At 36.1% G+C, this 144179-nt stretch overlaps 1 protein-coding gene across 4 annotated transcripts; it reads left to right on the forward strand.

The window, feature by feature from the left end:
• The first annotated feature begins 4843 nt into the window (after positions 1-4843).
• EPC1 (enhancer of polycomb homolog 1) lies at positions 4844-68981 on the forward strand. Of its 4 annotated transcripts, none has more exons than XM_031939735.1 (15): positions 4844-5270; positions 39156-39315; positions 46589-46734; positions 46834-47040; positions 47411-47559; positions 48296-48455; positions 51609-51785; positions 51871-51960; positions 52049-52197; positions 53945-54297; positions 62880-62998; positions 63079-63165; positions 64052-64193; positions 64302-64668; positions 67612-68981. In XM_031939735.1, exons 1-15 carry the CDS (start codon positions 5118-5120, stop codon positions 67682-67684), a joined length of 2532 nt encoding a protein of 843 aa, XP_031795595.1. In that variant the 5' UTR covers positions 4844-5117; the 3' UTR covers positions 67685-68981. The 4 variants fall into 4 exon arrangements, with proteins under 4 accessions (XP_031795595.1, XP_031795596.1, XP_031795597.1 ...); XM_031939737.1 differs by lacking the exon at positions 4844-5270 and adding an exon at positions 6290-14156; XM_031939738.1 differs by lacking the exon at positions 4844-5270 and adding an exon at positions 34019-34825.
• Positions 68982-144179: the final 75198 nt, after the last annotated feature.

Here is a 144179-nt window from a genome sequence, read left to right on the forward strand (position 1 = left end):
TTGGTTTAATTTCTTCATGTTTAATGCCTACCTAACTTGGTGGTCTGCATGCAGAAGGCTCTCAATAAATTTTGTCAATTGATAGTTCAATATAATTATAATTCAATATAATTGTAAATGCTCTTACTTATCTGCCTGATTTTTAATTCTTTAGTCTTTTATTTAGTTTTCAAAGATACCCTTTTACTTTTAATAAATTAACTACTGGACTTACCAATAGCCCTTTTATCAAGTGCAAATCAAACCATTATTAAGAGAAATGTGTTTCTGTGGAAAGTATGATGAATTTAAGATCAAGGAATGAGAATGCCTCCTCCAGCACTTACAGGGTGGATGAATTTGGAAAAGTCACATCTTCTTTGGGCCTCTTCTCTAGAATGAGGACATTGACCTTATGATGGCCTCTAAGGTCCCTTCCAGCTTTAAAACTGTGATCTATGAAAATCTGTAACCAAAATATCATAATGCTTTCCAACTATTTAATTTTTCATAAAAGCCAGCAACACTTTAAACTGTTGGTTTCACTTGGCAGAGAGACATCCAAATCATAATAAAAACCAAGACTATTTTTACTATTGAGTAATATTATTTCAGTCAATATTTGGTTGTGGAGTTATTTTAGTGTCTCAGATTATAATTTCACTATTTCACTACTTTCTCTCATCAATTACACCTAGAAATAATCCCATTAAATGTTACTATACTAGTCTTAACCTCTATTAAGCTTTCTTTTCATCAGTTTGCCAGTCTAGCAAGACAGTGGTAAGATCTTTTACTAATTTGGGTACTAAAGAAATTAAGGTCAAATTTGGAAGTAGTGGAAAATAATCACTTCTGACATTTTTGGTCTAAACTTCAGTGAAGTTCTTTTTCATTGGCTTTTAAACCACAACTTTAGTTACTTTTTAACTAATATAAAATAAAGTGCTTTGTGTTTAATAGAGCTCTTTTCCCTCAGGGTACTTTTATTACTTTGATACTAACAATATGGACATTCATAGCCATTCCATGTGGGAGAAAGGTCTTTTTTTCTCTTTAGAAAATAAAATTTAAAAAGACCCAGAGAAGTTAATAATTTATTTAAGGTAACATTGGAGAGTTAACTATAATTGTCTGTAACTATAAATGTCTTAAACCAGTCCCATGACCCTTTTAAAAAGCATTTTTTTATAACTCCAGTTTGTGTACATTCATTTGTTATTATTACATTATTTATTCACAAATAAAATATGAAGCATAAGTTAACCGGCTTTCTTTCAAATGAGAACTTAGGAGAGTACTTAGTAATTTATAGTCACAAAAATGTATTACAACTAAAGTGGCATATTAACTTCTTAATTTTAGGAGCATCAATTTCCCTAATAACCTTCATTTTTTGGAGAGGGGGGAGAACTCTACATTTTCATAAACTAATTTTTCATGGAATTTGAGGATAAAGGCATTTGGAGATCCATTATTTAAAAAAAAGATATCCTAATATTTTAAGACACTATTTTTCATCAACTAGGATCTTTACAAATATTGATATTTAAAATGTGTGTGTGTATATTATATACGTGCACAGATTGACAGACACTTAGCAAATAGCTATTGTGTACTCAGCACTGTACTAGACATTTTGGGAGAATGTAAAAGATATTGAAGACATAGCACCTGCCTTCTGGAAGCTTATAATAGTCTAGTTGAAGAGCTAAATCATAAAACAACATTTTGTACAACTGACTTTGCAAGTAATAGGAGCTCAGAGATACAAGAGATTATCAGTCTTTCATTGAATTTTTAGAACTGAAAAAATCTTGGAGATGAAGTACAACCCGCTCATAATACACATAAAAGAACTGCCCCCCCCCCCCCAAAAAAATCATTAGTTCAGGATGAAGGTTAAACTTGAAATAGACAAGGATTTTGAAAGGGAGACTGAGGAAGGATGACTGCCCTAGGGGTGAATGAGCAAAGTATATACTAATGGCAGTGAACCGATTGTTCCTGACACTTGGCTTTTGGGTAGCAATGAAAATTATGTTGGGTATTAGGGCAGCAGGGAGCCGTTGTAGGTGTTGGATCTGAGGAGGAACAATAAAAGTATTTTAGGAATATTGTTGCATAGGCTGGCAAGAAAAAGGACAAGGTAAGAGACAGAGAAAGCAGAAAGTCCATTCTGGACTAAGTGGGATGATATTGGGACAAGAGAGAATGAGTTATATAACAAATTGTAGATATATTTTGAAGAAGTAAGACAGGACTAGGTAACAGCCATGATTATGTGTACATATATATACACATGTGTGTGTGAAGGTACTATCATTAGGTTCTGTTGATTTGACTCTTTTCCTTTTCCTGCTAAAAGTTCATTAATATTTGCATAAATCCCAAATTTGAAATAGAATCTAGGTTTTGGGTTTTTAATTTTTTTTCATAATTTATCAGGATTATCACTTAATCATGTCTCCTTTTCTGTCTGTCCCCTGGACCTTGACTTGAAAATAGACCAATATAATCTCATGCCTGGACCATTATGTTTATTAACTGCTCTTCCTTGTAATCTTCCCCATACCATATATGCCACATCCCAAGCAATTCTTCTTAAAGGACAGTTTCGAGTACATTAATCCATTACTCAAGAATACCCGGTGGCAACCAAATAAAGTTCAGATTCCTGATTGGATGTAAGCCTGTCTTTCAGCTTTACCTCCATGTAGTTGGCTAAACAGGCATTGTGTTCTAATATCAGACTTGCTATTCCCCAAACATATTTTGCTCTCTCATTCATCAACCCCTCTGCTTATTAGAGCAACATCCTTGACTTTATTCCAATAATTCAACCTATTGAAATTCTATGCATTCTTTAATATTAAGCTCAAATGATACCTTTTCCCTTAAAGTTTTTCATGGCCTAACGTGATTGTTCCTTGCCCTGTATTCATGGTACTTATTTCTACTTAGGAGTAAGTTTTGTATTGTACTTATCCCCCCTACGAGGCTGTTAAGTATCCTGAAATTCAGAGACTACCTCTTTCTTCTTTGTATCATAGTTCACATTTATATGTTTACAAGGCATTTCCCATATAATTCCATGAGGTAGATAATACATATCTCCATGTTACAGAGGAGGGAATGGAGAAAGAGAGAAGGGATTTGCTCAGTTACAAAGTGGCTCTCCAGTGTTTTGATGCCTATTTTAAGTAACACTTTCAAAGTACCTTGGATATAATAGTTTGCATTCGATAGTTATGTGTAGGGTTATTGTTGTTGTAAGAGGATTTACCTGTCTAAAGGAGCCATCGAATTTATTTCTGGAGGAGGAAGGCTTTTTGTACAACACTAAGGAAAACTCGGGTCTACTTTCCGAAGTTTGTTGAATCAATATAATTTATATTGACATAGTCATGGGTGAGGGAAGTGGTGAATATCCCCCTCTCCAGGATGGGCTACAGGTAAACGCAGGCTGGTAAGTAGCAATTTGCCGCAAGCCAGGTCCTAGCCCAGGAGTTAATGGCATTGATCACATCTATTTCTATGAGACGGGAGTTGCCTACCCTGGGGAAACGAACCGATCAGACGTTTTTGTTGAGTGACTGTTTGGAACTTTTCTGCAAAACCCATCATGACGTCCTAAAACGGTTTTAAAGCATCTCAGTGGAAGGAGCCCTTGAAACCCCTATTTAGTATCGGGAATAACCCTTACATGACAAGCTTCCTGCCAGTAACTACAGGTGCCCTCGCGTGCTTGGTGTTTGGCTGGAGCACTCGCAGGTGCGGTGTCACCCTTTTCACCACGGGCATGCAATGTTCGCACGATGTTGCGGCAGAAAGATGCCCAGGTAGTTCGGAATGGCCGTCCATCCCTCTTCTTCCCCAGCCGCCGGGACGTCGGTGCTTGATAACCCAGCGTGAGTCCCAGGAGGATCGGGGGAGGGGGCCCTTGCCGTGCCCAGATGGAATTCTTTCCGAAATCGCCCCGATCCGCGGGCTGGCCGCGCTTAGTTTCCCTTCCTGCAGTTCCCGGGTGGGAAACGACGTCCGTCTCCCAGGATCGCGCCATACAGTGAGCCGGGCGCCTGGCGGGGACGCTCCCGCCCGCCGGCGGCCCCGGAGCCGGCGAGCCCCGGGCTTGCACCCGGCAGGCGCGGAGCCAGGCTTGGGGGACTGGCCGACCGTTTCACTGAGGAAGAAACTCCGGAGCTGTGTGGGCGCGCACGCGTCTCCGTGTGTGTGTGTGTGTGTGTGAGAGTGTGTTCACTCCGCACCTCCGTCGCTAGGAGCTTTTCTCCCCGAGGCCCCCCAAGCTGCTCGGCGGGCCGCAGGAGCGCGCCCCGGCCGCTCGGAACGATCGAGCTTCGGAAGGCTGCCCTCCCTCGGCGCCCGCGGCAGCAGCGGTCGCGCTCCCCCGCGGGCGGCGGGCTCCGGGGCGGGGGGCTCGGGGGTCGGGCCGGGCCCCCCGGGCTGGAGGAGCGGCCGCGATGGCCCGGAGCCCGGCGGCGGCGGCCGGACCGAGCGCCCCTGCGGAGCCGCGGCGGGGAGCGGGGAGCCGGGCGGGGGGCGTGTGGGGCGCGCTGGAGGCGGGGGAGCCCGAGGTCCCGGCAGCGCGGTCCTCTTCGGGCCGCCGCGGGAGGGAGCCGAGCCGGGCCGGGCGGGGGAGGGCCGGGGGCAGGGCGAGGCGAGGCGAGGCTGGGCGAGCAGGCGACGGTAGCAGCCTCGGAGCCGGAGCCGGAGCCGGAGCCGGAGCCGGAGCCAGGCTGGGAAGCAGGGGTTGGCGGGGGCGCGCGCAGCCCGTGCCGGCGCCCGGCCTCGAGCCCGCGCTCCCCCCCTCCGCCGCGTGCCCGCGCCGCTGCGCGATGCAGTGTGGGGAATGGCTGGGGTTGGCTGAAGAGCGCACAGTGGAGTTTTAATGTCCGCCATGTTGGCCATGGCGTATTGAAGAGAGCGAGTGAGAGCGGAGCGGAGCGGCACAGGCACCCACCCTCCCGGCTGCTGTGAGGGCCCGGACGGCGGGCTCCACGCTCCGCCCCTCAAGTCCCCGGCAGCGGCAGGCGAGTGGGGACCGAACCCCGGGTTCTCCATGATCCCGCTGGCCGGGGCCGTTTCCCCAGAGCGGAGAGGTTTCTGCTGCGCCTGAGATGAGTAAATTGTCGTTTCGGGCGCGGGCGCTGGACGCCTCGAAGCCGCTGCCGGTGTTCCGCTGTGAGGATCTGCCCGATCTGCACGAATACGCCTCGATAAACCGGGCCGTGCCGCAGATGCCCACCGGAATGGAGAAGGAAGAGGAGTCGGTACGTGTAAACTCCCCTCCCGACCCAGCGCCAGGCCCCGCTCCCCCTGCTGCCTGCGGCGGCGACGGAGCAGCCAGCCCCACACAAAATGGCCGCCATCTTCTCTTCCCCGCCGACATTCAGTCGCCGGCCCGGCCTTTGCCCCGACTCCCTCGGCCTCGGCCCCCGGCCCGCCGCGGCCCCGCTGGGCCCGCACCAGCACTGCCCACCGCCCCCGGCCGCTTCCACCCGGGACCCGCCGGGTTCGGGGGCCCGAAAGGCACAAAGGGGGTCACGTGACGAAGCGGCCGGCAGCCATTTTGTGGTCTTTAGTTCTTGGGTTGGGCCTTGTGCAGCGAGAGGGGAACGAGGTGGGGGGGGGGGGGGTGAGCGGGGAAGGAGCGCCCGCCTGCAGGGCTCCCGGCTCGCCGCTGGGTGGCGCCGTCAGGTCGTCGGGGCCTCGCGCCGCTGCCGGCGCGCTGGGTGAGTTTGCTCCGGGAAAGCATTTCCGTTTCTCCGCAGCTCCCACGTGGGGCTGCTCTCGAGGCCCCCGGAGCGCCTGCTTTCGCAGGACCCCCCCTTCGGAGAGGCCGGGCTGCCGCAGGCTAGCCTTGCCCACCCCGGCCGGAGGTCGGTTAGGTCCGCGCTCGGGACTCCCGCAGCGCGGCGGGCGAAAGTCCCCGGAGCCAGGGGCCGCCGGTGCGCGGGGCCGCCGGCCGGGGGAGGAAGGACGTCCCGCGAGCCGCGCCAGGGCCCCTCGGCCGCCCGCTTAGCCTGGTTTTGTGGTCGCTGTAGGCAGGGCAGAAACTCTTTTCTTGGATGAGGGGGGTCTGACGGGAGGCTCCTTCCGCTCGCCTCTTGCCCTCCCCCCCTTCTTTGCCCGCCTCACCCGATGACTTCCGACCCTAAGGAATTGCATACCTTGGTTTTCAGGTGCCACTTAAAACAGGGTGCAGTGTATTGGCCATTCCGGGAAACCGACGAAGCGCGCCTAACCGCAGTTTGTGGAAGTTATCCAGTATAGAACAGTACCTCTAACAGACTTGTGTATCGTACTGTCATCTGTGCTGTAGCTCTGTGACATAAAGCTCGAACTGTACAGCAGCGATCCCACATTGTAATGTTAACTAACGCACAATAAAAAACAACTGATGAAATCGTTCTGGTTGCTCAGCGTATTAAAGCGAAATAGCCGCGTGTCGGCTGCATGCTAACTTTTTTTTGCAAAGGAATAGTGTCGTGAAGCCATCGCATTTTCAGACTCTGAAGGAACCAAGTGTAGTGTGAGGCGCCAAGCTCTCACGGAGTTTCAGCACCTTGCCTGTGAGACAGTACCGCTTTCATCTTTACTTGTGTTAACGAGAGAGTAGCATAGCGCGCCTTTTGTTTTGGACGAGTGATTTAAAAAAATTAAAGTACTTGTGACTGCAGTTTCTTGTCTTTTTGTTTTATTTTTATTTATATGCAGGCTTTGCAAATAGTCTGATGTGGGAGGGGGTGAGTAGGTATCAGTATTACACTATTTTGGAACCGAGAAGAGACCCTTCGTTGCTTAATTTGCTCAATAGGTAATGCTTCTAGGAAGGTCTTATGAATTAATTTAAGCATTTCCAGAAGTGCCTCAGTTTTACTGATCTTGAGTATAACCGTGCCTTAAGTGGGCAAATTGATTTCAACATTTAAAGTTTTAAGTTTATGAAAGGAAATTGCATCAGTTGCAACATGCCAGTTCTGTATATTTGCTGTACCTATAGCATAGGCACAATTGAAGGCAAATTTCTGTTTACTATTTAAATTATTTTTTCCCTTCCATTTCGAGATTTGCCTGATAACCACTAACCAGAGAAAGAATTGACCTAAACATTCGAAGCTAAACTGAAGGGCAGTGACAGCCATTAAAAGAAATTTTGTAGTAGACATACTCTTCCATATTCAAATATTAGTAACTGGTTTCCATATTAAGCTTCTAGAATAAACACAGATAAGCATTCACCTTATACCACAGAGAATTTTAAATTTCCTTTAAAATATAGATTGACCTCTAGTTTCAGGTGTTAAATACTCAAGGTTGCATTGAAGTGGGGTCCTTCAGAATTACATTCTTGACAAGCTAAATGAAACTTAATATCTTGATTGATTTAATTATTAGAAAAGAATTTCCCATTAAGCCTATCAAAATTCTCTCTCAACACCAGAAAAGTAATACTGCTGCTGTAAATATAAACTAAACAATTCTAGTAAATACAGGCCAGTTAAATACACTAATATGTTATTGCCATGCTTATTAAATGAATACATTTTGGTGGGAAGTGGACAGACATTAAGATCTGGAATGGAAGTGAGATGTCTTAATTTAGCCTGATCTTTTTATCAGAAGAACTATGTTCATAGCTATTTTTCTTTTGATTGTGATAGGGTTGAAAAGAAGCCCCAGTGTGTAAAGGAATTGGTTTCAAAGGATGTGACTGAGTCATCTGGGTGGACCAAGATGACTGAATTTAGAATCGCATTTATTACATAATCACCAACAGAATAGAAATACAGGAACAAATGAAACTGAACATATTACTCTACTTTTTGGTAGGGAGTTTGGCTCGACATGTTCTTAAATCAAACATTTATGAACAAGTCAAAAAGCTTTTGTGGTTATGGGATCTTTTTTCACTTTATAAAGTTAATGTTTTGTGTAAAGTTCAGAATAAAGTCTGGATTTTTGAGCTCCTTTAAAAAAAATCTAATTAAAAATCAGCTATTTTTTTACACTGAATTAGGAAGCCAAGGCTTATGCTTACAATGTTAAGGACATTAAAATTAGCGTATGGGATTAGGATATAGATTGATGGGAATAATTTTTTTCAGTGAAATAGAAGAACAGTGGCAATTCCAGATCATGGAATCGTAAAGTCTAAAAGGAGCAAGAAGAGATCTTGGAGATTATCTCCTAGAAACTTTCATATCCTGAACCCCCTTCTCATTTAATAGAAAAAATAAGCTTTACCAAAGAACATGAAATTATTTGTTCAAGATCATTTAAGTAGCTTACATTATTGGTTTCCTATCCATTGCCCTTTCTATTATTATGTGACAAATCTGGAAGAAAAAAAACTATTCCTCTTCTCCCTTTAAATTTCTTTTTGTTGTTAGTGAGTCCTTGTTTAATTGTTGTGATAAGTCTGTGGACTTTCTATACACCTATATGTGTTTGCATATATTGTTAGAGCATGCTTGCAGTTTGGTATACTTCATTTTATAGAGTTGCATTCTGGAAAAGTTTTGCAAATTGTATCATTTTTGATCTTAGTGTTTGTAAAATGGGTGCAGATTCATCCCTAATTTAAGAATTGGCATGATTTAGAAAGTGTCGATATCTGAATTTTGTATTTTTAAAAATTGGATTGTACTTATATTCTTTTTTAGTAAAAACTTAATATAATTCAAGAACGGGAGAAATTCTATTCCCCCTACAATTAATTGTATTGATTTGGGTTTGTGGGATGGGGACATCAATGGTAATGTCACATTTGTCCTAACTAGTTCAGCTTGTAGTTAACACCATCACTCAGTTAAGTTTCAGATAATAATGATCCCAATCTTTGATTTGCCAGTGACAGTCTTCTCCAGCATAAAAGTTGAATTGAATTTACTGTTACTTTATGAGAATCTCAACTTCCAAAAAAATATAAGGAGAAAAATCTGCTTTTCTAATCTTGTTTTTCATTGAAATAAACCAAGTAAATCTAATTTTTAAAAGACATCACTCTCAAGTACTTTTAAACAAGTAGTCTGATTTTTGAGGGAAAAAGAGAAGAAATTTGCTGACGGTAGAAGAAGGAAGTAAGTCCTGGTCCTGTGCTCCTTTGCTAAAAGATACAATTTTTATACAATTGCGATTCCACTTTTGTAAATAGTTAAAAAATCTGAAATTATTAACTAATTCTTGGCATAACATTAAATGCCCATCATAATCTGATACCCTAGCTTGTTTGCTTTGATTCATACTCTTTTTATCCATAGATTAGATTATTCTCATATAGATAACTGTACCCTGTACTTTAGAATGTTTTCTTCTCCCCCAGCTCCTAAACTCTTGTCATCTTATTTTTTTTTAAATGATTTGTTTTATTCTTAAATTTAAATTTCAATTTATCAGAAATATATGTAAATATCTATCAAACAAATCTGACAAATTTTGGCAACTTGGTACCATCTTTAACCACTTCATTTTTAAAAAATTATTTTTTTATTAAAAATATTGATTAGTATGCTTTGTTTTGTCATAGCAGACCATTAAACCAAGCCCTACTACAAAGTGTTTTCCTCAAAATTAGTTTGTCTTTTAAACTTTATTGGTATCTTTTAGTTTTATACCACATTCATTTTTAATATATACTTCCCCTTTTTTTACTTGCTGGGCTGTCCTATCTAATGAATGAATAAAACAGAAGGAGTAGAGGAATTCAATTAAGGTAAATTAGCCAACACATCAGTGGTAGATAAAATGTTTTATATAAAAGCCCAGTCTCACACTTATGCAGAAAAGGAGGCCATCTTCCCTGTCTTCTTGGAGATTAGCTTATTATATTTGACCAAATTTCAGTATTATTTTCTTTCCATTTAGAAGATTGTAGTTACTGTTTTCCTGGTTGTGCTTTGGCCACTCATAGAAATTTTTCTATACTTCTCTGAATTTTTCACATTTGTGACTTTATGGGACAATAATGTTTCGTTGCAATTTTAACTTTTCCCCAATTGGTAGCCATCTACTACTTTGTTAATAGTTTGTTGCTACCACAAAAAGGGCTGTTATAAATATTTTGGTCTAAATGAGCTCTTTCTGTTTTTGTTCTTCTTGGGGCTTCTGGTTCTAAAGGTAGACCCATCTTAATTGTTTTCCAGAATAATTGTGGGACCAACTTACACTTTCACCAATTAGTGGTCCCACTTTTCTACTATCTTCTCTTTTATATGATTTTGTTAATGGTTTCAAAATCTTGTTAATTGTTTCCAGGTCTTTTGAGAACTATTTATATCTATTGTCTAGTTATTTCTGAATGATTGATTCTTGGTATTTCCTACTACCAAGAGTCTGCAATTTTTAAATTGGTATCAGCTAGGATGTAAAGATATTTTTCCCCCCAAATTGATAGTTTCCCTTCTTTGGGTATTAAAAAAGTTTTTAGTTTTGATGAAATTGAGTTTACTATTAATTATTTTATCTTTCACTTATATCCTTTTATTTTAACCAGATCTGTGATGGGTATTTGTTTGATCTGGATCTCTTCTAATTTTTTCTTTTTATGGTGTGATTTTTAATGTTAATGTTAAATATCAATTTCTTAATAACAAAGGAGGGATGTCTTTTTTTTTTTTTTTTTTTTTTTGATGGTATAATAACATTTACCCATTACATCCAAATAGCAAGATTTGGGTACATATTTTATTTTTATTAAACATGATGCTATCATTTTTGTACTTAATAGAGCTATCTCTTCATGCTATCTGTGATTTCCTTTGGAATGTATAGTTACTTAGCAGTGAAATCCGAGTCCAAAGGTGAGAACAATTTAGTAAGTTTTCTTTTATTGTTCCAAATTGTTTTCTAAAATGGTTAAAACAAATCACAGTTGCACCAATAGCAAATGGTGCTACTGGCACCCCCTCCAATCTTTGTTAAATTGAGGGTAGTATGGAAATCTTAGAATCATTACTGGTGTTTCTCTTATTACTTGATTTTGGATGATTTTAGGTAATTACTGATGATTGTTTTAATTTGTTGTGAAATTTTTCTTAGAAGTTTTCATCCTATCTAATGGTATTTAATCTTTTTGTCAGATATTTAATATATAAATTTTTTAAAAAAGTTATATATTTGTGATCTAACTTTTTTTTTGGGGGGGTGACATCTATACATTCTTCCCTTAACTATGGTGGGGAAAACTATAACTTTGAATTCTTGCACAATTTTTTAAAGTTATGACTATATTTTATATAGTTCATTTGGATTTTAACTTGATATTTTGTATATAATACTAATCTAAAACTGATATCTGTCAGGCTTTTTTCCAGTTGCCTCAGTAATTTTTTTGAGGGAGAGGATAGGATAAAGTTCCTTCCCTTGATTTCAACCCCATCCTCTCCCTTGGTTTTGAAGAATATATTATGCATTTGTTTTTAGATCTTGCTCATCTGTAGCTACTTCCCCTGACCAATTTTTCATCAGATAATTTAAATGTTTATTGATCTGTAAGATAATTGGAGAATTGCCTAAAAACTTGTTTTAAAGTTTATCTGAAGTGCTTCTTTCTGATTGTCCACATTAACACCCCTGCCTTAAGTTTCCTCTTACTTGGATCTTTGATATCTTTGTTATTATACTATAGTACTCTTACGTTAAAGTAGGTAAAGTAGGTGGTAAAGTAGGTCCTGGTGATATGGGGAAAAAAACTAATGCCCTGTCCTGGAGGAGTTTACAGTTTACAGGGAGGGGTTAGAATATGTTTTCATGTACAAATAGGTAAACAAAGTACTACTTTGAAGTCTGGAAAGACTTCAAAGGAATATTGGAATTTTGTGGAGCAGGTAAAAAGAATTTGCATCCCAGTTGTGAGAGAGCCCAGAGAGGCAGCCTGGTGTAGTGAGTGATATTGGAATCCTAGTCATGAAAATCGTCGTTCAGACTCCACACAACTCAGACAAAGCTCTCTGAGTCTCCGTTTCCTCACTTGTAAAATAAGAGGATTGAATCCAATGGTAGTGTAAGAAAGCTCTGAATCAGTGATATTATGACCTGTACAGAAGTTGGATGATGAAATGTCTACAGGCAATAGTTTTAGGTTGTTGTGAGAAGAGGAATGATGTAAAATCAAAGTTGGAAGGCAAATGGTAGGAGTTGGATTGTGGCAGGTATTTAAGACTGGTCCCAAGGATATCGTGTTTTATTGTAGCAGCAATTTGAGGTTTTAAAACTAACTTGAAATTTTTTTAGTAGCAGGATTACATTATCAAAGCAGTGATCTAAGAACATTTGTTTGGCAGATGTTTGAAGGATGAAGGTGGTTCATCAAATAAGAGGTTACTTTAGTACTCCAGGTGAGAGATGAAGATGACCAGAACCTAGGTGAAGATTGTATGAGTAGAGAGAAAGAGATAGTTGCAAGTACTATAATTTTGCCTCATTTACTAGATTATAAGCATGATGAGAGTAAGGATTATCTCATCTAAACATTGTGCCTTCTCTGATGCTTACTCTAGTGCAGTCCTCTGCACACAGCAGGCCCCTATATTCTTGAATTGATTGTTACTAAGATGTATAACTTTATGTTTTGCTGCTTTGTGCCACCTAATATTTAATAATGATAACATGGTACCCACCTTATTTTGTGTGGAAAGATATGCAAAGCATCCTTGGCATGTGTTTGTTTAATAAAGTTTTACACTGAATTTCAGTAGTAGTACAGTGAATAGTTGGCATGTCGATTATATCTTCCATTTGTACTTGAAAATTCTTGCCCAGAAGTTGGGTTTTTAATTTATTAAAAGCAGTTAAAACAGTAGAGGGGATATAAAAAAGAAATTTGATTTCATAATGTCAGTGAAAATGGCATACCTCAGCGCGCTCTGAAAACACCTATGTGGTCTTTCTAACTTGCTAAAGGAAGTCATGGTAGGCGCAGTAGGACAGTTAAATATTCAGATCCAGTGGAGTGACTAGAATAAAAATTCACAGATCATATAACTATAGAGGTTGTGAAATTATGATTTATTATCAGTAAATGTATACCCACATACCCGGGGTCAAGTAAAGGGCAAAAAGGGGTCTCAAGTGGAAAAAAGTTTTTAAAAGTTCTGGTCTAGAAGAGAAGCCCTATTAAAGAAGTTATTGAGAGGCCTTTGAATTGAATTTGGAAGCAGCTCAGGATTCCAGGAAGTAGAAATGAGCTAGAGAATTTTGGACATGGATGTTGGGAGGTGGGCAATGGACAAGAGGCGCCCAGTCTATATGCAGAAAATGTGGTGCACTGAGAATATGTAGAACAGTTTGGCTGAAGTGTATAGTCTGAGGGAAAGAGGCTAGCAAAGTGTTGTGTAATCAATTTTAAAGGCACATTATGAAGGACTTTCAAGGCCAAAACAGGGATTTTGTGTTTTATTCCAAAAGCAGTGAAGGGGGAGCTTCATGAATAGAGTACTGATAGGGTATTAGGATTGATTGTTGAGAATCTACCAAAGGAAGATCAAGTTGAACACTTAAATTAGTTCAGAGAAGTGACTGAATGGTGAAGAACGGTTGTGGTTATGTAAATGCAGGTAAGGAGATGGAATTGAGAAATGTTGGGGAGATAGAGTTAGGATAGAATAAGGAACTTACCTGCTTTGGACAGATTTAGGGGGAAAGATAATGACTTCATTTCACATTTGTTTACCATGGGTACGGTATATCCACATAAAGGTGGTGTCTAACAGGTATTTGGAGATAGAGGTTTGAAGCCCAGGAGAGATGATGCCTAAATTCAGATACTTGGACAGTCATTTGCAATAAAAATGATAGTCACAGGTACTCATGAGATCTCTAGAGAAGTGGAATATAAGGAGAACCACCCACATAACAATAGAATATTGATAAGTGATTTCACCAGCAAGTGAGATCAATAAGGGTTGGTCGATCCCTGAAAGGTAGTTACATGAAAAGTCCCAACAGAAGAGAGCATCCAAACAAGACTTTCTAACCTGGGATTCCCAAATTTGTTTTTTTTAGGAGGAGGGGTATGATTAGAAGCATCAGATGTTGCAGAAAGGTCAAGAAGAGTGAGGACTGAGAAAAAATGCCCATCAGATTTAGCAATAAAAAGGAGGGAGAAGAAGGAGCAGTATTAGAGGGAGTGGTGCAGTGGAAGCCAAATTATGGGGGTGAGTATAGAATGTGAGAAAGTGGAAGCAAGGAGTATAGTTAACTTTTTCTAGGATTATGACTGAACAAGAATTTTAGGATTTGGGATGGTAAAATTTATATTGTTTAAAAGCTGAAATTATACAAGCAAGGCATTCACATTGTCTTTAAAGCTAGAATTCCCAAATGGAATCTGACTTACTATGAGGTCTTCAACTTTTAATGGAAATAAAAGGAGAGACTATTACATTTTAAAAGTATTCTAAAACAAATATTCAGAATGCTTTTCTTGAAAAAACCAAGGTCACACTGTTAAATGTTTGAAACACATTTACAAATTCAAGTTCAGTATCAAAACTTGAAACCCTGTGGTTTGTAGGTAACACCTAAATGTTTAGTCTTTTTTGTTGTCGTTGTTTCTTAACTTAATGATATGCACTATATATGTAGTTCATTTTTATGCTCTGAACAAATGTAAAACTAGTGGTTTGCCTTATTTTCTAAGTATAAGAAGGGAATTTATTCATTTACTCTTTTTTTAAAAAGTCTTTCCTTTTGTATATTATGGTTTCACATCCTTGATTTGGGACTGGTGAATGTTAATGTAGAGATATTTCTGAATTTTTAAAATTATGTAATGGATTTAAGGAATAAAAGATCTATTTGTCTCTAATAATGAAGGTACAACAAAAATAAGTGCCATTCCTACTCATAGCAAATTAATAGATTATATTTTTGTTGCAACAAGATTGTACTGTTGCTGTAGCTTGGAACCCCGTTGGGCTCTGAGGCATCTGCTATTTTGATGAGATTATTGTATTAGTTGTGGGAATAATTGCTTTTTATATGGTGGTGATTTAGGAAGAATGTCTTGGAATGATTTGTAGTGTTTTTGTTTTTTTGGGGTTTTTTTTTTTGAGGCAATTGTAGTTAAGTGATTTGCCCAGGGTCATACAGCTAGGAAGTGTTAAGTATCTTGAGGTCAAATTTGAACTCAAGTCTGGTGCTCTATCTACTGTGCTGCCTAGCTGCCCCCTCATTTGTAGTTTTGAGATGGAATAATACCTAATATGTATTTTCTTGGGAAATATACTATAACAACAGAACCTGAATTTGAGCATGCTACAATTTATTTAGACATTACCAGAAACTGTAGTTTTGGGAGCTTGCATTCTATTGGAGGAACCTACTATACATATATTAATGAATCAGCAGGTATTTAATAAAAACTTTTTTTCCCACTATGCCAAGCACTTTACTAGGCCACTGGGATACAAAGAATGCAGGTACCAAGAATGAAGTATGACTATGAATCTCTTGGTAGAGAAAACATTTGATGTTCAGGAATTAGGAAAGATTTCCTGAAGGAAAAACTTGAGCAGCATCTAAAAGGAAGAGCTCATTCTGAGGCAAAGGACACAAATTCTGAGGAGGGTGGAGGCAGAGAGCAATAGGCCAGTGCATATTTCAGAAAGTGGGAACAAAAAGAATGGCTAGTGAGAAAGATAGGTTGGGTTTGAGTCATATAGGACTTTAAAAGCTAAACAGAGGAGTTTATATTTTATCTTAAAAAACTCCAAATGGGAGTCTCAAAGTGAGACATGGTCAAAATGACTCAAAAAAGAGGCAAAAGGAAGCCACTGGAGTTAAGTAGGGTGTGAGTCACATGGTCAGATCTGCATTTAAGGAAAATTATTTTGGCTGCTGTGGAGGATACACTGGAGCAGTGAGGTTTGTGTAGATGAGAAATGATAAGACCTGAACTAAGGTCATACTAATTATGTAAGTGGAGAGAAAAAGAGGTCAAACACAAGATACTTTGAAGGTAGACTAGGTTCCCCCATCTTGGGGGAACTGAGTAGATTAAGGGAAAGTAAAGAGTATGAGATCACTAACTTGAGAGACTGGAAGATGGTGCTATTCAACAGAAGTAGGGAAATTTGGAAAGGGAACTTGATAGGAGGAAAGATAATTAATTCGATTTTAAACACATTGTGTTTGAGGTCTCCAAAATATGGTTTAAAATCTCCATTAGACAGTTAGTAATAAATGACTGATGCTCATGAAAAGTAATAGGGCTGGATATATAGTATGGGACTCATTATGGGAGATATTCATAGATGATAGTTAAGCTCATGGGATTTGATGAGGTTACCAAGAAAGTGAGTATAAAGGACAACATAGAGGGCCTTGAATAGAATTTAAAACCATGGAGGTTTGACTACTCAGTGAGGGGACATATTATCTATAGATCAGCACTATCAAACATATGGCCCATCATACTTGATTGTAACCTGAATGAGATTGAAGTGTAATTGGGAAATGTTTTATTGCATTTATATTTATTTTGTAAACTATCAGTGATGTTACATTGTGAAACTCAGTCAATATGTGTCCCCAAGGATCTTTTATATACTTATTACTGGCCTCCTACAATTATAAATGCTGAGCTTATGAAGAAGACTGAGAGAGCAAATGGATAGAAGTAGGAGAGAATGGTGTTAAGTCTAGAGGGAAGGACTTGGCGATTAATGGGTCAAAAATGCAGCTCAAGCATAGCGGAGTTCAGATCCAGCCTTAGTACTGTTAGCCAAGTGACCCTGAGCAAATCATTCAACCTACCTCCTGTTTCCTCTTCTGTGAAATATAGTTAATAAAAGTGCTTAATTCCCAGGGTATTATGAGGAAAAAATATTTATAACCTATTTTGCAGTAAAGTCCTAGCTATTTATTAACAAGCATTATGACCAAGGAAAGACATCAGATTTGGTGATTAATATATCTTAGGTAACTTTGAGAGAACAAAGTCTTAAATGAGAAAGGAGATAAAATGGAGGCCATAATCAAGGAGTTGGATTAAGAGAGGAAGGAGTGATACTATCATCTCCTTAAAACAGTTGTCCTGTATCTAATGAAGGTTTAAGGATTGGAAAATAGGTATATTTGAAGACCAAGAGAGAATAAACCAGTTTATTATCTAAAGATGCAAGAGAGAGGCTAAGTGAAATGATTGAGGTAAATTTTTGGATAAGATTGGAGGGAGTAGGAGTAAGTACTTTTAAAGAAACTGGCTTTGGCACAAACAAAAGGAAACCATCTCTTTGTCAGAATGGGAGAAAAGAGTATGAGATGATGTCACAGGTTTTAAAAATGGAGGGAGAAGAGAAAAGAGATTGCATGTTGAATTATTTTTGGCAAAGTAAGAAGTAAGGTCTTCAGCAGAAAAGGTATTGGGTAGAGAAGGCTTGGCAATATAGCCTTTGAGGAGGGCATCAATGAGGGAAAAGTAAAGGGAGTATCTCGCCACCATGAACCTTGAGTTGAAGTTGGATTACTTGAATGTACAATGGATTATTAAATGTTCTTGAAAGACGGAGAGGAATTTTGTGATTATTCTTTTAGATAACTAGAAACCTTTTAATGTGGAACACAATATGATGTCAAGGGATTTAGGAAATTCAATTAGACTCATCACAACAAATAGAAAGGTTTTATATAAAGTCCTAATTGTGTTATTTTCCATGATTTCATTCTGCCTTCTTTGTACATTTGTACTTGCTATCTCCTGCCTGAAAATCAAATCTCCTCTCTATAAAAACCTTCTGGATTTACACATTATGTTTTCTATTTTCCTTACTGGATTAAACTTGTTTGCTTACTTATTAATAACTAAGAAGAGACCAGATTTATGTCCCTATTTGTGACTAGTTCTTATAGAATGGAAATTCAATTTTTCTTTTAAGCAATTATAATCATTTTATTGCATTTTCATTACATCAGTAAGTTTGTTATCTGGCACTGTGCTAAGTTCTCAAAATCAAAGGAAAGTCAGAAACTAGCTCATACTCTCTAGGAGCTTACTTTTTAATAAGAGAAACAACATGTCATTAACTAGATACATAGAAGATATTTATAAAGCACATGGAAGGTAAGCTAAGAAGTGAAAATACTAGCAAGCATCAAGGATGGATTGAGACCAGCCTTCAGAAAGTGACATTTTAATAGAATCTTGAGGAATGACAATATATTTAGCGCAAAAAAAAAAAAAAAGTCTTTTTTTTTTTTTTTTTTTAATTTTTTTCCCCCAGCATTGCCTTTTTGCCTTTCATGATATTGGTTCAGATATTAGGTTTTTTGTTGAGTCACAGCTTAAATATCATGGTGATTTGTTTTGTACTTTGAATTGACTGCTTTGTTAAATATTGAACAGATTGCATTCCTCTGATTTAGAAAGCATTTTGTTTTTTTTTTTTTTTTCAAGTAATGCTTTTGGAAAACCTGTGCATTTTGTTTTATTTTTTGTTTCCTTGACTTGTTTGATCAGATAAGATGGTATTTTGGGAAAGAGTGTGGATTTGAAGTCAGAAGCTTTGATGTGGTCTGTGTTGGCATTTTAATGCCTTTATTGAGATGTGAGGCCCAGTTCTGAGGCCATTTCTGCCTGGTATTCTGGTATTTTCCATCACTTAATAGATAACACATTTGGTAAGTTACTTACCCCTTTATCAGTCAATGATCAGCAAGCATTTATTAAGGATTTATCAAGCATAGTAATGCAAAGGAAAATGGGAAGTCATTGTCCTAAAAGATATGGGGAGAGATATACATATGTAAATATAGACAAGGTGATTTCTGCACAAAGTATTAAGGAGGGTAAGGACCAGAGTGGGAGAGAATGGAGGACTTCAAGGACAGGAAAAACATTTAGAGAATGTTGGCACTTAAACTGATTAAAGGAAATTTAAAATTGTGAGAATCCAGAGGCAAAAAGAAGTGCATTTCTGGTATAGGAAATAAACAGTGCAGAGAAGCAGAAGTGGGATACCATATATGAGGAACAGTAAGGTGACCAGTTTTGTTGGGGCACACATTGTACTTACAGGAAGGTTTTAGAAAGGGTGATGAGGACTGAAAAGGCTTTAAATGGCACCCCCTCCCCTAGATGGCAGGATGACCAATAGATGTTAAATACATTAAAATATAAATTAGATACACAATAAGTATACATGACCAAAATGTTATTTTGCTGTACAAAAAGAATCAGACTCTGAAATATTGTACAATTAGCTTGTGAAGGAAATCAAAAATTCAGGTGTGCATAAATATAGGGATTGGGAATTCAATGTAATGGTTTTTAGTCATCTCCCAGAGTTCTTTTTCTGGGTATAGCTAGTTCAGTTCATTACTGCTCCATTAGAAATGATTTGGTTGATCTCGTTGCTGAGGATGGCCTGGTCCATCAGAACTGGTCATCATATAGTATTGTTGTTGAAGTATATAATGATCTCCTGGTCCTGCTCATTTCACTCAGCATCAGTTCGTGTAAGTCTCTCCAGGCCTTTCTGAAATCATCCTGTTGGTCATTTCTTACAGAACAATAATATTCCATAATATTCATATACCACAATTTATTCAGCCATTCTCCAACTGATGGGCATCCACTCAGTTTCCACTTTCTAGCCACTACAAAAAGGGCTGCCACAAACATTTGTGCACATACAGGTCCCTTTCCCTTCTTTATAATCTCTTTGGGATATAAGCCCAGTAGTAACACTGCTGGATCAAAGGGTATGCACAGTTTGATAACTTTTTGAGCATAGTTCCAAACTACTCTCCAGAATGGTTGGATTCATTCACAGCTCCACCAACAATGCATCAATGTCCCAGTTTTCCCACATCCCCTCCAACAATCATTATTTTTTCCGACAAGAAAATTGAACTTAACTCGGAGAGGCATTTTGGAAATCAAATAAGACTATAGTTTGAAGATATTATAACCTAAAATATTAAGTTTATTTTTTATTGCTCAGAAGAGAAAATAGGTTATTTAGAATTTTTAATAAAGGAAATTGTCCAGAGATTAAATGTTAAATCCTTTATAGAGAGGACATTTTTTCTTTTTATTTATACTTTGAACAGTGATAAATATATGTTTGAACACATCTATAGTTGAATTTATTTACATTTACATGTCTACTACTTCACTTAAGTCCTACTGCATTGTAATGCTGGACTTTTTGGAAAAATTTGTAATTGTTAGGTGTGGTGGTTTTTCCATTTTTTTGTTTTTTGTTGTTTTGTTGAGAGGGTCTGGGAACAGAATTTTGGTCTGTTTTTTTAAAAAATCCAAATGAGTTTTATAGACTAGAAGTAAAGGATTTAGGAATAAATTTACATCAAGATGAAATGGTCAAATGACACTCAAGCTGGGTTTTGAAGGAAGGGAAAAGATTTTCTTAAACTAAAGGGGGGAGAGAAGGAAGAAGCATTTAAGAATGCCTTTGTTATTATTCCCCCACAGACCCAGAGGTGAGAATGGATCTAACCACCATGTTTGTATAGAGTGATTATTGTATATTTTTGATTATTGAGGTTTTTTGCACTGCTTACAAAGCTTAGATTTCCCATTAGATAATATACAACAGTTATTGGAGAACTTTGAGCATCAGTGTAATTAATGTATACAATTTGTTGCACTTTGAACAAGAAAGAAAATTAGGACAGGGATTTCTGGTTAGATTCTTTCCATTGGTAAGCATCTGATAACTGCAGGAATGAGAAGAAAGCAATAGATTTCAGTTATGGATATTTAAATCAATAATTTAATGTTCTACTAAAGCTCTTATTTGATGCTCCATAGTGTGGCAAGTTCCAGCACTCCTGAAAACTGGTCAGAAAGAATGCACAGTGAACCAAAGTGGGAAGGTTAGAGTACAGACCTGGTGATTGACTTTAATTGGTTTGATCCACAGGTAACAAACATAAAATTGGAGAGGCTCATTATTTGATGTGATGCAACCTGTTGGCTGCAGGATCTCAAAAAAATTGGGGCTCAGCAGTAGAAAGAAATCAGAGAGCCTGGTAAATTGGGGCTCAGCAGTAGAAAGGAAATCATTGAGCCTGGTTTCAATTCTACCTCTTGACTCTTATTCCTCATATAACTGGGTAATTTTAAAAATCCGTCTGGATATGTTTTCTTTATAAAATGAGGGGGGTGGACTAGATGGCCTCTGAGGTTCCTAGATCTGTTGTGATGCTATGAAATCTGCCTACCCAATAAAATATGGGAAAAGTGTCCATCTTTGGAAGTTTTGAAGTAATGCTGATAACTGGGAATGGGACTGATACCCACCTTTAAATATTCTAACTATTTTATGTGGATTTTAATTTAAGTATTATTTCACATGCCCTAATTTAACTCATCCTTTAATTAAATTAACATAGATCTTGTTGGAGATAGGTTTAGTGGCATAGTAGAAGTCAGGAGACACGGGTATAAATCACTCACCAACATGTATGATGTGGACAACTGCCTCAGAGACTCAGTTTCCTCATTTATAAAATGAGAATGGTGATTGTACTGTCTACTACATAAGGCTGTAGTGAACAAAAAAATCTATCTAAACATAGATTTAATTTGATAGATTTTGATACTGAGTTCCTTTTAATTAAGCCTAAAATCACACAGGAACCAAATTGCAAGTAGCTACTTGAAACTATTGGTATGTAGTATGGCAGTTAATCATTTATGACATTATATATAAAGAACATCAAGGTAGTTGAAAATTCATGAAATAATTTTCACTGTTTTTACTTTTATTATGAGAAACTATCTTTTTCAGAGCTAGTACAATAAATCAGTAAAAGAAAAAATAATTCACCTTTATAAAAATTGAACTCTTTAACCCTAAAGTGTGTGTGTGTGTGTGTGTGTGTGTATGTATGTACAAAGTATGCATATATGGATAAATGGATAGCTAAGATTCCAGAATTCCTATTCATGTAACTGGTAAACAAACCAATACCTTGTTAATCTTTTTTTGTATTAATAGGATCAAAAATTAGAGCTGGAAGTTATCTAGTATGACCTCATTTTGCAGATGAGGAAACTGAGACCCAGGAAATTTAAGTACTTGGTTTTCCTTTGGTAGTAAGTTCATCTTCTCTTACATTTTCTTTCTTAGTATTTTCTCTCTCTCCTCTAATCCCCACCACCTTCAGTCTTCCTGGACTGTCTGTAGAATACCATCTGCATATTCCACAAGCATCTCAAAACTCTTGAGCCACACATAGCTGAACAATTCATTTCCTCAACCCTTCTAGTCTCCCTATTTTTTTTTTTTTATACTGCATTGTTCTACTAGTCACCCAGGTTTGTAATCAGAGTAAAAGATGATTTCAACTTTTCTCTCACTCTCAATCTAATAGGCTCTCTGTCCCAGTTAACATCATCTGTATTTGTGCCCTTCTCTTGGTTCACACTGTTAATGGCTTTGTTTTCAGACCTGTTTCCCCATCCCTGGTTTCTTGGCTGGCCTACCTTAAAGAGTCTCTTTGTCTGTCTCTGGCTGTATTCTCTCTCATCTACAATATATTCTCCACAAAGCTATCAAAATTGGCTTTCTGAGACCCAATTCTAACCATGTTAACCCAGCTCAGAAATCTTCATAGCTTCATTCCTTATTCTCTCTAGGTTGTAATACACAACTCCTTAGCTTGGTTTTTAAGTCTGACCAGAAGTTTACGGAACCTAACTCTGGCTTTATTTCACATTACTCCTCTAAACTCTGTTCCAGCTAAATTGAACTATTAGCTCTTCACTAAACTCCATATCTTTACTTTTTACATGTTTATACATATCTGCAATCTGGAATCCCCAGCCTTCTAGATCTTTCTCTTCGATTAAAGGAATAAGAGTAGGCAATGAGGAAACCAAATTATCACTCTTTGCTGATGATGTGATGGTATACTTAGAGAACCCTAGAGATTCTACTAAAAAGTTATTAGAAATAATCCACAACTTTAGCAAAGTTGCTGGTTATAAAATAAACCCACATAAGTCATCAGCATTCTTATATATCACTAACAAAATCCAACAGTCAGAGTTACATAGAGAAATTCCATTTAAAGTAACTACTGATAGTATAAATTATTTAGGAATCTATCTGCCAAGGGAAAATCAGAAACTTTATGAGCAAAACTAAAACACTTTCCACACAAATAAAGTCTGATCTAACCAACTGGAAAAATATTAAATGCTCTAGATCTTTCTCTTCAAAGTTCAGCTCACGTATCCATTTATCCTATGGTTTCCCTGTTCCTAAAAAGTATTATTTTATATCTTCCTATAGCATTTTCTTTAGATGACTAATTTGTCCTTCATCTCTCACTGTCTTGATTTTAATATATTTATCTTCTTCATATCTTCTCCCCAAGTAGTAAAACAAACAAACAAGCAAACAAAACTCTTTGGCAGCAAGGATAATCTTTTGGTCTTTATTATTCCTTTGACCCCAACAGTGCCTCTCATATATACAGTAGGTACTAAATGAAATTTATTGAATTAAATTAATTGAACTGAAACCATTGACAATTGTTTCTTTGTTAAGCATCTTCTGAAAAAAAGATCTTTTTATGGAAAAAGTGTATCTCACATCTGAGTATTTAAAGCAAGTCAGTATGTTTGGTAGCTTATTTTACTTCTTTTGAAACCAAGAATATATTGGAGAAATTCATATTAATGAAGGCATGACATTTTATGTGTGTTGAACATTTTATTACTATTGACTTATATTTACCATATAGTATTCTGTGGTATGATTTATTATCCATTAAAGCTGAAAACAAGCATGTTTTTTTTTACTTTTTTTTATTATAGCTTTTTATATACAAAACATGCATGGGTAATTTTTCAACATTGACCCTTGCAAAAAGTTCTGTTTCAGCTTCTCCCCTCCTTCCTTCCATCCCCTCCTCTCCATAGCAGGTAGTTCCCTACATGTTAAATATGTTAAAGTATATGTTAAATACAATATATGTAAACATATTTATACAGTTATCTTGCTGCACAAGAAAGATCAGATTTAGAAAGAAGGTAAAAATAACCTGAGAAGAAAAAAAAAGATCATATTTCTTAATATGATAGTGCTGCTTTTGGATTTTTTTGGTCCACAAATTTTGACCTAAAACTTGGAAAAAGTGTGTTTTCTGATTTAAACAAAGGAAAAGCCCAGTCTTATTCCTTGAGAGGGTTTCCATCAGAAGAGCAAATAGTGTCTATATGTCTGCAAGGACTTTTGCATACCTAGAGTTGAATAGGACTTCTGCTTTGCTAGGTCTATTCCTAACTCCACCCCTGTCCTCCATGGAATGACTTAATGATGATGGTAGATATTCTAGTGGAAATAAAGCATTATATGAAACTACCTCATTGGCTATCGATCAGGAGTTTTTTAATTTGGAAAACATTGAAATAGTACAATATGAAAAAACACAAATTAAAGATCAAGAAAGATCAAAATGTCTGTAATAGATTTTGATATTAACATTTTGCACATTAACAACTTAAATAATAATAATTAGTCTTCCTTTTCCCAGAGCAGTTTACAAAGTGGTTTATCAAGATGGGGTTGGAGTCATTTGAAACATATTTTCCAAACAAAATTAACTTTGCTAGATTGTTATGTAATACTTTTTTACTGTATGTAGTTGATACATTACTAGATATAACAACTTATACTGGTTGTCATCTTGCTATAAACTTGTTTGTCATATGTAAATATATATGTATGTATGTATAATAACCTGACAATATCCACAGTACTGTTAAGATTTATCTTCCTTAGGAAGAAAAAAGACAAATGAATAAAAATAGTATTTAGTTGCACTTACAGAGAGGAGTAAGACAGGCATTGCCCTTAAGAGAGTTGATATTATAGCAGAAGAAATAAAACAAAGTTGTAGATGATGGTAATGTAAGGCAGTAGGTACAAATCTTTGCTGAGCAGGTGACTAATTTTTAAAATAATCATACTTTAATCAATAGCTTCAGAATCTTGAAGGAATCATAGTTCCTTTCATGACTAGACATGTTTTCTTTCACAATATGACTAATATGGTGGAAGTATGTTATGCACATGTATAACCTATATCAAATTGCTTGCTTTCTTGATAGAGGGAAAAAAAAGAAAAAAAAATTCAGTTTTTAAAAAAATGTTAGAAATTGTTTTTACATTTATTTGGGGAGAAATAAAATATTAAATTTTTAAAAATTTAAACATGTGATTAGAGTAGCTAACAATATAATTTTCAATTTAAAACTTTAATGACTAATCAAATAATATACAAAATAAATAAGGTGTTTTTTTCCCCTTAGGATAAAGTTTAGAATATGGGCAAAAATTGTTTATTGGAACAATTTCAACTGTTTGGGTGCTTGCTAATTAACTTAACCTGAGACCCAAAAATAACACTAATGATAACTTCATACATACTTGCTTTCCATTTAAGTTTGTTAATACTTCTACTAATACGAATAGCTAGTATTCCTATAATTAAGGTTAGCAAAGCTATTTACATGTTAACTTGTTTAAAGCTTATCCTTTTGCCCTTAGCCCCTTGAAAAGCTTAGGCTGCTGCTATTGAAAAAAAGGACTGATACTTTTGCATTTTCATATTCCTGTCACTCTTGACTTTCAGAATTTTCATGACAGGCATAATTGTAGCATAAAACTTTAAATTCCACTAAATTATTTAAAGTTGACATGTGTCAATAGGGAACAAATTACTGTTTACATCCCGTCTAAATTAGCCCCTTTTATATGATCACTAATGTAATCTTCAACAGAAATTAATTTCATATAAAAGAAGATATGATAAATGAATATAAACTGAAAATACCAGTTCACTTAAATGGTATTTTAAAATGTTTACTCCTTTAATTTGTGAATTCAAACCTTTTCTCCTATTTGAAATGGTTTGAAAATTAAAGACTTGGATTGCAGTTAATATTTAATAATTCTTTTTTTTTGCTGAGGCAATTGCCCAGGGTTACACAGCTAGGAAGTATTAAGTGTCTGAGATCACATTTGAACTCAGGTCTTCCTTACTTCAGGGTTGGTGCTCTATTCGTTGTGCCACCTATCTGCCTTGGTATTTCATAGTCTTTATTAATTTATAGCAACTAGATTTTGCTACAAATTGCATTTTGACAGTGTAAGTGATAATTTTGTATCTCTAGTGGAATCACTTAAGGGAATTGCTGTCTTCTTTTTTATAGGAAAAATAGTGAAATCAGCCTGAACTTCATTCCATAGATGAAGAGAGACTAAAGACTAATTCTAATAATTCTAGGCTTATGGATTCTAAATTACTGGAGTTTATTATCTTTTCTCACATTAAAATAGATGACTAAATTCTAATTCCTTTTAGTTCTACTTATCTAAATATGCAACGAGTTGAAATCACCAAACTTAGCTGATCCCAGGGTAGTAAGAAAATAATATGCCTGTTGTATGTTTGGTTCAGTAAATGTTTGTTGCAGGAAGGGTAGTATGTATGACACATTCATTCCAGGTTCAACAAGCAGTTGGCAAGTGTTATGCTCAGAGCACAGTGTTAGACCCTGGAGATATATGAGCAAAAAACTTACCAGCTTTCTAGGAGCTGACAATAGAGATTGAAGATTATGGGCCTCCTTATTGGGAAAATAAATGAAACACACAATACAGCAAAATACTAATGTGCCTTTGTCAAATGAATAAAATTTCATTGGATTCATTTTTGGATTTCCCTTTGATGCACTGAATTGTTTTTATTACCAGATTGTAAAGTAGGTACTTTGTTAACTTATTCTTCCCATCTTAATAAACATCAAAATTCAAATTAAAGTGTTATTAGGCCCCAAAAGTTGCACTGCTGAAATGAAAGTAAAGCAAAAATAACTTTAATCGAGGACAGGGAGAAGCACAATTCAATTTTTTCTTATATCTCAACTTACAGCTATCAAGATACCGAGGGTTAATTTATGACATCTACCAGTATTCAAATTTTAAAGCCCATTCATTATATAGAGGGCAGATTAAGTGGTCAAAGATGATGAAAGTACTCCATTTGCCAAGAGTATTATCTACATCCCTTAGTAACTCTGGGGAATCAACTCTTTTTCCTATATCACACCTTTCTAGTAACCTGTGGGTCCAGAAGTGTGATTTCATCTGTGGTTTGATGCTATAAAAGGAACTTTTGTTTGTAGGAGAATGGGAGCAGTATGTTTAGACTAGTCTCAAATCTTCCTCCTTCCTCTGTTTGCCCATCTGCAGAATGAGAGAATTAGGTTAAGTATTTAAGATCTTTTTTTGCTTTAACACTTTGTTGAGGGGCTGTAGATAAATAAGAAATGGCTCATTTCCTCTAGGAATTTATAATCCTTTAGAGGAGATAAGATACCTGAGAAATTTTGTTGGCTGACACATAATAGATGCTTAATAAATATTTGTCAGCTGACAAAATTATTTCTAAGGGCATAAAGTGAAGTACTAGCAGCCTCTTTTAGGAACTGAGAAGAGGGGAAAGGTCAAAGTTACATGATGAAAAATAGGAGTAATTTGGTCATCTGAAACTTGTGGGCCCCCTTTTCAGTATAATGGTTTTAAACATAGTTTAAACTTAAGTACTAATATGGTAGCTCCATTCTATGCTACCTTTTTTTATTTTTCTTTTTTTTTTGATAAAGTAAAAAAAATCTGAAGAAGCTAAATGCATTTTAATTCCTTGTTCTTGCAGTTGTATGCATACCTTTAATTTGTAAAAATAAAACTAGTGCCTCTTTAAATTCTTGACATGGTTGTTTACAACCAGTGTTTTAATATAGAGACTTTTGGAACATCCTGTATACATTTTTTTGTTACAGGGAATTGAGAAAAAAAAAATATATATTTTTTGCATTTTGGTCAGCTTTATTAATGGCTTTGCTCTGTAAAGTACTCTGTAAGAGAAAACTCTAAACATATCTTTTAGCATGAGAAAATTATTTCTGTATTATATCTAAAATTCTGAAATTGTACCAGATGTAACATTTGGGCTTTGTAAAACCTTCCACCACCCTCTCTTCTCTACGTATGCATATTCGTATCCACACACATCCCTAGACTTAATTGAAAAGGTTATGATTTTTAAATTGCGTAGGAAAAAGCAATTTTGACAACTTAACTTTGCTAAAAACTTATTTCTCTAGGATTTTGTTTTTGTTTTTGGTGGGGTGGGTTGGTTGGTTGTTTTTGCAGAAGTGCTGTTGTCTGATTCTTTTTCCACAGAACAGTGATTAATCCTCTGGGTAACACAGTGGAGTAAGCATTGCCTGGATTTGTTATATAAAGTGATGATGATTATTGTTCTTAATTACTTCAGAAGTACTGCACTGCTGCTCTTTTGACTTTGACAATCAACTAACTGGAGTTATGCTGAGGAAGATTCTTTTATTAAGATTGATAGAAGGAAGGTATTCAAGGAAAAGATGTTATAGGAAAATGGAAGCTATTTTTTTGGGCTTAAGCTTATTCTTGTATTGATTTTTTATAAATTATACACAATAAAATTAATGCTATGCAGTAATATCTCTGTTAATGAAGAGAATGTATTCCAGCCACATTGTTACCAGAAACTTACTAGATTGTTCAGGATATCTGTAAGACATCAGATTGGGAGGTGGGAGAAATAAGTGAAAGGTACTAAAATATCATTTAATGCCAAATAAAATAATTTCAAATACTTTAGGTTATATTGAACTGTTGGTGTTTTTTTTGGGTTTTTTTTTTTTTAATGTTTAACATTTATCCTGACAAATATTCATCTAGGAAGGTAAAAATGATACAACTGTATTATAGCTAGCATAGTATCTTCACAGTATGTTCTTCATAAGTAATCAACTTGTTTTTGTAGTACTAGACTACAACTTTTGCTATAGTCTAACTCCTGTTTACAAGCAGAAGTTTTAGCTTTACTGAAAGCACATGAATTGACTAAGATAGTAAATTAAGCCACCTGCAGAAGGAATTGCTCTTCTGGTGACTTAAATATGAAGAAATCTTCACAGATCAGGCAGCATCTCTCCTGCTGTAAGTGAAAGTAAATGTTCTTCAGATGGACAACCAGGATTCAGTTAGATGTGGAGATGACCAGAGAAGAAAGAGGTTCACCTAGTCTCAGATTTCCTTAATGGTTTTACCACCACTTCAGTCTCAGGAAGATCCTATCCTAAAGGGCCTCGTTTTCAGAAGATTTGCCAGTTGAAATATTTGTATAGTTATGTTAGAAAATAATTTATAATAATTATTTAAAAATCACTTATAAACAACATTATATTATATTATTTTATATTTATATAAATTCATATGGAGGGAAAATTTTTCTATGACTTTTATTGATCATGTATTTTAGGGCTTTTGTTCATCAAAGAGGGCGGATTATCGATTTATTCCCATCAAGCTGTACATTTATTTATATTAACCATGTCAATTCAGGTATGAAGTTCAATAAATATTCATGGAATGAATGAAACTTGTGCCATATTTTTGTTTTTTCTAAGTTAAACTTTAAGTTTCTTTTTCAGCTTTCCTTCTTGGGTGACTCGTTGATTGTAGTTAATTTATGATACCCAATAGAGCAATGTTTGCAGCAAACTCTTTGAAGAGGTGCTATTGCTATTTCCTCACCATTTTGTCCTTTAACTTTTATGAGTGGTCATAATGGTCAAAATCCTGTGCAAAACTTCACACTAATTAGAAATACCTCATCTCCTGTGACATAGCTTTTAATTTCCCAGTCTCTGACTCTGATTCATGAGATCTTTTGTTCTTTTTCTCATTCTTTATCTGTGGTATCCATTACCCAAGACTCTCTTGTTGGTGATCTGCTCTTCCTGTCTTCCATTGCTTTCAGCTATCATCTCTACTTTAGTAGAGATCTATAAGGCTAACCTTTAGATCAAATTCCTTATTTCCAGGTGCTCACTTCAAAGTGTTTCAGAGTTTAATGCTTCAGATGAAAGCATATTTGTTAAATACCTGCCATTGTATTGTTCTAATAGCTGAGAATACAAAGGACAAAAAAATAAACAGTTCTTGCTCACAAGTAGCTTTATAGTCTACTGAGGGATATAACATTTAGGCAACTTAGTGTTATGAGAAGAATCTTGGCCCTGGGATCAAAACTCAGCTTTGCAGCTTACTATTTTTGTGACCTTGGGCAAGTTGCTTAAACTCTCAGTCTAAGTTTCCTCATCTGTACAAGGAGAAGATTGAACTATAGGGTTTCTGAAATCCCTTTAAACTCTGGAATGGTGATCCATTATAAACAGAAGTATATAAAAGATATACAGGTGAGCTAATAATTCCTGTCTTACCCCTCAAAAGATATTTATTGGCTCTACCTTTTTTGGATTTCTTTTTTATGAGAAGCTTCATTATTACCTTATGACTATGCTTTCTCATATCATTTGCAGATTTAATTTTTTAAAACAAGAGTTCCCTTATTTAACTCCAGTTAAGTCCAAATTCCTCAGGTTGGTATTTTATTTTGTCTACTGGTTTCCAGCTTGTCTGTCAGCCTCACCCTCACCTAACATAAAACCTCTTTTAAGTTATTTAGACCTAGTTCCTTGGTGTCTTCATGTATATCTTGCTCAACCCTTTTTCTATGGCTTGTCTGGGCTATACTTTGATTTATTAAAATGAACAGATATAAAGCATTTATAAGATAAATCCTTTCCTATCAATCCAAATCTGATATTTTCCTAAAAGAGCATCAAAACATAAATAACAAAAGAAAAAATGTTTCATGCCAAGAAGTGTTTTAGTGCTAGGGACACAAAGACAGATGAAACAGTCTCAAGTCCCCGGGAAAGCCCAGATTAAGAAATTCTCCATTTAAGAAGCCTTCCCTGATTAGATGAGCCCATAGTAGTCTTCATTGTTTCTGAAGTCCCACAGCATTTGAGAATTGCCACTAGACAAGCTGTTGATTTATATTCAGTCTTTCTATTCTAATCTTTGCAACTAGATCATTGGTTCACAAATTTAGGACTGGGAGATGCCTTAGTTTAATCCGCATATATAGTTTAACCTTGATTTTATAAATGGGGGGAAAAAAAACTTGAGAGATTAAGAGACTGTCCCAAAGTCACATAGCTTTATTGTTGATTGTATCCTACTCTTTGTGACTCCATTTGGGTTTTTTTTGGCATAGATAACTAACAAAACCAGAGTAACAAGCTCATTGAAAACAATATGTTTACCAGATTTTTTTTTTTCTATTTACTTCATAGGGTCTTGAACACACACACACACACACAACAAAGGTCCTTAATGTTTGATATTAAGCAGTTCAAAAGACCCAGATTTCTGATATGTGGAAGAGGAAGCTTAGTGAATTGGCTGTTTTACTGAGTTTAAAGGTCCATGTAACACATGGTCCATGTAACAGGCCTAAAAATAACTTGATCATAAAATAAATTGAATTCAATTAACGCATAATTGTTAAATCAATGATAGTATAGATCTTAGAGGTTTAGAATGTTTAAGCCATAATTATAATAAAGGAAGACTTTAATTCAGGGATTGACAACCTCTTCAGAGATGGTGTCAAGTCTTGTGTATATAAACCCTCCCATAACTCATACCATTACCCACCACCTCAAGAAACTGCTAGTGTAAGTTGACCTAAATATTTTCAGGAACAGTTAAGATCCCAGGCCACAAAGCACATAGATTGATGAGAAAAGAGTAAATAATAAAAGCTTTTTTTCCTCAGAAATATTAACCTATTTATCATCTTCCCTACACCTCTTGACTACTGTACCAAAGACTAGGCATCTTCTGTAAACCCTATTACCTGTCATTTTTGTCATGATGGCCTCAATTTTTTTTTTTATTTTAAAGGCTTTCTCTTCTGAGTATCTCTTTTCAAAATGCATGTTCTCTTGAAAATGCTTTTGTCACTTGGGAGTTAGGGACTTTTAAAGTCTTTTAAAATTAAAAAAAAGATATTGAACATAACAAAAACATCAATCAAACAAGCACTTTATAAACACAACAGAAGAGGAATTTTTCAAGTATTTAATAAATTTAACATGTTAATTTAACTTGCTCCTTCTTGCTTTCCTTCTACAAAATCTGTTTGTGATCTTTTCTTTTATCTTTTTGGCAACTCCATTCTCTGCCTGTCCCCACCTTGCTATTCCCTGTTCTCTCCCCTCTCCCCCACTCTTTCCTTCTTAGTTGAGAAAATAAAGGGAAAAAAAAATTCCTACATTGGCTGTTGCTAGAAAAATTTATGGCCATCATTCTCCATTCTCAGGATCTGGGTAGCATATTTAATCATAAGTCCTCTGGAATTAATGTTGAAAGATAGGTTTTCTACTCAGCTATCCAAATCTGTTCCTTTTCCTAATCATCCTAATCCTAATGACTTTGCTCTGTGATAGTTAGGTGCCTGTAGTTCAGTCCAGAGTGAACATGACTCAAACTATATTCTGCACATTTTACATTTAAGAAGATTCCAGTTTACCACTGTCATTAGGACTTTGGGACTGATTTTTTTTCCCCCCCACAGTATTTAATATTAGCCCTTGTTAGTCTCTAATAAGCACTATCATAATTCCTGTCATTTGGAGACATCATCTTGAAAACTCCTTTTCCAGTCTGCTTTCATACTCTCATCTATATCTACCTCAGCTATGTTTCTTCCTTTAATTTCTCCTTCTACTGAGCTCCCCCCAAAAACAGGGGGAGATAAGAGTCCTTCCTTTTCCCCATCTGTTGTTAACACATTTCCTTTTTATGCCTGTTAGTCATGACATTAATTGAAACCTGATCTTTACTACATCTCTTGCCCTCATCTCCAATACTGTCCACTACTTCTCATGATAGGCACAAAGGCCCTAGAGTGGCACTAACTGTGTTTCTAGCTCAACCCGCCCAGCTACCCCACCAGCTGCTACCCATAGAACCAGCAAGTCAGCCTGTCAGAAGGGCAGGAATTAGCATGTGTCATATACATCAGACACCAGGACCATGAATTGGGGACCAGCCATACTTCCAGCCTTACCCAATGTTTCAGTCAACCCCCAGGGAAGCAACTCCTGTGAAGATACAGCCTGGCAGCTGTTCCTGCCCATACTGTTCCTGCCCATACTGTGGCCCATAGCTGATGATGATCTAGAAAAGACAAGTTCTTGCCACCAAAAGCAATACCAGAAATTGGTTCATCTTTTCGGTGGTAATGAAGAAGCAGAAAAATCTGCCTTTCCACTGCAACCTATGGATCATGAGATTTACAACTGACATCTTCTGTAAATGCTATTTCCCCATTAGGCCATGAACTCCTTGAAAGGAGGAATGGTCTTTTCTATTGGTATCTTTAGCCCCTTTGCACAGGACATTTCATTTACTAAGTGCTTAATAACTGCTTTGTTCATTCATGCATGCACTACTCATAAGGCTCTAGAAAGGGTATTCATGTTTAGCCCATGAATAATTTTTGCTCAACTACCAGCCGTACTTTGAAATTTGTGCCACCTCTCTACATCTTATTTTGATCATCTACCAACCCTTAGGACAGTCTCCTATCTTACTCAATGTCTTCAGCACCTGTTGTATAGTCTTATTTCAATCCAAAACCCACATTGTTTTTGGAGACTTCAATATTTGTACAAAATCAGGGCTTAAACTTTTTCCACTTTTGACCCTTTTTTGCCTGAGAAATTTTATATGGTTTATATAAGTACATAAAATAAGTATATGAAAACATTTACTGATAAATCATAATTTCATAACTCCCACATGAGGTCATGACCCACAGTTTTAAATGGCCTGGCCTCTTCAAGTCTCATGACAGAGCTTTCTCTCTACTGCAGCCAACCTTAGAGAAGTCACCCTAGACCCTAGTATTGCTAGAAACTCCCACGACGCTGACCTCTTCCCCTCCAGCTTTCCTGAGCCTCTTTCTTATCTTTGTGGCTTCTGGTCGTGGTTCATCCTTCCTAATCAAAGTGACAACAATAGGGTGGTGGCTTGATTTGAAGGGAGTGGGGGGGGGGGGGGGGGCTGGATTTAAAGCAGACGGAGTCATCATCCTCATTCTCTCCAGAATCCCTGGAGTCATCAGAGGCAAGACTAAGGCAAGCCTGGCAATGGCCCCGGAGGCTCACTCAGGGGATACAGGCGAGGGAAGAGTAGCGGCCAAGCTGGCCCAGTTTGCTAGACCTTGGCTTAAAAAGGCCACAGGCTCCCCTGGCATCCAGGGCTCACTGCCAAGCGACTGTCCCGGACTCCACTACTGCAAGAGGGAGCGAGGCTGATGACTGCACAGCTGTGACTTGCCGAAATCCAGTATTCATGCCTGCTTGGTGTCATTTGGGTTGGTCACAACTTCCATATTCTTCCAGCTTATCCTTGTTTTGATTATACTTTTGTAGTTGTATAGCCATAACAATAATACTTTCTTCTCTAGTTTTAAGTTTCTTACTCCTCTGTTATTTATCCAGCCCTAATAATTCTCAGTCTGGATCACTTCCACCATCTATCTTTGACCAAGCACTACTAGAGTAATTCATGAAAACATGCTACCTGAGTCTCTAGAGATTCATGCTGTCTCTCTTATCTGGCTTCACCTGGGCCCTGATGGCTACACTCCATATTAAAATTTTATTTGTGATAGATTCCCAACATACCAAGTTTTAAGAAGGATATTGACAGGCTGGAGTGCATAGAAGATCATGAAGGAACTGTGAACTCATGCCATAGGAAATCAGCAGTAGGACATGGAGATGGTTAGCCTTGAGAAGAGATGACCCAACGTGTGATTTCTGTACCCAGATACTTGAAGAGTTATCAAGCAGAAGAGGAACAGACTGGTAAATTGATACACGTTGTCCCCAAAGGAAAGAAGAAATATTAAGAGTAAGAGGAAATTAAATTAGAACAGTTTCAGGTTTAATGAAAAAAAAAAAAAAAGCTTTCTCACAATTGGCACCAATTGTGGAAGACCAACACTGTCTTCCACAAAGTGGAATGGTGGAATGAATGTACTGTTGTGTGGGACATAATGTGCCTTGGAGATCTTCAAGCAAAGGCTGTGTTAGATGATCATTTGTTAGGGATATTGTAAAGGATTTTTCAGGAACGTGTTATGGCTTCACCTGGGTATAGCTCTTCTGAAGTTTTCTCCCTCACTGAGATTCTTGGAGCCCTACAACAGGTGATCCAGACCATTTTTTCCTTAAACCCCAAATTTTATCCTCACTTAACTTTCTTGACTTGTATTTGTTAACAATGTTGTCATCTGTCTTGAGCTGTCTGACTTCTCAATAATTCGAAATCTACCTATGCTCTCTTCCTTCATTCAGCCTCAGATTTAAATTTAGCTACTTCTGTTGATAGCAATACTATTGTATAGTCATCTAGGCCCCAAACTTCATTATCTTTCTTCATTCTTTCTCATTTCTCACCTAAAATCAATTGCCAAGACATGGCTAATTAATTTAACTTTAAGCCTTTGGTGTTGAACTTGGATAGAAACAGGGCCATTAAATTGTAGATTGACTTAGAAAACCACATATTAACATTGTTTTGTAGTATTTTTTGTTTATTTTGTTACACATTTCCCAATTCTGTTTTCATAGTAGGGGTGGGCCTTTCACCTATCTCCTGCTCCTTATTCACAACAGCTACCATTTTTGTTGAGGCACACTTCACTTCTCATCAGTGCTTCCTTACAGTCTTACTACTTCAGTCTCTCCTTTACACCTTTAGCTGCCTAAATAATACTTTGTGATGCTCAGATTTAAAAAGAGTGTTAATCTTTCTTGATTCTAAGGATTCCTAGGTTTTCTCATCTGAACTGCTGCCATATCCCTAAGACCTTCAGGCTTTTCCATCTAGCCTGTGGCAGAACTCTGTGTGTTTTGTCTTTTCCTATTGAAGTGTAGATTTTTTGAGATCGATCGATTGTCATTTTTTTCTCTGTGTCCCATTTAATATAGTATTTGATACAAAGTAATTGTTTTAATGAATGTATTTTCATTCATTTGTCCTTAATTGCCTTCCTTGTTGCCTACAAAATACTCCTTAGCCTGGTATTTAAAAGATCCACTGACTCCTTCTTAAATCTTTCAAGCCTTGTTTCACTCTAACTTCCCCTTTATGGACTTTTATATTCCATACAAAACAAATATTAGCTGTTTCCTGATTGCTTTTACTAAATTTCCTTATGTCTGCATTTTTACTCCTTTTAGTATCCGTTCTTTAATATCTAGTTCATGTACTATTTACTCTGAAGCCTTTCTTGAGTCTTTATTCCTGCCCCTCTCCTCCTGCCACTTGAAAGATATCTCCCCTTTTTCAAGTTTTTTTAGAGAATATTGGATTTCATCTACACCTTTAATAATATTCTACCTACATTGTACTCTTAATATGTACATATATATATATTCTTATATTAAATTATGAACCTTTAAAGAATAGGGACTATGCATACTCTTTTCTATCTTGGGCTGCACAGGGCTTAACACATGCATGATACATAAGGTTTGTTGAATTGAGAAGAAATGAGTGTCATATAGGTACATACAAAGGAAAAAATTGCATTTAAGGCAGTGATGAAATAAATAAAAACTAGATCGAAGGAAATTAAATGATGACTAGATGGAGAGGGTAGCAGAGGGTAGCTAAGGCATAAGGGTTTGGAAGAAAAGGAAATGTTTAGATGGAAGGGAAGAAATAGTAAAAATAAATGATAATAACTAGCATTGATGTAGCTAGAGTCTGAGGCTAGTTTTGAACTCAAGTCCTCCTGATTTGCCTCTGTACATAATGCCATCTGTTGTGTGATTTAAAGAGGAAGAGTGATCAATAGAAGGCTGGGCGGGGGAGGGGGGGCGGGGAGAAGGGGGAACATGAAGACAATAAGAAAAAATTGGTATCAAAGGGAGAGGGAGAGTGGAAAGGAAAGAAAAAAAGGCTATGTATAAAATATAGCAATAGAGTTTATTAGTGCATGGGATCTTTCAAAGTTAGACTTCTACAAGAAGTACAGCCTTTTCCTGTGCCTTTTATAATCCCTGCTAATATAACCCTGCTTGAAGAAATATTAATGTCCTATTTAGGCTGTATTTTATATAATTATGATTAATGTTAAAGTCCTTTTTTATTTTCAGCCTGGTAAATTGTGATTTATTTGAATTTCTTAGCTGGAATGTTAGGAAGTCATTTAAATTGTTTTATCTTTGTAATAAAGAAATTCCCTTTGTTGTTAACTTGCTATTAGAGATATGAATATACATTCCTTGATAAGGATACACTCCCTTTACCAGTGCAGGGAGGCACCTTCTCTACAATTTATAATCTTAGATAGTTGCCTAGAGTGAAGATGTGAAAACATAGGGCTCCCAAGAGGCCAAACCCCAGAGTAAACTATAACTGGGAAGTCTTTAATAAAATAAAAATACGTAGATAGTATTATGTTGTATCAATGTGAGCCTTATGTATTGTTTAGTGGGATTCTGTTTCCACTTTATTTTGACACCATTTACCAGGATTTCACAGCCAGTATTTAGCAGAGATGGAATTTTAGGTCAGTGGCACAGTTTATAGATACTCTATCTATCTACTGCCAGGCCTGGAGTCAGGAATGTCTTGGTTTCAGACACTTACTAGCTATGTGATCCTGAGCAAATTACTTGACCCTGGGCAAATTACTTAATCCTGTTTGTCTCAGTTTCCTCACCTGTAAAATGAGCCAGAGAAGGAAATGACAAACCACTCCAGGATCTCTGCCAAGAAAACCCAAAATGGGATCATGAAGAGTCAGACATAACTGAAAATGACTGAACAATTTGACTCTCTGTGCTAGCTCTTTCTCCAGAAGCCACAACATCCAACTGCATAAATGTTGCATATTATTAATTCTAATCATTGTAACCACATATTTTATGTAGTAATTAAGTTAAAATATTTTTAATTGCTAATTTAACAAAAGTTAGCTTCTTTAATTTTGAGATATATTTGCTGAAAATTAATCTTTATTTAAAATTGGATTCACACAAAATATTAATTATTATAGCAAATGAATGCTTATAGACAACTCCATCTTCCTCTTAATTAGAATTAAATTAAATAATTTGCAGTTAATATCTTATTAGTATGCCTAGTTTTTCCAAACTTCAATGATGATTTAGGTGGTTGTATGATCTTTCTTAGAATGAGTTAGATAGATTTTGAATGAAGCACACGGATGATCCAGCTACATGGTTGGAATCTGTACCTAATGAATAAATTTTCTCTCTTCCTATTTTTAAAAATAAAAATAGCTTTTTATTTCTCATATAGTTTTTAACATTCATCCTTGCAGAACCTTGTGTTCCAAAAAATTTTCCCTCCATTACTCTCATCCCCTCCCTAGACACAAATAATCCAATATAAGTTAAACAAGAGCAGTTCTTCTAAAGATATTTCCACATTTATTATGCTGTGCAAGAAAAATCAGATCAAAGGTGGGGGAAGGGAGGATGAAAATTCTCTTCCTATTCTTGAAGAATAGTCTTGTATTTATTTTGGTTTTGGAATTAAGTCTGGCTCACAGTTCAAAACAGAAGTCCCTCCTTATATAAAAACTGATACATGCATAACTGCTTCTCATCCGCTCTTATGCTGGTCTTATTTGCTGCTTTTTACCTCTTTATTGATAGAATGCAGTACTTATTTTCCCTCTACTTAGAATTCTTAGCTTTTTTCATTGCTCTCTAAGTGTCCACCTCCTTTCCTGTTCAGCTTTTTTTAAACATTATGTAGCATAAGGAAAGTAGTCTGATTCTTAAAGACTTCTCTGTTAAAGTAGGATGAAGAAGAAAGATAAGTAAAAATCCAGTGCCAAGTAATGTTAGCAACAGGAATCTACATAGGTAAAGAGAGTGTGGGCATCAAACCTTGACAAATTTTAGGTTTTTTTTCAAGTTTCATAAGTAAGTCATCTTCCCTGCATACTAATCCATGTAAATTGCAAAATGGATAATCCCAGTAGCTATTCAAAAGTTGACTGTTAGGTTTTAAGTCATTTTTCTGTGCTATAATATTTTGCTCTGACTGTAGCATTTTAACGCTATTTAAAACAACAAGCAGAATATCAGACTTCTGGTATGACCTGTTTAAATATAATTTGCTTTTCTGTTTTTTCACCTTTGTTTTTAGGAACATCATCTCCAGCGGGCTATTTCAGCACAGCAGGTATATGGCGAGAAGAGGGATAATATGGTTATTCCCGTCCCAGAGGCAGAGAGTAATATTGCTTACTATGAATCTATATATCCTGGGGAATTTAAGATGCCAAAGCAGCTAATTCACATACAGCGTAAGTTATTATTCTGTTATAATTTTTAAAAATTTTCTGCAAAACATTTTCATTTGTTGCTATTTTGTTTTTAATGCTTTGTTCATTTCTGATAGTGAACTAATAATTGAGGGGGAAATTTTGATTCTCATATTATTGGGGATTTTTTCCCTATGTAAAAGTGTTTTTGTTGATGATTATTTCTACAATTATGTTTAAAATATTTGAGTACCAAAATTAACACACAATTAGTTTTGAGTTTTCTAAAGCCATTTTCTCATATTGAAAAGGATACTTATTTAACAATGGTGACTTGCGTAGTTTTAATGAAAGAAATGTTAATTACAATGAATTTCTGGTTATAGTTAATAATCATGGGTTTAGGCTGCTTGGTAGTTAAAATCATAATCTGTTTTATGAATAATAAATCATGTTAATGGAATATAAAAAGCCATATTTTGTGATCTGAGTTTATACTAAAAAATCTTATGAAATCTAACCAAAAAAAAAAGATTTAGAGTAATAGTGATATTATACTTTTTTTTTTTTTAATAGTTCCTAGCATATGAAATAAATACTCTTTTAGGTATTTTCACATTTGATACTGAAAAACTTTCTGTGGTGATTTAAGTTGGAGTTATACTGTCTCTAGTTAGTCTGAACTTCAAAAACTTGGAAGCACCTAAATAACAATGTTGAAACAGTTTGGGGGCACCTTGCTTTTGGAAAGTTGTTTATATTAGGATGAAATGCTAATGAAACAGCTGAGGAATTCATATTATCTGGTAACTGTTCTAATTTTTTTTAAGTTGGAAAAATGTTTGCTACAAAAAAAAATTTCCTGTCATTTGTTACATTGGGTATTTATTTTATCGTAACACTTTAATATACTGTCAGATCTTTTTGTTCCACATTATGAAGAAAAACCTCAAGTAGATCAATCAAAAAAGTTCCCCTTTTCCCATTTTAGCTTGCTATAAGCTTTCAGATTGTTTCTTAGTTCTGGCTCCTCTTTCTACTCTCATATATAATCCCTTGCCTTTTCTTATATCTGTTAAGTTTCACAGAGCCATTTACTCCTTTTCATTTCAAGTTACACTACCCAAGCTTGAGTTATCTTAGTGTCTCATGTCTTACTACTATTGCAGTAGTCTTTTCAACCTTTAATCACTCTATACCCATGACCAGATAATTAAATGTTTCTATGGTACAGTTTTCAAACGAGTATATCCAACTTTTCAGTGGAAAAACAGTACAATGTAATGGGAAAAATAGTAGACTTAAGTGAGTAGAGAGAGAGCTGGATTTGAATTGTCTCTCAGACAGAAGCATTTGATTTTTTATTTTCCCAATAAGATAATAGTAGATTTTTTTTTCTACTGTATAAAGGTTTATAATAATATATATATATTATATATAATATTACTTGTTTTTACTACCTCACAGGACTGTTGGAAAGATCAAATGAGACAAGGTATATAAAACACTTTTTATGAAATCTTAAAAGGGATTAAGACTGAATCTTAGATTTCACTGATCAAGAGAATTCTATATTAGTCTATATCATCCCTTCTCTGAAACTTCGAGTCTTAGCTGCTTAGAACATAGATAGGGTGATCTTATAGTCCAGGATCTTAGTCATTATTGCAGATGCAATACTTGAACCCAGGTCTTCTGGCTATAAGGCCAGTGCTTTTATTCATTGTTCCACAAAACCTCTCTGTAAAACTTTAAACATTATATAAATATCACCTGGTCCTGATGTTATATGCAGTCTTCAGGTTAACATAATAAGACCATAAACATGTCCCTATTGAATCTACAATGATTTTCAGTTTTCTTAACAGAATAAAGTTCATACTTGTAGCTCAATATACCTCATATAGACCTTAGTCTTTAAGTATGGACCCAGCCTCTTTGCAGCCTTACCTCTCACTGCTTTACAATATCAACAATATATGCTCCACACAAATTGGGACTAGTAGCCATTTTCCAGATATCACAGTAACCTTCCTTTTTGCCCATGGTTGTTCATACTCCCTTTGCTTGGAATTTCCTCCCTAACAGTCTTTGCTTTTGTCTCCTATTCTTATTAAGGCCCACTTCTGATGTTTTCGCTCTGCTTGTACTTCTTGTATATCGCTTGTCAAATTATGCCTTACAGATCTTTGTGTACAGGTCTTGGAGATCTTACCTTCATTCGCAAGTGTCTCAGTTTCATTTTTATGAGCTCCAAAATTTCTTTTATTTGATCATAATCTTGTGTCATTCTGTCTTTTCCTCCTTTTTTCCTCTAACGTCTTTTTGTTGTTCAGTCATATCTAACTCTTCATGACCCCATTCAGGGTTTTCTTGAGAAAAATACTGGAAATGGTTTGCCATGTCCTTTGCCAGCTCATGTTACAGATGGGAAAATTAAGGCAAACAGGGTTAGGTGCTTGCCAGGATCACACAGTGTCTAAAGTCTGATTTGAACTCAGAAAGATGAGTCTTCCAAACTCCAGGCCCAGTACTTTAGCTACTGCATCCCCTAACTGCCCTTCATCTCTACTGTTACATCTAATCACCCCCTTCCTTTTATTCTTTCCTAAACCATTGTCCTTACATTAGCCACACTACTTTCCCTGTTTCCACCTTGTGGTGATATTTTCACCTTCATTAAGTTCAGTTTATCCTTTACTTGCTGGTTCTGTCACTAGTCATGTCTTTCCAAATTTCAGCTTTAGATTACTCCCACCTTGTTACTGCCTTCACCAACACTGATAATCTTAACAGATGTAGATTAAAAAGTATCAACTGGGCTCTCAAAAAAAGAGAATCCTTTTATGTCTTCCTAATCTCTTTGCATTCCACTCCCTACAGCTTTTTCTAAATCTCTGTGTGCTTTTTATTCTTCATTTAGGCTTCCTACACTACCCTTTGACTCTACCCATTCAGATAAGAACCTTATAACTCACTGGAAAAAAAGAAGCCATTGTTTGAGAATTTCTTTTCTTCTCCTTTTCTGGCCCCTTCAGATAACTCAGATAACCTCATTCTTTTCTTTATAGAACCTTATCTCATGAAAAGGTAAGGTGATCCTTTTTGTCTAGGCAAGCCCTTTTGTGCACACTCTTGATCTGTCTTCTCCAATAAATTGCTCCTGTTGGTATGCTACCAGGACTTCTCTTTTGCATTGCTAACCCTTTGTTGGTTTGTGTCCAGTTTGAACCTGATGGTTAAATCCAGAAAGGAATCTCTTCTGGCAGCCATAGTGCCTCTTTTTATCAAGAAGAAGTGAAGATTGTATTTAGGGAAAACATTCTTGTTGATTTTTTCCTCTGAGAAATGTATAGGGATGGTGCCCATGAAAGAAATATGCCAGTAAATGCTATTGAAGTTTTTTTTTTAATAATTATTACTCTAAATCATAAATAAAAATAAATAATTCAGTCTTTACTCCTGACTTTTTCCTCTCCCTTCCTTTTTTTCAATCTAGTCTGATTTCTGAGACCAACAAAATAATCTTGATTCAATACATCTGTTCTTTCACCTGTGCCCAGAGTTGGTCTTTAGTTCTGGCAATGACTTAAAATGGAAACCATGGGTTATTGGATTTGCAAAAAAAGTATCAGATCCAATAACAATTTTTAAAAAATTTAATGTATTTGAACCTACAAAGTTTTAGTAAGCTTAAATATGTTTATGAGACATTTTGCCTTAAAATAAATAGCCAAGGTGACAAGATGCATAAAAATAGTCATGTTTTCCCCCAAAATTAAATGAGATTTGATTGATGACCTTTATGGGTAATTATTTGAGAATGACTTTAGTTAGTTGTTGTTTTTTAAAGACTTCCCTTTTGAAATGGAATAGTATCACATGAAAATGTGGCCATTCACAAAGCATCAATCTCTGCTGTCAAGGAGCTTTCACATAAATGCAAGGAGACCTGTACTCATATAAATATACTTCAAATATAGATCTATATGTAAGAAATATAATTCCCAGGGAGAAGTAGATTATGAGAAAGATATAAAAGAATCTGTATGAGAATCAATTAGAGGATCAAGAAAAATCTTACGTTGAAGAATAATGCTTGATAGTGTTTGATGAACTTTTGAGAAAAATTACAGATTCTAATAAGCAAAAGTGAGAAAGGAGGACTTCCTAGGCCTTTTAAAGATTGTGTATATGTACAGATGTAGACAAAGTTTTATGTATGAGAAACAATAGGAAAGTCAATTTTGATCATAGAGTATGTCAAGAGGATTGATGTTTTAATAGATGGAAAGTAGATTGTGTGCGACTTTAAGACTAAAGAGAATAGTCTGTATTATTCCTAGCAATAATAGGGAACCAGTAGAGTTTGTACAAGGGAATTGTGATGTGATCCCACACTCTTTGGTAAATAGCATTTCACTTGAGGTGAGTGGAAGATGAATTGGAAGGAGAGGCAGAGTGATAGGTTGCATAGTTCAGGTAAGAGATAATGAGGGCCTGAATAAAAGTAGTAAAAAGAGAAAGGAATGGATGCAAAAGGTGTTGAAGGGGGGGAGGCGGAAGGCTTCAAAAGGATTGTCTTTTGATTAGATATGAGGGTTGAGAAATGGATACTCCAGAGTATCTAGACAAAAAAGGCTGACTTTATCTTTAACAGAAATTTTAGGAACTTTTGAAGAAGCATGAGGATTTTTTAAAATAGTATTTTATTTTTCCAAATAAATGCAAAGGTAGCTTTTAACATTCACTTTCACAAAACCTTGAATTCCAAATTTTCTCCCTCACTTTCCCCTTCTCCCCCTTTCCTGAGACAACTAGCTATCCGATATAGGTTAAACATGTTCATTTCTTCTAAATGTAATTTATATTTGTCATGCTGCACCAAAACAAAATCAGATCTAAAAGGAAATACCATGAGAAAGAAAAAAAAAACTAAACAAGTAAGCAACAACAAAAGATGAAAATACTGTGTTTTTATCTACATTTAGTTTCTATAGTCCTCTCTTTGGATGCGTGTGGCACTTTTATCATAAGTCTGTTGAAATTGTCTTGAATCACCTCATTGTTGAAAAGAGCCAAGTCTATCACAATTGATCATCACATAATCTTGTTAATGTGGACAATGTTCTCTTGGTTCTACTTAGTTCATTTATTATCTGTTCATGTAAGTCCCTCCAGGCTTCTCTGAAATCATCCTCAGCATTTCTTATAGAACAATAATCTTTTATTACCTTCATATACCATAACTTATCCAGCCATTCCCCAACTGATGATCATCCACTCAGTTTCCAGTTCCTTGCCACTACAAAAAGGGCTGTCACATATTTTTTTTTCCCCTCATGTGTGTCCTTTCCCCTTTTTAATGATCTCTGGGATACTGCTGGATCAAAGAGATACGCACAGTTTAATAGCCCTTTAAACACAGTTCCAAATTGCTCTCCAGAATGGTTGGGTCATTTCACAACTTTGCCAACAATGCATTAGCGTCCCAGTTTTCTCACATCCCCTCCAACATGAGGATTTTTTATGTGATAAAGATAATATTCTAGTTTAAACATCTGGAATTTGATGGGCCTTTGGGCTGTAGCCAAATTCAGATATCTAATAGGTAGTTGATAATGGAGGATGAGCTCAAGTCAGAGGCTAAACCAAAAAATCTATTTGTTTTTTAAATTAACAATATATAATAATATTGATGCATATGCTATGATTTATGCATTTTTTCAAAAGGAAATGCTTTAAATGAGAGATTTTCTAGAGGCTTTCAACAAACTAGAATATGAATTAGTAATAATTAATGATAAAAAGAGTTCTAACAGGAAATTGCCTTTCTAGATTTTTCAAGGTATCTTCCTCTCCTCCTCCCCCCCCCACCAGCTTCATGTATAAGATAGTAATGAGTGTGATCAGCATAGGTAAAATCCACTGTTGGGGGAAGTTCTAGAACTAAGATGGAGCCATAAAAAGGAAATTATCTTAATTTTCATTTATTCAGTTTACTAATTTACTAACACAAATATGTGATTGCTATATTTTTAAATCAAGGAGGTCATATAACCTCTCTAGGTCTTTTTTCTCTTAATCAGGTTGCACTAGCTTTCTAAAGTTTCTTCTTGCTTCCATGATCACAAGAATATAGACATTCTAATTTCTGACTCATTGGCATAAAGAGGAGCTTCCAGGGAAAAATTTTCTGTGGAGATTAGTGCCTGCTGTGCAGTTGACGGTTGTAAAGAGTGGCTTGTGGCACTGACATTAAATGATTACCCTAGATAACGCAGTTAGGACCTAGGTTTGGATGGCACTCTGTCCATTTTCCATACTGGCTTACATTTAAAAAAAAAAAAATTTTAATAGCTTTTTATTTGCAAGTTATATGCATGGGTAATTTTATAGCATTGACAATTGCCAACCTTTTGTTCCAATTTTTCCCCTCCTTCTCCCCCCCCCCCCCTTTCCTAAATGGCAGGATGACCAATACATGTTAAATATATTAAAGTATAAATTGAATACAAAATAAGTATACATGTCCAAACCATTATTTTGCTGTACAAAAGGAATCGGACTCTGAAATATTGTACAATTAGCACACTGGCTTACATTTAAGATTTTTATATTTATTGATCTTGTATTTGAACTAATTTCTTTTCAGCCCTGTTTTTTCTTCTTTGAGATAGTATAATCATCTATATAGAAATATCTAAATATTCTAAAACATGTATTTTTATAAGATTTTTAGCAGAAGTCCTTTTATTTAAACAAAGAAAATTTCTTAAAATAGACCCTTAATTTATTTACATGGGTCATGTATGTAGTGCATTAGATAGAAAGCTGGGCTTGGAATCAGGAAGAACTGAATTTGAATTTAACTTCAGACACTTACAGCTATTTGAGCCCGGGCAAGTTGCTTTACTCTGTTTGACTTAGTTTCCTCATCTATAAAATGAGATGGAGAAGGAAATGGTGAACTACTGTAGTATCTTGTATAAAAAACTCAAATGAGGTCTTGAAGAGCTGGACAGAACTGAAAAACATCTGAACAGTAAAAACAACATTTATTTGCTTTGTGAAACAAGTTTCTTTTATTGGTTTTCATAAATAAGGTCTTATCTGCAGGCTTTTTCTTTCATTAGTCTTACTTTTATTAAAAATGTAATATAAAACCAAGATAAGTAAGTAGCTATAATATATGGCTCCCAAAAGAGAATATAAATGAGATCCTAGTCTTGAGATTTCCATCCACAAACCTATGTAGTTTTATTGTTTTAAGGAGTAAATGAATGGTCATGTAAGATTTTCATTATGCTGTTAGCTTTTAGTTTGGATGCTGAGCAGCCTGATTATGATTTGGATTCTGAAGATGAAGCCTTTGTGAATAAGCTGAAGAAGAAAATGGACATCTCTCCTTTGCAGTTTGAAGAGATGATTGACCGGCTTGAAAAAGGCAGCGGCCAACAGGTACAGCTCTATTGCAGATTCAGTTTAAAATGTAAGTACAATCAGCATATGCACAGATGTATGCACATGTAAAAATGACACTGTGGATTTTACATTTAGCCAGTCAGTCTGCAGGAGGCCAAGCTGCTGCTGAAAGAAGATGATGAATTGATTAAAGAAGTATATGAATACTGGATTAGGAAGAGGAAAAACTGTCGAGGTCTATCTCTTATCCCAACAGTAAAACAAGAGAAGAGGGATGGCTCCAGCACAAATGATCCTTATGTGGCTTTCAGAAGACGTACTGAAAAAATGCAGACTCGAAAAGTAAGTCAATTTGACAGCATCTTTGTTAAGAGGAAAGGTAATCTGTTATTGCAAGTAGGAACTATGATGTTTGCTCTTATTTTGTGTTTTAATCTTTATTGTAGTTTACTTAGAAGTGACTTTATATGGAATTAAAGCAAAATATTGCTTTTTCTCTAGACTATGGATATATTTTTTCAATTTAATATACCTAACAGTTACATGTCAGATTGTTTTCCTGGTAATTAAGAGTTCCTTTTACATTTAACAAAAGTAAAGATTTATGCAGTTCCAATATGTATTCTTTAAAGTATACCAATAATAATTTGTTTGTTTTTCTGGAATAAAATCATTTACAGCTGAATAAAACTGACATATTTCATATTTACAGAATCGTAAAAATGATGAAGCCTCATATGAAAAAATGCTTAAATTGCGTAGAGATCTGAGTCGGGCTGTTACTATTCTAGAAATGATAAAAAGAAGAGAAAAAAGTAAGAGGGAACTATTACATTTAACACTGGAAATTATGGAGAAAAGGTAATGTATTGTTTTATGGTCTAAAATACTTAATGAGTTAATGTCCATAAATTTGACTATCATCTTAAATGTTAATTTGCACAATTACATATTTGTTAATCTATTCATGTATATTTCCAAAGTGGCCAATTCAAGAAAATTAAATACATTCTATTCCCTGTGATCTTATACTTAAGATATGATTGCATATAAAGATTCCACTGTGTTTAAATTCAGCTTTATATATATATCAGTTTTAATCTTCCCACCATATTTTCACTATGCTTGCAGGTTTAATTGATTGGAACTTCTGTTTCCCTCTCATTTCTATCCTTTTTTGAAGAATAGATATTTTAAAATTACAAAACAGCCAAATAAAAAGGAGGGGAAAAAAGGCAAAAGAACTGAATAAATTCACAGGCTAGGTAATTAACTAGCGAATAATCAAGAGTTGCTTTTAATCTTTAAGTGATTCTAATAACTTATTAACAATTTATTGGCTAACTCTTGCTTAGCTTTAAAATGACATCATGACAATATGGTGTGATAGGAAGCAGCACTGAACTTAGTATTTAATCGAATCTGTTTGTATATCTCCAAACAAGGATTCTGGTTGATTAGAACTGGAGAGAACTTCAGAAGTCTTATTTGTTGTCTGTGACATATAGCCCTTCCTTGGAATTATATCCCTAATCATATCTAAAGTGATATTTTTAAATTAATCTTCAGAAATATTTCTTCTCTGTGGCCATTTCAGGTATAATTTGGGCGACTACAATGGAGAGATCATGTCTGAGGTTATGGCACAAAGGCAGCCAATGAAACCTACTTATGCCATCCCCATCATTCCTATTGGTAATAGCAATCAATTTAAACATCAGGAAGCGATGGATGTTAAGGAATTTAAAGTTAATAAGGTAATTCTATGTATCTTTTATTTATTCTTACAAATTTATTTGTCTACATGCCTAAACGTCTACATTTATCCCTACTAGAATGTAAACTCCTTGAGGACAGAGACATTATTCAATTGATTTACTCAACAAATTCAGCAATTTATTAAGTACCTATTATAAGTAAGGCATTGAAGCAAGCACTGAGGATGTTAAGACAAAATCAAAATGCCTACCTTACCTTCTAAAATTTTATATTCTACTATCCTCTTTACCTAATAGGGCACGCTCTCTTATTTTTTAGTATACATTCAGATAGTCAGTTGAGTTTTAATATTCTAGCATTTAAAAAAATAAACTCATGTTCCTTTTATCTGTACTTTCCATGATTTTATAATTGTAATAGTATATCCTTGATCTTTATCTTTAAACTCTTATTGTTGTTAGATTGAAGGTTCTCACTATGCCCTACTCCGGAAATATGAACTCTGCATAGAAAATGCTCTGTTTCCAATTCTTCCTAATTTATCAAGATATTGTTAACAACATATAAAATTACATCTCAATTAATTAAAATTATGTACATAAGACTTCATAGAATAAGACCAAGCCTTTAAATTATACTTGGAAAACAAAGTGGTAGAATTAATAAGATATCAGCCCTCCCCTGCACACTTGTTCCTTTGCAGTCTCATTCAGGGTCACAGGCTCAAACTCCTTGCCATACTTGCCAAACTTGAATGCCATAGCAAGAGAGGGGCTCCTTGACCAACAAGAATCCAGAAAGATCTATCATCTGAATATTGGTCCCAAGTCCCAAAACTCTCTCAACTAAAAGCACTCATAGAATGCATCACAGATTCTTAAAAAAATAAATATTAGTTCCTAGTTCCATAGTCCCATATGGCTTTCAAAATACCTTCCTCAAGACAATCCCAGAAAAGATAATGCAAGTTTTATTTTCCCCATTTACATGAGGAAACAGGTGCAAAGAACTTTATCCAAAGTCACCCAGATGATTAATATAAGAACCAGACTCAAATACATTGACATTTCCATGTTCCTAGACTTATTCCCCAGAACATTCTGTCTCTCTGGATCTCTGTCTTTTTGACTTTGTCTGTGTCTCTTTCTCTATCACTCTCGTCTTTCGGTGTATCTCTCTCTTTTTTTCTCAGAAAACTGGGGTGCAAACTCCTTTCTCTAAAGCCCTGACCTCTCTCTTTCACCATTTCGAGGTGTGATCTCCAATTGCTTCTAATACCTCACCCTTAAGCTTAATATGTCTAACATCCACTTTATTAACTCTTCCTCCCTAAACTTAATCTTTTTGACTGTTTCTGCTAGTGTTGTGAATCAGATGTCTATGTATAAAATTTGGGTGTGATCTTTGATTCTTTTATCATAATCATCTCTCTAGACAGTTAGTTCCTACGCCTTATTAATTCTATTGTCATGTCTTTTGCATCCATACCTGTATCTTTCTCTTTTCCATCACCCTTGTGCAACAGAGCAGTGTCCTAGGTTTATTGCAATAGCCTCCTAATAGATTTTCCCAGCACTACTTTCCCTATCTGCACTATCTTTCAAGTTGCTTCCAAAAATTAACTTTCTTCAGATGTCTATCCATGTTGTTTCTCTGATACGTAAATGTTTTCCTATAGCTTACTAAATAAAGTTCACACTTTATTTTACCTAGCATTCAAAGCTTTTTACAAATTAATATTGGCAATCCCTTTAGCAGACTAACTCAGTATTTTTTATTAAATTATACTGTTCACAGAATACTTTTTTTTTGCAAATTCTTACCAGTCCTTTGAAATCTAACTCAAGGGCCATCTACTCCTGAAGTCTAACTCAAGGGCCATCTACTCCTGAAGTCTCTGATTTCCAGTAATTGGTTGTGACTTTTGTCTGTCCTTAGACTTCACATAGTACTTTTCTCATACTTCTCTAATGACTATTTTGTATTATCTGTGTTTGTCTCTTGCTAAACTACGAACTTTGAATGCAGAAACTGCTTACCCCAACTTTATATGTCCCTACCCCAACTTAATAGTCTACATACAATAAATGTTTTAGAACTTGTAGATTCTTTCCTTTTTTCTCTGATCACCTTGGAATAGTGGTATTGCTTGGGTCAAGGGGTATCCACAGTTTAATAACCGTTTGGTCTAATTCCAGATTACACTTCAAAATGGTTGGATTAGTTCACATTGACCAACAGTGTATTAGTCTCCTTTTTTCCCCCACGTCCCTTCCAACATGTCATTTTACCCTTGTATCAGTTTAGTCAATCTGATAAGTGTGAGCTTTTATCTCAAAGTTATTGTAATTTGCATTTCTCTAATCAGTAATGATTTAGAGCAGTTATAGTGTTTCTACATACAGTTTTGCTTTATTATTCATTGAAAATTTGCCGGTTCATATTCTTTGACCATTTCTCAATTAGGGAATGACTCATATTCTTACTTCTTTTCCAAAGTTTTATATAAAGTTGGGATATGAGACTTTTATCTGAAACAGTCTATAAAATCTTCCCTCCCCCAAAATTCTGTTTTGCATCTAATCTTGATTATATTTCATGATTATTTGTTGTATTATTGTCTATAGTCTATTATACTCTCTAGTCATAGAACTCTGTTTTATGTTTACATTATCATTCTCTTGGTATTCAATTCAACCAGCATTAATTGATATTTTCAAAATTCTGTTCAGAATTCTCATCCTGTAGAAATACTATTGAACAACTACACGACACTCTTTTAATACTCAAATTTTCACTTTAATTGCTTTGTAGCTGTTAAACCTGTTTTACCACTTTTCTTATTATGTAGATGACATTCTTTGAAAGTAAAGACCATTTCTGTTTCTTTCTTGTCCTCTCCTAATTTGTACTTAAATGTAATTGACTGTATACTGTAGTGATGCATTTTATCAGATGGAAAGCTCCATAACACTGAATGGAATAAAGAGTATTAAGGGTCTTGTGGATATGTAATTGATATGTGTGATGTACCGGCCCAGACCCTTGAAACTTATACATAATGCACTTTACATTCTGTGATGAAAAACCTCAAAATGCCTCCCTTTCCTTTTCCAGCAGACTTTTCAGGAAACTCTAACTCAATTAAATATAACTTTGAGGAGTTTACTTAATTTGTGGTTTTATTGTAGCAAGAAAAAACGGATCTTATAAGACCGAAAAGGAAATATGAGAAAAAGCCCAAAGTCTTAGCCTCGTCTGCCACTGCTGCTCCTCAACAGACGAGCCCTGCTGCACTGCCAGTCTTTAATGCTAAAGATTTAAATCAGTATGATTTTCCCAGCTCAGATGAAGACCCCCTCTCCCAGGTAAGTTTTAAAATCTTTGTGATCAGGAACGTGATGCTGTGGTTGTCATGCATGGTTTAACTCTCTCTATCTGGTGTATTCAAAGGTTTTGTCTGGTTCTTCTGAAGCTGAGGAAGAGAATGATCCTGATGGTCCTTTTGCTTTCCGTAGGAAAGCAGGCTGTCAGTACTATGCTGTAAGTGGAATACTTCTTTTTTTCACTTACTGATTTAAATTTGTTAATGCTAATATAAAATACTTAGTTTGTATTGATTGTCTTTTAGCCTCACTTAGACCAAACTGGCAATTGGCCATGGACTAGTCCTAAAGATGGAGGATTAGGAGATGTGCGCTATAGATACTGCTTAACTACCCTCACTATACCCCAGAGGTGTATTGGATTTGCAAGAAGACGGGTTGGGCGTGGTGGAAGGTAAGATGTTATTTAATTATTAATATATGTATAGGACCATTTTAGATTTTGTAACTTCTAATGCAATTTTCTATGGTTATGATGCTTCTGAGTATTATATTCAGCTTGATTGATGACTGGCTGAAGTTTTTGTTATTTACTACCTGGTTTTTGTCCCTTTGTGAGTCTGCAGTTTATATTGGAAGCAAATCTATCAAGACTTTAAAAATTTATTTATTTTAATGTATAACAACAGGAGTCAGACTTAAAAAATTTTTTTTTTTTAAATTTGTGGAGAAAGAGCCCATTCAGTAGGCAAATAATAAGGAAAGTAGTATCCTAAACACGACTGACATAAGCCCAAGATCCAAATGTGTTATTTCCTTTCTAGCTTTATTAGACTTTACTCTTATTCATACATTATGTGATTCCCCCAGATGTGCTTTGTATTGTTCATACATGACACTGTCTGCCATCTCTATGTCTTTTTCACAGCTCCTGCTTCCCACCTCTCCTCACCTCTACTTCTTAGTTTTCTTTAAAGCTTAATTTAAATGTTGGCTTCCACAGCTTGTTCCTTCAGCCACTAATGTCTCCCTCAACCATGCTGCCCCCACTTAATGCATATTTATACATTTTGCCTACGGGCAGCTAGGTGTCAGAGTAGATAGGCTGCTGGGCTGGAGTCAGAAAGATGTAAAATCAGATCTGGCTCCAGACATCCAGCAGCTGTGTGACTCTGGGCAAGTCACTCCTATTTGCCTCAAGTAACATCTATAAAAATGGGGGATGGTAATGATAGCATCTACTTTCCCAGTGTGGTTGTGAGGATCAAATGAGTTAGTAATTGTAAAGCATTAGCACAGGGTTTGGTACATAGTGGTTGCTATACAAATGTTAGATGTTATTATTTATGTGTATACAGTGTTTCCAGTGATAGAAATTTAAATTCATTGAGGATAAAGACATTTTTGTTTCTGTGTAGTGCCTGGCCCAGAGTAGGTATTTCATAAAGGTTTATTGATGGTTTGATGATATCCATAAGAGAAAAAATTCTCTTGATGTTTTGTTGTGGAAACCTTTTTAAAGTTTTGAAATCAATTACAGCATTGATAATTTGAGATGGATTCATATAGAAAGGAATTCTCTTGTCAGTGTAAAAGATATCTTTTTGGGACTAGGATACAAGGTCTCCCTCCCTCATTGTTCCTATTTGCCCCATTGTTCCATCCTAAGTCAAGTTTCCCTTTCCTTACCCCATCAAGAAGAATCTGGTGGGTTTCTTTCCTGGATAAACATGATGGTTACATTTTGAAATGTGCTTTTGCTTTTAAATGAAAATCAAAATGGCAGTGAAAATTTATATTTGTTTTAGGAAAGAAAACACCATGCATATTTTTAGATGACTTGCATTTTTGGAACAAACCTAGAGTAAATGTCTAAAAAACATTGTAATATAGAGGGAGAAAGTTTTCTCAGCTAGATAGACAAACATATGCACACATGTTGTGTATTTCACTAATTTTAATAAATACATGTATATTAGCATTAATTGGGGTTTGAATTTTCATAAGTGAAAAAGAAAATTTGCTTTTATACAAGATGTAGGGCCTGTTAAGGCATGTACTAGGCTACAGCAAAAGAGTACATATAAATTTTTCAAGCTAACTTCTAAATTATGGTTCCTTTTGATAGTTAATAAGAATAGAAAAAATTATTCCCCTTTGGCTGTTAAATAGGTAAGTAAATTTTTATGCTTTTATTTTAGGGTATTACTGGACAGAACTCATTCAGACTATGACAGTATGTTTCGTCATCTGGATTTGGAAATGCTTTCCTCCCCACAACACTCTCCAATCAATCAATTTGCCAATACCTCAGAAACAAATACCTCGGACAAATCTTTCTCTAAAGACCTCAGTCAGATACTAGTCAATATCAAATCATGTAGATGGCGGCATTTTAGGCCTCGGACACCATCCCTACATGACAGTGACAATGATGAGCTCTCCTGTAGGAAATTATACAGGAGTATAAATCGGACAGGCACAGCACAACCTGGGACCCAGACCTGCAGTACCTCCACACAAAGTAAAAGTAGCAGTGCTTCAGCACACTTTGGTATGTTTATTTTAATACACATTTCTGTTGAACTGTAAAGTTCAGTATAGACACTTTTTAAAATATGCTCAGCAATTTTATTTATTTTTTTGTGGTCTTTGTTCAAGGTAAATTTTAACTTTCTTTGAGTCGCTGAAAAATCATTTGAGATCTAGTTTTATTTGTCTTTTTTTTTTTTAATATTTGTATAGTTTATATACAAAGGCAATTTGTCGCTTTATTTTTTTTAAATGTGTAAAAAAAATTCTTCTCTAGAATGCACTTGATAAACTATAAGATAAATAAACTATTTCAATTTTATGTCAAAAGTCACCCTACTGTGGTCTCTAAGCTGTTCCTTTTTTATACTTGAGTAATTCTTCAGTTTTTCACCTTGTCTAATTGTAGTCAAAGATCAGTAATGATTTTCATGGCCTTCATTATTGAGGTAGACCATAATAAGACAGGAAAAAACAATACTTTGGAAAAGAGCAACTATATAATTTCTGAATGACGCAATACTTTTAAACAAAAAGTTATTTCCATACTTCTTTTCAGGTGACTTTTAACTTATAACTAATACATCTTAATAAAGAATGTCTGCAATAAATATTTTCCACCTTATAAACTGTCCATATAATCATAAATTTTGTCTAAAACCCTAAATTCACTGAAAAGGATTGTCACCACAGATGAATCCAGGTATAGAATGAAAGATGCTATAAAGTGAATCAACTCATCCCTCTCACAATTTCCAGGATTTACATTTAAATCTTCCCAGAAACATTAAAATCTATTGCATTTTTAAATAAATACCCCAAGAGAAATATATTTTACAAGGTCCCCCAATAATCTAGTCGAGTGTTTTTAATGACCTTTACTATGAAGAAATTTGAACTTCTAAGGAAAGTTTGCTACTGCCACGCACCATTAAGAACCTGTTTTAACAGTCAACTAGTAAGTAATAATTCAGATCAACATTTGAAGTCTTAAAAGAGAATTATTGCTAAAAAGGGAATATTTATATCATTTGTCTTGACCTAACAATTTCGTTTATAATTTGTTGGTAAATGTTTATAACATATGTAGTTTTATTAAATTTAACATTGATACTGCTATAGAACTAGTCATTTAAAAATTAAATCAGTATATCAGTTTTGCATGAGTTACTTTGTAGGGTAAATTACTCTTTTTTTTTTTTTTTTTTTTTTTTGGTTTTTCATAAGACAACATATTTCTAAAGTTTTTTAAGAAAGATTCCTCCTTCCCCCCTTTCCTCCCCATTATTCTACTGTTTTCATATTGAAAAAACAACATATACCATGGGAAAGAATATCTTTCTCACCAAGATAGAGGAATTGAAATTGGGGATGAGTGTGTCCCTGTAATATCTATTCAGTGTAAACGGGTTTTCATATGCTGCCAAAGTAGGCATTAGTTTTCTAAAATTAATCTGCTGAAGAATTCTATTGTGCTTTTCTGGTAAATATTAAAGGTTAGTATTCGGTTACTATTATCAAAAGAAGACTACCTGTAAAATCTTTAGTAGTTGGCCTTCAATAATGAAGCATAAAGTCTTCTTTTTTTGGTGTTTGCTTCATTTACTCATGTAATTTTAGTGGACTAGCAAGGTAAAACTCTTTTTCTTTTGTAGTTTAATTTGCACTATGTGACTCTGCTACATATTCTTTAACTGTTGCTTAGGGCTTCCAACATATTTAAGGCAACTGTATCATGGATATCAAATCTACAAAAATGCTCCATTGTTTTTATCTTTATCTAGGAATGAACTGTTCCTCAAAGTAAATATTCTAGATGTCTGGGGGGGTTATACCTTTCACATTGAAAACTTTTTAGCATTTCAAATATTGTAGACTCCCCCTCTTCCCCATCTTCTTAAATACACTGGACATGATTTAATTTTTCATGATCAGTCATCATTATAAACATATTACATTTATATAAAAACTGCTCAGGATTTTTGGCTATTTATCCCCATGTTAAAGAAACCCAAACTGCTTTTTGACATTTTTTTCTGTCCCTTGTTATGAAATGTCACTTCTGTTGTCTGTTTAGCTTATTTGCATGTATGCTGCCCCCCTCTTCACCCTACCCCATTTGTGTTATTTCTAATCTGTTTTGACAAGAAACTGGATGATTAACCTTGTTAGAACTATAGGTAAAATAAGATTATAAAAGAAGTGTCAGAATGTTGACCTGAAGGTCTCTCTTATGGCCAAGATGCATGAACTCTTAATGGAATAGACTTGCTAAAGTCTGTTTTGACTTCTAACTTTTTTTTTCCTGAGTAAATCCTGTTTTTGTGCATAGGTGAGATAGATAAGTGACCTGGATAATAAGCAAGGTATTACTATCTTTATTCCTCTGGATATATGATGCCATAATTTTAACTAATATTAAAGGAAATTGGAAACAGACTTTATTATTTACTCTATATCCCAAAATGGTGAAGACTAGTTGTTAGGTCCTCATAGATGAGTAATATTGTTAGTCTCTTAAGTTGAAAGTTTCATGTAGATTTCTTTCAGTAAATATTCAGTGGATTTTGTTAAATTAATTGTCCATATCAATGATCTAAAAGCACTGATTTAAAATAGTTTGTAATAACAGTGTGGTAAATAACTATACCTGTAAAATCATAGCTTGAATTTTTTAAAAAAGATAATCATTATTCAAAGTCTAGCCTACATTCAAAGTCTTCTTCCAGATTATAACATTTTTTAGCATCCATAAAACAACAAATATTAAACTTATTATAAGGGGAAAGAGGATATCACTATATTAATAATATTTACTTTTAATATCTTGCTTAATATTATTATGCACTTCCCTATTCTTCATTTTAGAGTACTGAACTTTTATTTCTTAGTTTTTGGTTTATTTCCACTTTTAGTAATATTTCTAACTAGCTTTCAAATAGAAACCTATATGAATAATAGTCTCGATTTCTGTTATGACTTAGGAATATAGTTGTGCTGTAGTCAAAATGGGAAGAACTTGGTAGGGCTATCTGATATTTTAAACAACTCAGCACAGTGATACCCAAATGATTAATTCATTGGTGTAAGAAAACAGTTTATACCCAATTTAATTTAAACTTTAAATGGTACCATTAATATAGAACTGAATAATCTAAGCAACTAAGAGCTTCTTAGCTGTAATGTGAGTCATGATCAAAATAGAGTTGTTGAGATTTTATGTGTGAATGAACATCAGGTAAAATTTCTGCTTTAGGATATCATATAGCATAAAACGTTAATTGGGGAAAATAATTTCAGAATAGCACTGACTTCTTCAGTTATCATATGTCCTCAAAGAAGAAATTTTGAAATCCATACTCCCTCTTAACAAAAAAAATCAAAACTTTAAAATAAATAGAAGCTAAAAACATTTTGGTAAATTATTTAACTTCCTCAAAGAAACCTCTTTTTTTTTCTTTTTAAAAAATTTACAAACTCTTCAAATAAAGCATTCTGGTTCAGAAGTACTTCTTGATGCCTGGGTTTTATATACTTGCCACAATGTAACAGCAGTCTGGTAACATTAACTAAAATCTTATTTAAAATAAACATTTAATGTAAGAACACCAATCAGGATCTAGTGCCTGCAGCCCAGGGTTATTTCTCTGACTGTGATAATATCTATTTGTGAGAGGAAAAAATTGTCCAACCTAATCTCAAACTTTAAAATATAAGAGATGTGTTCAGAGTCATCCTTCTTTATCTTCCTTTCTTTGTGGTTTATCATCTATGAATTTAGTAGCATCTATTTACATTTTCAGCTTTATACTGCCTCCTTGGGTAATGATACAATATAAATTAGTCCTTACCTGTATGTTTGAAGTGGCCTGTAATACCCTTATGGTCATCTTACCCATGTCTTTCATAATATTATGAGACACTGATGATTTTTTTTTTTTGGCTAAGTTTTATCATTACACATTGAATATCTACATTTTGGATACCTACTTAATACAGCAATTACTATTTCTTTATCTAGAATCTCTTCTTTATTTTAGTTACTCCTTTATAGGTCTACTTTGTCTTGAGATAGAGCATGCTGTCAGGACAGCATAGTGTTCCAGTTTCATCAAGCATACCATGGTTTTGGTCAAATAGGTAGAATCTTTGAATCTTGGAGTAGGGAAAAAAAAAAAAAAAAAGGATATCATATTATCTAACTTCTAAGCAGATTTAAATTTTTAAAAAAGACAATTTAGTTTTAGTAATATCCCTTGAAGATGAGGAGTCTGTGGATTAGCAGTTCATTTGTTGAAAAGTTGATCTAGAAACTTTATGTAATTCTTCCTATTAAGTCAAAATTTCCTTGAAACTTCCCACTAGTACTAGTTTTGACCATTTAGAGCAACAGAGGGTAGTCTGGTCTCTTTTCAAAGTTAATCCTTAAGATAGTTGAGAAAAGCTAACATGATTTTTCCTTTTCTTTCCATTTTTTTCATATGAAATACTATCATATTGATTATCCCTCCTTCTCTACTTGTGCAATATTTTTAATTTTTAATCCCAGAGTAGGACTTAATAGTTATTTTAAAATTAAGTCTAATTGGTTTGTTGCCATCATTGCAATTTATACAGATTACTCTGTATCTTGGTTCTTTGATTTATAAGATATACTTCTAATTTTGTGTAAAGCAGAAATTCAAACATACTCCCCAAATGTCCCAGACATGGTTTTTTAAATGAGTAGAAAGTAAAGATCTTTTGATAAATTATCTAAAAGGGTCTTTTACTTTTCTGGAAAAGATCTTTTTTTTCCTTTTTTTTTTTTTTTTTTAATGTGTAAACTTTTTCATAGAATCTTGGGATTAAAAGAGATCTTAGACAGTCATTCCAATTCCCTATTTGAAACACGAATCCCCTCAATAACATCCTCAAGTTTCCTCCAGTTTATACTTGAAGATTTCTAGTAATAAGGAATTTGCTACTTTTTTTAAGGCAACTCATTTTGCTTTTAAACAGGCCTAATGGTTAGAAATTTTGATTTATTTAGCTGAATTCTTCCTAGAAAGTTTGACTTATATTTAGCTGAATTCTTCCTCCTTGAAATTTCTATCCATTGATATATTCTGTCCTATAGAGCCAGGTAGAACATGACTAATTCCATTTCCCAATGATAATCTTGCTTTCTGAAGGGACTGAGAGAAGAATTATCTCCTCATCTTCCTACCTAAAAATATTTTCACTAGGTAAAGCATCCCCAATTCTTTCAGCTAATCCTGGTATTTTTTCAAGTCCTATAATAATAGCCCTTTATAAGCTATCAGTATCCCTCCTAAACTGTGGTTATCTACAGGTCATCTGACCTAGAGCAGAATATATTTGGACCTATTAAAACTGTTTTCAGAATTGGACTATCTTTCTAGATATCTTTGTTGGATTTGTTTTTTCATGTTCCCTCCTCCAACTTGACATCCACACATTTGATAAGTAATGTAACAGTTGGTCCCTTTAGACCAGCTTTCTTTGGTTCCTAGGTTCTTTTGGGGCATTAAAATTTGGATGGTCTATAATTAAAATACCTGAAAGCATTTTCTTATTTTTGTGTACAGTATGGCACACCTACTATTTCCAACTAAGTTAGACAGCTCTTGATAGTATTGTTGTCAGAGTTTCACTATGGAGGAAAAGCCATAAGATTTATAATTGCAAAGAAATCTCAGGATCCTTTAGTGTGGCCTCCACATTATAAAATGAGAAAATTGTGGTCCAGAGTAGAAGAAACAATTGGCTATAGATCACACAGGATAGGTAGAGCTGAGGTTCTGGAACTTTGATCCAAATTTTTTTTTGTGCTCATAAAACACTATAATTTTATAGAAGGGCTCTTAGAGATAATTTTATCCAGTGCCATCAAATAGTGAGTTCAAGGTATTTATTTGTCACAGGCAAACTCAGGGATTTTACTGTATACTCCCTCTTTTGGAATACTTATCTACATGTGGAGACCAAGGCAAGCATAGATCCTCAAGGGAGTTTTAGTGTTCATTAGAATGTCTTTATTTTCAATTTCTACTATAAACATATACATCTACCTAACTCAATCTAATGTCGAGTTTTTCCTCAGGCATTAGATTTTAAAACTTGTTAAATTCTTTAAAAATAAAAACAACATAGCTTCCTATATCCATATTACTTCTTACCTTTCTTCCTAAATGTATTTATGGATAATTTAGACATGAGATCTCCTAGAGAATTTGTGATTGTTTATGTTCTTTCCAGTAAAGTTTTTAATGAGCCTAGCCTGCCTTTTTTACTTACAGTTCCATGTAAGCTTCAAGGTTGTCTATGATGCTTCCTTGTTCTGTAACACTTCTTATGGAGATACACATTTGAAATTTAAAACTGGAATTTTGACATTTCCAGTATCAACTGAAAATAGGCATGGCTATCATAGTGATAGTCACATCAAAAATATATGGTGCTTTTATTTCTAAATCTACAACATTAGTAAAATATGGCTTTTTTAAACAGTTAAAACACACAAGACTCATAGAGGTATATGTTGCTAAATTAGGATTTTGAGATGAACCAGTGAATGGAAAAATAGATTTTTATTTCCCATATTTAATTTGGACAGAAGTGATATTGAAATTTACTTCCGTAATTTCAGCCTTCTTATTTATTACAGCTTGCATTTCCATTTCATTGAAAAATAGTATTATTATCACAATTTAAAAAATAAATCCTATATAATTATTACTGAACATAGTCTCATAATTTATTAGCTTTTATAGAAAAGTAATGGGGTGGTCTTCTTTAAAAGTTATAGTGTAAAATTATTCACCATGAGGTGGTCATTTATTAAGAAGAAAGATTTGTGTTATAATTAAGAAATTCAGGTATATCCCTTATTTCCTTTAAATGTTCCCTTAAGCAATTTAGAATACCTTATTCTAAGCATATGTACATGCTTTTAGTTGCAAACAGAAATAACCCTAAATCTTTACAATATCAGACTCTATACTGTTTGTCTTTCTATATACCCTACTGAGTCCTCACAACCTATTTCAGAAAGCTCTATAGCAGTAGTCATGTTGGGAGAACTATTTATTTGCTAATATTAAGGGATAAAACAACATCAAAAATGTTCCTTATAGAAAGTTCAAATAAAATGTTTAGGGAAGGAAAATCATTCAGATTTGCCACATAAGATATAGTCGGTAGAAACATCTAGTAACAGATCTTTTTTCCCTTAACCATACAGATGTAGTTCAGCTAAGTACAAAAATCACACACATATATGCCAAATGGCCAGAGATGTAACATACCTGTCTATTACTTTCTAACCCCATCAAAAAAATGAAAGAATTTATACCCAACTAAGAGTAACTTATTACTTTGTGCTAGATTGGAGCTGGGTCCTGGGAAAGAGAGATCCTTCATGAGTTACATTGAAGAACTTCAAATTTGACTGAATTATATCTGGCTAACTTTATCAAAATGCAGTTACACTATTTTTACTTTTTATTTTTATTTTTTTGTAAAAAGTATTTTGAAAACATAATAGCCTTTGGATTCAGGAAATCTGCACAAAATACAGATTCCCTGCAATCCCTAGATATAAATGCATGATAACTTTTTTGTTTTTAAACTCTTACCCGAACATTACAGACTTCTTAAAGAAGCCTTTAAGCCTGATGTATTGTGATTGTATGTGCTTTTTTTCCTTCCTTTTTTTTTAATTGGCAAGAAAGGTTTCCTTTAAAAATTGCACACACCCTTTTTGGGGGGTAATAAATGAAAATTTTTTTGTTTGTTTTTTTTAGAACTGAGCTCTCCATAGACAAACATAAGTAGCATAACACAGTGTCTTTCCTCAGACATCATTCTGTACAGTAAATCAACATAAACAACTCCGTTCTTATTGACTGGATTTTTTCCAGGTGGGTTAATTGGGTGGGGAAAATTGGGTAATTAACCTTTACTTTTGGAGCCTCCTTTCCTCAAGTTGTGTTTAGAGGATGAATTCTTTTAAAAAAAAAAAAAAAACACAGCAAAACCAACAACCTTGTATCCTTCATATAGAGGGAATTTGTGTGATAAGTAAAATTGGAAAGAATGTAAAATGATGAATATCTGTAACAGAACTGTCAGGGGTCATCCAGATGCATTGGAAATGTAATGCGGATGAAGTAGAAACTGGTTTTAATTAACAAATTTATTGCTGTTAAACTCTTGAAAATTTAAATCCAAACCTGTGGGTATAAAAGCTGGTGTGGGTATAAAACCTTTTACACTGTCTAGCAAAGTGTCACCGCTTTACAGAAATAATTGTGTGAAACCTGGGAAATGAGCATTTCACTTTCCTAGGGTTAGGTTAGGAAGTTATTTTGACTCGAGCCACTCTTGTAAAATGTGACAGGGTGCTTGCCAACTTTAGCAAACTGAGATAAATTTAGTTTGGAGGTGATCTTTATCAGGATTATGAACCTTTTAGGGACTCTGATCTTGATACACGAAGGCTTTTTTGTGTGTGATGTTGGAATCTTTTTTTGTTTTAGGATCTAAAAATTTTTATAACTTTTTTGATGGAATGTTTTCTCATTTTGTATTTTTGTTCAGCATTTACAGCCGAACAATACCAGCAACATCAGCAGCAGCTGGCACTCATGCAGAAACAGCAGCTTGCACAAATCCATCAGCAGCAAGCAAATAGTCATTCCTCTACCAACACTCCACAGGTGAGGGATTTGTCTGTCTTATGATTATCCCTCATTGTTTCCCGCCAGAGTTCATCTCTAATTGTCACCTGTTGTCATAGAACCTTGCATCTAACCAGCAGAAAAGTGGCTTTCGCCTGAATCTACATCATAGCCATTGTGTACAGGGTTTAGAAGGGACTCTGCAGGTGAGTGTGGCAGGTGTTGCCTCTGCTCCCTCCTTTAAAAAAAAACAAAACTTAAGAACATGGTCTTGTCTCCAAATTAGTGGACCTCTGGTCCACTGATTGTTTAAACATGTCATGAGTTTAATTTCCAAAAAGTTGAAACTTTTGGTTTTTCTTGCACTAAAAGTAGAGATAAGTGGGCCTATGAAAATCAGCATTTTGTAAGAACTTTCCTTTTTTTTTTTTTTTTTTTTTTGGGGTTTTTAGATGAATCCATTTTCTAATATCTGGGCTAATATTAGGAAGATTATTCCCATTCAGGAAAAGCATTTAGCATCTACCATGTGTAAAACACTTTGCTTAGGTGCTAGGGATTTCTCCAGGGGGGAAAAAAAGCCCTCTACAACAAGATACTTATCTCATTTTTAAATTCTTAAGGATCTCCAGTAGTACATTTGGGTAGAGAATAAGGAGAGCAGTTGGAGTAAAGAGGTTATTTTATTGGTCTTATGCCTAAAGTTGGAGAAGGGTTACTTAATCTTTTTTTTTTTTTTTTGGTGTGGTTTTGATGTTTGTGAGATATTTTAATAACTTTGCTAACTATTTTTCATATAGCCCTTTGAAGTGAGTTGATGCTGATTCCATTTACCGTTTGAGGATACTTGAGATTCATTGACTTGAAGAGATTATTCAGATAATAGAATAAAATTCATAGCACTTAAGTCCTCCCAAATAATATTGTATCTCATCAGATTTTTCTGAATGTCAGAAGGCATTAATTTTACTAGTTTACTAAATCTGTTTTTATTCTGCCCTAACTTTGACTTACCTATCCTGTGCATCTTTAAACATCGATTAAGCAGTGGCTAAGTGGTACAATAATTTGTGCTTTTTTTTTTTTTCAAAGGGTTTTGTTTCCAAGACATTGGATTCCGTTAGTGCTCAGTTTGCTGCTTCTGCTTTGGTGACATCAGAACAACTGATGGGATTCAAGATGAAGGATGACGTGGTGCTTGGAATTGGAATGAACGGCATCTTTCAAGCCTCAGGTAAAATGATATAGACATTTAAGTTGATCTTCCCATTTAAAAATGCATTTCAGTATTAGGTACAGCAGAGTTACATATTTTCTGAATTCTGATTTTGTTTCTTTCTAGGAGTATATAAGGGCTTACACCTCAGTAGTACTACACCAACAGCACTTGTACATACAAGTCCATCATCAACAGCAGGTTCGACCTTGTTACAGCCTTCTAATATAACACAGACTTCAAGTTCCCACAGTGCACTGAGTCATCAAGTGACTGCTGCCAATTCTGCAACAACTCAGGTTCTGATTGGGAACAACATTCGATTAACTGTGCCCTCTTCAGTTGCCACTGTAAACTCTATTACCACCTTAAATGCACGACATATACCTAGGACTATAAGTGCTGTTCCATCATCTGCCTTAAAGCTGTCTGCAGCAGCAAATTGTCAGGTGCCCAAGGTTCCGTCTTCATCCTCTGTAGATACAGTTCCAAGGTGAGTAGGAAATGCAGGCTCTCTGCCTTTTGTTTCATTTTCTTTTGGAATTGAGAATAATTAACTTAAAGGGTGCCAATTGTTGGTGCTCCAAAGGCACCCCTAATAGTGACAGCAATAACAATAGCCACCTCTATTGGTTTCTGTGTCTCTCTCTGTATATTTACATATAAATACACACACACACACACACACACAAAATACAGATTTAAATCAGTTCTTAGCTTGGCAGTTGAATTAGAAAATATTTGAATATTTTTAAATATACAAAATATTGTTTTAGATTTTGAAGCGATACTGTGGAGTTTCAAAATCTTTCTTGCATGCATGGTTTCCCTTGTTCCATCAAAATTTCATAACTTTGTTTAAATCCATATCATGACTCTGGGGTATTTCTGTCTTTTTTTTTTTTTTTTTTTTCTTATGGACAATAATAATCTTTAGGGCACATTTGTTGGATTTGTTCCATGTCTTTACATCATTTAACAAAGGTCAGTACAGGACTGACTTGCATATTGCTCAGGCTCACACAGCTAGTGTGACAAATCTGGGGCTAGACTTGAACTCAGGTCTTCCTAACTCTGGGCCCAGTGCTCTATCCACTATGTCACCTGACTGCCCAGAAAAACAAGAAACTGTTTACTGAAACACTGACTAAGCCTGTCTGGTTCTAATTGGAGGATCTGGGAAGGGAAGCAGCCAGAAACAAGGCTAAAGCAATAGGTTGACAGGGAAACATTTTTTAGGAGATGATTGTGACATTTCAGGTGTGAGGTGAGAGGGATCTGAAACACAGTATAAGAAGAGGTCTGTATTTGGTATGTGAATGACAGTTCTGCTACTTAGTGTTTGTGACTTGGAATCCATCTTCCTGAGTACAAATCTGACCTCAAATGCTCAGTAGCTGTGTGACCCTGGGCAAGTCACTTAACCCTGTTTACCTCAGTTCCTCATCTGTAAAATAAGTTGGAAAAGGAAATGATAAGCTACTCTAGGATGCTGCCAAGAAAACTCCAGATGGAGTCGTGAAGAGTTGGACAACAATAATAACAAAATGATCTAGAATAAGTAAAGTAAGGGTATTAGCCTATATGATCTCTTGAGTTCCTTTCTAGCTCTAAGTACTGTGATCCTGGGTTGGTAGCAGTGGGAAAAGAAAGAGGGAGGATGGTGGGGTAAGTAACAAATTTCAAAAAACACTTATAGGCAGATGTGGCTCAAAGAGTAGATAGAAATTCAAAACAAGTTTTAGTTAAAAATTATTCTTTGATTTTTATTAATGTATCTTCAGAATATCATTCCAGCTCCCTGATTCCAGGCAAAGCTGCCCATATCTGTCCTTTATCAGGCTCTCGGATCCAGCCTTAGTGTACTTACTAACTGTGTTTTCCTCTGTTTACTTATCTGTAAGATTGGGATAATGATGGAACCTATCTAGCAGATTTGTTTTGTGAGGGTCAGGTGAGCTAATAATTATAAGCATTTATCATTGTGCCTGGCACATAGTAAACATTCTATAAATGTTAATTGTTATTGTCATCATTATTATTTCACATGTATTCTAGTCCTTACAATTAATTGTAACTTACATAATGTAAATTTCCTAATTTTCCTAAATTTTCAATTCTTCTTCTCTTCTATTTTGTCCATAATGGACCCTATAAGAAGAAGTGATTTGCATAATTCACATTTAGGAAAAAAAAGAGAGAGATTGGCGAACTGATTCTCAGGTTTGTGGAGATTCACAAAAGCAGAATATGTCTTACGGCATTACTGTCAAGAAGCAGCTGCTTATCTTTAAAATGACAAAAATAATGTGAATAGTAGTTGATTCTTTAATAGTTTTTTTCTGCTCCCATAAACCTTCAGATAGTAGTTTACTGTCCCCTCTAGGTGAGCCACCACCTTATTTTGTATCAATGTTACAGCACCTGAGAGGGCAGATTTAATTTTTCATGGCATCTTACCTAAAAATGCTGTGATTGTGGTTTTAATAGATTGTGGTTGTTTTAGAGCTGGAAAGGAGGTCGTCAAGTAGCTTTCTCCATTTTATAAATAAGGAAACTGATGGTCCCAGGGGCCAAGTAAGACACACATAACCAGCAGAGCCAGAACCAAGATCCAAGTGTCTGCAGTCCCACATCACTTCATTGTTTTCATAAAGCCTGTGACCTAGAAATTCTTGGAAAAAAAATAATCTGCCCGTTTTAGAAGAGAAAAGCTTTTTATCTCTAAATATAGCCATATGAGATATATTTGAAACAAGTATATGGTATAGTAGAAATAAGTTAACCAAATCTGTATACTCTCTCTGGTAAACTATAATAAAAATCTGAACCTCAGATGTAACTATTTAATATGTATTTCACACTTCCTTTCTTAAATGGTTTTGATTGCTCAGAGGCTCTATAGTGAATGTTTTCAAATTCCATTATTAAACAAAATTCTTAATTTTGAAGTTTAGCTTTAGAATGGGACTGTTCGAAATGTCTAATTATTTGCTTCCCTCTTCTCCAATTAATTTTGAGGCATTTTTTTTAACTCATTCATATTTCTTATTAGGATCAAAACAAGGAAAATTAAAGGTGCCATTTAGCATTATCTAAAGGTTTTGTAGAAGATAGAAACTATGAATTAAAACCAAATAATTGTCTTTTTAGTATAATTCTCATAAGTTATTCAAGTGTATAGGATTATCAGCAGCATTATTGACTAAATTTCATAGGAGATTAAAAACTGATTAATAAATATTTATATACTATTGTTAATAACTTAACCTGGGAAGGGTTAGTATTAGCGTAATTTTCTGAGATAAGCCAACCTTCCTTTCTTTTTTTAAAATAAAATGATTACAACTTTAGCAAACTTTGTGGTGAAAGTGTTATTATTGGTCCTTTGAATTTTTGTGTTATATGTTAAGTAAACAATGTATCTTTTTAACAGGGAAAACCATGAAGCAGAAAAGCCAGCACTGAACAACATAGCAGACAATACAGTCGCAATGGAGGTGACGTAGTTTCCACAGGAATGAACTGCAGCCTTGGGGACTTGATTAGGTGCTATGCATCAGTAGCATTTTGAATGCAAGGGATGATGGGATGCAACACATGCGTTTCCGTGGCAGCTGTGGGGACTAGACAGCAATGCACATCTCTCATGCTTTGATTTTCTTTTCTTACTGTTAATAGGAAAGAATCAACATCTGTAAATTAAGCATACAGCAATTATCTGTACAGTACTGCATATTTGTAATACCCTTGTATATATGTTACTTGAATACAGAAATGTTCATTTGTGATGCTTTGCACTTGGGGTGGGGGGAGGGAGGGAGGGAAACAAATTGCAACAAAGAGTGTGAGATGTGAGATTGTATAGAGATGAAGTGTCATCACATCATGTGCATGGTGCGGAACCTGCTGTTTTATCTATTTATTGTGCCGTGTTTACAGTTTTTTGTACACTGTACCTTCATTGGTTCCTGTGCTGTAGTAAATGTGTTAGGTAGCTGTGGACTCCTTGATATTTTGTAAATGGTATAACATAACTTGGTTCCCCTCTGGGTCCCTGAGTTTTCTGTGTATCATGTGAAAAAAAATGGTGACATACATACAGAATTAAACAAAAAAAGGCATCAGTTTAAAATGGGGAATGTACTATTAAATGGGGATCTTCCTGGTCTACTCTTATTAAGACAAGTAACGAGCTAAAGATTGAAGTCTCTTGAATCTTCCCATCCCCACCCGCCCACAAAGCTGTGGGTGGTCTCTGGTACTGAAAGCACTAAGGTTATGTTGCTGCTCCACAAACAGCCCAGTAGTCCCATTTCCTTCCACACCAAAAAGTGTTAAATCAAGTATGCAAATGGAGTCCTTACAACTGGAGTTTATGTTGTCTTGCCCTTTTTTTAGCACACAAAATTGTATTTTTTTTAATTGTCGAATTGTTTAAAAGACTTCATTCTTTACTTGTTCTTCAGAAAAAGGATATAAGGGAGAAGAATGCAGTAATTGCTGTACGTGTATCATCATTCCAGTTTCTAAAAACAGCCAGCCAGCTTTTTTCCTTTTAAGATTCTCCAGAAGGCTGCAAGGCCAGAACCACAACTTTCGGGTGCCTTCCTTTGGAAATATTGACCTCTCTTCTGTGAAGAGAATGGTACTTAACAAGACGACTACTAGACTAGTGCTTTGTCAGTACCGAAGTCTGAATGCCCAGGCCAACGGCATACATTATCCTTAAGGTTTTTAATCCCACCTGGAAAAATTGTGACAGAACTCTCACAAAATAAACCCAGGGCATTACATGTTGGCTAATGTGTGGTGGTGTTCAATTTTCTTTTAGATATAGATTCTGTTATATGATTAATTTAAAAGCTGTGACTAATAAAAGGGGGGAGGCTGGGGATGGAACACTTAACTCATCACTAAAATCATGGTACAAACCAGAGGTCACTATTGTGGGTAGTTGAGATTTCAGTTCTATGCCAATACTTTTGAGAAGTAACCAAGAGTGATAAATTTCCAAGGTAATCAATTCTAGGTCTCTCTCAGGGCCACCCTCTCACAACCCACCCCTTCACTCTTGAACTAATCCAAATCAAGCAGCAATTTCATAGTATCAATAGCCCCAGTCCCTTTAGAAATTCCATCTTGGCCTTTGCAGCAGTTGAGGTGGAAACCCTTTTCCTTTGCTTTAGACCTGCCTAATTTCTGAGAAAGCTAGAGCGATGTGTAAAATGGATTTACCCTAAGGCCCATAGCTGCTAATGACTGCTCACTCTCTGTGGCTTTAAGGAAAAGCTGCAGAAATAGATAGTACTTGTAGCTCTAGGTACTTAGCCCTCTCATTCAGCAGTAATCCCCTACTGAGGGGTAGCTGATAGGTAGTAGTAGATGGTTCTCAGTTGGCTGATGTCCATGACTATATAAACTTTTGCCCAGTTCTGTGCTTTAAGTGCTTGAGGCTACACATAAACCTACTACCTGCTCACTGACATCTGGACTACTAAACAGGAGTTGGGCTTCAGCTACTTCATGGACCCTTCTCAATAGAGCCTTGAGGTTACCCCTGCCTAGGAGAATGAAGTCAATCCCCACTGAATCGCAATGTTTGGGGAAAATAAAAATTCACCCTGGAGGAGGAGTGGAAGAAAAAAGAGGTGTGAAATTGGTTGTGGATTCTTGGATGCTCTCCTTTAAGGTCTCTCTGAAATCCTTGGCATTGACGATGCACTGGATTGTGGGTTAAGTGGCCATACAAAAACTCAAATTTAATATGGCTAGACCATGGGCTCTGTCCTTTAGGGCTACTAATACATACATTTTTTTTGTTGCTTTCTCTTGGATTGGGCTTAACGATAGGGCAGCTAGAAATGTGGAAAAAGGATTCCTTGAACCAACATTTCCAGTCTGGAAAGGGTTCCTTCATAAAGCAACGTGGGAGATCACTTGGTCTGAAAGTAGAAGAAAAGTGGAACCAGAGGTATCTGCTGAAAAAATGCATAAGCAAAAAAAAAATGAAAAAAATGTATAAGTGGGATGAAAACTTTTGACCCTCTATAAACTTACTAAATTGTAGGATTTTAGGTCAAAAGAACTGTCATGGACTTCAGGAATCATCTAATTCAGTCCTCTCATTATATACATGAGATTGAGAGCCAGAAAAACGTGTTTGTATTATATAGAGGCAGGATTTGAATCCTGGTCCTCTTGAGATCAAATCTGGTATCTTTTCCATCTAATCTTATCTAGAGGTAGATTAGATAAATAGGATTTTCCTGGACAGAAAAACTTGTTTTAAAAGATCCTTTGACTAGAAATGATTAGAAACCAAAAATCTTTGATAGGTATTACCTGACAGAACAGAAATGTCAAGTTACTTTGAAGATACATCTATGTATACACAAACATACACATACAAATTTATATATAATATTTACTATATAGTGTATATGTGTGTTATATATATATATGTGTGTATATATATATATATATATATATATATATATATAGTAACTTAAAACCAAAAAAAATGAGATATTTAGAAGATAATGTGTTCTGTCAAGTACAATTTATGAGAAGGAGCGTAGAAATCATTTTAAATTGTTCTCAGAAGATACTGTATAAACAAAACATCTTTCCCTTATGCGAAAGCCATAGTGATATATGAACATGTTTATATGCTAAATATAGTTTGGGATGGAGGTAGAGACTCATTTTTCACTTTTTTATTCAATTCTAATTACCAAATATTTATTAATAATATTAATATCTATTAAGCACCTATGTATTAAGTGTACTATGCTAAATCCTGAGGCTATAAAGACAAATATGTGAGTCACTCCCCTTAAGGAGTTTATATTCTGAGCAACAGAATAGATAGATATTTGATGTTTTTGTATCTTATTATTTCTGTCAGGGCATTAACAACTTTTATTCCCAGCCCAGCTTTAAAATCTGGGTTCTCAAATATTTATTGAAGGTCTGTAGCCAAAGATAATCAGATGAAAAAGAACTGCATTTGAATAGCCTCAAAAAAGGCTGACATTCTGAGGACTTTTCAAAGTTATATTGGGGGCAAAGGGATTGGTAATTAAAGGGGGTAGGATTACTCTTGGGATAGGGTAAAGAGAGGATAAGAGGACTACTTTTAGGGAGGGTGGAAGAGAGGCAGTATGGTATCATACTGGATTTTCAATCAAAAGGCTTGCCTGAGTTCAAATTCTCTCCCACTTATAACCAGTGTGACTGTACACAAATAATTTTCTGTGGCCTTGTTTCCTTGTGCAAAAGTAGGAGAGTTTATTAGATTTCTAAAATACCTTCCAATGCTAACATCTTATGATCTTAAGACCATAAAAAAGAGAACAAAATGATCAACAAGGAACTGAAACAAGAGTTGAGGGCATCTAGAATGAATTCTAGTCTGATTTAGGGGAATTCTAGCTACGATTCTAAAGTAGGATTGCAAACCATGGTCTGCTAATACTTGGGGGTTCCTGGAGAATAGACCAGCTGCCCCAGGCCTCTTGAAGACAGAGTTGGTTGAATTCTGAGGTTTCTTCTAACTCTTTTATCAAGACTTCATGCATCTAGATTTCTGTAAGAAAATTGGCTTGTTTCTCTTGAAAAACAAAAGTACCTTGCTTTTTCTTTGTAAAAATAATCCATATGCTTTTTCTCCTGGGGTTCAGTGGCTCATAGGAAAAAAAAAGAAAAGATTCTTCTTCCCCTCTGCTTTAGTCTAGAAAGTATCTGAAATACAAAGACTTCAAACTTATGTCCAAAGATGTGGAATCACAGGATTTATAATTGAAAGGTATCTTAGAGGACATCTAGTTCAATCTCTCATTGTACAGATAAGAAAACAGAAGCTCAGGTTAAATGGCTTGCGACACACACGCACACATGTATACAAATATATCACCTATATATGTGTGCATGTATAAAAATATATTTTTCACATCTATATAAGTATTACAATATATTTGCACATATGCATACATGTTCAGGTTAAGATTAAGTCTGTATTTTGTTATCCTCAAAAATCAGTTTTAAGAATTATTTAGGGTTAGGAAAATTTCTAGTAATTCGTTGTCTCTAGGATCCATGAATTTGGAATAAAATCTTGACAACACCCACAAGAGCTTGATGTAGATGATGAATCTGTGAAAGCAACTGAGGAAAAGTAATCATAAAAGTAGGAAGTGAACCAGGAGAGAACAGAACTACAAAATCCTGGAGAAAAGATAGTGATCCAGGAAGGGATGCTGAACAAGCCAGCTTCTTAAACTGTGGTTCTCGCCCTCATATGGGGATCTCGTAACAATGTGGGGCTTGTGAAATTATGATTTGTTATTAGTAAATGTTAGATTTGTATACTTTTTTATGTGCCTACATCTTTTGGGTCACGAGTAGGAAAAATTTAAAAATCCCTGGTCAACAATATTTAAATTAGCAGGTGGGATTAAGAAAGGAAAAAGACCATCACATCTGACAATTAAGAAATCAATGGTAATTTTTTAGACATCAGTTTCAGTTGTGATGAAGTCAGAAGCCAGATTGCCACAAGTGAAGTGTGAGGTAGAGTAGAAGTGTAGGCAGGTGTAGACAAGTTTTTGGGGTTCTTTTAAGGAGTTTTAGGGAAAGGGGAGAAGAGATATAGCAGATAAGGGATGGAAGGGTCTTAGGAAAATGTTTATATTTTTAAAGTAGGAAAAGCATATCTGGATAGGGAGCAATTGATGTGAGAAGTTTGGGGGAAATTGATGGAAAAAGCAATTTATTGGAGAAGATATGAGGGGATATGATAAGATGTACATATCGAGGGGTTGACAAAAAGGTTTGCAGATTGGGGTGAGGGGAATGGAGAATGAAAAATGATGACACAAGGTTTTGAGGTGAAGAGAATAAGAGGTAGATCACATTTAAACAGTCTGTTTTCTTAGGGATTGAAGTCTTCAACTGATAAAGGGTTAAGTGGAGATATGGGAGACTTGAAGAAGGAAGAGAATATTTGGAATAGTTTCTGTGGACGATAAGGTAGGGAATAAATTAGGAAAGAATAAAAGGACCACTCTGTTGCACTGAGAACCTAATTGAGTCAGTCTACATGACTGTGGAACTTGAATTTGGTAGCTCTTCAGGAGAAGTAGGAGTAGTAGGTAAGGGTTGCAGGGCTGAGGTTTGGCAAGAGATAGGTATCCATGACACACAGGGGCAAGAGATTGAAGAGCAAGAGGTGCTGTTGAGCTGAAATGGCTCTCTGGATCTGAGTTTGGAAGAAGTTGAATCATATTTAGGAAATGTGTGCGAGGGAGTAAAGAGATAGTATCTCTAGCTTTTTTCAGGAGTTAATAAATCTAATTAGAAAACAACTAGTGATGCAAAACAGGGGAAGCAGAGGAAATCAAAAGGAGAAATAAGAAGGCAGAGCTGTGACAGAAGAAAGAGACTGGGTCCCCACAGGTACCTCAGAAGAGAAAACTCAAGCTGAAGCTAAAAGTTGTACTTAACCTCTTCATGACTGAGAGTAGATCTGATCTTTCCCTATTACCCTTTCCATTGGCTCTTTAGTAACAGATATTATAAGATTGTGCTCATTTCTTTAATCTAAATGTTTCCTGTGCCCTGTGTCTCATACATGGAGAAGCTGGGGTTAGTTGGTGATAATAGGAAAATTTAAATTAGAGCAGAGCAATGTTAGGATTTTTCCTAACTGGGGGCTCTGAGCTATTATGGTGCCATTAACTTTTCATTTGATATCGGTTGATCAGTTATTGTCCTTTATTCTTAAAGAAGACCAAAATGTTATCACTATGTTGAGCCAAGTTAGTGTGTCTGACTGTGGCCAGTCGACCACCATGAACTTGGACTGCTCTGCCACAGGTTGGACACAAATAGTCCCTATAAAATTTGCGTGGATTCTCTAATTTTGTGCATCTCACTTTTTCTGAGTGAATTCAATTCTGCTTTGCTCAAAGAACCCAGCATCTTCTCTGAGAAGGGCACGCCATGCTGGGCAGTCCTGTGTCAGTATCTTCCATGTTGTCCAATCTATTCTAAAGTTCTTAAGAGAGACCTTGAGAGTGCCCTTGTATACTGCTTTTCTGACCACCTTGTAAGTGCTTGCCCTGTGTGAGTTCTCCATAATATAGTCTTTTTGGCAAATGCACATTTGGCATTAGAACAATGTAGCCACCCTGGGCATATAGATCTAAGAATCACATTGTCCCTAGGCTGAAAAGTAACTTGTAATTGTTGAGGATAGTTGATTAAATCCTTTCTCCCCCTTCTCCACTCCCAAGGATGACAGGAAATAGAGGTGGCTAAAACAAAAAAGATCACATCTGAACTACCTTCCCTCTCACTTTCTGCCCATATATATATCCAGGAAAGAGATAAACAAATCTATGAAGAGTCATTTCTGGGCCTGTACACTAGAGAGGAGAGGAGAGAGCAGAAATCAGATTTTTGCCAGGTCAATTCTACCATACATAAAAATATTCAACGATCAGACAAAAAGTAAATGAACAAAGCAGTGTGCCATTAAAATTTTTTTAAATGCCATAGAACAAATGAAATAAAGTATCAAAAGCAATGCAGACAGAAAAAAAAAATTTAAGGCATCTCAATAGATATGCTCAAATATGTAAATAATATATATTATTAATAATTAAAGACTTCAAGCAAGAATTACCTCCAGAAAGAAAATCAAAAGAGCAAGTAAAAGTAAGCCTTCTTTTGAAAATTTAAAATCAGTTTTAAAGATGCTAAAAATATTGAGAGGAATTGCTTAGGAGTTATCTTTTAAGACATAACAGAATATCTGAAAATTTCTCTAGTGATAGAAGCTACCAATACTGCTGTGATTAAAAATTGTAAACATCAAAAACAAGCTTAGAGGGAAAAAAATTGTTGGGATAACTGGAAAAAGCACAGATCTCCCACTATGTAGTTGGCATATGTTTCCTTCCCTTTCCCATATCTGGAGATTACAAAGAAATAGGAAGCATGGGACTAAATAGTTTTACATTATTGTAAAGGGATTTTTGAAAGATTGCACCAAATGTGCCTGAGGAACCTCTAAAAGGATGACGTAGTCCTTTGTACCTCCCTCGGAGTGCTGTGTTTGTTAGCACAACAGGTACTTTGAAGATAGTCCCTGAGCTTTGTGGACTGACCAGGAGAAGGAAACTGAACACTCCATGAGGGCTTCAAACAGGGCCTTTATTCAGAGCATGTTTGGGTCATGAAGGAGGCACTCTGCTGAAACAGCTTTTTTTTTTTTTTTTTAACCTGTGATCCCGGGACATGTTTACCTTTTGAGTATACCTGTGAAATCCAGGCTCAGAGATGAGGGAGCTAGACTGTCCACTCCCTCACTCTAACTTTTATTCTATTTATGCAATTTTTTAAAACCCAAATGCCAGAGAATAATGAGAACATTGAGAAAAGAAAAAATGATCTGAATGGGATGCAAACTAAAATGAAGCCAGTGAATTGTAAAAGAACATCCTGACCCTTAGATTTTAATCTGCTAATGAAAGCAGATTACTAAAAGGAAAAAACCTGGGAAGATTCCTGAATTACCTAAACACATACACAAAACCCCCAACTTGTGATTGGCAGCTTGTGACCAAGTCTTTCATGACCCCCTCCCTTAAATCCTAGTTCCCTTCCTTTCACACTGTCATATTTAACTACTTCACATCTATTTCTATTTATTTACTATATATTTATGCTACATTCACTTCCCCATTTGAATGTAAGATTGAATATAGGGATTGTTTTATTGTTTACTTTTGCATCACCTAGCCCAGTGACTGGTACATAGTTAAGAACTTAGTGAATGTTTATTGGTCAGTTATTTGATTTTCAGACTTTTCAGTAACAAGGGCTAGGAGCTGATATCACTGTTGTAGCATGCAGTCACTCCTGAGAGGCTGGGGTTTTTGATTAACTAATTCCTCTCCCATCCCATGGCTGTCAAATTCCCACGTCCTGCTCCCTTGCTGTCTGAGGTCAGTCACTGATTCCTAAAGCACGAAAAAAAATCCTTTTTACCTGCTACATCTCCCATTCTCACATTTATCTGTCTCAGTCCTACTTCAATCCTTTGCCCACCCATTCCTTGTACACTCTGGACCTCATTCTCTATTGTTAAGAACCTCCCCTCCATCCCATAGAATCTAGGGGTCCTCAAACTACGCCCCACGGGCCAGATGCAGCAGCTGAGGATGTTTATCCCCCTCATCTAGGACTATGAAGTTTCTTTATTTAAAGGCCCACAAAACAAAGTTTTTGTTTTTACTATAGTCCGGCCCTCCAACAGTCTGAGGGACAGTGAACTGGCCCCCTATTTACAAAGTTTGAGGACCCTTGCAATAGATCTTCATCTCTCATTCTTTCTGTCTTCTGATTCTCCTTTTCTCTCTCTGCAGACTCCCCATTAAATTTGTAGTAGAGTGGGACATTATTGGTATTCTGGCTAGTCTCTCCTTTGCTAAATTGGGTTCTTCTGGATCATGGCTGGAAGGGTCAGTCAGTCTGCTGTTGGGGTGAGTCCAGCACTGAACCACCAGATTCCCATCGGACTTAGCTGCTGCTGGGCTAAGCCACGCCCTTGCACATCCTGCAACTTCTCTAGACTTTGCATTTCCGACATCCATCTCAAGGTTGCTGCTTGCTTGTGGCTACTGTTAATCGGCTCCACTAGACTTGCTACCGACTCTTCCCTTCATGGGATCCCTAGATCTGGTCAACTCAGTGACAAGTCAAGACTCCTATCTCAAAAGGTTGACAAGACTTATCTCAGAATTCCTTAGGATAGATCTAAAATTTTTGCCCTACGGCTTGTTTACACTTCTATTTCCACCGCTTTTTTGAAAGCCATATAAAATTCAGCAGGAAGTCTGCTGGGGCCAGATGTTTTTCAGTTTTCAGTGATTAAATTGCTAATTCAGTCTCCAGCTGCAAAATGCTTGCCATGATTTTTTTTCCTTACCTCAGGCAGCCTCCACCTGAAGGAAAACTGTGAGATGCACCATGCACCATCGTGCTCCCGTTCATTTGTTATGAGCATAAAATTATTTTCCTAGCACGTTATTTGCCAAATGACTTTTATTTGATACTTTTAGAAGATCTTTTCAAAGACTAAAGCATGTATGTGAGGGATCAAAAAGGAAAGGTTTTGTTATATAGAATCAGGCTTTCAAGGGATCCATCTATTACTACCATTAATAATAATCATAACAGCTAGCATATATAAAGCCCTTAAAAACATGCAAAGCGCTTCCTTGAGTTGTTCAATTTTTTAATTTTTTCAGTATTTGTATCCCTGGTGCAAATACAACTATCACATAATAGACCCGTGAACTATGTGTAACAGCCTAATACCAGTTTTTTCCCATCATTTCAATTATATCCAATTACTCAATCCATACTACATATGGATTTTCTTGGCAAAGATGCTGGAGTGATTTGTCATTTCCTTCTCCAGTTCCACAGGGATAAGTGGCTTGTCCATGGTCACACAACTAGTTTCTGAGGTTGGATTTGAAGTCAGGTCTTCCTGACTCACTCCAGACCCACCACTCTGTCCATCATGCTTCCCCTTCATTCCATTTTACAGACAGAAAATGAAGCTCAGAGAAATTAAATGAGTTTTCCCTTGACCACACAGTTAATAAATCAAGATTCAAATCCAGATCTCTTGATTATACTATCAACTATATCAACTTTCCTGAGAACATCAGAGTATCATAAATTTACACTCAGAGGCCGAGTCCAGCTGTCTCCATTTAAAAATTAGGTAATTGAAACTAAGTATTGCCAACAATACCAACTGTGGACATGAACTGGATGGAACCAGTGTTAGATAGGAATTGAGCTAAATTATGACCCTAATTCCACTCCAGTCTCTCCCTGCTCTTAGCCTCCAACAAAGACCAAGATTTCATTATGCCCTCAAAGTGATGAAAGAAATATTGGCTGATTTGTATTACTGTATATTAAACTATTGTTAACTATTTTTGGGGTTCAACTATTCAACTAGTCCCAAATTTGCTCATCTTGTCATCTGATCCACATCCCTCCATCTTTTCCGTAATAATAATATGAAAGGCTCTCTCAAGTACTTGGCTAAGATCCACAGCACTTTTCTAGTATACTAGCTTAGTAACTATATCAAGGAAGGAAAAAAGATTAGTCTGGTCAAAATGTATTCTGAATAAAGCTATGCTAGTTCATGATGATCCCTGTTTCCTTTTTTTCTGAGTACTTGCCCCCACATTTGAAATTATACGTTCTATAATTTTTGCCAGGAATATTAATCAAACTCACTTAACCAATAGTTAGAAGATTCCATTCTCTTTTCTCTTTTGAAAATTGAGACATCATCTCCTCTAATGCAATATATTGTAATATTATAATGGTGGCTAATTGTGAAAGATTTTAGCTACACTGATTAATACAATGTTCCAAGACAGTTCTGAAGGATTTGTGATGAAAAAATGCTGTCTACCTTCAGAAAGAGAACTGATGGAATCTGAATGCATATTGAAGCATAATTTTTTCACTTTATTTTTCTTGGTTTTTGTTTGTTTTCTCTTGTTTTGAAATATGGCTAATATAGAATACACTTTACATGATTTCACCTCTATAACTGATATCGCATTACTTGCCTTAATGAATGGTTGAGGCATAGATAGGAGGGAGAAAATGCAGAACTCAAAAAAAAATTTTTTTTATTATAATAACTTTTTATTGACAGAACCCATGCCAGGGTAATTTTTTACAACATTATCCCTTGCACTCACTTCTGTTCCGATTTTTCCCCTCCCTCCCTCCACCCCCTCCCCCAGATGGCAAGCAGTTCTATACATGTTAAATATGTCGCAGTATATCCTAGATACAATATATGTGTGCAGAACCAAACAGTTCTCTTGTTGCACAGGGAGAATTGGATTCAGAAGGTAAAAATAACCCGGGAGGAAAAACAAAAATGCAAACAGTTTACATTCATTTCCCAGTGTTCTTTCTTTGGGTGTAGCTGCTTCTGTCCATCATTGATCAACTGAAACTGAGTTAGGTCTCTTTGTCAAAGAAATCCACTTCCAACAGAATACATCCTCATACAGTATCGGTTGTTGAAGTGTATAATGATCTCCTGGTTCTGCTCATTTCACTTAGTATCAGTTCGTGTAAGTCTCTCCAAGCGTCTCTGAAATCATCCTGCTGGTCATTTCTTACAGAACAATAATATTCCATAACATTCATATACCACAATTTACCCAACCATTCTCCAATTGATGGGCATCCATTTATTTTCCAGCTTCTGGCCACTACAAACAGGGCTGCCACAAACATTTTGGCACAGACAGGTCCTTTTCCCTTCTTTAGTATCTCTTTGGGATATAAGCCCAGGAGTAGCATTGCTGGATCAAAGGGTATGCACAGTTTGTTTGATAGCTTTTACTCAAAAAAAATTTTAAGAATGAATCTTACAAATTTTGAATTCTCTACAACCCATTGAAAAAAATTATCTTGAAATAAGTAAATGATAGGTTTATTTTTTTAAAATTTCAGGCATTTATCTTTTTGTAGACCTGTAAAATATTTAATATTCTGCATCATCTTTTGTATATCATATGCAGTGTCTCATCAAACATATGCACTAGTTCTTTCAGTATCATAGATATATTTTACCTGGATCAAGTCACTTGAATTCACCAGATGCTCTCTTACTTATTTTGAGTATCAACTCCAAACTAATTACCATTAATGGACTGTTCTGTCATTTCAAATGCAATGATCTTTCTTCTTTCAGAGGAAACAAGCAAAGTACAAATCAAGCAATTCAACCTTCTCTCTATCATCAATTTTCGCAATCCCATCCGCTCAGAGCAGAAGCCATGGCCCTTTTTTGATCTCCCCCACCCCATATGGTTAAAAGCCATCCTTTGTTGTTCCTCACTATGCTTGCTAACTTTAGTTGTTTCTAAGCTTTCATATTACTAGCATTATTCTTACAGAATCATGTCATGTTTTTAGAAATTCATCCTCTGTTACCTGCTTGCTTCCTTGTTCAGTACATATATTTTTGGAAAGTTAGAAGTATCTCTTTGTAACATTGTACAAGTTTGTTTCTCAAATATCTATTATCTTCTGCTTTTACAAAGTATCTCCTCCTATCTGTTTAAAGAACTTAATCATTTATTTTTCTCAGTCCACATGTTTCTTCCCCACTGCTTACAAGCAATACCCTTTGTCTTAAAAAGAAGAAAGGAAGAAAGGAAAGAAAGAGAAAGAAAGAAAAAGGAAGGAAGGAAGGAAGGAAAAAAGAAAAAGAAAGAAAGAAAGAAAGAAAGAAAGAAAGAAAGAAGGAATGAAAAAAGGAAGGAAGAAAAGAAAGAAAGAAAGAAAGAAAGAAAGAAAGAAAGAAAGAAAGAAAGAAAGAAAGAAAGAAAGAAAGAGAAAAGAAAGGAAGGAAGAAAGAGTGGGGGAGGGAGGGAGGAAGGAAGGAAGAGAAAGAGAAAGAAAAAGAAAGGAAGGAAGAAGGGAAAAGAAAGAGAGAAAGAAGGGAAGGGAAAAGAAAGGAAGGAAGGGAGGGAAGGAGAAAGGGTGGGAGAGGGAAGAAAAGAAAAAAATGCTTTACTTTTCCCTGTTTTTTCCTCAAATGAATTTCTTGTCCTTTTAACAAATTCCTAGAAAAAACTTAATATATTCATTGCCTCCATTTTATCACAAAACACTCACTTCCCAATTTCCATTCAATTGAAACTCGGCTATCCAAAGTTATTGAATTTTTTTTTATCACTCCACAGATCATAATTTTTGATTATTTGATTTTTCCACAATGTCTCACTACTCCTTAAATCTATTCTTCATCTTGACCTCTACCCCCATAATCCTTTTCTAAGCCTTTAAATCTCTGACCACACTCTGCTTCCTTCACAATCTTGGCCCTTTGATGAAACAGTTCACTTCTACTATACATTCTGGGACTGATCTAGTGTTCCATTACCTGCTCACACTTTCCAAACCCTAACTGTGGATTAAGCCCACTAACTGCCTCTATGGCTCTTACTCCTAGACTGTTGAATGGAGTTGGAGGAAAATGCAAAGCCAGTTGCAAATACTGGATCCACTAAAAATTTACATTATCTAATATCAACTGGGCTGAGATCACATGCCCAACAAGATGGCAGACTGGATTTGAGAAGTTGTGGTTTTCTCAGACTTTTCCAAAATAGAAAGCTTTTCAGCTATCTCTATGGTCTAGGACACCAAGAATCAAAACAAAGTAATAATTCAATGAATTAGCGACAAAGAAGGTTATTCAATAGCTCCTGAAACACTTGCTCAGCACTCTTCCCAGCATTATCCACTATGATCCCAGCAAAGGGGCTGCCCAAGCCAAACCCATGGGCTTACAGCACAACTCAACACTTCACAGTCCCTGTCCCTCCAAAAGGCAAACCTTGATGGAGCCAAAACCAAAGCTCAGCCAGAGATCTGAGAAAGAGAGAGAACCGGACAGGACATGTTTATGTGGAAGTTTATTAAACCTAAAGGAGAGAGACCAGAATCTAACTGGAGGCAGACAATAAAGTTGGTGAACTGTGACTGGTCCTCAGAGAAGTCATACTCAAAAGGGGAAGGAGTCAGAAAGTGAACATTAAAGGATTATAAGGGGGAAAAAATGAAAGCAGAAGTCAAATAGAAGTGATAGTGGAGAAATTGTCCTGAAACATTATTCACTAAATCTCACAACATCCTCCATAAATGTGAATTTTTTTTTTTTTTTGGTAGAACTAAATTATAGAAAGGGAGGGCTTAGAAGAGGAAATAAAGAAGATAGGGCATATGCGTTATACCCTGAAATGTCAAACACAAACAATGTAGTCTTTCAGGAAAAAGAGAGCCTACGGAAGAAGAGGTTAGGAGGCAATAATAGGTATAATACATAGGGATTTTGTTGCTCAAAGAGACTATTGCTCTGGCCTCAGGAGAAAGGTAATTAGAGCATTTAGGGACAATTATAATTACCAGGAAGAGTAGAAGGACTAAGACACAGGTAAAAGATTTCAAGGCAATTGGGGGGAGAAATGATCAAGGAAGGGGAAGATAAAAGTCAATAATGACATACAAATAGTGACATAGAAAAACTATTACCTACAAAAACTAGTATTTCTAAGAGGCACAGAAAGAGAGAGAGGGCTAAAAAGCAAAATCTATAAGGAGAAAATGGAAACTGCTTAGAACCCAAAATAGGTATTCTGTTAAGATTATGAGTTTTCAAAAAGGACTAAATAAATATGAGGACCTTGAATCAAAGAATAGAAGCCTAGAATAGAAAAAATATATATAGATAAATAATAAAGAAAATGAAGGTAAGAAATGCTTTTAAGGAAAAAGGTTTTGAAAATTAATTTTTAACAACAACATGTTATTTTACTTAACTGAGGGGGAAAGAGAAAGGATTAAATAGTTATTTAAATTAAGAATTAACTTATTAATTAATAAGTTAAATTCTTAAATTAGGGAAAGAAGTAACAAATTGAAGGGATGGGGGCTAGAGAATAAAAGGATAGGAATAGGGTTGTCCTAAAATAAATTAAAATAATTGACATGGTATAAACATTTACAAAGGAAAATGCAGAGATACTAATTTTGAAAAAAAAAATCTAGGAAAGAAAATAAAAGCAACTGCTAACTCTAAATATGAATACACTAAACAATCCAATAAAATGGTAGAGTTACAGATTGGATAGGAAAAGAAACTCCTACTGACCCACACAAAATTTACAAGAAATATTAAAAAAAAAAAAAAAAAAAAGCAAAGACAGACAGGATTAAAAATGGACTGGAAAAAAATTGCTATGCATCAAGCAAATCCAAAAAATCACAAATTGCAATCATGTTGTCATAAAAAGCAAAAATAAGCATTCAAAACATTAAAAGCAATAAAAAGATAACCATAGAACACAAATCAATATCCATATTAAACATGCTTCAAATGCCTTAGCATCTAAATTCATAAAGGAAAAATGTACTGAATTATAAGAAAATGTAGACAGAAATACAAATGACATTCAGTGTTATTATTTCAATTTTGAGTAAGTCCTGTATAAAGAAAAAGAAAGCACTTAACATGGAGAAAAATCTACAACTAACAAAGATTTCTGGGAGTAGTTAAGTGGTACAGTGGACAGAGTACTAGCCCTGAAGTCAGGAGGACCCGAGTTCAAATTTGACTTGTCACTTAACAATTTATAGTTGTGTGACCCTGGACAAGTCACTTAACCCCAATTGCCTTGGCAAAAACAAACAAAAAACTGTATTGTATAAAAAGTCTTTATGATGCAGTAACATAAAAAAGATTCCCGGCATCTCTTAAATGGAATTGCTAAAAAAAAAAAAAAAAAAAAAAAAAAAAAAAGTATTTCTCAGTACTATGTGGAATTTTTTTTTTTAAAGTTAACATATATTAGGGAACAGAGACATTGCTAATATGTAAAAAAGTACAAATAGTAAATATATCCTTTACAGATATAATTAAAATCATTATCAGTTTAGAAAGTACAAAAAAAAAAAAAAAAAGAACGAAGCAGAGACTTAACAATGAAATTCTAAATAATGGGTGTGTCAAAGAACAAATGTAGGAACAATAATCATGTAAAAGAAAATGATAGCAATGAAACAACATACCAACAATTCTGGGATGCAGTCAGATAAAAAAACAATATTTCTACAAAAATATGGTAACAAAATTGAACAGAAAAGAGTAATGTGATGCATTAATGTGATGAATAAGAATTTTCAAAATTAAAAAAACTACAAGAAGATAAAGGAGGAATTTATTTTTAAAAACAGGAGAAATCCTAAATAAAATTTAAAACATTCTAAAAAACACTAATAAAATTGATAAACTTAATTTAAAAGAAAACAAGTTGACAAAAAGAAAAGAAACAAGGTAAAATCACAATAGAACCAGAAGAAAGAGAATAATCAAAACTTTATGCACAGTTATATGATAACAAAACTGAGAAATAAAGAAAATAGAGGAATAACTTCAAAAATAGAAAATACTAATATTCACAGAAGACTAAATAGAGATTTTGAAGAACTCAATTTCAGAAAAAAGAAAGCAAAGAACTACTTGTAAAAGAAATACCAGTGGAAAAAAGGATCCTGTAGTTATGATGAATTCATATGATAATTCTATCAAACTTTTAAAGAAAAATTAGAACCAATACTAAACAAATTATTCTCAAAAATTGAGAAGGAAAGCACTTTCCCAAATTTCTTTTATGAGACAAATATAGTTCTAATACTTAAATTAGGGAGGAATAATTTTTTTTAAATTTTTATTATTATAGCTTTTTATTTACAAAACATATGCATGGGTTATTTTTCAATATTGACCCTTGAAAACAAAACCTATTTTCCAACTTTTCCCCTCTTCCCCACCCCCTCCCTTAGATAGCAGGTAGTCTAATACATGTTAAATATGTTAAAGTATATATTAAATCCAATATATGTATACTTGTTTGTACAGTTACCTTGATGCACAAGAAAAATCGGCTCTAAAAAAAAGAAAAAACCTGAAAAGGAAAACAAAAATGCAAACAAACAATAACAGAAAGAGTGGAAATGCTATGTTGTGGTCCACACTCATTTCCCATAGTTCTCTCTCTGGGTGTAGCTGATTCTCTTCATTACTGAACAAGTGGGACTGGTTTGAATCATCTCATTGTTGAGAAGAGCCACGTCCATCAGAATTGACCATCATATAATTTTGTTGTTGCCGTATATTGTGATCTCAGGGAGGGAAAAATTACAGAAGGAGAACTTTTTTCTTTTGTTTAATTAAAGCTTTTTATTTTTGAAACATATGCATAGTTTTCAACATTCACCCATGCAAAACCTTATGTTCCGCATTTTTTTCCTTCCTTCCCCTCACTCCCTCCCCTAGATAGCAAGTAGTACAGTATATGTTAAACATGTGCAATTCATCTATAGATATTTCCACATTTATCATATTGCACAAGAAAAATCAGATCAAAAAAGAAAAAAAAATGAGAAAGAAAACAAAATGCAAGCAAATAACAAAGAGAGAAAATTCTATGTTGTAATCCACACTCAGTCCCCACAGCCCTTTTTCAAGACCATTATTGATGAATATTAATTCAAAAAATTTTTAATTAAAACTTGTCTTTTGTCAAGAGCTCTCTCTTCTCTCGAACTCATATTTGATCACTGAAACATATTTCCCTCTATCTTCTCTTTCATGTTGTTTCCCATAAAAAAGATAAGTTTTCTAAACAAAGCAAATTTTTAATTGGGCTTGTGATCACATCCTTTTCCTTTGATGATAACCCTTCATCTTCTTTAATTGTCCCTGCTATCATCATTTTTCAAAACATATGCATGGACAATTCTTCAACATTAGTCCTTGCAAAACCTTGTGTTCCAATTTTTGCTCCTTTCCCCCATGCCCTACCCTAGATGGCAAGCAATCCAATATATGTTAAACAGGGTAGAAATATATGTTAAATCTCATATATGCATACATATTTATATAATTATTTTGCTGCACAAGAAAAATAAAATCAGACCAGTACAAAAAAAAGAAGCAAAATAAAATGCAAGCAACAACAACAACAAAAATAAAATACTATCTTGTGGTCCACACTCAGTTCCCATGGTCCTCTCTCTGGTTGCAGATGACTCTCATCATCATAAGACGATTGGAACTGGCTTGAATCATCTCATTGTTGAAAAAAGCCACATCCAACAGAATTGATCATCATATAATCTTGTTGTTGCAGTGTATAATAATCTCCTTGTTCTGCTCATTTCACTTAGCATCAGTTCATCTAAGTCTCTTCAAGCTACTCTAAAATTATCCTATTGATCATTTCTTATAGAACAATAATATTCCATACCATTCATATACCATAACTTATTCAGCCATTCTCCAATTGACGAGAATCTACTCAGTTTCTAGTTCCTTGCCACTACAAAAAAGAACTGCCACAAACATTTTTGCACATGTGGGTCCCTTTCCTTCCTTTAGGATCTCTTTGGGATACAGGTTCAGTGGAGACACAGCTGCATCAAAGGGTATGCACAGTTTGATAACTTTGAGTTCCAAATTGCTCTCCAGATGGCTGTATCCATTCACAACTCCACCAACAATGTATTAGTACCCCAGTTTTCTTATATCCCCTCCAACATCCATCATTATCTTTTCCTGTCATCTTAGCCAATCTGAGAGGTGTGTAGTGGTATCTCAAAGTTGTCTTAATTTGCATTTCTCTGATCAATAATGATTTAGAGCCCCTTTTCATATAGATTAGAAATGGTTTTAATTTCTTCATCTGAAAATTGTCTGTTCATATCCTTTGACCATTTATTAATTGGAGAATGGCTTGAATTCTTATAAATTTGAGTCAATTCTCTATATATTTTAGAAATGGGGTCTTTATCAGAATCCTTAAATGTAAAAATGTTTTCCCAATTTATTGCTTTTCTTCTAATTTTGTCTGCATTAGTTTTGTTTGTACAAAAACTTTTTTACTTAATATGATCAGAATCATCTATTTGGTGTTCAATTATGAGTTCTAGTTTTTCTTTGGACACAAATTCTTTCCTTTTCCACAGATCTGAGAGGTAAACTGTCCTATGTTCTCCTAATTTGCTTCTAATATCACTCTTTATATTTAATCACGTGCAGTATTTTACACTTTAGGATCATCCTTTTCTCTTTGACATTCTTCTCTCTAGATTTTCCTTGCATTACTCTATCCTGATTCTCCTCCTCCTTATCTGATTTTTGGATCTTCATCCAGGTCACACTCACTAGCAATGAGTTTCTTTCTTGGACCCTCTTTTCTATCTCACTCAATGATCAGCTTTCATGTTTACAGTTATCATCTTTATGCTGATGACTCTTACATCTATATGTTCATCTCTCCTGGAAGCAGTTTCATATTACCAACTACCTGTTAGATGTCACAAACTGGCTGTTCCATAGACATCTCAAAACTCAACATGTCCAAGACAGAACTCATTATCTTTCCTCTCCAAAACTTTTCCCTCATCTCAATTTTTCTATTGCTATTGAGAACACCTCCGTCTTCCCAGTCACATAGGCTCAAAATCTCCTTTTCATCCTCAATTCCTCTCTCAAACTTATCAACTCCAGGACATGCCCTCATTTCCTTACTCCTGGATCATTTCAGTTGCCTGCTTGTTAGCTTCTAGACATATCCCTTTTTATTCTATTCTATCCTTTTCTCAGCTGTCAAGTTGTTTTTTCAAAGTATCATTTGGACCATGTTTCTTCCCTACTCAAAAGACTCTGGTAATTCCGTATTACCTACAGGATCTAATATAAAATCCTTTCTTTGACATTTAAAGACCTTTAGAGAGTGACTATTTTAGCCTTCTTACAATTGATTATCTTCACATAATCTACAATCCAGGCTCACTAGACTATTTGATACTGTTCTCCCATGACACTCCATCTCTTGATTTTGTACTAGCAATTGCTCACACCTGAAATATCCTTCTTACTTTTATTCTCCTGATTTTACAAGATTCCTTTAAGACTCAGCTTTTCTTGGTTCTTCTCCTTCCTTTCTCCCAGTATCTGCCTTCTGAAGTTACTTTCCATTATACATACATACATATATATGTATAGAACTTGATGACCTTTCAAATCTCTTTCAACTCTAAATTTATTACAATCTCTTGCTGTTTTGGGTCAAATGTGAGTCTCATTCCTACTTTTTTCATGTTTTGTTGCAATATTACAACTATGATAGAACTTAATAGAGGACAAACCAGAAGTAACAATGAAAAAAGTAATCACTTTTTAAATAAAAGTTGCTGAGACATTAAATGATAACATGGAGAATTAGCTTGGATTCCTACCTCACACCGTACATTCTAATATATTACAGATTGGCCAAAGTGTTAAATAAACAATTTTTTAAAAAACAAAACAGAATAGCATATTTTCCACAGCTGCAGAGGGAAGAGAAACCCATGACTGTGGAAGAAATGGATAGTACCATTAACAATAAGATGCATGTGTTTGAATATACAAAATTAAAAACATTTGCATACTGAAAAAAATATCAAAAGAAAAGCAACAGGGTAGACCACATATGACAGAACTGAAAAACTTATTGTTCAAAATACATAAAACGATAGAATTGTATAAGGTGAATACCAGACTCTATTCAATAAGCTTTGGTCAGTTCCTGTTTGGAACATCCATTTCATTTTTTGTGATGACTTGCCATTTCTAGCATCTTCCATCTTTCTTCTTTAAGAAAGTATTCATATTGAACAGATGGGGACAATCCTTTGTTCTCTTTCATTCTGGATTCTGAATCTCATTTTCCCAGTATATATATATTTTTGCCATTCTTTCCTATGTTTTCCTCCACATTGAAGTCACTTATATGTTGACACACATTAGCGTCCAACCAGCTGGTGTTCTTACTATTTTTCATTCACAATAATCTATTTCCTCACCTTTTGTCTTTGCACTTAGATTAGTCTTGGAATATAATCCCTCCTTATCTCTACTCTTAGAATCCCATTTCTTTCAAACCACTGTTCAAGGATCACCTTCTACCCTGAAAACTTAATAAATATTTAATATTCTAAACTCCTAGTACCCCCAATTATCTTGTATGTGTTTTATATCTAATATTATTTATACTTTACATGTGATTTTAGGCACTTATTTGCATCAGCTTTCTCAACTGTTAAATGGGGATATTAGCATCTAAATCCCAAGGTTGTGTGGGGTGATGATCAAATAACATATTTCTAAAGTAATTTGCAAATCTTAAAATGCCCTATAAATTCTAGCTAATATTGTTGTTGTTATTATTACTATTATTATATACCTAGGTATGTAAATCTTGTCCCCTCTCATCAAGGGGAGGACTCATTGAGGGCAAGAACCTTTTCAGATTTGTCCTCCTATCCCCAAGTTCTAGCACAGGTCTGCTTTGTTAATTGATTGATTATCCTGGTTTGGAAAATCCTATCAATTTCTTCACAAAATTTTCCTACTTCCTCCTATTTATTTCCTACTTCAAGATGTTGGTATGTAAGCTGCAATTATTAAATATTTGATGATTGATAATGATCTTGCCTGGCACACAGTGAGCACTTAATAAATGTTTATTGATAATGATGATGATCCTTATCCTGTGCTCTGAAAATGAGATGATCAGCTGCCCCATTAAACTGATGTTTTTGTGCCCTTGGACACACAATGAAATCAATTCCCCCTTTTCTCTTCAAGAAGGTCTTGTGATCTTTTCTTCCATTTAAATGCAACTTCTTGATGTCTTCTGATTTTCTTTCCAACAGTGTCAATATGGATACAAGACTGGAAGATATTGGAATGTTTGGATTAAAATCCATTAGGGTTTTCTAAAGAATCCAACCAGTAAAACTGAAATAGTTCTAGCCCTTAAAGAGCTTACATTATGCTATATAATTTTGTCATTCAGTCATTTTTCAGTTGCATCTGAGTCTTTGTAACCTTATTTTAGGAATGTCTTGGCAGAGATAATGAAGTAGTTTGCCATTTCCTTCTCCAGCTCATTTTACAGTTGAGGAAATTGAGGCAAACAGGGTTACATGACAGGAAGTGTTTAAGGCAAGATTTAAACTCAGAAGATAAGCCTGGTGCTCCATGCATTATGGTGCCATCTAGCTGTCCTCAAGTTAATGATAGTCCCATTATATTTTGTACTTATCAGAATATATCCAAAATATTGTGACATAATATTTTGGGAGCCACAGTTTGGGAAGTTTTTAGAAGCTGGTGAGTTTCCAGACAAAGATGAGCAAGATGAGCAAAGGTATCAGTGTCATATCCTATTAGAAAGAGTTCAAGGAATTAGAGATAGTTGTCTTTAAGGAAGGAAGAGTGCGAAAGATTGCTGTGTTCAAGTATTTGAAGGACTTTCATGTGGAAAAGAGATTAAGGCTTGTTCTATTTGACTAATCCCCAAAAGCAGAACCAGGAAGAGTGGAAGAAATTGCAAAAAGGACAATTTAAGATTGCTATAAGGACAGATTTCCTAATAATGAGAGCTATTCACAAGAAGAATGGGCTATCTGAAGAGTTAATGGATACTTTCTAGCGGAACTTGGATGACCAATTTTCAAGTTTATTCTAACAGGATTCTTGGAACTGGACTGCATGGCCTTTCCAACTTTAAAATTCTTTCTTTTTCTTTTTCTCTTTTTTCTTTTTTTTTTTTTTTTTTTCCTGAGGCAACTGGGGTTAAGTGACTTGCTCAGGGTCACACAGCTAGGACGTGTTAAGTGTCTGAGACCAGCTTTGAACTCAGGTCCTCCTGACTTCAGGGCTGGTGCTCCATCCACTGCACCACCGAGCTGCCCCTCAACTTTAAAATTCTATCAACTTGAAGGTAAATTCAATAATCCACATTAGAAAGGGAAATTTGGAAAGCTGAATCAGAAATGTTTCCATTCCTTGACATACTGGAAGTGAGTCCTAGTTCACACTAGTGTGAACACCTAGACACCACTTCTTTAGATTTTGTTTTCTCCCAGCTATGGGAAAACAACCATTTCTCCTGTTGGTGTAGTAGAACTGTTATGCAAAATAACGCGACTCGTTTTGTTTCTAATTCAAGCAACTGTTGATTGCCTTGTCTTTTGAAATCAATATTCTATTCACAATACTGCAAATGCTCTCTAATGAATATGACTTGAGCAGCTGTTAAAATAATGTTTTGTGTAACTAGAGTTCTTGGTGAACAAGGTTAGTGTCTCTCTAATTACAATTATCCCACACACCACACACACACCTGGCATTCGTTTTTGCTAATTGCGACTGTTTGATTTCATTGCCATAAACATTCCTTATATGGTTAATGTAGCGTGAAATTATCCCACGTGAAGCAAAACATAATATACAATAAACACTGGCAAAACCAGGGGAGAAGAGAGTGCTGTTTTGCATATGTTAGCATAGGAAGCAGATTTTGCTTGGCATATGTTATGAATTATTCTTTTTTCTCTCTCTTCTCCCAAGCTGAATGGATCTCCAAATAAGTAATGTTTACTTCATGTCTGCAGAGAATTTAAAAATTCATTTATGAGGAAAACAAAAGTAATGAATAGCACGGCTGCTTTCCAGATTTCCTCTGGTGGCACATGAGTGGTAAGGTCTTCCCCCATCTTTGGAAGGTGGTTTTGGCACCTCATCTCAGCGTGTTCCTGGAAGTTCAAAGACTTTCAGAAGGTTGACTGTGCCTTATAACCAAAACCAACTGCAGTTGGATATAGAAAAATGAAGTCATTTAAATGAGAATTGTTGAATTTCCCGGCACAGAGGTTCCCACAAAACTCCCACATCTATCTCCTCTCAGGAGACCCAAAACATATTAAAATGTAATGAGAAAAAAAAATTGTTTCTGTATCCCAAAGAGATTTTTAAAAATTCAATAGTATTTTATTTCCCAAATACATGTGACAATAGTTTTCAATATTCATTTTTATAACACTTTGTATTCCAGATTTTTCTCCCTCTTTCCCCAAGATAGGAAGTAATCTGATATAGGTTAAATATATGCAATTCTTTTAAAAATATTTTCATATTTGTCATATTGTGCAAGAAAAATCAGACCAAAAGGGGGAAAAAACAAAAGAAAGATAAAAATAAAAAGCTAGAAAAAATTTTTTTAACAAAATAAAAATACAATATAACATAGATAATGTTAATTTGTAGTTTGCTAAGTCAATATGGGGCAAAAAGATGACAGTGGAAGACCTGAGTTCAAATCCAGACTTAAGACACATACTAACTGTGTGACCCTGGGCAAGTCACTTAACCCCAAGTGCTTTGGAGGTGGGGATCCAAAAGTATTACCTCATTTTGTCCTCACAGAACCTTGGGAGAGGTGGTATTATTTGTTGTTGTTCAATTATGTCTAATTCTTTGTGACTCTGAGGTTTTCTCGGCAAAGATACTGGAGTGTTTGTCATTTCCTTCTCCAGCTCATTTTACAGATGAGGAAACTGAGGTAAACTAGATACATATCTTGCCTAGGATCACACAGCTAGGAAATGGCAAGTGTCTGAGACCAGTTTTGAACTCAGGTCCTCCTGACTGCAGGGCTGATGCTCAATCTGCTGCCCCATCAGAGTCAGTATTTTTTCCACTGCATCTGCCCTAGAACTGTACTTCTGATAGTCCAATGAATGTTTCCTTGGGTGGCAAAGTGACACTGCCATGAAATTGCTCTGAGAACTCACTAATACAGCTACCGGTGACAAATGTTTGTTTTCCTTTATATAAATGATTAGGAAACATCTACTTAATAGTCTTACTAATTGTCACAAAATTTAACCAATGCAATGGTCTGTGTTTTGTGGAATCTATCATTTTGCTCCATTTTGAAAATCAAGGAGTTGGCTCATTTCAAGTATTATACCTTTCCTTGCTCCCATGATTAAAAAAAAAAAAAAAAAAAAAAACAACTATAGCAGCATTTTAGCAGACCGATCTACAAGGGTTTTTTTTGGTTTGGGTTTTGGTTTATTTTTTTAGTACCTTTAGATATTATTTATCTTTATCTGGACAGAAAAATCTTCAACTGGCTTAGAGAATCAATGTTTAGATCAGTAGGAGTCAAAAAAGAAAAACCACGAGAAAGAAAAAAATTTAAAAATTGAAGAAAGTATGCTTCAATCTGCACTCAGACTCTGTAGTTCTTTCTCTGAATTTGGATGTCATTTTCCATCCCTAGTCTTTTGGATTTGTCTTGGATCACTGTTTTGCTGAGAAGAATTAAATCTATCATAATTTATTATCACACAATACTGCTGTTACTGGGTAAAATGTTCTGGTTTTGCTCACTTCACTCAGCATTAGTACATGTAAGTCTTTCCAAGTTTTTCTGAATTTCACCCACTCATTTCTTATAGCACAATAGTATTCCATTACATTCATATACCACAACTTGTCTAGCCATTCCCCAATTGATCAGTAATCACCTCAATTTTCTTTTTTTTTTTTTATTAAAGCTTTTTTATTTGTAGAACATACGCATCGGTAATTTTTCAACATTGACACTTGCAAAACCTTGTGTTCCATATTTTCCCCTCCTTTCCTCCACCCCCTCCCCTAGATAGCAGGTAGTCCCATACATGTTAAATATGTTAAACTTTATTACAGGGGTCCTCAAACTACAGCCCGAGGGCCAGATGGAGCAGCTGAGGATGTTTATCCCCCTCACCTAGGGCTATGAAGTTTCTTTATTTAAAGGCCCACAAAACAAAATTTTTGTTTTTACTATAGTCCGGCCCTCCAACAGTCTGAGGGACAGTGAACTGGCCCCCTATTTAAAAAGTTTGAGGATCCCTGTAGTTAAAGTATATGTTAAATACAATATATGTATACATATTTATACAGTTATCTTGTTGCACAAGAAAAGTCAGATTTAGAAAGAAGGCAAAAAAAAAAAACAAAAAAAAAAAACCTGAGGAGGAAAACAAAAATGCAAGCAGACAATAACAGAAAGAGTCGAAATGCTATGTTGTATTCCACACTCTGTTCCCATGGTTCTCTCTCTGGGTGTAGCTGATTCTCTTCATTACTGAACAACTGGAACTGATTTGGTTCATTGTAATGTTCTCTCTAAAATGTAATGTTTTCTATTGAGATTTTCTTGGGGTCTCTGGAGGCAACCTTCATTTCAGTTCAGTAATCACAAATGCAGCCAAGTGTTAAAGTCCAAATCCTTTATTGTCTCTTTCAAAGTCTTATCTCCTTCACTTGGGGCTCGGCTAGTTTTCTGGGGGCCTTCTGGAGTCTTGGTTTCAGTGGAGAAGTGAAGGAGGAGAGCCTGACACCAAGGTGGTGTGAGATGGGATGAATCTGTCTTGAGTCCAAGGGTTTGTGCTCCAGCCTTCAGCCTCCAGCCTCCAGCCTCCAGCCTCCAGCCTCCAGCCTTCTGTCCACTTGTCTCTTAATCTCTGAATCTCCCTAGCTGAGGCTTCTAGTTTATAAACTCCACACTGAGTACAAACCAATCATTATATCACTAGGAAACCATTATTTGTTGTAGGATTAAATGAATGCTATACTAGATGTAACCATTGTCTTCTCAGTTCCACTTAGTACCTTGTTTCAAGTTCTGGCCCATAACATCTCCTTGTCGGATTAAATCAATCATACTGAACCATGCTAAATTAGTTAATTATTGTCTCTATCAATTCCATTGACTTAGTACCTTGTAAGAGTCCTTTGTTTCAAGTTCAGAATTCTGGCCCATAATAGTTCATCTCATTGTTGAAGAGATTCATCAGAATTGATTATCATATATTATTGTTGTTGAAGTATATAATAATCTCCTGGTTCTGCTCATTTCACTTAGCATCAGTTCATCTAAGTCTCTCCAGGCCTTTCTGAAATCATCCTGTTGGTCATTTCATATAGAACAATAATATTCCATAACATTCATATACCACAATTTATTCAGCCATTTTCCAATTGATGGGCATCCATTCATTTTCCAGTTTCTAGTCACCTCAAAGAAGGATGCCACAAAAATTTTTGCACAAGTGGGTCCCTTTCCCTCATTAAAGATCTCTTTGGGATATAAGCCCAGTAGTAACACTGCTGGATCAAAGGGTATGCACAGTTTGATAACTTTTTGAGCATAGTTCCAAATTGGAATGGTTGGATTCATTCACAATCCCATCAGCAATGTATCAGTGTCCCAATTTTCCCACATCCCCTCCAACCTTCCGCATTATCTTTCCCTGTCATTCTAGCCAATCTGACAGGTGTGTAGTGGTATCTCAGAGTTGTCTTAATTTGGATTTCTCTGATTGACAATGATTTGGAGCATATTTTCATATGGCTAGAAATAGTTTCAATTTCTTCATCTGAGAATTGTCTGTTCATATCCTTTGACCATTTATCAATTGGAGAATGGCTTGATTTCTTATAAATTAGAGTCAGTTCTCTATATATTTTGGAAATTAGGCCTTTATCAGAACCTTTGACTATAAAAATGTTTTCCCAGTTTATTGGTTCCCTTCTAATCTTATCTGCATTAGTTTTGTTTTATACTATGTACATTTAAACTTAATCTGTACTGAGATTTTCTCTATCACTTTCTTATAGAAATCAATCAATAAAACAATAAATCAAGTCCTGGTTTGTAGCACTAACTTTTTTTTCAGACGTGTAAATGACCAAACTGAAATTTAACAAGCAAGCCAAGTAGAGCTGGTTCCAGCACTTCCCTACCCTCTCTGACCTGAAGAGATAGCTATTTTTCTTACCAAGAAATACTCTTCTAAATCCACTCTTGTTCCAATCTATCCTCTCTTACCTTCTCCAGCAGATTGTCTCCACTATTATTCCCATGCTGTCTCTTATGTAAGATTTTTGCCTGTCTACTGACTACCTGCCTGCTACCTACAAATGAACCCATCCTTAAAAAACCCTTACTTGATGCAACCATCTCTGCAGACTAATTTTTTTTCTCTTCAGACTGTTGTCTTCAATCTGACTTCCATCCACATAATTCAACTAAAACTTCTATCTCTAAAGTTACTGGTGATCTCTTAATGTCCAGATCTAATGGGCTTTTCTCAAATCTTATTCTATATGAACTCTCTGAAACTTTTGAAACTACTAATTAATAATTAATAATCACCACTAGATTTTGAGCTTCGGGATGATGGGGACTATGTTCTAGCTTTTCTTTTTCTCTCCAGGAGTGAGCACTGTGCCTGACACATAGTAAGCATTCAATAAAGGCTTTTTGACTGAAGGGTCTCAAATTCTAAGGCAGGCAGTGATAGAGTGAATGACAGGGGATTTTTAGGGTCTCTTAGTAGTCAAGGAAACAGTTTCACAGAGGTCTGGGGAGTATTGAACCAGAATAATAGGAACTGGTGGTCCTCCATCTTGTAGGAAGGATTAGGGCAGCTCAATCAAAGGGCCTGAGCAACCACATCTGTCATCTTCTCCTGCTGCCACATGGAGCCTTGGTATTTTAGTTTGTCCATTTTCAAAGAGGACTAATGACATCAGAGGGTGATGTCTTGACTTATGCATGAATTGGATTTAAGTGAGGCAGATTTGCACAAAGTCGTCAGCCTCACTCTTCCAGAGTTTGAAGTCCAGTGGCAAGGCAAAAGTTAAAATGACTGGTGATGGTCTGGGATGCAGCCAATGACCACAGCATCTTAAGTCTTAAAAGCTCTACCGGGGTCCTCAAACTACGGCCGTGAGCCAGATGCAGCAGCTGAGGATGTTTATTCCCCCTCACCCAGGGCTGTGAAGTTTCTTTATTTAAAGGCCCACAAAACAAAGTTTTTGTTTTTACTATAGTCCGGTCCTCCAACAGTCTGAGGTACAGTGAACTGGCCCCCTATTTGAAAAGTTTGAGGACCCCTGCAAGCAATCCATAGTGCCTGCTTCAGCCACCTTTCTATCTACCAGAACAAATTGTTCTCATCTACCCATTTTACTGGGGGTAATTCTCACATGCTTGCAGTAGACATATCTCTAATTCACCCATGGGTTTGAGACCTGTCAATTATCCATCTGCTAAGACAGTTTTACCAGATTTGACCACTGCTCATGCTACAGTTTCTTGGAGTCACATGTGAGAGTTTGTTGACAAGTGGACACCAAAAATGGGTGGGCAATCCTAAAAAAGACTTAAGAACCCCTCATTATACAGAACTAGCACCAACTTGCACACCTCATACATTCCTGGTACTCTTTGCTAGTCAAAGAGTCAGAGAGAGAGAAAAGGGAAGGCAAGGAAGAAGGATGCCCCTCATTTGGGGAGAGGGGACGGAGAAATTTCTCCATTCTGAGCCTAAGCTTTTCAAAGTGCTTTACATATTAAAGATTATGTCAAACAGTATTTGAAAATAAAATATTCCAGGATCTAAGTTTTTCAAAATCATTGTCATGAAAATCAATTTTATTGTTACTTCTGGCTATTCAAATTTTGGATGTTTGGGAGTTTTTGCTGTCAAATGCCTGGAGAGTAGTTCCATTACATCTGCTTCATTATGTGGGACATAATACTTACTCATAACAAGTACCATGCTATTTTTTTCCAGTAATAAAAGGCAAATTAAATTCAACTAGAATGTCATAAAATATGCAGTGAATTAAAGTATAAAGTGTTTTTCCAGTCCTGTATTTCCCACGCAATGGAATGGGGAAAATCCTGCTTTTTAGCACAAAGCATAAATGATATCCAGAAATTTGAGATGTATTACTCAAAAGAAAAGTAAGAATGATATAACTTTCTTATTCTACTGTAATAAGGAGAATTTCATGTTTTAACATTCATTTCCTCATATGCTTTTATTCTTTTAAAAAAACAAACAAGGCAAAAACCTAGTTGTTACTCAACCACATTCCCATTTCAAAATTTTTCCTCTACATATCTGATTCTTTCATGAAAGGAATCCTCTGATTTCACTGATATAGGATCATAGATTTATAGCTAAAAGATACTTTAGAGGTCATCCAGCCAATACTGTTCTTTTATGCAACTGATCCAAACAGGCAACTGACTTGACCACGTGTAACTGATATAGCAAATGGCAGGGCTGGGATTGAACCTATTAATTCCTAATTAATTAATTGATAAAGAGCCACGGCTCTTTCCACATAATTGGGTTTGCGTCAATGAAATCCTGAATATTTTCTGGAAATCTACATTTCATAATACAAAAATAGTTCATTCTGCTGATATAAACTTTCAGAAGCAAAAGTCACTTTCATGCCATAGTGAAGCATCCAATGAATTTCTATGCATACCATTCTTTTTATAAACTCATTAGAGCTCCTTGAGTGATTCCTTTTATGTTTCATTGGGGAAAAGAAAACACAAGAACATTAAGGTACCATCATATACCTATTAAACTAGCGGGGGTGAGGGGTGGGAGGAAAAAGAACAAACTCTACTACTGACAGGAATGTGGGAAGCCAGACACACATTAATTTATTCAAATGTTTCTTTGTTGAAAATTTGTCCAATCTTTCTAGAGAGCAATCTGGTAACATGTTATAAGTATTTCAAATCTGTCTATGTTCTTTGACTAAATGATACAAAATATATTATATTTTTTTGAGCATATCTTAAGGACATAATCCTAAAGGAAAAAAGAAATAACTAGATTATAGCAATATAAAATTACTCTTATTATGACCAAAAAACAACTGGGATAAAGACAAATGTCCAGCAACATGGCAATATTTAAATTACTATAAAAATAGATAAATGATATTTTATATTAACATGATGGAATGCATGTTATGAAAAGTATAAATCATGTGAGTATTTGGGCATACTTGTATAAAATAAATGAAAAAATCAGAATGTAAGATAGTACAATCCTACTTATGAATTATATAAAAAAGCAAAATGGTATGATAATAATAATAACAATAGCTAGCATTTTTATATCACTTTAAAGTTTGCAAAGCTCTTTGTATATGTTATCTCACTTGATGCTCAAAATAACTCTGTGAGGTAGGTGATATTATTACACGCATTTTACAGATGAAGAAACTGAACCTGAGCGTAAATAAGTGATTAGTGTAAGGTGACTCAGATAGTGTCTGAGGCAGGATCTGAACTCAGGCTTTCCTGACTCCCAGTGCAATACTCAATCACCTATACCATCTATGAAATAGTCAGTTTCAGTACATTTTCCTCAGTAATACTGAGCAATACACTGAAAACCTCTAAGCTGTAGAACCTAGCTTCTTAAACTGTGGTTTTTAACTCCATGAGGTCTCATAACAAAATGTGGGGGTCATGAAATTATGATTTATTATCAGTAAATGTTTGATTTATACATCTATTTTATATATGCATATGACTGGGCTCATATAAAAAATTCTCAGAGAAAAGAAGTCGTGGATGGAAAAAGTTCAAGAGGCCTTGATTTAGATCGTTCTCTAAAACTGTTTCAAAAAAAAACAAAGGTGCTGACCTATATTGATGGAGGGAGGTTCATCCCTACTCCTATAGATATAACATCAACAAAAATCATTAGTTAGCTTAATTTGTTTTAAAATTTGCTTGTTTTTCCATAAAACACACATTTCTAATACAAATTAATAAGTGAATCAATATATAAACTGAATTCCTTTTCAGCCACAAGGGAGACCTTGCCTCCCAGGTAAAGTAAGGAAAGGTAAGGTAAGATGCAGGACCAAATTAGGTGTCCAAATTCCATCAGCCCATCACTAGAGGGCAATCTAAACACGTTCTCTTGACAATCCCTTCCAGAGAATTGAGTTTATAATCATTCATTGTCCATGTGGAGAAAGAAAGGGACTTCAGAAAAAACTCAGTTCAAGCCTCTCTTTTGCTCATTTTTCCTTTCTTTCTTCTTTAATATGTAAGGAAGCTGAGATACTCAGAGTAGTTGTGACTTGCTCAATGCCAAACAGATAGTAAATGGCTTAGCTAGGATTTGAATTTAGGCTCTTTGGCACCTCTAGACTGACCCCCATTATCTCAAAGCACTTTCTCCTCACATTATCTCATTTGATTCTCATATAGACAAAAAAAGCCCCAACATCCCATTTTCCCAAATGAGGATCATAGATTTAAATTTAGATGGAAACAGACCCTAGAGGTTACTTAATCCAGCTTCCATCCCACTTCTCCTTCCTTCTCACCATCACACTATCATTAAGAATGGTTTTTTAAATCTTTAGAGGTATGGCAATTTTTACATCAATGTATCCATCCCCTGTTCCTTTCTCTCCTGGCTCAGTCTAGATGGTCTCTGCACTAAGATTTTGAGAACATGCAGTATATAAGTAATAATGTTTACAAAAAATATATGGTGCTTATTATATATAATATACAAACAAATATGCATACAAACATATTACTGCAAACAAGCATACTACTACTACTACTACTACTACTACAATTCATTTAGCACTTATTGTGTGCCAGGTACTTTCCTAAATGCTTTACAATCATTATTTTGTTGATCCTTACAATAATTCTGGAAGTTGGATTATTATTATTATTATTATACACATTTTACAGATGAGGAAGTATGGCAGATAGAGGTTCTGTGATTTGCTTAAATTCACACATCTAGTAAGTGTCTTAGAACAGATTTGAACTCAGTACATTCTAACTCCAGTTCCTGGGCTCTACCTACTGTGCTACCTAACTGCCTCATAGGTCTGTGTGTATGTGTGTGTGTAGGTGAGTGTGTGTCCTTGAAAAATGAATACATATTAACCAGATTTAGGGAAAATATGCCCTTTCAATTATAACAGTATTTGGAGAAGAGTGAGCACATAGCAAGAGAGCATCATGAAAGGGGGAAGGGAAAGATTTGAGCATTTTTGACCCAATCAATTCGGCAACGCCAACTGGCTGCCATTGTTAGTGGGTGTCCCTGAAAGACAGTTACTTATCCAGTAACAGTTACTTAAATGCTTCTTGGGTTTTTTTTTTTTTTGAGGGAGAGTGAGAAAAAATGTTGAATTTGGAGTCAAAAAGCCTGCATTCAATTCCCAAGATTGATGTTTACTGATAGAGTGGCCAGAGAAAAGACATTTAATCCCTTTCAGCCTCAGATTTCCTATCTATAAAATGGGTATAACTTCAATCCCTACCTTATGTGGTTTTTTAAAAAGGAGATCGTATATAGAAAACCTTAGAGTATGTTCAGGCTTGAAGGACTATAGAAATGGGTGTCATGTTTACTTTTTTGGATGGACCAAAAGGAGAAGAAAAATAGAAGAAAAACATTTTACAAACCATTTTCCTTTATAGGTTCAAAAATCTGAGTGCATTTTTCCTCTTGAAATTTGTAATCAGAGCCATTGAAATCCAGTCTACCCAGGGAAGTGGAGAGCAGGTGAAACCTGATGGCAAGGAGGGAGAGGGAAAAAAGAGGGGGAGAAATCCCTCCCATGGTTTGTCCAAGACTAGCTGGTCCAGTTTCCTTAACTGGGCCGGATTAGCAGGGATGGGGAGGCTTGGGTGAGTCACTCTGCAGGGGTGGCTTCTCCCTAGGAGGGCCGGGCGGGCCTGGCACCCGCTGGGGTTTTGCAATAATAGGGACCTGCTTGGCCCATTTAATGCCTTTTGTGCTGTTGAGAACTGGGCCACCCACCACCCTCTTTCCCAGGGATCTCACAGCTCTCTGGAGACAGGGCCTTCAGGTCACTTTCAGCTTTGGTCAGATTAGAGAATAGAGAAAACCTGCTGGTTTGTGTAAAAGCAGGTTCCTGATGCTGGCAATCAGAACTCTGGCTTGAATCCCAAAGTTAAACAGGCCATCTGTATTCCAGAGCCTTCAATACAGGGCCGGCACATTCCTGTAATGCAGATGAGATCCCAAGTGGCCTTTAAGCAGGCCTTTGTCATCTGCCAGTCATTTTTGTGTTCTCCCTTTAAAAAAATGCCTTGCTTATTCTCAAAGGGTGGCCAGATCCCATTATTACTTGTTCTGCCATGCTGATGGGAAATCCATAGGATCAGAGAAGCAAATAAATCCCTGTTTGAGCTATCTAGAAGGTTTAATGCTGAGGGCAGGAAAGCTTAGGATACAGAAATACAAGAACATAGTTTCTGAACTGGAAGCTAATCCAACTCTTTCATTTTGCAAGTAAAGAAATTGAGGATCAACCTTCCTATGTTACCCAAGTTCATAAAAGTCTCAAGGACTTGGACACAGGACCTTTGACTTTGGAGTCAATGTTCTTTCTGCTTCTGCCATCTGGTCATGATAAGAACAAAAGAATTAAGGACAAAAGAATGAGTCATACAGAGGAGGATTCCTGGCTTACGTTAGTCTAGAAATAGGTTCTGAAGGCAGAACAGCATGAACAAAGTACAAAATTAGAATCACAGAGTATGAAAAAAATCAATATAGTAGAGATGCTTTATTGAGTATGGAAATGTATGAAGAAGAAAAATTTCAAAGATCTAGCTTTGATACTATGAGCAATAATGATATGAAGAAAAGATTGATAAAGATTATCAGAGTAATAGTCTAAAGCAGTATTTCCCCATTATAGGTATTAACTCTAAAACTTCTCAAAAGTGCTGCTAATATAAAAAGTGATCTTCACAAAATAATCAGAGCTCCCTAAGGTCCTGTCTAGGCTTGTATAAAAATAGAATAATCACATTAGCTTGGGGGGTGGGGAGCAAGGACTGATTACACTTAGTATACAGTAAGTGCTTCATAAACCCTTTACTTAAACAATGAAACCTCTGTCCAGAAGATGATGCCCTGAATTTGTATAAGGAGTGTAACTCTTGAGAGGCTGAGAAAATGCTGAAATCACTATGCTGTTAGACAGGAAAAAGAACTTAAATTCAGTATAAGAGAACCCAGCCCTCATTGTAACCCTTGAACTCCAGAATCTACAGACTACAAAGACCAAACTCCCTTTGGTGAGCTCACTCTCTCCTAGTTTCAGTTGAGTTCTTATCTTACTCCCAGCAGATGAGCTCATTTACTCTTTGGCATATTCCAAACTGCATAACTTCTGATTTTTGTTTTTGTTTTTTTTTCTTCGTTTTGTTTGTTGTTTTTCTTTGATAAAGAGATTTAGAGATGAGGAGGTAGGTCCAAGCTGGTGGAATGAAGGCAGGGACTCATAATGACTCTAAACAAATTCTTAAGTGACAGAACCTACAAAAAGATAGAATGAAACAATTTTCTAGCCTGAGACAACTTAGAAGGTTAGCAAGAAAGGCTTATTGCATCAAGGTGAGAGTGGAACACAGTCCAGAGCAGTCCATATCAGCATGAGCCAGGTCCTAACAAACCAGGAGCAGGTCTCAGGATGACTTAATCAGTGGTAGCGGTGGTGGTTTCCAGACCTCTCAGACCACAGGCATCAAGGAAAAGTTAGAAGGTCAGAAAGAAAGGTGTGTCGCACCAGGATAAGAATGGGGCACAGTCTAGCCCCAGCAAACCAGTATCAGGCCTTGAGCACCACTGAATCAGCAGTAGCAGCATCTGCTTCCAGAGCTCTCAACCCACAGAGGTAAGGTGGTTGAACAACTGGTCACAAGGGGATTTTATGGGGCTCTTTTTTGGCATTGGGACCAAAATAGGAAAAAAAAAAAAATGAGCAATGCAAGAAAATCATGAAAAACAAGTCAATGGCTTGGTAAAGAAGACGCACAAAAATTATTGAAGAAAATAACACCTTAAAAAACAATAGGCCAAATGATAAAGAGATACAAAAATCTAATGAAGGGAAGAATGTCTTAAAAAGCAGAATTGGTTTAATGGAAAGAGAGGCACACAAAAAAAATCACTAAAGGAAAAAAATCTCTTTAAAAAGTAGAATTGGTCAAATGGAAAAGGAGGTACAAAAGCTCACTTAAGAAAATGATTCCTTAAAAATAGAATTGAGGAAATGGAAGCTTATGACTTCATGAGAAATCAAGAATCAGTCAAACAAAACAAAAGAATAAAAAAGTAGAAGACAATGTGAACTATTTCATTGGAAAATAGATCCAGGAGAGATAATGTAAAAATTATTGGACTATCTGAAAGTCATGATCAAAAAAATAGCCTAGACATTCTCTTTCAAGAAATTATCAAGGAAAAGTTCCCTGATAATCTAGAACCAAAGAGTAAAATAGAAATTGAAAGAATTCACTGATGACCTACTGAAATAGATCCCCAAATGAAAACTCCCAGGAATATTATACCCAAATTTCAGAGCTCCCAAGTTAAGGAGAAAATATTGCAAGCAGCCAGAAAAAAAAACAATTCAAGCATCATGGAGCCACAATCAAGATAACACAAGATTTAGCAGATTCTACATTTTTTTATTACAGTTTTTTATACACAAAACATATGTATGGGTAATTTTTCAACATTGACTCTTGCAAAAACTTCTGTTTCAACTTTTCCCCTCCTTTCCTCCACCCCCTCCCCTAGATGGCAGGTAGTCCCATATATGTTAAATATGTTAAAGCATATGTTAAACATAATATATGTATATATGTTTATACAGTTATCTTGTTGCACAAGAAAGATCAGATTTAGAAAGAAGGGTAAAATAGCCTGAGAAGAAAAAAACAAAAATACAAGTAAACAATAACAGAAAGAGTGGAAATGCTTTGTTGTGGTCCATACTCATTTCCCAGTGTTCTTTCTCTGGGTGTGGCTGGTTCTGTTCGTTACAGATCAATTGGAGCTGATTTGGGTGCTCTCATTGTTGAAGAGAGCCATGTCCATCAGAATTGGTCGTCATATAGTATTGTTGTTGAAGTGTATAATGATCTCCTGGTTCTCACTCATAATCAGTTCATGTAAGTCTCTCCAAGCCTCTCTGTATTCATCCTGCTAGTCATTTCTTACAGAACAATAATATTCCATAACATTCTGTTACGATACCTCTGTTATCAGAGTTATTCAGTAACTCTGAACTTGAAACAAAAGATCCTTACAAGGTATTAATTAAGGGAGTAGAATTGATAGAGACAACAGTTATCTAATTTAGCTTGGTTCAGTATGATTGATTTAATCCTACAAGGAGATGTTATGGGCCAGAACTTGAAACAAGGTACTAAGTGGAATTGAGGAGACAATGGTTAAATCTAGTTTAGCACTGATTTAATTCTACAACAAATAATGGTTTTCTAGTGATGTAATGATTGGCGTATACTCAGGGTGGGGCATATAAGGGAGAAGCTCTCAGGGCCAGGAAGGACAAGTGCACTAGAAGCTCTCAGAGGCTGAGACAGATTCATTCCATCGTCCACCTTTCTGGTGGCTGCAGGCTGAAGCACAAACCTTTGGAGTTGGGGAGATTCAGAGGGTAGAAAAAGCAGGCGAGAACTCAAGCTCTGGGAACCTAGGAGAGAGATAAGCCTCCAGAAAAATTAGCTGAGCCCAAAATGAAAGGAAACAAGACTTTGAAGGAAACAATAAAGAATTTAGACTTTACCTCCTGGCTATATTTGTGTGGTGATTATTCTGAACTGAAATGAAGGCTGCCTCCAGAGACCCCAAGAAAACCTCAACAGAGAACATTACATTTTAGAGAGAATATTACAACATTCATATACAATAATTTATTCAGCCAATCTCCAATTGATGCGGGCTGCCACAAACATTTTTGCACCTGCGGGTCCCTTTCCCTTCTTTAATATGTCTTTGGGATATAAGCCCAGTAGTAACACTAGCAACTTCTACATTAAATAATACTTAGTATTTAGTACTATTTAAGTATTAAATAAATATTGCTAATAAAAATAATAAAAAAGGATAGCAATTATCAATAAATTGGGTCAATGTCCTCTTTCAATGACCAAAGACCTTGAGTGAGGCCCTTTAGGGTCATTGATAACAATTAGCAAGTTGACCAATAAACCTCAAACAATGAGTATATCTTATCAGAACTGAGATTATGTCATTTAGCCCCCTCCCCCCTTTCTGAAAACCCCTTAACCATAGCCAAGACATGTTATTAGAATCACAAGACTAAAGTTCTCAGGCCATGGAATTAATATGCAAGTGATTGTAGTTGCTCTAATAGTTTTGAGATTTGATTGATGAGATCTAACTTTCTGGGTTAAGCAAGTTTCTCTGAAAAGTGAGTGATGGGTACTGTTACAAAGATAGAGGTGATTGTAAGACAAAAGTTATGTCTTTGAGTAAGTTTATCCAGGATTTGGGTTGTAGGTGAAGTTTATGAGGGGAAGGAATGAAAGAGAATGTTAAATCTAGGTTGATTAAGTCTTAGGTAAATAGAATTAAAATTAATTTTCAATTTTACAATTCTCCCTTGATTCTTAGGAGGCCATGCCTCCTTTGCCTGATAAAATTTATTAATTATGGTACCATAAAAATCATGAATGCCTATCTCCCCATAATGTTTAGTAAACTTGAAGCAATGATTACAGAAGCAAAAACTCTGTGAAAAAGGAGATAATATTTCTGTTTGTTCTAATTCTATGATCTTAATATGTGAGAATAGGGACTAAAGAAATTTTATCCCAAATATTCTAATATAATAGGACTCATTTGAGAAATCATCAAGCTTAACCTTATAGCCATTCACCTCTTGGTGAATGAGACTACCTATGACCAACTCAATGATGGACTCCATTGGGAGAGGTCCCCTAGGATAAGTGGGCCTGACAGAAATAGTAACTCATGGGAAAGGAATGAAGGATGAACATTCAGTCTCTCTTTTAATAACCCATTTCCAATATCTATCTCATTAACACATCATATCTTAGGGCTCAGTTGTCTGGTTTCTGAAAACACTTATTGGGCATTCTGGAATGGACCTGTTCTCAGAGAATCTCAGAAGGGAATGGCTTCTCCTAAACCTGTTTCTCTCCCTCAGGTTACTTGAAGCGGTTCTTAGATATTTGTGCTACAATCTTTTGTAAAAAAAAAAAAAAAAAAAAAGACCTCGATACAATTTAGTACACCCTCCTAAATTTGGTTTTCCAATAACCAGTTCAAGCATCAGGAACTCCTAATTGATCCCAAACTTGAGAGAATTTAAGTTTTTACATTCTCCTACCTGTTTCTATTTTTATCTAAACCCCGAACCTATTATAGATGCTGCCAACAAGCTGAAAGAAAAATCTTAAAAGGAATCATGAGGATATGACCAAATGCTGCTTATTCAAAAGAACATTGTAATAGATAATTGCCTTAGTTCCTCTCTGCCGAGAGAAATCAGATGCCATTATTTTTCTCTTTTTCCCTCATGACCACTCTTGGACCCTCCCTCACTTCACAGCATGTTTGGATTCACATCATCTTTCCGTAGAGGATGAATTTCCAAATTCTTTGGCAAGAACCTTAAATCTGTTTGTTTTGGTTTTTGCCTTTGGGCAGCTACTGACTACACTCATTTCTTACTGGCTACAATCATTCTGGATTTCTGGGGTTTCTTTAACATTTCTCTACACCATTTACGCTCTCCAACTTTTTAGCTTTCTTCTTTATGTTGTTTTCCCCAATAGACTGCAAGCCCTTTGAAGGCAAGGACTGTCTTTCTTTTTCATATTTGTATCCCTATCATTTAGCACAGTGCCTGGCACATAAATGTTTCCTTACTATTGACTACTCTTAGCTTCAAGTGTTCAGTAACCTTTTTTCCTCTGAGTGATGAAAATTACTCCAACTTCCTGACTTAGGTCAAGATTCCTCTCTGCCTCTGCAGATCCTTTTTTTCTTTAGTTCTGTATGCAAGTCTTTCTTTGTGTCTGTGCGTGTCTCTGTGTGTATGTAGGCATGCCTCTATGTGTCTCTGTTAGAAATTCATCATTCTCCCTGATAACTGGAAAGTAGAGAGGTGTAAGCTATGTTCCTTTATTTTTTCTTTAAGCCCTTATATGGAAAGAATAAGGAAAATTAATGTATTTTGTTGAGAGAAACTTTGTAGTCACTTTATATTAGCTCATACTCTGAGCATAGAATCTAAGGAGTTCCTTTTTCCATCAAGCAGAAAGTTTAAATAACAACACCTAAGTTTCAGATTAGAGCAACTAGGTGGCAAAGTGGAGAGCCAAAACTAGAGGTAGAAAGGCCTGAGTTCAAATTCAACTTCAGACACTTATTAGCTGTGTGACCTTGGGCAAGTCACTTCATCCTGTTTGCCTCAATTTCCTTATCTGTAAAATGAGCTGAAGAAAGAAATGGATAACTGCTCCAGTATCTTTGCCAAGAAAACCCAAAATTGGGCCATGAAGAATCAGACACAGGTGAAACAAATGAAAAAGATTTGAATTAGATAAAAGGAAGAAGTACCTGATCATAAAGACCAGCGAGTGGAGTAGCTAAAATCATACAAACACACATACACACACAAACACACATAACACACCTCTTTGTAACTTAGAAATAAACAGATCTCTAAGAGATAATACTCTTAGGTAGTAATTTCATTTGAGTTGAAAGAAAAGGGGCCATTTGGATGAATCTTCCCTGTGCTGAATCCAGATTTCTCTCCATTGTCTTTTGTGCTTTCCTCTTGCAGATTATAGCAGAGTTAATTACAGCTAAACCTGACTTTGAAGGCAGCTCTAACCATTGCATGTTCTTAGGAGGTTTACTTTAATCTAACAGAATAAAAAATATAATGACCCTTAGTTTTTCTGCATATACTCATAAGGGTAGGAAATGGTGATGTCAGAAATAGGGTGTTCAGAAATTTGCCTATCCTAAAAGAACCCAATTTACCAATGGCTAGGACTTTTTATGCCTTTAGGTTACTAATCAATCAAAAAATAAAATATAAAAAATAAACTTTTTTTTTTTTAAGTATCTACTATGTGCTCTGGCACTATGCTGAGCACTGGGGATACAAAAGCCAGTCCTTGCTCTCAACAAGCTTACAATCTGCAAATAAATATATATAAACAAACTATATATAGCATAAATAAGAAATAATAAACAGAGGAAAGGCATGGGAATTAAAAGGTGTTCAGGAAACTTTCCTATAACAGGTGGGATTTTATTGAGGGTTTAAAGGAAGCCAGGAGGTGAGTAGTTAGAGTAGAAGAGGGAGAATGTTCCAGAGATAAGGGACAGCCAGAGAAAATGACTGGAGCTGAACCATGGAGCATTTGGGCTGTGGAACAGCCAGGAAGCCAGTGTTGCTGGATCAGAGTGTTTGTTTAAAGAGTAAGGTTTAAGAACAATTAGATGGTAAGAGCTGGCTTGGTTATGAAGGGCTTTAAACACCAAATGGAGCATTTTGTATTTTCCCTGTAGGCAATAATTTACTGAGGGAATGACAGTCTGACACCTTCAGGAAGCCAGGGTCAATTGGTCCTAGGGCAGCTTTGGTCCTTTCAGGGAAAGTGAATCCCTAAGGATTAAAGGCAGAAGTAGAGTATGGGCCTCCTCATATTGTGGGTGGGAGTTAAGATAAGCTGCATCACAGAAACAATGGTTAATATTAATCCTATCACACCTGATTTTCAAACAAGGAAGGCAACTAGAAGGCTCAGTGATTAGAGCAATGGGTCTAATCTTTTAACCCTGGTCCTTATTTGAAAACTTATCTGGAGAAGAAAATGGCAAACCCCTCCAGCATCTTTGCCAAGAAGACCCAATAAGAGTTGGGCATGATTGAAATGACTAAGAATAAGAATTCAGGGGTTGCTGTTTCTGTTTCATAGAACTCTTTACCAGCCTCATGAAGCTCATGGATCCCTGTTCAGAATAAAATAAAATACAGAGGAGCACAAAGAAAATCAATCACACTGAAATACTGTTGTCATTTTTTTTTCTAAAAAACAATTTTCCAGAACATAGATTAAGAACCTCTGTTTTAGATGACATGTATTATTGAATGTAAACAAAGTATTTTGTGGCACTTTGGATAACTCTAAATAAATTGGCCTTGATGAATTAGCAAAATCTTCAAAAAGTTATGGATTTTGAACTATCATTTTTGGGCTAAAGTAGAATTTTTTTTTCCAAACAGCATCTGATTCTGTGATAGTTCTGCCTTACCTTTATTATTAGCTACTGAAAATAGTTGTGAGTTATTCTCTAGAAATTTTTTAAAATGGGAGGAAGAAGAAGAGAATGAGATTTAGATCTGATCTTAGAACCAGGGGAAGTAGGGAGATGTTCTCTTAAGTCATCTTGCAGTCTTCACAGAAGCACAAACTCTTTTTCAGAATTATAGATAAGAGTGATGGCCCTTAAAAAGCAGGAGAAATTAAACTAAATTGCTTTGAAAGCCTGAAGCAAAGCCATTTACAGGGCACCTAGACCTGAAAAAAGGGCAGAATACAGAAAGCCAATTTTCAAGGGCTTTTGAGGAAAAAAAAATCCTAACATACCTCTTTTGTGATTATTAATCTTACAAAGAAATTTTTGTGGTGGGTCTGTAAGAAAACCTCAGTATGACCGGTAGGCAAATAGCTACTTATCTGTAAATTTTGTAAACTCTTATAAGCTTTCAATGCATGGTTATGCATACCTATATTCCTGCTTCTTGGCTAAAATTGGTGGATTCTTGGATCTCAGGTGTTCTGGGATGTCTGTGGCTTAAATCCATTAAACCTACACCAAGTTTGTGGCCTCCAGGATATTTAAGGAGAGGCAACCAAGCCAAGCAGAAACTGTCACTTCATTCTGAGTAAGATGGGGGGGGGGGGGGAAACCTAATTTACACCCTTCAAAAAATTATTTTAAGCCCTTAGCAAACTCCTGATGGGCAATATGTCAAAGGAGACCAAAAACAATGAAAGAGCAATTGATGGAATTGGAGATGTTCATCCCAAAGAAAAGAATCATGGAAGGGAATTTCATAGCTGACTTCGAGAATCTGAAAAGCTAAGATTTTAAGAAAGAGATTATATTTGTTGTGATTGGCCCCAGAAGGAAATTGAGTGAAAGTTACAAAGAGGCAGGTTAGACTTTGAAAGAGAAATCTCCCTAATTATTTGAATTGTCCAAAAGTGGTAATGAACTGCCATGGTAGAGGCTAAAGTCGCCCTTCCTACAGGTCATCAAAGAAAAACTAGATTACTTTGGGGATATGTTTTGGGGTGGGAAGAGAAGAACTCTTGTTCAGGTGTGGCCTCTGAGGGTACTTCTAACTCCTAACACTTGAGTTTCTGAAGGGAAAAAACTAGAATTCTCTAAAGAAGCAACTCTACTGCTCCCTGCCCCCATATAACTATTTGAAAGAATAAATTGCTCAGGACTTTAATGCACTGTAAATATGGAATGGCATGCTAATGTACTTCTTAAAAGGAGATTTAAGAAGCATGGCCTGTAAGTACCTCGTGTTCTTCCAGAATAAATAGAAAAGTAGTCCTTAATGCAGTTATTCTAGTAACTGCCATAGCAATAAACACTTCTTAAGCATCAGTGATGTGCTAAGTGCTGCCTGGCCCTAGCTTCTCTCCCACTTCAACCCATTTTAGTTCTGAGGCTGCCAAATATCTAAATTTGCCGTTTTTACTTAGGACCACTACAAATTAATTTCCGTTCTTTTGTTCCGAGGAACATTAAAAACCATCAGTGAATCCACATGCAAATCCCAAAATACTTTAAAACACAGAGTAAAAGGTTGCCATCTTGTGGTCCTGATGGTCAATGCACTCAACCCATAAATAAAGGTAACTCAATTGACAGGTATATGGGCTGCTCCCCTTAAACCTTCTTTCTCAATTACCTGGGGCTGCAGTGTGTATCCACCCATGCAGAAATAGAAGTACAAGGAACAAAGACAAGTAGTTTGTTGCTATCATGTAGCTATCATGTTGCTATCAAGTTTAATATGCTCTTTAAAAAACAACAATGTAACAAAAGTTGACAGTTTCTTACACAATCCTCTTTTCTGTTCTCTTTTCTATCTTCAAATAATACTGTACAGTTCATAATAATAAAAAAGGAGAAAACTAAAGAGAGCATGAACATGGAGAAAAAAGAGAACTTTCCCCCAATCTTCTATGAGATATAGTGAAAGGAAGTAAAAAAAAAATGGGGGGATACAAAATTTTGGTGAACAAGGGCACAGGTCCCTCAAGCCTATGGAAAGATTCATTAGGAGATTGTAAGCTCTGTGTAAGATGCAGTGTCAGACTACAGCATCCTTAACTTTTTTCTCCATAACATGATCCCCCTAGCAGAACTCTGGATGTAGAGTTGGAATAATCTCATTTCAAATGCTTTCCCAGACACATAGATGTGATATGATCCCAGGCAAGTCAGCCACTATCTACCTCAGTTTTCTCAATTGTAAAATGAATATAATCATAGTGATATGAACTGCCAAATTCTGTTCATATAGACTAATGTGAAGTCAAAGTCTATTGTTAATACATCCATCCTGTCTCCAATTCAGTTAGCATCTTTGAAGATATTCCCAACAACCTCTGAGACAACCTTGCTGGAACTTAGCTTTCCCAGACTGTCTTATCACCATAAGTTAAGACATTGAAAACTCTAACAACCTTAATTGCATACTAAAAGGAAGTTAGCTTTCCCAGACTATCTCAATTGGCATGTCTTTAGACAGGTCTGGGACCCAGTTTGCCAGGTATAGCTCACCTTTGCACCCAAGAAATGCCCAAAGCTAATTTTTCCTTATAAAAGATTTGCTTATGATGAAGATCTTTGCTAAATTCTCTTCAGGACTAAGCCCACTATGAGGTATTCTCTCTCCCTCATAATGCCTTCCCTTTAATGGCACCTCTTTCCCTTACCTAGCTAGCTCTGGTTAGTCTAATCTGCCAGTCAACAGCTTTATCCCATTTTATGGAGCTTCCTTTTTCCTGGTTAATTGTGAGTTCCCTAGGGAAATTTGTCTTTTTCCTTGCAAACCATAAGCTCTCCCAACTCTATTTAGTGTTTGCCATTCCTGGTGTGCCTATTTTATCTCTTATTTTTCTTATTTATTTAAACTTTTTTCTAAATAAACCTTCCTTTTGGCAAAGAGAAAGGCCATTGTGAATTTGTCACATGTTTATTTGGAATTAGGTATTGTTACCTAACCTTCATCAATAGCACCTACCTCATAGCATTGTTGTGGGGATTAAATGAGGTAATATTTGTTCTTAAACTGATATTTAAATGCTACCTATTAGGTACCTCTTCCCCTTTTATTGCATAGGTAGCACGTATGCCCAGACTCTCATTATCAGAATTTCAATGTATTTCAAGCTCTAAGTATTTCAGTTTATGAAGACATCTTCTCCTGGAACTTTGAAGAAAAGTTTTAAATTAGGCAGAAATGTCTCTTGGTTACCAAGAGAGAAAAAACAGAACTGGGAGCATGCATAAACAATTCTCTGCCCCATTCAGGTTCCAGCTCCTCCAAAAAGTCTTCTTGGATGACTCCAACTCACTCTTCCTGCAAATTTCTGCAGCCCTTAATGTCTGTGCTGCTCTTGATCCTTCTTTATTCCCATTTCTACCTTATAATGTCGGGGTGAACAAAGCCCTATTTACAACACTCTGTCAAAGTGAAGGAAGAGGTCCCTCCTACTTTTGAGATCTGCACCATTGTGAGATAGGATCCTCTGAGTGAGGAAAAAATGGCAACCATAGACGCATAAGTGTCTCTAGTTCTGCTTTAATGTAGCTACCTACAGAGATACCTGTGCAGAAAGACAGTCCTAGGCTCTTGAGAAGCTGTGTGTTTGCTCAGGTTCCCCAGAAAATATGCCTCCTAGGCCTGTGAAGTCACACACTGATGCTTAGCACAGGGCCTAGCACATAGTAAAACTTTTAATAAATCCTTGTTAAACTGATTGCCTCAAGGGATTGCTGTATCCCTTTCCTTTCTTCCCTGTACTTTTGATCATTGCCAAAGAGCATCTTGGAGGATCAGGGGTCTACAGAGGAATAGTATTAGATGCCATATAGTCCAAGCCCCTTATTTGAAGGATGAAAAAAAAAACCAAAAACTGAAGCCCAGATTTGCACAATGTCACAAAGGCAGGATTTGAATCCAAGATCCTAGGGTTCAACCTCTCTGACCAGTGTTTTTTCCACTGTACCTCAGTGCTTCAAGGTTTCTCAATTGGCTACAATAAGGTAGGTTTGTTTATGATTCCTTTGTTGTTGTAATTTTTTAAAAAGAATTTATCATATATACTTTATACTTTATAGGACCCCTATATTGCACATACATGTAATTCCACAGGATGGACTTTCAAGCAGCAGGACTCCTTAGAGAGTTTGTACAAAAGCAGGTGAATATAGGATCTCTTAGTAAACAAAGATTTCAGAGCATTTTTCTGTTTTCTTTTCTTTTCTTTTTTTTTTTTTTTTTTTTTTGCTGAGGCAATTGGGGTTAAGTGACTTGCCCAGGGTCACACGTCTAGGAAATGTTAAGTATCTGAGACCATATTTGAACTCAGGTCTTCCTGATTTCAGGGCTGGTGCACCTGCACTGGCTGGTCCACTGCACCACCTAACTGCCCCTCAGAGAATTTTTCATCCAGTGAAGTAAAAACATTTCTTTCTACAAGGGGGATTGATTTCTCAAATGGGAATTTGAATTTTAGATTACATCAAATGGTTTTCCATTGATTTGAGTCTGATCTGACAGTTGCTATACAGAGCTTTAATTTGGCCACTTTGATTTTCATACTTAATTTAACTTAATTTTTTTTCCCAATGAATAAATTCAAAAATATATTTTCTTTCCCTCCTACTTACTCTCATGAAAAAAGGAAAAGGAAACCCATAAAACAAATATGAATAATCAAGCAAAACAAATCCCTACATTGGCCATGTCCAAAAATATATCTCGTTCTGCCAAAAGGAAAGTATGCTTTTTTATCAGATACTGTGGACTGTGGTTGGTCATTGCATTGGTCAGAGTTCTTAAGTCTTTCAAAGTTGTTTGTCTTTTAACTAGTTTCTACTATATAATACACTACTGTATGCACTGTTTTCCTGGTTCTGTTCACTTCACTCTGCAACAGTTCATATCTGAAACCATCCCTTTGTAGTTTCAGGTGTTCTGTACTATTCTCCTCTCTTACATTGTAAGCTCCTGGAGGATAGGGACTGTCTTTTGCCTCCCTTTGTATCTCCAGGGTTTCATAGGCGCCTCGTACTTAATGTTGCTGTTGTTCAGTTATTTTTGCCTCTTTGAGGCAAAAAATCCTGTTTGGATTTTTCTTGGCAAAGCTACTGAGATGGTTTGTCTTCTCTTCCAGTTCATTTTATGAGAATGAGGAAGTAGAGCAAACTGAGTGAAGTACTAGCTCAGGGTGACACAGCCAGTAAGTGTCAGGTCATCCTGGCTTCAGGCCCAGCATTTTATCTATCCGTTTGGCCACCTACCTGTCTCCTGACACTTGGTAGGTACCTAATAAATGTTTATTGCTTGATCGATGGCACAATAGTAAGTTAAGTATGGAGCAAGAACAAAAGTTAGATGGAATGGCCAGAGACCACAGTTTCCTTTATTATGCATCTCTCCAGGCAATAAAGCTCTCTGGTGCTTTTAGAAGTATTCCAGCTAGTCTAAACCCCACTGATTTCCTGAATAACCTCAACTACTGAGGATGAAGCCTAAAATTTCATTTCTATTATGACTCTGAGAATAAAGATGTTTGTTCCTTCAGTATATATATAGTTTGAATCCAAGATCCTAGGGTTCAACCTCTCTGACCACTGTTCTTTCCATTGTACCTTAGTGCTTCAAGGTTTCTCAATTGGCTACAATAAGGTAGGTTTGTTTATGATTCCTTTGTTGTGATGGTAATTTAAAAAAAATGAATTTGTCATATATAGTACATACCTTATACTTTATAGGACCCTATATTGCACATGCATGTAATTCCACAGGATGGATCCTCAAGAAGCTGGACTCTTTATAGAATTTGTAGAAAAGCAGGTGAATATAGGATCTCTTAGTAAACAAAAAATGCTTTTTTTCAGAGCATTTTTCTTTTTTTTTTTTTTTGCTGAGGCAATTGAGGTTAAGTGACTTGCCCAGGGTCACACAGCTAGGAAGTGTTAAGTGTCACAGGCACTCACTGATGTAGTAAAAATCCTAAATCAGAAAGGGCTTTGCAAAAAGTCCTTTAGGGCAATTCATGTGTGAGATGTTTAGGAGAGGTCTGTGTCCTAAATCTACCCCTCACCTCAGCCACATTCCTTGGCCTCTTTGAACCTTGCTTTCCCCAAATCAATAATAAGCTAACATCTATGTACTGAGTTAAGATAGGCAAGGACTTTATATATGTTATTTCATCCTCACAAATGTTACTATTCTCTACAAAAGGTTAAGCAACTCACCCAGCATTAACTAGTAAATGCTAGTCTTACATAACTAGTCGGAGTAAGAATTTGTACTAAGGGAATAAGCATAAAGATAGCACCTGCTGTATGCTCAGTACTCTACAAAAGGTTAAGCAACTCACCTAGCATTACATAAGTAGTAAATGCTAGTCTTTTGTTTTTTCCTAGTCAAGGGGCAAAGTTTATTGAAAATAATATAATGCTATTATAAAGTGGACTGAATTGTAAGAGAATTCAGTAAAGAAACTGAAACAAGGAGATATACTTATATAAGTTTCAATCATAGATATGTTAATTCTACGGCCAGAGGGTAAGGCTAGGGAGTAATCTCCAGATAAATTAAAGGTGGTCTCCGAAATTTGATTATCACTGACCAGATCATCAGTCAGCAATGAACTAAGAAATAATTTTATTCACTATATTCTCAGGAGTTTGATCTATGGGAGTTTCCAGGGACCAGAAGCTATCTGACTAAGGAGTAATCAGAATTAGATAGATGGAAGTTTCCTGAGGTAGATTCCCAAACCAAAAGTTTTAGGGTTTCATATTACATAATTTTTCCCCAAGCAGCCATCCCCAAATTCATTTGGGACAAAAGGATGGAGGTCTCATCTTCTAGAGCTGCTTTAAGCTGACAAGGGGCATAGAGCTGACTTTGCCCAATGGGAGTTCAGACTGAGGAGAGGAGGCAAGATGGCGGCAGCAGCATTCAGTGTGATGCTGAGTGTCAGAATCAGTTAGCCAATGGTATTCAGGGTGAATAGTTGGAAATTCATAGCTTGGAGCCTGGAGGAAACAAATCTCACAAGTAGGTTAAAAATGAAGGGGACAGATATGAGCAAAAGAGATAATTAAAAGTGGAGTTAGTAGGGACAACAGCCAGAAACTCCACCAGAGGAAGGCTGGGGGGGAGGTGAGGCTATCATATTTATGATCTCATCCAAACACTTTTCCTAGGATAAATACCAAGGAATGTTTTCCTCCAAATCCCACTTTTGTCTCCTTGAAGGGGTGAGGACAGTGTCTGGAGCACTCAGATGACCTAGGGTGCAAGCACCATGTTTTAAAAGGTTTTAAGCACTGGGCATTGCTGATCCCTCATTTTACAGTTGAGACAAACAGGGGTAAAGTAACTGGCTCAGAGTCACACAGTAAGTGTCAGACGCTGGATTTAAAGGCTGATCTTCCTATCTCCAAGCTCAGCATTCTATTCCCTGTGCCGTACAATCACCTATTTAAAGAATGAGAATGTGTTATCTACATGGAAATTTTTTTTTCTATTTGTTTAAAATAAATCTTTTTTTTTTTAAAATGGGAATAGTAGCACTTACTTTTATAGAGTTATTATGAGAATGAAATGATAAAAAATATAAATATACATATACAAATGTAAATATGTATAAATAGATATACATTTATAATGTATACAAGTACTTCATAAACCCTAAAGCTGTGTATGAATTCCAGCTATTTCTGCTACATTGAACTCCCAGAAGTTGGGAGGTTTTTTTTGACATACATTCTTGCCTTCGGGGCTAGCTCTAGAGTTGGGCTTGGGGATTGTAACTTTGCCCATCAGTACATGCAAAGTGAAAATATGTCTCCTGCCTCTTTGTCTGGGTCTTGCCTTTTTGCCTCTATCCAACTGTATTTATGTAGATAAGCACAAATTTATTCGCATTCCAGATGAAAACTAGCCAAAACTAACCTGACCAGAAGAAATTCAACCAGAAGGAAAATCCAAACTCAAGGAAAATCTAAACAGGAAAGAGAAACAAATGCAGGAAGGCCGATGAAAGCCTCAAAGCAATGAGATGTTGAAGGAATATGGGGGAGGGGTTTGGTAAGCAGCCTAGCAGGGAACCTCTTGTCCCCGTTCCTGTTAGAACAAGGGAAGGATGAATATACCCAGAAAGTTCTTGTGTCTGTCACCTCCTCTTGCCAGGCTGTTTCTCCCATTGTGGATGTAAACATCCTAGAATTTCCCCATGCCTGGAATACACTCTCTCCTTAGTCCCTGCTAAAAGAGCCCCTCTCTTCCTTTGAGAAGCAACTCAAACATCATCTTTCCTGAGTCCCTCGACTGCTAATGCCCTCCCTCAAACTCCTTTTTAAACTATTTGTACATCGTCATTTTATATTATATATGTACCTATAGCTCCACCCTAGAATGTGAAAGTAAGCAAGGATTGTTTCATCCTTTGTCCTTACATCTTCAGGGTCTAGCACACTGCCTGGTTTTAAAATTTCATTTATTTAATATTTTTTCCTAGTTACATTCAAAGCAATTTTTAAAATATTAGTCTTTAAATTTTTTTGAATTCTCAGTTCTCTCCCTTATCCTCACCCACAATTAAGGAAACCATTTGTGAAGTTAGGCAAAACATTTTCATAAAAGTCAAGTTGTGAAAAAGAACCATAGACTAATGAACCATCATCCTAATGAAAATAAAAATGCTCAAGAAAAATTAAGTTAAAAGAGAGAAGGAAAGAGACAGACAGACACAGAGAGAAACAGAGGCACACAGAGACAGAGACAGAGAGGGGGAGAGAAGAAAAGAAAGGAAGAAGGGAAAGAGAGAGAGATGGAGGGAGGGAAGGAAGGAGGGAGGGGAAAAGAAGGAAGGAGGGAGAAAGAGAGGGAAAAAGGAAGGGAGGAAGAGTAAGAGGGAAAAAGAAAAGAGGCAGGAAGAGAGAGGGGAGAGAGGGAATGAGGGAAGGAGAAAGGGAGGGAAAGAGAAGGAGGGAGGGAAAGAGAGAAACAGAGACAGAGAGGGAGAGAATGCTTCAATCTGTATTCAGACACAATCAATTCCTTCTCTGGGTATGGATAGGACCCCTTATCCTAAGTCCTTCAGAGCAGTGGTGGATGACTGTACTACTGAGAATAGCAAAGTCGTTTCCAGCTGGTCATCCCAGAACATTGTTAGCACCCAGCCTGGAACTGGAAATGTTTGGTTATTGGTCAGTCTATTGATCAGCATGGAAGCCTGAGGAGTACAAGCTCTTGCTCAGAGCCCTTCTCTCACTGATCCGACCTGTCTCCCATGGAAGATCTTCTAAGAACTGGCCTCGGGTCTGGCGGAGACCCAAAAAGGCAACTTTTTAAGCAAGAACTGGTCAGTGGAAATAATAGATGCATTTGACAAAACCCTTTCAAAAGATAAAAGGGAAACAATGGCAGCCCAAGATGTTGATTGAGTTATTGTTAAGAGAAATGCTGCTTACTTTTCTGCCTCCACTTTAGAGTTTTACTAAAGGGCAGGAAGTCTTTTTTTGGTCCTTGTTGCTTTTTGAACCACATTCCTGTCCCATCTCCACCCAATTTCTTGCACGTTGCACTGACTTTCAGATCTGCATTCATTGTAGACACATTCCCCTGTGGCGCCTTTCTTGAGCCTTACTGATAAAGCCACATATTCTGTAAAAACTAAAAAAGACAAGAGACCTATTGTTTGAAGCTCAAGGCAGAGTCTAGTGACTTCATCTACTCCTTCTTGATTTGAGTTGGCTCTTGGGGCTTCAGTTTGGGATAGAGTTCTGGACTTTAAAGTCAGAAAAAACTGTGTTTGAATCTTGCCTCTGATACTTCCTAGCTGTGTGATCCTGGGCATGTGACTTAATTTTTTTCACCCTCAGTTTCCTCATCTGTAAAATAGAAATAAAAGTACCTAACTCACAGAATTATTGTGAGGATCAGTTAAAATGGGATAATACATTTATTAGTTGTATGACCCTGCTCACCTCTGTTTCGTCATCTGAAAAATGAGCTGGGGAAGAAAATGGTAAACTATTCCAGCATCTTTTCCAGGAAAACTCCAAATGGGATCACAAAGAGTTGGACTCAACTGAAAATGACAGAACAACCACAATATGTGGAAAGTACTTGGCTAATTTTAAAGTACTATATAAGCTATTAAAGACAGCAAGGTCTGTCAGTAAGTCTAAGACTAAGACTAAGACAATAAGTCAATAAGACTAGGGATTTAAGGAGGCATCTAGGTGGCACAGAGGTTAGAGAACCAGGCTTGGAATCAGGAAGACCTGAGTTTAAATCTAGCCCCCAACACTTCCTAGCTGTATGACCTTAGGCAAGCCACTTAACCCTGTTTCCCTCAGTTTCCTCTTCTGTAACATGAGCTGGAGAAGGAAATGGCAAGCCACTCCAGTATCTTTGCCAAGAAAACCCCAAATGGAATCATAAAGAGTTGGACATGATGGAAAATAACAACAGCAAGAATGAGGTTTTAAGATCTTTATTAAGCAGAGAATAACAATTCTCTGAGAATTGGTATGAAAAATGGAATCTCTACATGTAATATGGCATAGACATATTGGCATAGAAAGGCATAGACAGGAGAGTGATAAATAATGGATAGAGTCACTCATTCTGTAAATATCCTCACCCACAGGTCAGCTGATATAAGGGAAGCTAAGAATCACAGAGCAGCCACATGTATACTAGCAAAGGAGTCCAAAGCTATAGGTGTATGCTACTCATGGGAACCTTTCCCATTCTCCCCCTTCATACCAGCTGGTTTATATTTATGTAAAGGGGCTTATCTTCTTGGTTCCTAGGGAATGACTGAGTCACTTCAGGTTATCAATTTCTCTGATTATACTCACTTCATGTTGACTAATGAATATTATTGCAGAGTGACCAAAATGCTTGTGATACCTGGGGATGAGGGGTGAGGGTGGAGATATCATTAGTCTGCCACCTCCATTCATACCTTTTGTGGGAGGCTGGATATGTCTCCCAGTTTCCAGAAGGACAAGTTTCCTTCTTCTCTATTCACAATCCCAGCATTGAAAGCATAACAAAGCTCAGTGCCTGGTAATTTCCTTTATATAAAGGGAAGTACAATACAATACAATAATGGGGGCAAGAGAGCAAAAGGACAAAGAGGTTCATTGGTTATACAGTGTCCAGAACTAGATGCTTCTGACTAGAACAGCAGGAAATGTCTTTTCTGGTTAAATGCCTCCCCATTTGTGAGAAGAAGAAAGAGAAAGAGACAGAACTTGGAGAAGCTGCTTAGTTAGTGGGGGAATGTTTTTTTCTGACTTGGATGCAAGAGAGAAAAAGATTTTCCTGGGAGAGACTCATTTTTGGATATGGACAACATGAGATTGTTTTGCTTGATGTTGCATCTCAAATATTCCCATATCTCTTTGTCTTTGCATAGACTATCCTTATCCATTTTGTATCTAACAGTAGCCATTTCTGGGGAAGGGGAAGGGAAGATTGATTGGGGGGAAGAAAGAAAAAAAGTAGAAAAGGAAAGTTACATGATAACTTTACTGTACATTTAAATAATATTAAACTTTTTAAAGCAAGTTGGAATGTACTCTTGCCTTATTTTCCTTGAAAGGTCAATTCAGGTATCTATCTTCTACAGGGAACTTGTTTTAAGTCACCTGGTTGCTAGAGCTGTCTCTCCCTAAAATGATTTTGTAGTTCTATGTATACCTTTTGGCCTAATTTATTTGTCTATTTATGTATTTAGCTTCTTGCATGTTGTTTCCCATTCCTTCCCCTTGTAGATAAGTATCCTAACAATCTAGCAAAGTGTTTATTAAAGTAAGTGCTTAATAAATATTTATTGAATGAATGAATGAATCAGAAAACTATAGTGAGCTTTAATTCCAGGCAAAATTGTGGGCTATATTTTTTAAAGGATGGTAAAGTAAATAACTGGAAAAGAATGTAGTCAATACAAGGAACCAAAGTGATTTCATCAAGAATGAGTTTAGACAGGGTTACTGGAATAATGAGGCACCGAGGTGGTGCAGTGGATAGAGAGACAGGAGATAGAGAGGAGGATAGGAGGAGGATAGGAGGAGGACTTAGGTAAGTTGGAGAATACTCAAAGGAGTACTAAGAAGGTCTTAAATTCATGTTACATAAGGACAAGTCAAAGGAACTGGGAATGTTTCACCTCAATAAGAGAAGATATTATGGTCATCTTCAAATATCTGGGGGATTTTCCTGTCAGAAAAGAGACTGGATTTGCCTGCTGGACATCGGAAGAGATAGGATCAATAGACAGAAGTTCCAAAGTTTAGCTTTGATATCAGGGGAAACTTTCTAATAATGAGATCTATCTAAAAGTGGTTCAGACTGCCTTAGGAGAGAATACATTCTCTTTCAAAGGTTTTCAAGCAAGATTGGATAACTATTTGTTAGGTATGTCAGGTACCGTTCAGGAATGGGTAGGGTTAAGTGACATCTGACAGGTGTTCCAATTCTGATGCTCTATGATCTGTATTTGATTTAGTGAGTCCAGATATCCGAGGTACACAAAAGTTTTAATTCAGTTGATTTTTTAAAATGTACCTGTTTGACTTGTACATAATCCTATGTAAGGATTTTGCACTAAGGGAGTGCTAAATAGTTAAGAGACATAAAAATTATAAGTAGTTGAGGATGTCTGTAAATAGACTCTCAGCTAGTGTCTAGGCAGTCCCAAATGGGCAGTGTTCCCAAATGGATAAGAAGTAGCAAGAGGAAAGGATTTTTGCTTTGGAGAATCGTAACTCAGCGTAATAGTGATAAGGGAGCAGGAGGTGAGAGTCTGCCTGATGTGGGGTGGTAGAAGAACCAGCTGATTTTCCAAGATCTTGTAATGACTGAGCATGGCAAAGATGTGGGTGTGTTGGAATAACTTTCCTTAGCTCGACGCTCCAAACAATGAGCTCTTTTCAGTGTCTGCTGGATCACTCTCATGTCACCTCCTAGGTGTGGGTGGATTAACCCTAGGGCCCTGTCCTAGACTCTCTTCAGTTCTCTTACTTTCTTCTCTCTTGGTGATGTCATCAGCTTTCATGGACTCAATTATCATTTCTAAGCAGATGACTCAAGAACCTATGTATAATGTAGATGCTCTGGTCCAAATCTCTCAGGTCCATGTCTGCTAAAATGTCCCTTAGAATTTCAGGGTACCCTGGACGTGGACCAGATGATAGTATAGTTAGGTGGCTTCAGATCTGGTTGAATGACTAAATCCAAAGAGTAGTTATTAATGGTTCAGTGTCATTGAGGGGTTCTAGGTATCTCTTTTCTCTGCTATTGGATTGAGCCCCCATCAGCTATGTTCTCTCTAATTTTAGAGGTCCAGTAACTAATGCTTTAAGTTCCATTTTACAGTTGAAAATTCACTGGCTTTATAGTATTTTCACCTTTTTTGCCGTTTGCTTGCTTGCTTTTTCCCCCCTTTCTTGTGTTTTTTTTATCTTTTGATCTAATTTTTTTATGCAACATGATGAATATAGAAATATGTTTAGAAGAATTACTTATGTTTAACCTATGTTAGATTACTTGCTATCCTGGGGAGGGAGGGAAAAAGGGAGAAAAATTTGGAACAAAAAGTTTTGCAAAGGTGAATGTTGAAAACTATCTTTATATGTATTTGGAAAATTTTAATACTATATAAAAATTTTTTAAATTGTTTGGCTTTTACAAAGAGAAATTTACTTTAAAGGTAAAGCAAGAACCAATATATCAAAAAAAAATTTTCCCCAATATCTAAGGGGAAAAAAATCTCCCATGCTAGCTCAGTCTCTGAAAAAGGCTTAAAATTTAGCTCAGTTCCCATATAACATAGCATTGGTCCCATTAAGTTCACATCCAAAAATGCTTAGGGATGAGTCTTTTTAATGGGGTCTTGTGGATCACTGGTTTCTTGCTTCTGTGGTGTCAATGCTATGAAGGGAACAAAAACCAGTCTGAAGTTTTAGATTTCCATGGCTCTCACTGCCAACCAAAGTTGGAGACTCCCTTACTTTTACCTAGAATATAAACGAACAAACAGAAGGGATAAGGAGGCCTCATTTAGGGATCAGGATATCTTCTACTCATAGTATTTAACCTAATTCAGACCCCAATCCATTTTTTGCCAGGATTCTGGCACTAGTTTTCAATTTAGTCTTTCAATTATTTGCCCCAGTTCATTCTTCACTTAGCTGCTCCATTATTATCCCTAAAACACAGATCTGTTTTGCTTCTCTACTCAGAAATCATCAATAACTCCTATCGCCCCTAGAATAAAATATATATTCTTCAATGTGCCATTTAAAGCCTTCTACAATCTGTCTACTACCTACGTTCCAGGCATTTCCTGTGACTTCCTTTAATATGTTCTCCCTTTCATCCATACTAAGTTATTAGGTCTCCTTAGAAGTTGACAAGCTTTCCTCTTTATCCATGTCTTCATGCAAGCTAACTGCTATGCTCAGAATATATGAGGACAGCTAAATGGTGCAAAGGATAGAGTTCTGGGAAGATTGTTCTTCCTGAATTCAAATCTGGCCTCAGACACTTACTAGTTGTGTGACCCTGGGTAAATCACTTAACCCTTTTTGTCTCAATGTCCTCATTTGCAAAAATGAGCTGGAGAAGTAAATGGAAAACCACTCCAGCATCTGTATGAAGAAAATCCCAAAATCGATCATGAAGAGTCAGAAATGACCAAACAACAACAAAAGCCTCTTAGGATTTCTAACTTCCTTCACAACTCGGCTCAAGGGCTACCTCCTATAGAAAGTTTTGCCCAGCTCCCTGTCCTCCTATTCTGGGTCTCGTCCATGCTCTCTCCATCATGAAATTATTTTACATTTACCTCTCTGGTTTAAGTCCTTCAATAGAACATACATTCCTTGAGGGCATGGACTGATTTTCTTTTGTCCTTATGTGTCTAATGCCTGACAAAATGTCTTTCACAAATGTATGTTTTTCAGAACTTGAGAGGTAAGTCAATGGTATCACTGAAACAGGTGGTAGAGGAGAAAGCACCTGGAGTCAGGAAGACCTGGTTTCTTATCCTGCTTCAGACAATTAGTCGCCATGTGCAATCTTAGTTGTAAAATGAGGATTATAATAACATCTACCTGGTAGGGTTGTTTTGAAGATAAAATGAGATATTTGTAAAGCACATTGTGAACCTTTATTATATAAATGTTAGCTATTGTCATGCTTTCAGGAATATGAACCCTTATACTTATGTTTTTTTTTAATTGCTGAGGCAATTGGGGTTAAGTGACTTATCCAGGGTCACACAGCTAGGAAGTGTTAAGTGTCTGAGATCAGATTTGAAATCAAGTCCTCCTGACTTCAGGGCTGGTGCTCTATCCACTGAGCCACTTAGCTGCCCCAAATACTTTTAAGAGAAGAATTGTTTTCATTTTGATGTTTTTTTAAATGTTTGTACTAAATTAAAATTTCTTCCCCCAAATTAATGTGCTTCTTAGACACTCATATCTCTCTCCCTGTTTATTTTCTTATTTCTTTTTCCCTCTTCCTTTTCTTTTCTCTCTCCCCTTCTCCATTTTCTTTCCCCTTTTTCTTCTTTCCTTTTTTCTTCATCTCCTTCTTCTTCTTCTGTTCTTTTCCCATTATTTCTTTCTCTTTCCCCCTTCCCTTACTCTCTCCATTTCTCTGCTTCTTCTACTTTTTTCTTTCACTTTCTTTCTTTCCCTTTTCTCCCCATCCCCTTCCATTTTTCCTTCCCTCCTCCTAGTTATTTGCTGGGTTACAGCTGATCAAGCATCTTATTTTCCACTGCTGGAAAGAATCCTTAAGTGTATAGAGTATTGACCTTTAAAGAAAAGCAAGTTGTTCTGTAACTTCTGGCAAAGGATAATGGCAGTGTTTCACTGAAATCCATGCTCTATAAGCACTGGAAAGTGCTTATCATAGTGGGAAGGGAGTGGGGGAGATGAAGATTGGAATGGGGGGTATATATGTATGGGGGAATATAAGGATGTGGGCAAGTTGCATGCAAGAGAGGGCCATGTAAGAGAGAACCAACAGGATCATTAAGTGACGGTCTTAACGGTAACATCATACAACTAGAGCCAGGAAGCCTCCATTGAAATTCCAATTTTTTGAATTGAACAAGTCATTTAACTTCCTTGAGCCTCCATTTCTTCTTTAAATTAGCAGCAATGATTCTTGTCTCACAATATGGTTATACTACTTGATATTTCACAACATGGTTACGAGAGAAGAGCTTTGGAAAACTCTAAAGTACTATGTGAATATTAGTCATTATTATTAAAATGCCTCTGGGCAGGGTGCCAGCTGCACCTTAAAGGATATAATCCAGAGTAGCTTTAATCTTTGTACTTTTGTAAAAGCTCCTATTTTTGATCACATCAGTCAAGAACCTGCAATGACTCCCAATTGACTGTAATGTTTTGTCAAAGAATGGTAAAGCCGGAATAATTCTTAGACATCAGACTTCAAATTTTGAGCTTTCATGACCTTCCATCATCTTATCCCAATATACCCTATCTAACTTTATTTACTGTTACTCTCCTGCACGTATCCTTAAATCAAGCTAATCTCCACACCATTGTGGAAATACATTCTCTTCAGGCTGTTCACTTACTTGTAAAATGAAGGTAACAGGCTAAACGATCTCTCCCTGGTTTAAAAGTCTGTGACTATGTCATCAATCATAGCTCCATTTAACTTTGATCCTCCTAAATTTTTCATTTAGGCTCCAATTCTCCAAAAAGACCTGAGCTGCCTCCTGCCTCTTGTAACTTTTTTCATGTTCATTAGCTGACAGCCTCAGCGGGATAGCATATGTACCACTCTCACTAACTAACCAATATCTTCCCTAAGGGAGAACTACCTTGATGATCAAATGAAAGACCTTCTCTAGTTTTTCATCCACATCTAGAATTATTCCATAATTTCTTTTCAGAGAAAAGATTAGAAAAGTCCATGCTGTAAAACATTACTCTCCCTTTACACAGCAGTCCAAAAGTTCAGTCATGTTTTGGAGGAGGGGGGAGTTTCTTAAGATTTTGCAAAGGATTTAGAGCTCCTTGAGTCTGATCCATCATTGTAAATAAGAGGAAGCTAAGGTCTGGAGAGGTTAGATAACTTTGCCCAAGAAAACACATCCAGTTCCTAATAGAGTTGAAACTAGAACTCAATATTCTTTTTTATTATTATAATAACTTTTTATTGACAGAACCCATGCCAGGGTAATTTTTTTTTACAACATTATCCCTTGCACTCACTTCTGTTCCAATTTTTCCCTCCCACCCTCTACCCCCTCCCCTAGATGGCAAGCAGTCCTATATATGTTGAATATTAAAACTCAATATTCTTGATTCCATAAGAGATGAAGTACTTTTAACACTGTGAACTACCAGCCTGATCTTTAGCAGGAAAAAATTTTTCAGCATCAGCGTTTTTTCTCCAAGTAATGGAGCAATTTTTAATTACAAAACATCTCTCAATAACTAAACATCACTGAGCTCCAACTGGGTTTCTTACTATAGGGCTTTGTCTTTCCCTCTCTCTGCACTTTTAAATATATTAGAAGATAGCAGCCATTTTTCCATAGACATATAGAGAGAGGTTCTTCCCAGGAGAAAATGGGACCCCACCCAGTGGGGTGCTAAGGAATCCCCTGGACAGGACTAAGCATTGTGACTGCAGAAAAGGAATTCCTGGACAAGGCAGGTTTTCTCCATCAAACCTCCTAGAAGGAAGAGAAAAAACTCCTGCACATGCTGGAACCAAACAGACTCTATAAGAAGGGAGCAACAAGGGACAGAGCTATGATGTGCACACATCAAACCAAATCAAACATTTATTAAGCACCTGCTGTGTCCTGACAGTTTAAATCCTTTAGTCTTACGTGGACTAAAGAGAGGAGACTAGACTCTCTAGTAACTCCCAAGTGCTTTTGCTTTTTTGCAAAGGTCCCAATCACATATCTGGAGAACTCATATAAGTCTAATCACTAAATTAAACATATCCTTTGATCTAGTAATACCACTATTAGGCATCCACCCCAAGGAAGTGAAAGATAGAAGGAAGAAGCATAGTATACTGGAGATATCTCCTACTAGCTCAAGAAAACGAGTTGTTAAATTTTCAGTTTGAATATTTACACTTCAAAAATGAGGAAACATCAAAGATCAGGGCTTGATTTATTTTTCTGTTAATTGTATAAATTTAAGAAAGTTATTTAAAATGTTAATAATGCAGATTAAACTTAAAAGAGTTTGTTGTTTACATTTTTTCAGAATCATTTGTTAAATATTATCAGCACAACTCTGGAAAGGACCATATATATAAAAATGTTTATAATAGCACTTTTATAGTAAAAATTATAGCAAAAAATTGGGAGGGGGAGTGTAAATGTCTATCACCTGGGGAATGGTTAAACAGTTACAGTTTGGGAATATAATGAAAAACTGCATTGGGTTGAATCCAATAAGATGAAATTCAATAGAGATAAATAAATCTTGTTCTTATCTACAAAAATCAGTTTCATAAGGGTAAGATGGTGGAGCATAGTTAGACAGAAGCTATTCTGAAAAAATTAAGGAGTTTTAGTGGCCAGCAAGCTCCCTCTGAATCAGCCCTGGGATAAGAAAGTCACAAAAGCTAATGTGATCTTGGTTTTCATTAAGAGGGAGAATGACTTTTAGGAATAGAGAGATAAAGACTGCAGAAAATCATCTCCAGGATAATACACTATGATCAAGTAGGATTTATACCAGGAATGCAGGGCTGGTTCAATATTAGGAAAACTATCAATATAATTGGCCATGTTAATAACCAAATTCAAAAACCATATGATCATCTCAATAGATGCAGAAAAAGCATTTGATAAAATCCAACATCCATTCCTATTAAAAACACTTGAGAGTATAGGAATAAATGGACTTTTCCTTAAAATAATCAGCAGCATCTATTTAAAACCATCAGTAAGCATCATATGTAATGAAGACAAACTGCAACCATTCCCAATAAGATCTGGAGTGAAACAAGGTTGCCCACTATCACCGTTACTATTTAATATTGTATTAGAAACGCTAGCTATAGCAATAAGAGCTGAGAAAGAGATTAAAGGAATAAGAATAGGCAATGAGGAAGCCAAATTATCACTCTTTGCCGATGACATGATGGTATACTTAGAGAACCCCAGAGATTCTGCTAAAAAGTTATTAGAAATAATCCACAACTTTAGCAAAGTTGCTGGTTATAAAATAAACCCACATAAGTCATCAGCATTCTTATATATCACTAACAAAATCCAACAGTCAGAGTTACAAAGAGAAATTCCATTTAAAGTAACTACTGATAATATAAAATATTTAGGAATCTATCTGCCAAGGGAAAATCAGAAACTTTATGAGCAAAATTACAGACCACTTTTCACACAAATTAAGTCTGATCTAACCAATTGGAAAAATATTAAATGCTCTTGGATAGGGCGAGCAAATATAATAAAGATGACAATATTACCTAAACTAATCTATTTATTTAGCGCTATACCAATCAGACTCCCAAAAAACTATTTTAATGACCTAGAAAAAATAACAACAAAGTTCATATGGAAAAACAAAAGGTCAAGAATTTCAAGGGAATTAATGAAAAAAAAATCAAATGATGGTGGCTTAGCTGTACCAGATCTAAAATTATATTATAGAGCAGCAGTTACCAAAACTATTTGGTATTGGCTAAGGAATAGATTAGTTGATCAGTGGAATAGATTAGGTTCAAGGGATAAAACAGTCAACAAATATAGCAACCTAGTCTTTGACAAACCCAAAGATCCCAGCTTTTGGGATAAGAACTTACTGTTTGATAAAAATTGCTGGGAAAATTGGAAACTAATATGGCAGAAACTAGGCATTGATCCATACTTAACGCCGTACACCAAGATAAGGTCAAAATGGGTTCATGACCTAGGCATAAAGAATGAAATTATTAATAAATTAGAGGAACACAGGATAGTTTACCTCTCAGACCTGTGGAAGGGGAAGGTCTTTATGACCAAAGCAGAACTAGAGATCATTACTGATCACAAAATAGAAAATTTCGATTATACCAAACTGAAAAGTTTTTGTACAAACAAAACTAATGCAGACAAGATTAGAAGGGAAGCAATAAACTGGGAAAATATTTTTACAGTCAAAGGTTCTGATAAAGGCCTCATTTCCAAAATATATAGAGAATTAACTCTAATTTATAAAAAATCAAGCCATTCTCCAATTGAAAAATGGTCAAAGGATATGAACAGACAATTCTCAGATGAAGAAATTGAAACTATTTCTAGTCATATGAAAAGATGCTCCAAGTCATTATTAATCAGAGAAATGCAAATTAAGACAACTCTAAGATACCACTACACACCTGTCAGATTGGCTAAGATGACAGGAAAAAATAATGATGATTGTTGGAGGGGATGCGGGAAAACTGGGACATTGATGCATTGTTGGTGGAGTTGTGAACGAATCCAACCATTTTGGAGAGTAGTTTGGAACTATGCTCAAAAAGTTATCAAACTGTGCATACCCTTTGATCCAGCAGTGTTACTACTGGGATTATATCCCAAAGAGATTATAAAGAAGGGAAAGGGACCTGTATGTGCACGAATGTTTGTGGCAGCCCTTTTTGTAGTGGCTAGAAACTGGAAACTGAATGGATGTCCATCAGTTGGAGAATGGCTGAATAAATTGTGGTATATGAATATTATGGAATATTACTGTTCTGTAAGAAATGACCAACAGGATGATTTCAGAAAGGCCTGGAGAGACTTACACGAACTGATGCTGAGTGAAATGAGCAGGACCAGGAGATCATTATATACTTCAACAACAATACTATATGATGACCAGTTCTGATGGACCAGGCCATCCTCAGCAACGAGATCAACCAAATCATTTCTAATGGAGCAGTAATGAACTGAACTAGCTATGCCCAGAAAAAGAACTCTGGGAGATGACTAAAAACCATTACATTGAATTTCCAATCCCTATATTTATGCACACCTGCATTTTTGATTTCCTTCACAAGCTAATTGTACAATATTTCAGAGTGTGATTCTTTTTGTACAGCAAAATAACGTTTTGGTCATGTATACTTATTGTGTATCTAATTTATATTTTAATGTACTTAACATCTACTGGTCATCCTGCCATCTGGGGGAGGGGGGGGTAAGAAGTGAAAAATTGGAACAAGAGGTTTGGCAATTGTTAATGCTGTAAAGTTACCCATGCATATATCCTGTAATAAAAGGCTATTAAATTAAAAAAAAAAAAAAAAAGGAATAGAGAGATAACAGTCCTTATCAGACCTCATGTGGAGAACTGTGTTCAGTCTTGGTCATCTTGGCTTAAGAAGGACATTGATAAGATAAAGTCTTCGAGGGGTAACCAGGATGCTAGAGGGTCCTGAGCCCAAGTCAGAAAAGGGTCATCAGAAGGGAGTATGTAGGTTTGTGGCAGCCCTTTTAGTAGTGGCCAGAAACTGTAAACTGAATGGATGCTCATCGGTTGGGGAATGGCTGAATGAATTGTGGTATATGAATGTTATGGAATATTATTGTTCTGTAAGAAACGATCAGCAGTAGGATTTCAGAGAAACGTAGAGAGACTTAAAAGAACTGGTGCTGAGTGAAGAGAGCAGAACCAGGAGATCATTATAGATGGCAACAACAAAATTATACAATAACCAATTCTGATGTACATGGCCCTCTTCAACAATGAGATGATTCAAACCAGTTCCAATTATTCAGTGATGAAGAGAGCCATCTACACCCAGAGAGAGGCCTGTGGGAAATGAATGTGGATTACAACATTCTTATTCCTTTTGTTATTGTTTGCTTGATTTTTGCTTTCTTTCTATTTTTTTTCCATTTTGATCTGATTTTTCTTGTGCAGCAAGATAATTGTATAAATATGTATGGATATATTGGATTTAACATTTTTAACATATATTGGATTACTTACCATTTAGGGAGGAGGTGGGGGGAAGAGGGGGGAAATTTGGAACACAAGGTTTTGCAAGGGTGAATGCTGAATAATTATCCATGCATATGTTTTGAAAATAAAAAGCTTTACTAAAAAAAATTAAAAAGAAGGGAGTACACAGGTTTAGCCCAGGTTAGGCCCTAGAAAACAGAACCAGAACAATAGGTAGGATATACAAGGAGCCAATTTGGGCTCACCATAAGGAAAAATTTCCTGATAATTAGAATTGACTAGAAGGAGAATGGACAACCCTGAGAGGCAGTAGGCTTCCCTTCCTTGGAGGTCTTCGAATAGAAAAAACTGGACAATAATACATTGAATATGTTATAGTGGGGATTGCTTTCAAGTATGGATTGATCTAGATGAGGGCTTCTTAAACTTTTTCCACTCGTGATGTATTTTTGTCTTAGAAATTTTTATGCAGCCCCAGGTACATAGGTATATAGCTATGTATATAAAATAGGTATACAAATCAAACATTTACTGATAATTAATCATAATTTTGTAACCTCCACATTCAGTTATAAGATCCCATGGGGGTTGTGAACCACAGTGGGCTCTAGATGAAGGCTGAAGTACCTTCCACCTTAAAAATTCTGTGAATCTTTGATTTTTTTTGGGGGGGTTGCCTACTGAAATATTTTTTGTATTTGTTCATGATTATTATGTTCATATTAAAAAAAGAAAAACATATCTATGGGAAAGATAGAGCACACCCAAAAGGGACAGGCATGGGTTCAATTGTTTAGCATTTTTCATTTTCTGTTGGATGAAATAAAACTGTCTCATATACAATACTGAAACCATATATTCTTGTGTGGGAAATGAAGATTTTTTCTGCTTTTATAGAGATTGACCCACAATGATATTCTCTGAAGAAATCCTGAATCCTTAAGAGCACAAAGCTAAAAAGTATGAATAAAAGTCTCCAACACAGGTTTCTATTGAGAATTTTAGGAATCAGTATTTTGGCCGTTTTTTAAAAAGTTAAATCCATGTAAACTAGAGCTTCATTTCTGGGTGATAGAGTAAATAGATATAGCAAAGTTCTTTTTTGTTGTTGCAATTTTTTTTCTTAGATTTTGAATTTAACATCAATATTTTTTTATATCTGTGGTAAGATAGAAAGAGAAAATTGTCCTATAATGTTAGGCTTTTATTATGCACAGATTGCTTTCCTTTTTAAGTTTAAAATAAGATAAACCTATGGCTTTCAAAGCTGTCCTGTATACCTAGACTTGGGGCAGTGGTGAACGCTGACCAACTAGAGAGGGCCTATTGTTAAATATTTAGTATGAGCATTCACACCCTGGATATTAACAAATTTACCAATTAAGATTTGATTTATCATTTTATTGATTGTCTAGATTTAAGAAAGTGATAGAGGAAAATGTTGCAAATTAATATTGCAAATTAAACTTAAATGTGTTTCTTGTATATATTCCGTGCTCCCCCCTCCCCATTAAGCTGGTTGTTAAACATTTACTCCTGAAGAGGAGTATTTTCTAGCTCCAAATGAGAATAATAACGATATCTTAGTGATTTGTTAATGAATTTGAATTTATTAGAGAGAGAGAGATTGTGTTCATGCAGAGTTTTAATGGTTCTGACAAAAAAGTGATGTGAGCTAATACCATCAACTTACTCAAGTAAAATTTTGGAGAACAAATAAAGTGATTTGAGGACAAATGAAGGGAAGAATGAAAGTCTTGGAAAATTAATGAGAATTAATTTAACATAAATAACAATAAATAATCAGACAACTAATTTGTGATCATTTTGAAGACAACACCTTGGGTGGGAATAGATAGCATATGGATTCACAAACAATAAATCATCCTAAATTAACCTGATTTCTTCCACCCCGAACCCCACTCCCACCCCGAACTGTTGAACAAATTGGATTGTGGAATGGGAATGTGTTAGACATTGTACTACCGGGCCAAGCAGATCTAATGAAAAACAAATCCAATTCACAAGGAAGGATTAAGTATCCTTATCTGGATTTCAGCAAGATGCTTGGGCTCAGCTCCACACAGAGATCTTTCAGAAAAGAGAGCGGAATGTTTTTAATAAGGATCCTTAAGACAGAACAAAGAGGTCCCTGTGCTAAATAGCAGGTAGTTCGCTTTTCTGTGAGGAAGCAATAGATCCTTTGCATCTGACTTTTTGCAAAGGACCATCTCCATCTTCCCCGCTGGAACATCCCCAGGAACACCATGACCGTGAGTCCCGAGGCCCTCCGGGGGCTGCTTGGGCAACATCTTTGCTTGGGAGTGAGATTTCCAGTTGGGCTCTTTCTAATATGACAGCGCCGGGAAGTTTGGAGGTTTGGAAAGGTCCGTGGAGGTCCACAATGGACCCGAATCGCCCTGCATTAGGACAGGTCTTTATTGAGTTGATCCAGCAGAGGGCAATATCTGTATAGTTAGCTATCATGGCAGAGCTCGAGCTGGCTGTGGGAGGTAAGATCCTAGAGCAGCCGGCTCCCCTTTTTGTTTAGGCTCAGAAACGAAGGCGAACCCCGAAGGCCCCTCGCCCCTGTCTCTCAACCGCACACAAGCCGTCTATCTTTCCCCTTTATAGTTGTCTCCGATTTGGGGGCTCACCCATCAACACCAGAACTTCTGAGACTCTAAAACAAACCTGCCCCAGGGCAACAAGGATCACATCTGACCTTCTGTCCCTGGGTCTTCCTTTATTCGATGTTTTCTCCGCCATCTTCAGAATTAACCTTGATGCAAAGTTAGATGATCTTAACTTGGTAGACCAAGTCATTTCCCATGATGTCCCAGCAGTGGCCACCAGACATGTTTGTGTGGACAGGTCCGATCACTGCTGATTCATCTTCCCTAACAGAAAGCCGTGTGTGTGTATTGGTATAAACTTTATGTATACGTATATGGGCCTGTGTAGCTCTCCCTCTCCCTCTCCCTTTCCTTCTCCCTCTCCCTCTCCTTCCCCTCCCTTCAACCCTCCCTCCCTCTCTCTCTCTCTCTCTCTCTCTCTCTCTCTCTCTCTCTCTCTCTCTCTCTCTCTCTCTTCCTCCCCCTCCCCTCTCTTATTTTCTGTCTGTGTGTCTTTCCCTTTCTCTCCTTCCCTCCTTCTCCCTCTCTCCCTCCCTCTCTCCACACAAATTCCAAAGTTGTCTCTCTTCAAAACTCAGCATACAACCTACTCCTCTTCCTCCCAGCAGCTATCTTTAACTCCTCCTTCCTGAGAAGATTGAAGCCATTTAGCGCAAGAATCTCCAGTTTCTCTCCTCTCCACCCCATCTATTTTGTTTCTTTTATCAGAGTAAGACATGTCTTTATGCTTTTGGAGATAAATTCTTCACCTATGTCCTTGACTCTTCCCTTTGTCTCCCTTTTGCTTCTTCTATCTCTTCCTCTCTGAATTGACTGTTTCTCTTCCCTTCACACTTGCTCAAGTCTTCTCTTCTTTCCACCAGGCTGCCCCCTGGACTTATCATCCTCCTTTTGCTGACATATTTCTTAGAAAACTCATTTACACTGGATCCTTCCACTTTCTTACCATCTCAACTCCTTGCAATTGGCTTACACTCCCACTGTTCTTCTGAAACTTCTTCAAATGGTCACCAACAATCTCCTGATTGCTGAATTCAGTGGTCTTTTCCCATTCCTCAATCTCCCTCACCTCTCAGTAACATTTTTAACCTCTGATCACACGTTCCTTCTTTGAATTTTGTGCTAATTTAGTTTCTGTAACACTGGGATGATATATGTGTGTATATAGATATATACATATAGATATAAATATATGCCTCCCTATATATATAGTGTTTTATATATATATATATATATATACCACTCTGTACATATATCTATGTCTCTCTCTGTGTATATATATATATATATATATATACACACACACATATATACATACATATCCTTCTCTATACATATAGAAATACATATATCTATACCTCGCTGTATCTATAAACATATATCTAAATATACACATATATATGTGTGAATACATACATGTATTCTCCCTGTTCCCATTCTATCTTTTTGATGACTCTTCTCTCTCCTTCACTGACTGACTCCTTTTCCTTCTCTCATTATTCAAAGAGGTGATAGTTCCAAGGTCTGTGAATAACTCATTGGCACAGTACTTTGTAAAGTACATGTCTTATTATCCTCACTTAGAGATGAAGAAATTATAAGAAGTGTGTATTGGTATAAACTTTATGTATACGTATATGGGCCTGTGTAGCTCTCCCTCTCCCTCTTCCTTTCCCTCTCCCTCTCATGGTGATACAGCTTCAAGTGTCTAAGGCAAGATTTTAATTCAGATCCCTAACTCCAAATTCATTGCTCTCCCTATTGTACTATCCTGCCCTCCATGCTGAAAAATACTGGGGGGAGTGATTCCATTTTAAGAAGGAAGCTTAGCTTAGAGCCAATACAGATTCAACTTGAAAGTATGTTGTAGGTATACTCCCTCTCCCCACCCCCTATACCCAGAAGTTATAGACCTGGACCCTGGACACTGGAAAGGAAGGAAGGAAGGAAGGAAGGAAGGAAGGAAGGAAGGAAGGAAGGAAGGAAGGAAGGAAGGAAGGAAGAAAGGAAGGAAGGAAAGAAGGAAGAAAGAGAATCTTGGACAAGAGATTATAATCAGCCTGAATGCTGCCCATCCACCCATGTCTGGAATAGACTCTCTCCTTTCTCCTGCAGCAAAATCTTTTCCTTCCTTCCTTCCTTCCTGGCACATAGTAGGAACATAATAAAACCTTGTTAACTGATTAAATTTTTTTGGTGAAATAATTGGGATTAAGTGACTTGCCCAGGGTTATACAGTTAATAAGTGTGAAGTGCCTGAGGCTGGACTTGAACTTAGGTTCTCTTGACATTAGGGCTGGTAGACTATGCTATAAAGCTTCCCCTGATTGATTAATTTTAAGAAAAGGAGAATTTGTGGAGATAGTTCCATTAAAATAGGGAGGCAAGTGGGAGGAGGATAGAAACCTAAGAGATAAGCTAGATGATACAACACCAAGGATGGATATTACACTGACCTTTTCATACAGGAAAACCAGAAGGCCAATACCTATAGAAGTATGCTTACCTAAGATTCCATGGGAATAAAGAATGAGATGTCATGGAAAGTCTCAAGGGACTCAACAAGTAACGGAACATAATTTTTATATTATACCTCAGTAAATATAAACACAGCCTACCAAATATGGCATTGATCATTTTGTTATTCAGTTATAAATTGCATTCTATCAATGATACTAAGGTCTTAGGTTTTAACTGGATAATGTAAATTGCATTTGGGGTCTAATCTTAATGAGGGAGGATTTTTTGGTTTGTTGTTGAGAAATTTTAAAATGTTACTGATTGATCTATTCCACCAAAATATTAGTACCTCTGGAGAAAAATAAGTTATTAAGAAAAAAATATGCTTTCTCTTTTCTCAAATAACCATGTGAAATGTAAAGTCCCTAAAGGACTAAAGTCATCTTGTTTTTGTCTTTTTATGCTTAACACCTAGCACAGCGACTGACGGTACACATATAAATACCCAAAGGATCTGTGATTACATCATTGTTGGGAAACTCCCAGTGTGGGAACTGACTGGAGTGACACAGACTGCATCTCCTCTGTGATTTAATAAATAAATCCTCCATAATTGCTTGAGTGAGCAACCTACACTCACATGGTGTTCAATCAGAATCCATATCTTCCTGACTCCAAGCTCAACAATCTATTATTTAGACCAATTAAAAATTTGTTGAATTATTTGATGATTTATGACTGTGACTGGGCCCAATGAATGATGATTTATATAGCAATGTCAACTTGAAGCAGAAGGTTCTGATCTACTCAGTAATCTTATTAATGACCTCCTTGAAAGTACAGTTAGAGGATTTTTGTTTCCAATTTGCAGATAACATAAAGCTGGAAGGAACTGCTAATATCTTGGATGAGGATGAAGATCTCAAAATCCAGATAGATTGGAATAGTATAAAAGAAACTAACAAAATAAAAACACACACACAAGAAGAAAGAGGAAGAGGAAGATGAGGAGGAGGAGGAGGAGGTAACAAATAAAATACGCTTTCTTTTTAAGGCTCTAGGTGGCATTAAGACTGGAGTAAAGAAAATCTGAGTTCAAATCCAGCTCAGATAAGTCATTTAAAACTACTTTTAAAAATCCTCATCTGGAAAAATGAGCTGGAGAAGGAAATGGCAAATTTCTCCAGTATCTTTGCCAAGAAAACTCCAAATAAGGTCATGAAGAACTGGACATGACTGAACAACAACAATATAAGATATACATGCTAAAAGAAATGTCCAATTGCCCCTGGGATAATTTTGCCTCCTCGTTATCTTTAAAAAAAAATTTTTTTTTTTTTTGCAAGACAATTAGGGTTAAGTGACTTTCCCAGGGTCGCCCAGTTAGTAAGTGTTAAATGTCTGAGGCCATATTTGAACTCAGGTTCTCCTGACTCTACAGCCGGTGCTCTATCTTCTACATTATCTAGCTGCCCTATCATTATCTTTTAAATGCATATTAAAAACACCCTTCAAAACACCCCACAATCTGATCTTTTCTTAAACTCTTTATGTGACCCCAAAGTCCGAAATGGATCCATTTCCAAGTTATCTAGTTTCTGATGGCTCTGGTTCATTTCCACTGTCACTGTGCCGTGTTCACACACACACACACCCCTGTTTCCATCTCTCCCTCATTCCCTCAGCTCCCATGACACAGTAATTGTCTCTGACAAGGAGGAGCCTAAAGGTGTGGCTAGGCAACTACTCACCCCCCAGTACGCACCTAGGTGTGGCAGAGGACACTCTGGGACTTTACTCTGTGGTTGGCTCAGGATGCTGAGACTGAGATGCCCTTGCATGTCTCTGTCCCCTGGCTTCCTCCCCGCCTCCGCCCCTTGCCTCCCCATCCAAACTTGCTCCTGATAAGGACCACTTTGTCTCATAGTCTCCTATTATGTCCCCAACCCAACTGGAACCTCCCCTCCCAGTTCTTCTGTTGTGGCAATACCTTTAAAGCCAGATAACTAATGCCTTTCAATCCCTAATTAAAGGTCAGGCTTAAAACTGTAAACACCCTTAGGAGAAGCCCACAAGATCTTAAATTCATAGGAAGGCATAAAATGACTGCAACTATGTAAATATTATCCAGTCCTCCCATCTCCCAGAAGAATGCAATCTACTTTTTTGCCTTAAGGGCAAAGACTTTGTTTTTGCCTTTGAATCCTTCACATGTGCCTTCACATAGTTGGTACTTAGGAAGGGCTTGTTAAATTGAATCAAATAACTGCTTGTGAACAGACCCTACAAACTGTACATGCAAACAGATCATTTTAATGTTGCAAAAGAGTCTAACTAATCCCTAGTCAAAACATGATTATCCTTTTTATTTTATATTATATATATTTATATGAATGTGTTATATAATTGTATAGTATATATTGTGTATATATCTAACATATATACATAATATATATATATATTATATTTTATATTATGTCATGTCATTTAAAATATTATTTCGATTTGTATATTGTGTACATGTGTGTGTACATGTGTGTGTGTTTAGTCTGACCAGTAGCCATTCAGCCTCTACTGAACATTTCCCAGTAAGCATTAGTTGATTGGCTGACTGATTGACTGATGGGTAACTCATTGAATTTTTAGGCAATGAAATGGTAAAGTAAGTAAAGCACCCCGCTTCCATGTCTGTGCTCTCCCCTCCCCTTTCACGTCCCAGTTCTGTCCTCGGACACCCAGGGCTCTCGTGCTGGGTTTTTCGGTTAAAACAGTAAATAGCTCACTCCCATTGCTTCATCTTAGTAATGTTAGGATGTTCTTCCGGACAACATTCTGACCTTCAATGGATCTTCAGGTCATTTTTTTTTATTCCTCTACCTGAGGAGTCAGAGTAGCATCCATCAAACTATTCATGGAAGCCTTCTCTCCCCCTTGTTTGGTGTTCTCTTAAGTCCCTTCTTCTCCCATCTTGCTCATTAGAGTCTAATGTTGGTTCAAGGAGACAGCACCATCTTAGTATAATGTAAGGGAATTTCAAAGGAACAAAAAATAGTCATGGAGGACTGGTCAGAGAAGACCCAGGCCTGGCAGTGGGCAACCACCAGAGCATGCTCCCAAAACTACCTCTTTCTTCCCATTAAGAAGCTTAAAGCACCAGGAAAAAGACAACTCAATTTAGCCCACATTTATATATTGCTTTAAGCATTAGAAAGCAGGTTTACATATGTAACTTCATTTGATCCTCATAAAATCCCTAGGAGGCAAGTGCTATTTTTATTTCCATTTTACAGATGAGGAAACTGAGGCAGATAGAGGTGAAGTGACTTGTCCATAGTCACACATCAAGTCAATGTCTCAGACAGGATTTGAATTCAAGGCTTCCAGCACCTCTATCCAAGCACTGAGGTCCCACTGCTAAAATGCTCCCTATGTGGGGTCTGGACCACATTAAAATGTAACTGGGAAATGTTTAACAAAATAAAAATAAAATAAAACTTTTTTTTCAAGGACAGCTAGATGATACAGTGAACAGTAACAGCACTGGAGTCAGGAAGGCTCCTCTTCCTGAATTCAAATCTGGCTTCAGATATTTATTAGCTGTGTGACTCTGTCGCTTGACCCTGTTTGCCTCAGTTTCCTCATATGTAAAATGAGCTGGAGAAAGTAATGGCAAACCAGTCCAGTATCTTTGCTAAGAAAGCCCCAAAGGAGTCACATTGAATAAAGAATAAAACATAGATAATGTAAATTTGTGTTTTTCTAAATCAGTTTGTGCTGTAAAAATCCTTATGAGGGCTTAAGAATGCCATTTGTATTTGAGTTTGATACCACCGTGTTATATCACTTTTTGCCTCAATAGAAAGTCACAGAATATCTGTATTGGTCCAAAAAGACAAGAAGAGTGTCTCTATTCCACCATTCCACACTTCTAGGACTCACCATGTGGTCTGGCAGCAGGCAGCTCTTGCCTGCGATTCTATCCCAGGAGTGGGCTCTTGCTGGCCAGGGCTCTACCCTTACCCTTAACACTACCGAGAGCTGAAGTCTCTCATGAGAACAACTAAGGGCTTGATGTATTCTTCCCTGTTATTACTCCTCTTTAGTCCCCATGTTCCTCCACTATGTGCTTTCATAGGGTCAAAATCCTCTGTATCTCTTCCCCTCCACCATAATCAAGTGTTGGATACAGCCATAACCTTTAGCTCCTTTTTTCTTTCTGGCACAGGTTCCAGGTACACACCTATTTGATTTCTGATCAAAATCACAAGACCTTGGCACCAACCCAGCTGTGTTCCTTTTGGTTTTTCTTAGGAAGTTCCACATATTTTCTTGAACTTTTCACATAAAATTTATCAAAAAAAAATATACCATCAAAAATCAGAATTGGACCCTCACCTGATCAAGAATTCTTTCTAACTTATAGTTAATATGGAACCATTCAAACTTACTTTGAAAGCCAACATTTGGGTAACTGTTTACTCTTTCCAATTGTACTTGCTGCTGAGGACATCGATACCTGGAACATATTATATAGTAGGTGCTCAATAAATGCTAGTTGACTGACTGACTGACTGAAATTACCCTAGAATACCATGATTGCTTCCTATCATTAGGATTCTACTATGGTTTCCCATGTTTGGATGCGATGATGGGTTCCTATCATAAACATATTCAGACGAAAGCAGATGATATAGGGGGATAACAGCAGGAGAAGGAGAAAATCCATTCTTCTCCTTAGCCTTCTAGCAGTACTCATCAGTATCCCAGAGAATTAGGAAAAATATTTTTAATATGCAAGTCAACTTAATACTTTGGGTTTAGCGTTAGTGCCTGATGAGGACACCATTCACCAACTGGTGACTTCCAAGTGTTTCATTATCATTAATCATGTATCTGAAAGCAATGGAGCCAGAATATTTACACTGAAAAAAGAACAATAGAATCCTAGTAACTTTTTAAAATTTCATTTTTTCCAATTACATGCAAACACAATTTTTAACCTTTGAGAGTTTTTTGTTTTTGTTTTTTTACAACTTTTAGTTTCAAATTCTCTCCTACTCTTTCTCTCCCCTCTCCTTAGATGACAAGGCAAACAATTCAATAAAGGTTATACATGTTTAGTCATGTAAAACATAATTTCCATATTAGTCATGTTATAGAATAAAACATAAATCAAAAAACAAGAAAAACAAAATAAAAGATCTGCTTTCATATCAATTCTTTTTCTTGAGGTGGATAGGACTTTTCATCACAGATCCCTGTTGTGGATGTTTGTATTGCTGAGAGTAGCTAAGTCAGTCATAGTTGATTATTATATGATATTACTATTATGCTGTACAGTGTTCTCCTGGTTCTGCTCATTTCACTTTGCATCAGTTCATATAAGCATCCCCAGGTTTTTCTGAAACTATCCTGCTTGTCAGTTCTTATAGCACAATCATATTCCATCACAATCATATATCTCAACTTGTTCAGTCATTCCCCAATTGATGGGAGTTCCTCCTCAGTTTCCTGTTCTTTGCCACCACAAAAAGAGATAGAGATGGAGGACAGGTGCCTCGGTGGATGTGGAATGGTAGACATTGGAAGTTTAGTGGAGGCAAAGTAACATAGAGAGGGTGAAAGAGAATGAGTTAACTGAATATGGAGAGAGGGTTTGGCTAATAGAGGATGGGCAGGGAAGAAATGGTGAGACAACAAGCAGTCAGTGCCTGGAATGGACTCAGAGAAAATTTTACCTATCAGATCTATGGATAAGGAAAAAAGCTAATAGGTAAGAAAATAAACAAACCAAACAAAATAGTCAGAACAGACACAGGAAGGTTAAGTGTTGAGGACACAGTTGTATGAGGGGCTCCTGCTCCTGGTACTCACTTTACTCATGTAAATTCATTCTTAAAATGTAATATATAATAAATATATATATATATACAATATAATAATAAAATATAAATATCCCACAAAATACAAGCTCTTAAAGTTAAACACATTCACAGGTCTACCTCTTCTATACCATAGCAAGTGGAAAGTCCTTTCAGTTAACTTCAGCCTTTTTATTTTCTATCTCTCCCTTCTATATGTCTACCTTTATGAAACTCAGTTTTATGCCCTTTGGGTTTAAAAAAAAACAAATCTACTCAGTTATACCCATTTGAAATTGACATATCTGTTCCAAAAAAGATTACAGGTTGATTTCCCCAAATTCCGAATAATTTGAGAGGATCTAAAGGATTTCACAGGATTTGTATTGGATTTCCAACATTCAAACTAGTTGGAACTTCCAACAGCTAAAAGACTGAAAAGAGAAGGGATGCAAAACTGCTTAATTCAAGATAGAAATTCACTAAAAGTGAACAGCTAGAATTATATCTTAGAAATAAAAGGGTTTTAATTTTTGTTTTAATCTGGAAATAGTTAACAACCCTAATCTCTTTCTAAACTACACTGCTAACTCAACTCCACAGAATTTTGTCTACTGTACTCTTATCTGGGTATGTTCCTTCTACCGTCTCCCCTTTGCCTATTACTTTTGTCTTCCCAAATTAAAATGTAAGCATCTTGAGAGCAGGAATTATTCTTTCTAATTGTATTTGTGGCCCCAGCTCTTAACACAGTGCTAAGCACAAAGTAAGTGCTTAATTAATGCTTCTTGACTGGCTGAAAAGGGCAAACAGTATAAGAAAGAGATTCAATTTTTACTTAGGCTCATGACAGACAAAGTTTCTCTTTATACAGAAGTAGAAGAAATATCATTGAGCATTCATAGTCAATCCTCTATGTGTTTCAGTAATACATATTTAATATTCTATGCTATCTAAATAAGTTTTAAAGCATTAAGGTATTATTGTTTTCAGAAGAGCTGAATTATTTACTCTGAGCTTTGGATTTCCCATCATATTTAAGTTTCTCTGTCATAAATGACATATACCAGAGCAATGGTGGGTTGGAACCTTCCCAGAATGCAAGCATTATTAGTAAATCTGGCTTCCATAGCATGGGATAGAAAGCTAGAGGTCGCTATCACTTCCTTATCCAACAAAAAGAAGATTTCATTAGCTACTTTTGCTTTCCTTCATTCCAAAAGCTTTTGAAATACAGTCTTAGGAAGGACTTTCAAATGTTGTATTTTATTTCTGTGCTGTAGAATATCTTACATGAAGATAGTTTATTATTTTAAGATCTACAATTGAGAGGCAAACATGTAGAAATCAAACAAAGTAAATTGAGTATTTGAAATGTGGAGCCTGGAAGCTTAATTACTTCATTTAAAAGTCTTAAGGACTTTGATGCTATTTCTGTAAATACTTAAAAATTTAGTAAAACAAAATCTTTGTGAATC

This window comes from Sarcophilus harrisii, chromosome 5 (genome assembly GCF_902635505.1).
Source record: "Sarcophilus harrisii chromosome 5, mSarHar1.11, whole genome shotgun sequence".
Taxonomy (NCBI): domain Eukaryota; kingdom Metazoa; phylum Chordata; class Mammalia; order Dasyuromorphia; family Dasyuridae; genus Sarcophilus; species Sarcophilus harrisii.

Coding starts and splice junctions, on each gene's coding strand:
- EPC1 (XM_031939735.1), top strand. CDS start 5,118: ATGAGTAAATTGTCGTTTCGGGCGCGGGCGCTGGACGCCTCGAAGCCG. Junction 48,456..51,608: donor AGGAATTTAAAGTTAATAAG/GTAATTCTATGT, acceptor GTTTTATTGTAG/CAAGAAAAAACGGATCTTAT. Junction 51,786..51,870: donor ATGAAGACCCCCTCTCCCAG/GTAAGTTTTAAA, acceptor GTGTATTCAAAG/GTTTTGTCTGGTTCTTCTGA.